General features: G+C 39.5%; 2 protein-coding genes across 3 annotated transcripts; one reads left to right on the top strand and one right to left on the bottom strand.

The window, feature by feature from the left end:
- Nucleotides 1-27,484: 27,484 nt before the first annotated feature.
- arhgap10 (Rho GTPase activating protein 10) lies at nt 27,485-115,653 on the bottom strand. Of its 2 annotated transcripts, none has more exons than XM_056271839.1 (23): nt 115,140-115,651; nt 77,714-77,809; nt 77,555-77,616; nt 74,353-74,424; nt 74,111-74,212; nt 72,518-72,628; nt 71,197-71,301; nt 70,386-70,515; nt 70,161-70,267; nt 69,960-70,054; nt 66,745-66,826; nt 66,447-66,486; nt 66,239-66,307; nt 65,817-65,891; nt 60,927-61,011; nt 60,209-60,267; nt 57,694-57,799; nt 55,361-55,520; nt 50,446-50,584; nt 45,741-45,900; nt 31,639-31,743; nt 30,087-30,178; nt 27,485-28,637 (listed from the first exon to the last, which is right to left on the bottom strand). In XM_056271839.1, exons 1-23 carry the CDS (start codon nt 115,291-115,293, stop codon nt 28,549-28,551), a joined length of 2,295 nt encoding a protein of 764 aa, XP_056127814.1. In that variant the 5' UTR covers nt 115,294-115,651; the 3' UTR covers nt 27,485-28,548. The 2 variants fall into 2 exon arrangements, with proteins under 2 accessions (XP_056127814.1, XP_056127815.1); XM_056271840.1 differs by lacking the exon at nt 27,485-28,637 and adding an exon at nt 28,786-28,860 and having other exon boundaries at nt 115,140-115,653.
- A 158-nt stretch (nt 115,654-115,811) lies between these two features.
- prmt9 (protein arginine methyltransferase 9) lies at nt 115,812-127,571 on the top strand. Its single transcript, XM_056271838.1, has 13 exons — nt 115,812-116,118; nt 116,576-116,778; nt 116,946-117,094; nt 118,091-118,327; nt 118,435-118,602; nt 119,358-119,460; nt 120,619-120,728; nt 120,945-121,137; nt 123,300-123,483; nt 124,477-125,167; nt 125,242-125,395; nt 126,461-126,583; nt 127,154-127,571. The coding sequence occupies exons 2-13, from the start codon at nt 116,581-116,583 to the stop codon at nt 127,373-127,375; spliced, it is 2,532 nt and encodes an 843-aa protein (XP_056127813.1). The 5' UTR covers nt 115,812-116,118; nt 116,576-116,580; the 3' UTR covers nt 127,376-127,571.
- Nucleotides 127,572-128,252: the final 681 nt, after the last annotated feature.

Here is a 128,252-nt window from a genome sequence, read left to right as displayed (position 1 = left end):
GAAATGTTTGTGCATGCTTTTTGAAAAGATGTTTACAGTGTATTTAAGAAGGGAAACTTGTGCCTTTTTTCTCACAAAAGTTACCATTTTACAGTATCTATTGTAAATAAATCAGAGAATTATTATGTTGAGTTGTATGGAACATTTCTATATTAAATATTTGTCGGCCATCGGGACGTCACACATTTCCCCCTTAACAGTTACTGACTGACCGTAGTCAATCAGAATCCAGAGCAAGACCCGGAGAGCATGATGGATACACATTTTTATTTTATTTTTCACATCATTTATTTACTTTTCACAGCAAGAGAGACTTGTTTACTCCCTGAATGTCACTAACTTTAAACTTGTCATTTTGGTCTGTAGTAATGTGAACTAATTGTATGTTTTTGTGTTGTTTTTACCCATCGCTTCGCCTACAAATCAAAAAAAATTAAAAATAAAAACACAACACAGTGCTCACTTCAGAGGTTAGCTACATTATGCTGAAAGGAAAAGTACTTGTGGTTGCCAAAAAATGTTTTTCCCAGATTTTTTTAAGTAAATATATACATAAAAATCAAACCAAGCAAGAAAACATTGAAAATTAATGGGGGGGGGGGGTAAACCGGAATCTGTGTGCTTTACATTTGTTTGAAGTGACAAAGCCATATCTCTTTTGTGACAAAAGAGCATTTCCTGTTCATATTTTGATTTTTCCCTTTTTTAAATCAGTGCTTTGTACAATACTTGTTAGCAAATCTCCTCAGTACAGAAATATTCAACATGAGCAAAAGACAGATGCAATTAGTTCCTCTAAACTGTATATCTTGTTGCAAATCTTGCCATAACTTGTGTTTGCAGAAACATCAAGGGATTCCAATAAACCTGTTAACAATTAATTTCTGTGCTCTCTTTCTTTCAGGAATTGGTGTTAATTCTACTGTAAATTTCACTGTATGTATAACTACACAAATGTATTCGATTTCGGCTTTAGAACATCTGCTAATGTTCATCAAGCAAGTTAAGTATTACAAGTGCATTAGCAAGTGTATTTGAGTTCTGATATATTTGAATCTAAGTCTATCACTTCTACACAGTCTGGTCATCTGTTCAGGATTAACTTTAAGGGATACTTCAGGATTTAGCATTAAGCTTTGTATCAGTAGAAAACAAGTAGTATTTTCGAATTACCGTGCTTGTTGTCTTTCAGCCACATGAGTAAAAAAAAAACATTTTCTGCCTTTTCTCAGTCTAGAATGCTTCACATTTAAATAATTTCACATTTCTACTATATAAATGACCAATATTACATACACATTCATCTTCCCAGAGGTGAAGTATCCCTTTAAGGGCAATTTGCAAAGTTTATACTTTTGTATTGCTTTTGTGAATTTTTTTTAACTGCAACTCCTGGCGAAAATTTCAGACACAATGGATCTTGTCAGAAAGTACTTTTCCAGCAGCCACTCACTAACTTCCACTGATTCTCAAACAACTACTGTATGTAAATGACTGTATAAAAATCTGCCAAAAGAATTGGCTAGTGGGGCACTAACTTATTGTGAAGTGTTTTACACGTAGGTTCAGTTTGATAATATGATAAGACAGAGTTTGAGCACTCCAATGTACAGGTATATACCCAAAAAGACTGCAAAAGCGGACTATTTACAAAAGGTCAATATGTGAAATGTTGTAATACGTTTCAGGCGTTGTTCGACTACGTAAGCTGACTAGGTCCAGTGATACCAATGAATATTACTCCTACCACTGTGGAGAAAGTGGACACTTCGCTGCTTAAATGCAGAAATTCTGAAAATCAAGCCAAAGTCATTCGAAGATTAATCCAGTCTCTGAAAAAAAGCAAAAGGTAGAGACTTGCTTTCACCTGAGCCAAAGGCCAGCACAACTGACTCTTCAGTCAAGAGGAGTACAGTAGACATACAAAAACAAAGGCAACTTCCAGAAGGGTTGGTTGGCAAAATGTCTGTTGTCCAGCTGAAAGTCAACAGACAGGCATGTGATGTCTTACTAGACAGTGGCTCGCAAGTAACCATCATCTTCAAAGCCTGGTACAAATAGTATCTGTCAGAAATTCCCATTTACCCCATCTCAGGATTGGCCATTTGGGGCTTTCAGTTATGCTGTAGCAAATAAGAGAATCTGTCCCACAACATTGTTTACTTTCACTTTCATTTTAGCGTGATTTTGGGTGGAGCGTGTCAATTAACAACGGAAGGAATTGTATTTAAAGGTTGTGTGTAGTAGCTACCTGAATCTGGAGCGTCATCCGTTTGTTTGCACATGAGGTTTGCCAGTATGAGTGATGGTTTGGTGGAAAGATGGCGTGCATGTCAATCAGCTGTTTCATGTGAAACGTAATATGTCTGGTGCGTGACTGAAGCAGTGCGCTTCTAGACCGACCGTCGTGAGCTGTTCTGAAGGCAACGCGGAAAACGAATCGGTTACCTAACGTAACCTCGGTTCTCTCTAGATGAGGGAACGAGTATTGCGTAAGCTAGCTTACGCTGCGGGAAAGATTCATCTTTTCTGAGAAATTGAAGCCAAAAATTATCCTATAATTTTGTATCCATTGTCAACGCAGTTCAGCTGCAGCAGAGCATGAGCAGGCTAGCTAGCAGCTCATTGGCTCGCTCACAGGGAACTGCTTAAGCCTATGAGGAGACACGAATGAACTCTCGGCCAATGAGAGTCTGACCTGCTCTCATTGCGTCAGAGCCCGCCGAAACGGGCGTGGCCAGAGAGTATAAATTCGCATCTCAGGCTGCAAACTCTGGTTTTCATAGAATGAAGCGAGAACGCTAGTAGCACAAGCACGGCCAGGAACGCAATACTCGTTCCCTCATCTAGAGAGAACCGAGGTTACGTTAGGTAACCGATTCGTTCTCTTACGAGAGGTTCTCTCGTATTGCGTAAGCTAGCTTACGCTGCGGGAACACCTGGTCAACGCCGTGCGTGCTAAGCATCCACTATGAGTCCCAGGGAGGACCCCGGGGAACCCTTATGAGTGGGAATAAAATATGTACATGTGACAAAGGCCAGCGGAGCGGGCCGGGGATTGTGAAGTACATAAGCACATGATAAGGAGGGACAGAACGAGACCGGTCTGCGTGAATAACTCCCTATAGTGCAGCTCAACCAGAAGAGCTGTAACATACTAGACTGCTAGTAGTTTAGCCTGCAAGGCGGGAACTTCCAGATTGTAAAATCTGATAAAGGTGGAGGGGGAAGCCCATCCCGCTGCCACACAAATATCATGAATGGAAATTCCGCTGGACCAAGCCCACGATGAGGCCATGCCTCTAGTGGAATGGGCCCTGATGCCCAAAGGGCATGGCAGGTCTTTTGACGCGTATGCGGCTGCAATGGCATCAACTATTCATCTGGACAGAGTCTGTTTCGAGGCGGCCAACCCTTTGGTGCGCCCACCGAACGAAACAAAAAGCTGCTCAGCTCGACTGACCGGAGCAGTGCGAGTAAAGTATAATCTCAGGGCCCTGGCCGGACACAGGAGATTAGAGTCAGATTCGCTATTGGATGCAGGCAGAGCCGATAGGGAAATAACTTGTGCCCTGAATGGGGTACCAATCGCTTTTAGGACATAACCATGTCTAGGTTTGAGAACGACTAAGGAGTCATTGGGCCCAAACTCCAGACAGGAAGCGCTACTGGACAGCGCGTGAAGGTCTCCCACACGCTTTACTGACGCGAGCGCGAGCAGAAAGATGGTTTTGAGCGAAAGGTATTTGAGATCCACGGTGTTTAACGGTTCGAATGGGGGGGCTTTCATAGCTTCGAGAACTATGGAAAGGTCCCAAATCGGCACCGACGGGGGGCGTGAGGGGTTCATCCTTCTAGCTCCCCTGAGGAAGCGGATGACTAAGCCATCTTTGCCCAGTGACTGGCCGCGTCGGGGTTCAGCGAACGCCGCGACGGCTGCCACATACACCTTGAGAGTGGATGGGGACCTGCCCTTGTCCAGCATCTCTTGGAGAAAAACTAGCAAGGAAGGAACCTCGCATGACCGTGGGTCCACGTTTCTGTCGGTGCACCACTTAGAGAACACAGACCATTTAGACGCATAGAGCCTTCTAGTAGAAGCCGCTCTAGCCTGCATGATCGTGTTTAACACTCCTTCTGGCAAAGCAACGGGTAGTCGTTGATCACCCACGCATGAAGCGCCCAGCGCTCTGGGTGGGGATGCCAGATCGTGCCGCGAGCTTGGGAGAGGAGATCTGTTCTGACTGGAATGGGCCACGGGGCTGTCTGTGACAGCTGAGTGAGCTCCGGAAACCAAGTCTGACCTTCCCAACGCGGGGCTATGAGGAGCACCGAGTGGCGTGTTTCCTTGATTCTCTGAAGCACCTGCGGTAGCAGAGAAACCGGAGGGAATGCATAAAGCGGGCGGCTGGGCCAGGTCTGGGCTAGCGCGTCCTCGCGTTTTGAGAAAAATATTGGGCAGTGGGTGTTTTCTTCTGAGGCGAAGAGGTCCACCTCTGCTCTGCCGAATATTCGCCACAGCTTTTGGACTGTATGAGTGTGCAGGGACCATTCGCCAGGGGGAATGGGGTTCCTGGACAGACTGTCTGGACCGTCGTTCAGATGGCCCGGCACGTGCGTCGCTCTGAGCGAGAGCAGGTGACACTGGGACCAAACTAGGATGCGTTCTGTCAGCCGGAAGAGATTTCTGGATCTGACTCCGCCCTGACGGTTTAGATAGGAGACCACAGCCATATTGTCCGAACGGATCAGCACATGGTGACCGTGAATGCGCGGCAGAAAGCGCGTGAGCGCGTTCTCGACCGCCAGCATCTCCAAACAGTTTATGTGGAGGAGACTCTCCTGAGCTGACCAGGGGCCGAAGGCCGGTGAGCCCTCGCAGACCGCACCCCAACCCATGTTGTGTGCGTCTGTCGAAATGACTTTTCGGCGAGAAAAGGTCCCCATGGAAACGCCCCGCTGAAACCATTCTGTCATGGTCCATGGCTACCACGGGCCGCCAGCTGATAAAGGTAACGCAGACCTGTATCACCAGAACTGAAGCGGGCGCATGCGCAGTAACCCCAGCTGGAGCACTGCGGAGGCTGAGGCCATGTAACCCAGCGCCTTCTGAAAAGTTTTCAGAGGTGTGAGTCCGTTCATCTGAAAAGATGCGCGCGCTGTGTAGACAGACCAGCCGTCATTGAGACCGAGTCTAGCTCTATACCCAAGAAGGAGATAGTCTGACTGGGTTGAAGTGCACTCTTTGTCCAGTTGACAGAGAGGCCCAAACTTTTCAGATGGTCGAGGAGAACTGTACGATGAGACAGTAGCTCCCTCTGTGATTGTGCCAAAATCAGCCAGTTGTCCAAATAGTTCAGTATTCGCAGCCCCTGACTCCGCAGGGGGCGAGCGCCGCATCCATGCTCCTCGTAAACGTGCGGGGTGCTAGGGATAGGCCGAACGGGAGGACGGTGTATTGATAAACCTGGCCTTCGAAGGCGAAACGTAAGAATGGCCTGTGAAGGGGATTTATCTGAATCTGAAAGTAGGCATCTTTCAGATCTAGTGAAATGAACCAGTCCCCCTGGCGCACATGCGCGAGGAGTTTTCTGATAGTGAGCATTTTGAACGGTCTCTTCATGAGAACTTTGTTCAGAAATCTGAGGTCTAAGATTGGTCTGAGGCCGCCGTCTTTCTTTGGAACCAGAAAATAACGGCCGTAAAACCCCGACTCGCTCATAGATAGAGGAACTCTCTCTATAGCCCTTTTGCACAATAGTTTTGCTATCTCTGAACGGAGCAGAGTCACTGCTTCTGGGTTCACAATAGTTTCTAGCCGCGCTCGGAAACCTGGAGGGCGGCGGTGGAACTGTAAGCGATAGCCTAGCCTTATTGTGTTTAGCACCCACTGGGAATTCCCGGAATAGCTTCCCACGCTTTGAAGCGTAACGCTAAGGGGTGAATGGCTACATGGTCCCCGTTGCTGCACACAGCGGGCCGCGCGGGCGCGCTCATAGTGTTTATGACAGCGGGACTTACACTCAGAGAGGAGTTAAAGGGCCGTGTAACAGAGTGAGCAGAGGTGGGACGCGCACACGGCTCGTGGGCGCGCTTATGCACTCTGAAACTCGAGCGGGTTGGAACCGCTTTATGAGAGTGGGCTCTGTGAGACACACGGGAACTGAAATGCTTTTGTGTATGAGTGAACACAGTGTTGTGGGCACATTTTCTACACGTGAGGCTTTTATGCTCTTTTTGAGATATCTCTGGGTCGCCGTGAAAACGGTGTTTGTGCACATGCAGTGCTTTGTGTATGAGTGAACACAGTGTTGTGGGCACATTTTCTACACAATAGGTTTTTATGCTCTTTTTGAGATATCTCTGGGTCGCCGTGAAAACGGTGTTTGTGCACATGCAGTGTTTTGTGTATGAGTGAACACAGTGTTGTGGGCACATTTTCTACACAAGAGGCTTTTATGCACTTTTTTAGATTTCTCTGGGTCGCGGTGAAAACGGCGTTTGTGCACATGCAAGCGGGAAAAGAGACCGGCTTGTTGATGGCGGTGTACACTGCTGCAGTAGCCGTGTGAACGGGGACTGACAGAGGGCGAAACCTTGATGGCGGTTCAGCCATGGCGAGAAATAGCCGTCCTTTTCTCAGCTGAGGCTGGTCACGTGAGCGGCCTGCAGCGGGATATATAGCCTGAAATCGGCTGCACTTGTGACGCGCGTCGCGTGCAAGTGCGTGTTTAGAAACGTGAGCGCTGCAAGCGGGCACGAGACTATTTTTAGCCTGCAGAGGCTGGACTTGTGACGGCATAAAAATTATCTGCGAGAGCCGGAATCGAACGCGGGTCTCTGGCGCGAAAAGCTTTGTGATACACCACTGAGCCACAGGGGTAATGACACAAGCACAGTAGCGCGAGCAGATAAGAGGGCGTGATAGCAGTAACAGGTTCGCCTCGGTGGAACTAACACACTATAACCCATTTGTCCAGCTTTATGCTCGGAAATGAGAACGTTTCTCATTAGCGCGGGAGAGCGCGGCCGCTTTCTGTCACGTAAGAGAGCTGGGCGCGAGCTCAGAGCTGCATAAAGATTATCTGCGAGAGCCGGAATCGAACACGGATCTCTGGCGCGAAAAGCTTTGTGTTCCACCACTGAGCCAGGGGTAAAGACACAAACATAACAGCGCGGGCAGATAAGAGGGCGTGATAGCAGAAACAGGTTCGGCCTCAGCGGAACTGATACACTATAAACGCTTTATGTTGCGGCGTTATATGCAGGCGGGAGAGCGCGGCCGCTTTCTGTAACGTAAGAAAGCTAGCCGAGAGCTCAGAGCTGCATAAAAAAGTTATCTGCGAGAGCCGGAATCGAACACGGGTCTCTGGCGCGAAAAGCTTTGTGTTCCACCACTGAGCTAGGGGGAAGACACAGGCTTAATAGCGCGAGCAGATAAGAGGGCGTGATAGCAGCGACTAGTTCGGCCTCGACGGAACTAACGCACTATAAACCCACTTGCCGGTGACGCGTATGCATGGGGCCGGGCTAGCTCTCTTGTAAAGTAAAGAAAGCTAGCCGCGGTTGGCACAGCTGTAAGCGGCTCGTCCCCCATTCAGCGCTCGTAGGCGGTGAGAGGGGGGAGGCGGCGTAACGCTTCGAGTCGAGCCCGCAGGGTCGACAACAGAAGCCCATTCGCAGAGATCGCAGCCGCCATCGGCGAGGGCGAGCTCGGCTTGCTCCAATCCGAGGCAGAGAGCGCAGATGACGTGGCGGTCTCCAGTCTCGAGGGGAGCGCGGCAAGAACCGCAGGAGGAAAAACGAGACATCTTTACAAAGACGCTCGGCTCTTTTAGATACACACACACAAAACAAGAAGCTTTTGGTAAAGGATATGAATCCGTCGGATGGCGCTAGCTTGCAGGACGGCTGAAGGTGGCGAAGACGGCCGGCTTGCTCAGACTCCCAGATGCTCGCTAGAAGGTGCCTTTTCCACGACGGCGGCTTCTCTCAGGATCAGCAGATGCGTGTAGCCTCGCTGAAGAGATGAAAATCAGAGTTTGCAGCCTGAGAGGCGAATTTATACTCTCTGGCCACGCCCGTTTCGGCGGGCTCTGACGCAATGAGAGCAGGTCAGACTCTCATTGGCCGAGAGTTCATTCGTGTCTCCTCATAGGCTTAAGCAGTTCCCTGTGAGCGAGCCAATGAGCTGCTAGCTAGCCTGCTCATGCTCTGCTGCAGCTGAACTGCGTTGACAATGGATACAAAATTATAGGATAATTTTTGGCTTCAATTTCTCAGAAAAGATGAATCTTTCCCGCAGCGTAAGCTAGCTTACGCAATACGAGAGAACCTCTCTTAAGAGAACTGCTTGTCCACCTATCTTGGTGTCTGATGACCCGCGATACTCATTGGTGCCTTCAATATCTGCAAACTTGCGTGACGTGGTCGGTTCCCGGCACGGATCTCGACGACTAGAGACCGCTAGTGTGAATTTCACTTCTTATTGTTTTTTTTTTCTCCATCTTCTTTATTTTTTGGGTCCATTTCGTTTTTTGTGTGATTTATGATTATGAACGTGTGGAAAAATAAATATCCCTTGCGAACTGACCTTTTTTCTGGGATTATTATTATAATTTGTTGTGTAACAGGTGTAACAACCCTATCCTGGGTTAAGTTAATTGTTTGACAGGTTTAATCCTGTCTGGCGCCCGAACTTTTCTTTAAAGACATTTATTTGTATTAGGGCGGCTGCCACCATTACAATGCGATGGTAGACATTGAATTCCCTACCAAAATCACAGGGGCTCAGGAAACACTTTCAATCTTAGCCTTGATCTATCCATGACCATGTAGCCCAGACCAAAAAAGAGTTATGTTGGACACCAATACTAACTGTGGTGATATATGTACAAGTTGTGATTGACTGTTAGCTGCAGGGTCCAGCTTTGCTGGGCAACGGGGGCGGGGTCAGGAACGACTGAGAGTTTTGTTCGAAACTGCGCATGTTAATAAAAGCAGACTGAGTTCATCATGAAGTGGCTGAGTTCATCATCAAGTTGGCTCAATATCATGACATGGTGTCAGAATTGAAAGATCTTCACGCACTCCTCTGATCAGCGAAGGAGAACGGAAGGAAAATGTCGAAGTTTAACGCACCTGAATCCTTTGATTTCGCATAGCCAGCAAGTTGGCCGGCGTGGAGGCAGCGCTTCGCGCGGTTCAGGATTGCAACGAAACTCGACAAGGAAGATGGTGATGTGCAGGTGAATTCATTACTGTATGCAATGGGCAAACAGGCGGAACCTATATTCAGCACATTTACATTTTCTGCTGAGGATGAAAATCAGTACTACAATGCAGTAGTTAAAAAGTTTGATGACCATTTCGTGCCCAAACGCAATTTGATTCATGACCGCGCTTGTTTCCATAAAAGAAATCAACGAAGTGGTGAAAGTGTGGAAGCATTTGTCAGGAGTCTATATGAGCTGGCAGAGTTTTGTGATTTTGGGGCCACTCAAGATGAGCAGATTCGCGATCGCATCGTGATTGGAATAGCGGATAGAGACGTGTCTGAGAAGCTGCAGTTAGAGCCAGATTTAACGCTCGAGAAGGCCATACAGATCACTCGCCAGTCAGAATTGATTAAAATGCAAAGTGCTGATATGCGAAGTGCATGCGATGTAAGTGAAGTGGGGCACAAGTTTAAGCGGACAAAACAATTCAAGAAACACACAGGAGGTAAATACAGGAATTCAGATATGAAACAAAGAGAAGACAGCAATGTGGCCTGTTCAAGATGTGCACGTGCACATGACCGTGGGGCTTGTCCCGCCCGAGGGAAACGATGTCGTAAGTGTAATAAAACAGGTCATTTCGAGATTGCTTGTAAAACAAAGACTGTTAAAGAAGTGACCAGTGACGGACACGAAGTCGAATCAAACAACATGTGGTTTCTGGGTTCTGTTTCTGATAGTGCTAACGAGGATGAGTGGCATGTGAACCTTCCAATGAATGGCGCTACAGTAAAGTTCAAGATAGACACGGGTGCTGATATCACAGTTATGTCTGAGCAAACATTTCTGAACCTACCTAGTCGCCCACAACTTACTAAAACACTGGCAGACATCAGGAGTCCGGGTGGCAAACTGGACTGTATTGGCAGATTTTTAGCCTGTACAGAACGAAATGGACAACAAGTCAGGTTTTGGACATATGTCGTTAAAGGTCCATATACTAATAATCTCCTTAGCCGAAAAACTGCCTGTGAAATGAAACTGGTGAGCAGGGTTGACTTCATTAGTACTGAGGATGATGTTTTTGGAGACTTTGGACTTTTAAATTGTGAACCAATCAAAACTGAGCTCAGACATGACGCCAAACCATACAGCCTTTCTACCCCTCGTCGAGTTCCTTTTCCATTACTGCCAAAAGTGGAGGAAGAGCTGCAGCGTATGCTCCGGTCAGGGATCACAACAGAAGTGACGGAAGCGACAGACTGGTGTGCTCCAATGGTACCGGTGGTGAAGAAGAACGGTGAAGTGAGAATTTGCGTCGACCTTAAGAAATTAAACGAAGCAGTAAAGCGTGAGAGATTTATTCTGCCCACTCTTGAGGACATCGCACCACAACTGTCCGGTGCATGTGTATTCTCAACGTTAGATGCTTCTAGTGGCTTTTGGCAGATACCATTGGACCCAAGCTGTAGGAAACTCACCACCTTCCTCACCCCAGTGGGCCGCTTCTGTTTTCAGAGACTACCCTTCGGTATCACTTCGGCTCTGGAGATATTTCAGAGAGAAATGAGCACTCTTCTTAAAGACCATGCCGGCACTGTAGTTGTGATGGACGATATACTGGTGTTCGGTAGAGATAAGGAGGAACATGATAACAACCTCAAGGCAGTTTTGAAGACCATCAGAGAATCTGGTCTAAAGTTGAATAAAGAGAAGTGTCACTTCGGAAAATCTGAGATTCAGTACTTTGGACATGTCATCGGAAAGGATGGAATCCGGACTGATGCAAATAAAGTGAGGGCCATAACTGAGCTTCCGAGCCCTAAGAATGTGACTGAACTGCGACAGGTATTAGGGATGATTTATTACCTGGGCAAATTTGTTCCGGCTCTTTCGTCAATTCTTCATCCGATGACTGAGCTACTGAAAAGTGACACAGAATGGGTCTGGGGTGAGGCTCAGACACAGGCGCTCAAGAAGGTCAAAAGCTTGTTGACTACAGCACCAGCACTAGCATTCTATGATGCCAACAGAACCACAGTGGTCAGTGCGGACGCAAGCAGCTACGGCCTCGGAGCTGCCCTGCTGCAGGAACATGAGAACGGACGACGTCCCATCGCTTTCTGTTCAAGGACATTAACAGAGACAGAGCGCCGATACTCACAAATCGAGAAGGAGTGCCTGGCTGGAGTGTGGGCATGTGAGCGGTTCTCTCGATACCTACAAGGTATGGACAAATTTGAACTTCAGACTGACCATAAGCCTCTTGTGCCCTTAATAAATGCATATGATATTGACAAAGCTCCCGTAAGATGTCAGCGACTACTAATGCGCCTGATGAGATTTAATGTCAAAGCAGTGCATGTGCCAGGCAAACAGCTCGTGGTGGCCGACACTCTGTCACGAAACCCATTGACACATCAGGGCGAGTCTGACACAGAGGATGACGTCAAGGCGTTCGTACAGGCAGTACTGTCTACTATGCCTATAAGTGAAGACAGGTTAAGTGCCATAAGGAAAGCCACCCAGGATGATTTAGATCTTCAGTCAGTTTGTAAGTACATTCACCAAGGCTGGCCCAGTCAGATGTCTCAACTGTCACACTCACTCCACGAGTTTCACACTGTCAGAGCTCATCTCTCAGAAATTGGTGGACTTTTGTTGTATAAGGACAGAATAGTGATTCCAGGCTCACAGAGACATGAGGTGTTACATCAGCTTCACACAGGCCATCAAGGTCTTACTAAATGTAGGGAAAGAGCTAACATGTCCGTATGGTGGCCTGGAATTGGCAGGAACATCACAAAAATAGTCGAGACGTGTGAGTTTTGCCAAGTCAACAAGCCCACACAAAACAGAGAGCCTCTGATGGTCACCTCCCTTCCCAGGGGTCCATTGCAAAAGATTGCGGCTGATATCTGTGAACTTAATGGCAAGAAATACCTAATAGTCGTGGACTATTATTCTCGTGATATTGAGATTGCTCAACTACAAGCCATCACAAGCCAGCAGGTAATCACACATCTGAAAAACATGTTTGTTCGATGGGGGATCCCTTATGAACTTGTGACAGACAATGCTACTCAGTTCACGGCCACTGAGTTTGCAGAGTTTAAAACGACATACAATTTCACTCACACTACTTCCAGCCCTCATTATCCGCAGGCTAATGGTGCCGCTGAAAGGAGTGTTGCTATTGCAAAGCGGATGCTCAGACAGCCAGAACCACAGCTAGCTCTGATGAGCTATCGTTCTACACCTATCAGTGCTACTGGACTGAGCCCAGCTCAACTTATGATCGGACGTCAGATCAGAACAACAGTTCCGATGCTGCCAAAGAACCTGCTACCAAGTCCAATTGACTATGAACAAGTCAGATGGAAGGATAAACAAACCAAGCAGGCTTACCAGTACTTCTACAACCGACGCTACTCAGCACGTGGTTTACCCGACTTACATCCAGGACAAAGCGTGAAAGTCAAGTTGGATGGAGAAAAGGGATGGAAAACATCGGCAACGGTCGTCGGAAAAGCTCCTGAACCAAGGTCATACATTGTACAAACAAAGGAAGGTACAATCTCTCGTCGGAACCGGAGACACATCCAGAGTGTTCCGGAGAAGCCAGAAACACCTGAAACACCCGACAGACAGATTGTACATGGGTACAGTGAATTAACTGATGGACCCTCTCTTGAGACTGATTTATACACAAACTCTGAGAATGGGTCTAGTACCTCACCTCCCATCACACCACATATACGTACACCCACCTGCAAAAGAACCCTTGCTGGCAGAGAAGTAAAACAGCCTGCAAAGTTTCAGGATTATGTGTTGGGCTAGGTAATAATAACTACCATGCTGATGCTGGTGATAATGTTGATGTAAAGAGTTTTCTTGCATTCTAATTCTTATAGCATACTGTAAGAGCAGTACAGGAGGAAAAATGCGAATTAATGAATGCTGTAACATGTTTTGTTTATTGACAGGTTATGTCAAAGAGATTGGCTGTGGTAAACACTTGATATTGTTCTATATATCTTACATAATTATTTTATGAATAATCTGCCTCTTTCTTTGTTCCTGGAAATAATAATAATAATGCTGAGGTAGTAGTAGGCTACTTTAAAGAGGGGAGATGTGGTGATATATGTACAAGTTGTGATTGACTGTTAGCTGCAGGGTCCAGCGTTGCTGGGCAACGGGGGCGGGGTCAGGAAGGACAGAGTTTTGTTCGAAACTGCGCATGTTAATAAAAGCAGACTGAGTTCATCATGAAGTGGCTGAGTTCATCATCAAGTTGGCTCAATATCATGACACTAACCTTTTCAAGCGTTTATGTAGTAACTGAGAGCGAATCAAACAGAAATGACTCCTTCAGACTGTAAAAAAGAGCCAAATTCCAAGTTCCACTCAGGACCCTAAATCAGATGATTTGTCAATTGGGCACCATTCAGTTTCGAAACTAACTGACTTTTCTACATATAAGACAGAGAACACTTGTAAAAGATAATCCCAACTAGAGAACGGATACTTAAGATGTCAACTTTAACAAGACATTGTTTCGGAGATGGCACATTTTGATTCACATTCAATTCAATTCACAGTTATTTGTATAGCACTTTCCACAATACATATTGTTTCAAAATAGCTTTACAGAAAATTTACTACAATTACAACTAGTTATCTGTTATCAGAGGTGACTGTGTCCATGTAATGTATTTCAGCAATGTACATCACGCAGTTAGCTAACAATGTATTAATTTTAGGCAGAAACAATCATCACTAGTCTTGTTTGACCCCAAAGACAGAGATCAAAAACAGACCGTCTTTTCAAAGACCTGTTTGACCTGAGCTCTTAAACACAGGACTGAAATCTCTTAAAAACCACAGAGACTACCTTCACAAATCAAAATGCATCAGATCATTCCAAAACAATGCTAGACGGACTTACATTTTACATTTACATTCATGCATTTGGCAGACGCTTTTATCCAAAGCGACTTACATTGCATTTCAAGGTACACATTTACATTCTTATAAGTTCTTGCTTTCCCTGGGAATCGAACCCATGACCTTGGCGTTGCAAGCGCCATCGCTCTATTGTTTGAGCTCCAGGAAAGCTTATACTCACTTATAATTACACATCGTTCAACTGCATAATTCTATATCGTCACCTTCCTAAAATAATTGCCAAATAAGTAATTTGAAAATGACTTGGGCAATTTTTTTTAGGAAGGTGACGATATCATGTCTACAACCTATATATGAGACTATTATGCTTAGATCACACAATTCATGTGTAACCCGTTTTAACACTCTAGTGTGGGGTTCTAAATGAACAGATCAGTATCAGGGATCAGCCAGGGTCCACCACCACACAATCACAGATATCGCGGTCACCTGAGTAGTAATCACCCTCACCTGCACGTCATCTGATCATCAGCACAGTCAGCACAAAAGCACTCACCTCACACAGTCACATTGTCTGGTCTTGTTTGAGTAAGGACTCACTTCCCTGTTACTCTTACCTTCCTACAATTGATGTTTAGTGCGATCGTTTACCGTCCTGTTTCTCCAAAGTCTCCATCGTCTTCCTGGTTCCCCATCGTCTTCTTGGTTCCTGTCATCACTCAGCTACTTACCTCTCTCCGTTCCACTGTGTGTACTCCAGCGATCTCTCACCACAGCATCCACGACCTCCTTCATCATCTGCAAAAGAACCACAGACTGTCAGCATATATCACCATCATCATTATTCAAAGACATTCTCCATTATCGTCACCCACTGGTGCTCACAGCTACTTGTTTCAATAAACCTGTTTCTTACCAGTATCATTTTGTCTTGAGTCTCTGTTCCATAACAATCAGTTTGAATGGGCACAGTAGCATGACACTATACTGAACGTCTAAGTTTGTAAGGAGGATTTGAGACAGCAATTTCACTACAACTTGTGAAAGAAGAAAATTTATTGGTACCATCAAATGAAAATAAGTTAAAAGTTTGCAAACATACAGTCAATTGAACTAAGATGAAATAGAATTAGGCCCATTGGTATGAGAAATTAAATAAATGTTTCCCCCAAACAGTTCAGAAAGTCTGTTCTTGTTTGTCCTTCTATAAAGTCAGATCCTTCATAAAAAATTTTTTTATTTGAATAATAGAAAAATAGAAGTAGAGGGCTCTTTCAGTTTTTATCTAAACACATTTTCCTAGAATATTTGAGTTAGAATAGTTTATAAGAGCACAATTATAAGCATAATGAGGCTGTAAAAGCAGACTGAGTTTACCTGTTCGGCGTGATGACGTTTAATCTCCTCGACAGCCTCTGTAGTCCCATTTAGCCACTTGTTAGCAACTGCCTTTTTTCAAGACATGTAAAAAAAATCACGAGTGGGGTAATATTGATGTATTTATTTAATAGAATAAAACGTGAAAGTGTCTTGAGCTTATGTTCACCACAGACCTTATTTCAGCCATTTAACCAAAAACCCGTTGACTTCGGTACAATGGAAACGGAAGTGCTAAAATGCTAACTCGCTTCCGCATTTTGGCCTACAAAGTATTGTTATAACTGCACCACTCTATTTCACTCGTAATGGAGAAATAGTAGAAGTAGTTACTACATTTGTATCAAATTAAGAGTCTGTTAACTGCCTTAATTTAAAGGGGTTACACATGCAATTGTTATAATTATTTAATGGTTGATTGGAAGTGTGTCTTGTTTACTATGTGCATGATCGATTTCTCATTTCTCAAATTATTGTATGAATCAAATCTGTGTAAAATGTATTGTACTTGGTGTATTATAGATGTATTATATAAATCATGTATGAATTGTACTCTGCTAGAGCAGGAAATGTAAGAGACCATGTAACCATGTATAGTGAGGGAAGGAGAAACAGTAACACCCTGAACTAAAGACAACGTCTAATTGGTCAGAACTCCTCCGAAGGGTTGGACAAACACCTCAGTTTAAGACGAGAAGACAAGATGACGAGAAAGAGTTGAGATCAGACCTGAAAATGGGTTAAAACCGAACAGCTTCATGCAAGTCATCTAACTACTCTCGTCTCATTTACTTTCTTTTCTTTTCCGTTTAGTCTTGTTTTCTAAGTTAATTTTTTGCCGCAAAGCTTCAGTCAACGACTTTACAGTCTTTGCTTGCCTCAAATTTTAAACTTCAGCCATGAGACATTTATCCACCGACACTCCCGAATGTGATTGGCTTCCCAAGACGTCACTCCAAACACGGTTAGACCGCTAGCGAATCAAAGACAACAACAAAAGCAAGTACACCTCCAGATTCTAGTTGAACTTGTGCATTGATATAAAATGTAATAATAACCCCGCCTAAGAAACGATAGAAGGGTTAAATTAATTATTGATGGTTCGTTCAGGTCAGGTCTTATAAAGTGCATATATTGCTAGAAAATTTCATCAAATTTAATGTCTTAAACTGCTGATCTTGTTACCGTGCTAATAAGAGTGTAACTACAGCTCATGGTAGTGCCACATTCTGAAATGGATGTCAACCATTTCCTGCTACTGATGCATAGTTAATCTTTGAAGGACACAGTGATTCTGGTAGGAACAGTGGTGGGTCACTTACATCCAACAGATCCGTTATCCCTAGCCTCAAAGATGAGAGATTGATACAAAACCAAAATTAAATTTGGAGACTCTTCTATTCCTGAGACATGGAAACAGAGACTTAAGCAGGCATCGTCAGAAAGAGCTGCTGTGTTCTCTCTACACAAGTGGGACGTGGGTTTGGTGAAAGGAGTGGAACACAATATTCGGCTATCTGATTCTAGGCCCTTTCATGAGCGTTCCAAGCGTTTGGCTCCCACAGATATTGATGATGTTCGAAGATGCATTCAGGAGATTATGAAAGTCAGCACCATCAAGGAATCACGAAGCCCCTACGCCTCCCCTATTGTAATAGCCCGAAAGAAAAAGGGAAGCGTAAGAATGTGCACAGATAATCGCACACTTGATGCTCAAACAGTGCCTGACCAGTATACTACTCCCCACACTGACGATGCATTGGACTGTTTGTCAGAGAGTAGATCGTTTTTCGTCCTTGACCTTTGAAGTGGCAATTACCAAATAGCTCTGTCTGAAGAGGATAATGAAAAAAATGCCTTGATATGCCCTTTAGGATTCTATTAGTTTGAGTGTATGCCACAGGGCATTACTGGGGTCCCTGTGACTTTCCAGTGCTTGATGGAAAAAGCTGTTGGTGATATGAGCCTGCTTCAGGTCCTTGTCTGCCTGGATAACCTGATTGTCTTTGGAAAATCGTTGGAAGAGCACAGGGACAAACTTCTATAGATCCTGGACAGATTAGAATAATTGGGGCTAAAAGTGTCATTGGACAAGTGTAAATTCTGCCAGACCAAAGTAAAGTATGGACATATAGTATCTGCTGAAGGCATTGCAACAGACCCTGACAAGGTCAAGGCAATCAGCGCCTGGCCCCAGCCTACGGACGTTAAGATCTTTTCTTGGCTTCTGTGGGTATTACCGTAGGTTCAAACCCAACTACACTGCAATTGTCCAACCTCTTACTGAGCTTACAAAGGGTTACGCACCTACCCAGCGAGGTAAAAAGTTGGACAAAACATAAATCCAAAACCTACTGTACCTGAAACAGTCTGAGCCCTTCGGAGACAGATGAAACCAGTCATGCACGGTTGCCTTTCAGCAGATCATTCAAGAGTCTCATTAAAACCCCAGTCCTAGCTTTTGCAGACCCCAACAAATCCTACATCTTGGATGTAGATGCCCGTCTAAAAGGGCTATGGTGCTGTTTTATATCAGGAGCATTCTTCCGGTCTGCAACCTATGGCAATTGCCAGTAGAAAATGGACCAATTCAGAGCAGAGATATGCTATCCACCAGTTGGAATTTCTTGTCTTGAAATGGGGGGTCATAGATCAAGTCCACGATTACCTATAAGGAGACAATTTCACCGCACATAGTGATAATAATTCACTTACATACATGTGGGGAGCAGGACGAGGCCGAGGGCTGTGAGAAAATGGCACGAGGCTGGTGGCGTGATTGATAATGAGCGACACTTGCGCGACGCACCGGTCTCGTATCTCTCACGGAGGAGCGGAAGCATAAAGGAGGAGCGACGACAGTGGAGATCGAGAGAGGCCAGGCCTGGATTTTATTTCTGTTTTGTTATATGTGACAGCAGTCTTCTGTGAGGGGCTGCTGTCTTTACTTTTTTATTTGTATTTGTTTATTTTACGTTTATTAAAGTTTTTGAATGTTCGCCGGTTCCCGCCTCATCCTTCCCACAACATCTAACCTTGCTACAATACATTTTTATCACTTAGTGCCACTGGACATCATTGGCCTACGATTTTGATGTGCTGTAATGGCCAGGCAAGAACAATACTGATGCAAATTTGCTGTCCCGAAACCTGGTAGAAGAGGAGAACAGTTCTTTGGTGGGTTGGCAAAGCATGTCTGAGACCAAAGGTCCATATGCCAGCGAGTTCATATTGACCTAAAGCTCAACAAATCACCTAGGTATGTTGAACAACAAGGAGCCTCACCTGAGTGCATTCCTAATGTGTATGCTTTCCATGTTCAACTGAAATGTGATTTCTTGGAGCAGAAATCCATGGCCGAGTTGGCAAAAGCCCAAAAGAATGATGTTGTCTTGAGGCAAGTAATTAAGGGAAAGCGTTGAAGCAAGGGACATGGCCTACCGATGTGAAAGTGAATTCTGAGTTGTGGCTCATGAAACGTGAGGATAATAGGCTTATAATTGAAAGGTTTGCTTTAGTGAAACAGTAAAATACCCACTTGAGATTAAGTTTCCCAGCTCATCCGGTCTATGGAACTCACAATAACATGGGTCTTCTGGCCTTAGAAAGAACCACAGATCTCTGGTAGTAGATTCTACTGGGCCAAAATGGTTTGTGAGGTTAAACAATACATCAAGAATTGTGGGGAGTGCAGTAGAGATCTGCATTTCAGCCCAAGCCCGACGGGGCCCGCCTTATTTACGCCCCTAGGGCCGGGCTTCGGGACATTGAACCTTACACACTCAGACTCTGAGGATTCTTTCAACTCAGGTAAGTGGTTTAGGGTATGTTTTGTCAAGTTTTAATGTTTTCTTGCCTTTTCAGGTGATGCATCACCGGGACTCTCAAGCATTCTCACAGACTGTCCAAAGGGTAAGAGGTGATCACAATAAATGGTTTTGACCCCTCCTTTAGCATGTTTAGGTTTTACCTTATACACTGGTGGGCGTTTTGTTAACCACAACATTTGGCACAGAACTCTATCGACTCTGAAGTTTGCATTTTCCCTCTGTTGTGAACTTATTTCTTCTAAAATGTAGGAAACTCAGAAGCGAAGAACAGGAGACTCGGGTGTATCTTTTTAAGCAGGGTTATTTATTGCTGTTGCATCGCTGTAGTCTGCTTCGTCCAAAAATCTTAGCCAAGTCTAAAATACAGACTGTTCATATACCTTACAAGGGGGAGGAGTTACATAAAGGTGGAGACACTCTGAAACAAAGCATGTAAATGAAGCACAGGATTCAGCTCGTTACTGGAAATTCCCCAGCCCTGATCTCATCAGCATAACAGTGCCATGTATAGATGGTAATCCAATCAGCCTGATTGTATCACCCATACCTTCACATTATCATAGAGCTTAATGGCGAGGAGTTACATCGAGGGGGAGACACTCTGAAACAAAGCATGTAAATGAAGTATACAGGTTTAGGAACCTGCTCTTAGACTGAGAGTGATACCAATCCTAATCCAATCAGCATGACTATTCAAACTGAGCCAGGGGCTCCCAGAGCCATTAAAGACAAAGAGTCTCAGTAATCTGACCAGGACTGGGAGAATCTCTTGCTCAGTTATACCTCAAATGCTAAATTCAGTCTACTAGACTTTCTCAGTTTATATACTATTGTACTGGAACCTATATTAAACATTTAATACATTTGTAACACTAGATTCTCTCAGTCCCAGATTACACCATCACCATTCTCGAAGATCTGGAATCTCAGTAGCAGCGAGCGTGCCTTCAGCGCAGTTTTATACCTAGTCACTTCATTCTAGGTGTAAAAGGCCCTGGATTGAAACCTTCCACTGTGGAGGATGTGCTTTTTCTTTCACAATGATCGGTAAGAGACTGTTCTTCTGTTAGGAGTCTAACTGTTGGAAAGAAGTGGCCATGTGCTGTGGTGAAGCCTTGATTTTAGCCCTTTTCATTTCCGAGCGCCGTTGCGAGCAGCAGAGCAGCCTACCTCAGCTTATCAAAAATGGATTATGGATTTTATTTTAGGCAAGTCAAGTGTTGATTTGAAAGGCTAAATTGATCAAGCCTGTGGTTAACGGCTGCTGGCAGATTGGTCGTCACTTTAAAAAACTTTTTTACAAAACAAACATTTTACAAAAAAAATGCTCCAAACATTTTTCTAAATTGACCTAATAAAGAAACAAAAAGAAATATAACTACTTTGCCATTAAAAACAAAACAACATTTTTAATGGCTGCAACAGTATAGGCTATGTAATGGGGGAGGATAAAAAAACAAAACAAAACATGGGCTCCAGCCGGACTCGGCCGCGAATTCTGATAAGCTGTCAGACAAGGGCCGGGCTAGGGCCTGAGCATCTCTTTCAGGGCTCTGTCACTTCGGTCTAGTTTATTCTTGGTTTTGTGACAGAGCCCTGACTCTACTGTATTGTCTTGTGTGAGCTCTTCTGTCCATTTGAGCTGTTTTGTGTGCGGAGCGTGGTGTTTGGATCCCGGCACCTCTGTCTAGTTTGGTTTCGGTTTTGTGCCGGGATTCGGACATTCATGCTCTGTGTGTTTGTCATCTGTTGTGAGAGCACGGAATTAATATTTGCTCGTTCATGTGCGCTCTGTATTGTTGTGTGAGCGTACAGTTTCAAGTTCGCTAGGGCAGTACGCTCTTCTGTCCGCGTGTGTTGTTGTGCTTTGTGTAGCATGTGGTTCATGTTTACATCAGCCTCATGCTTTCTTGTTATATTTTGTCTTGGGCTGTGTTGCACGCTGCTTGTGTTTTTCAAGATTTGAGGCCCGTGCAGGGCTTTAGAGTGCATTACTCGCAAAACACTGCAATAAAGCAGCTCCTTTGCACCAAACTACCAGCAATGGATTGATGGATCTAATCTGCATAGATTTCCTCTCAGACTCCAATGGAATAAGTAACATCTTGGTGGTCACAGATCAATTTTCTAGGTACGGCCAGGCAATAATCCATTCCGATCAAGGGCATGACGGAGTCATTTAATAAAATAGCTCTTGCTACTCTTGGGGATCCGCAAATCACTTACCACTCTATACTGCATCATCCTCAAGGTGACGCTCAGCCCGAGAGGTTTAATCGCACCATGCTCTCAATATTGGGAAGTGAGAAAATGCGTCAGTGGAGTCAGCATGCGGGGTATCTGGTATCACAAAATGTGATGCTACAAGGTACTCTCCCCACTACTTAATGTTCGGGAGGGGAGCAAGACTGCCTGTTGATCTTTGTTTTCAAATATCTGCTGATGGAACAGAGAAAAGGCAACATTCTCAGTATGTTGCCAACCTGAAAAGAGATCTAAAATAAACTTATCAACTAGCCTCAAAAGCTTAGAAGTGCACCAAAGAAACAAGAAAGCATTTGACACAAGAGTGAAATTCCAGATCTTGGAGAATGGTGATAGAGTGTTGCTGAAGAATCTGGGACTGAGAGGGAAAATGCAAACTTCAGAATCGATGGAGTTCTGTGCAATATGTGGTTGACAAAACGCCCAACTTGCCAGTGTATAAGGAAAAACCTAAACATGGTAAAGGAGGAGTCAAGATCATTCATTGTGATCACCTCTTACCCATTGGACAGTCTGTGAGAATGCTGGAGAGTCCAAGTGATGCATCACCTGAAAAGGCCCGAAAACACAACTTAGACAAAACACACCCCAAAACCACATCCTCAGAATCTGAGTGTGTAAGGTTAAATGTGCCTTACCAGGCATACATGCACAAGTAGTTGAAAAGTAGAATGGCAAGGAAAAGATCTCCTTATGACACTGCAGATGAGATCACGGTACTGATCAGAAGAAAAGTGATCAGGTTGAGGAAGAGTTGATGGTGTCTTAGGGTTGACTAAGTTAACGGGAGTGCTTTTCTGAGGAAATCACCGCGTTCGATGGACATCTAACATCGGGAGGTGAAACTCTTCTTCCTGAAGACTTTAAGGCACTGTATGTTTGTTTCTTGTTGAGTGAAGCATTCTTAAATCTTTTTTTTACCACAATGCATCCCAGCATCAAACAGGCCTGCAATATTAACATTGAGACTTTCATATTGAGTTAATTGAAGGGTGAGCTCAAATTGGCAGCTTATTATTTGGTTAAAGAGTTTTAAGAAAGAGGTTGGGGACTCAAATTCAAAGGTGTATATACCTTTAGGAATATACCTAAAGGAATATTTACAAAGAGTGGATATATGAAAGGTTGTAATTGGTCTTTTTGGGATTGATCTATGAATTTGTAACATTCCTATTGATTATTTATATAATCGTTATTTTATTTTACATTTTGAAACCACCTGAAATAAAAAAGGGGTATTATTAAATACTTTAGTAACATAAGCAAAACACTAAAATCCCAATTCATTATTGTGTATTTTAATACATTTTAAGCTTAAGGGACCCAAGGAAAGTAGTAACAATCACAGTTACAAAAATTAAGTTAAAGTGAGTAAATAAACACACTTAGCTCACAACATATGGGAAAATAAAAAGTTTATTAAGAACTTAGAGGGTTCCCTTATAGAGTGTATCTAAAAAGCAAAAGGTCAAAAGCGCTACAGACTATTTCGATTTTATGGTGACTTTAAAATGCTGACAACGTATTGTTCATTGCTAGTTGATGATGTCTAATGGATTAACTCATGTTACCTTATTTCTATGTTATTGTATTTACTTCTAGATGGTTTTGATATTTGGAGGTTAATTGTTGTGAATAACAGTAGAAAGACAGTGCATTAGATCATGGGATGCTGCAGACATCTGAGTGGGTGTTGAGTGAGTGGAAAGAAACAGCAGCAGTAGGAAGAAAAGGGAATGGATGAAGAAGAAAAAAAACCTGGATACAGTATGTGGCAAAGCCCAGTGGAAAACAGAGAGAAGGAGAGAGAGAGAACACACACTAAAACAGGAGAGTAAGTTTGAGTGACCAAATCATAATTCAAACCTCTGTGGCAGATTTCAGTTTTAGAAAATTATATTTCTCCTGGGGAAGTGAGCATGAATGAGGCAGTAAGTAATTATGGTAATATGAGTAGGAAAACAGCAAGTCTCATCTGTATTTACTGGTGCAGCAGTGATGGAAAAAATCCTCGGAAAACAGCACGAGAGAGCAAGATCTTCTGACAAAGAACATAAGCATTATCAATGTAACACCTCCACGTCCCCAGAGAGAAAATTCGCCATTAACCTCGTTAGAAGCCCGATCTAAAAAAATGTGCTTGTTTGCCAGACTGTGAGAGTAGACAGTATTACTTTTGCTCTTTTGCGCAAATCCGCAGCCCACTCCAAATCTCTCCCAGATTGCCAATAGCGCAAGCTGTGTAGTCCTGCCAGATAAACAGAATCTATTGGATCAGGCAGATTTCAGGGCTGTGGCTTCACACATGGCGGCTTCTGTGCCCCAGATTCTCTCGCAGACATTCAATCCTTTTCAGTTTTGTTTTTCAATGTCCCACCTTCTTTGTCTCATTCATCCGAGATACAAAAACATAACAGTTTGCTTATATTTCATACATAGCTGCATCCAGGGCAGCATGATGTGAGTATTCTTAAAGAGCACAAATAAAGTGTAGTATCTTTTACTGTACAAAACATGGGGGAGGGAGGGGATGCTGGCCGCAAACCGAATGCGCCAGAGGAAACCAAATGAAAACGTTCAGAGTTTGGTGGATAATACCAAAGTACACAGCATCATCTACATCTGAGATCAGATGCAGTGCTGCATTGCGCCATCTCACTCTTTAAAGCGGAACAGGCAACATGGTTCAAATAGTGATTTGGTCTCATGACCATGCACAAAAAAAAATGGACAGATGGGTAACTTTGTGGTTAAACGGCATCCAAGGAAACAGAAGTGAAAGGGAGACACAGAAGGAGAAAAAAAAAAGAAAAGCCAGAGGGTGAGAAAGTGAGATGAACTGGACAGGGATGGCAGGAGGGTGAGTTTGCTCATCTGATTATGTAAGCACCCGGCTCTTCGACACATCGCCTATTTTTAGCCCGCTCCCATGTCTCGTCCTATCATCTGCTCTATTAGTTATTGGATGTCTGTGACTCCGCCATGTCATGATAATTATGTAATACGTGGTACTCAAACACACCCATTCAGGGGCACACATCTCACAGCAGTCTGGAAGACATTTGCGCGCTAATGATGTGTACAGTGCACTGAAGTGTGACAACACGCACACACACACGGCAAAGCCCGGAGGTGCTTTGTAAGCTAATTAGACAGAGGCTGTGACTATACTTCACTCTACAAGAAATTACCCTGTTTACTTTTTTTGTGTGTTTCAGTGCACATAATTTCAAAGACAAAAATTTAGTTGGTAATCTCTCATCTTCCTCTGAAATGACTCATCTTTTTGGGTGATGTTACCAAGAACTCTTATTTTTTGAGCCCTTCACTCGACCACCTGGCATAAGAGATCACTTTTCAGAATCCAATCAGTTCCTCTTTTTCTCATTAAAGGGATAGTTTACCCAACAATTAACTGTTCGTAACTCAATTTACATTTCTCAATAGCTACATTTACATGCAACCAAGATTGATGGCTCAATCAGACTGAAAAGCCTTCAAGTACTGTTAACACGTTAAATGTTAAGATTGAGCTCGATCTGAATTAAATTTTGATCCGACTGAAAGGGGTGGTGTAGACCTTGAATAATCTGGGGGGGCATGTAAAAAAGCATGTAAACCCTTAAATCGGACTATTTTCTGAATATTTACTAAATATTGATAAGATGTCATCATGGCAAAAATGACAATTATACTTGTGGTAGCTCCGGTGACTATCGCGATTCTGAACACGACCAATGAGGACTAAATATGCGCTGTTTTGTTCGGAATACATGTAATGCACATGCAAACGGAAATGTGAATCAGATTGCAATGTTTACGGTTAAAATAAACAGATCTTTCAGAATGTGAAATCAGATTGGATTCAATCCAGACATGTACACAATATATAGTGCTCTTGTTAAATGGAAGAAATTGCAACACGCAATATGGCGGCTCTAGAAATGCAAGTCCCACCTTCCAAATAAAAGAGCCAATGCAAATGAGTAAAGTTATCTCATCACTGAAGCTGCTGTTAGAAGCTCTGGTTCTCGTAGAAACCCAAGACTTGTGCTTTGACTGCACATGGGCATATTTTTTTTTTAGCATAAGAAACAACATTTATGAAACCGATTTTATTACCGATTTGAAATTTAGGTTTGTTCATCATTTGTTCCAAACCTGTATGACTTTCTTCTGGAACACAAAATAAGATATTTTGATTTTTTAAAATATATTTTATAATATAGAATTGTATGGGAAACAAACATTCTTTAAAATATATTCTGTGCTCCGCAGAAGAAATAAAGTAATACAGATTTGGAACAACACGAGAGTGTACTATAAAAGATGACAGTTTTATTTTTTGGGTGATCTACAATTTTAAATATACTGTTTCACTAAAGAATCTGTCATATTACAGAAGTAAAATGAGATGTGGATACCATTTTATGTTGACAGGATCAGGAACCTCGAAAATCCCTTTAAGTGCACTTAAACAAACTACAGTTATGCTGCAGGAAATGTCCACATATCATGTGTGTACGATCATGAAAGGGAACGGGAACGGGAAATAACCCAAGCCAGACCCAGAAACTCCAATCACATTGTGTGTGTGCTAACCACTGCACTGTGGCTCCAACAAAACAGTCTATTTTTATTTCAAATAGCTTGTTTTCAAGCACTCCATCCAGTGTATGGTAAGGACCTAGACTGCAGTGTGCTACAGTTCAAGCCCAACATATGAGGAGGCAGTCCAAATCTGCTAGGAAATGAGGATTTAATCCACTTAATGGGGAGAGGTTCCATGTAAAAGCTGCAGCTCCAGGGCTAGAAGTATGTAGAAGAGAGAATAAGCCAATATACTCGAAATGCAATAGACAACAGTTCATGTACATCTATCTATCTATCTATCTATCTATCTATCTATCTATCTATCTATCTATCTATCTATCTATCTATCTATCTATCTATCTATCTATCTATCTATCTATCCATCCATCCATCCATCCATCCATCCACCCAAGACACACCCACCTATCTATCCATCCATCCATCCATCCATCCATCCATCCATCCATCTATCTATCTATCTATCTATCTATCTATCTATCTATCTATCTATCTATCTATCTATCTATCTATCTATCTATCTATCTATCTATCTATCTATCTATCTATCTATCTATCTATCTATCTATCTATCTATCTATCTATCCATCAGTTTGAGCTAATCACAAAGATCTTAAGAATCTATCACAGCATCCAAGAAGTCATCTTTACCTATATTGTGGAAAGAAATGTCATTAAATGGGACAGATACTAAAACAAAATGTGTTAACGAAACATAACTAACCTTAACTGAAACGAAATGGCTTTTTTTTCTAAATGGATTTCCGCCAAATGCATCAGCAAGTTTTAATGGCATTTTGGTGCTGTTGTGTAAATGGTAGCAATACAGATAAATGATGGAAAGACACTGCATGTGTGAACAGCAGATGTGGTACATTTACCAGAAAATATAGCCAGCTATTTTTACTGCAATTTAACGGGTTTCATGTGTGAAAGTGGCTATTGTTTATCATTCATATGTGCAAAATTCATATTAAACAAATGCAAACATTTATGAGAAGACGTTAATAGTTTTGAATTTATTCAAAGCTAAAGTTTTTCAGCAGAAGCCTAAAAAAAAGACAGCCTTTTAAAGCTTGATGAGAGCACATCCACGCAATTAAGTTAATTGACATTAATAAACTACACACAATCTTACTTTATTTTTCATTAAACAAATGTTTTAGTTTATTTTTCAGAAAGCACATTAGGGGGTCCAGAGAGTGCACAGCATATGGCTTACATTATTTATAGACACAGTTTGGCATATAAATAGAAATAAAAACCAAGATATAAGAATAAAACACTTTATTTATTTAACATTGATCAACAAGAGAGTCCACATCACAAAAATTACATCAATGCCAAGACCTTTGCAGAGGTCATAAATCACTGTCTTAAATAACCGCCGTTACAATCAGTCACAAAAATGAACCCTTGGAACAAAGGCTCTTAGAAAAATGAAAATGGTCTCATTAAACATCAGTGAAGTCCTGCCATTTTAAAGGTCTTTGTGTGAGTGATGTCTTTAAAACTTTTAACCACTTAAAAGAGGGAAAGTGCTTTGCTTTTAAGTGTCCTTGAACAAACATAAATCTATGAACACAACACCGATGTAAGTCTTGGCAATATTTAATTTGAAGTCATTGTATGGGTTATTTTTATTTATTTACCGGTCTCTGCTCTTCAACATAACAATATAACCTATGTACAGAATAGCAAAAAAAGGTTGCTCTGTTCGAGTTGTTAAAACAGAGTCACACGTCATGCATACATTTAAGGCACTTCGATGCGAACGCATATATCACATATCAATTTCAATATTCAATAGTTTTGTCTAGTAAGTGTTCCAAGAAGCCAAACTGTTTATTTCAAAAGTGATAATGATCACTGCACTTTTATAACGCGACACGTTTCCTCATATTTACCACTATACACATGTCCCAAAAAAACAACTTGATAATATTAAATAGAAAAGATATTCAAGGTATCTTTGAGTATTGAGTAAACTAATGCAGAACAACTCAAACTACTTTACTAAAATCATGAGACATGCATTTTAAAAGAAGACAACACAAACGGTCACAATGATGTACGAATACTCTCCCAGGCAAAACTATATTTACATTTCCAAACTTTAAAAGTGCAGGCTCTTTATATGTATATAGCACTTCTTAGCTTATACTTGAACTTAACTCTTGTGCTAGCAACATCTGTGTTTTGGGATACAGTATATACTCTCTCAATGTCTTTAGTGTGAAGAAGGATGGAGGAGCGACAAGCAGTGCCATTGTGAAAGAGCCGCCGGGACCATGGATACCATGTATAGAGAAGTAAGAGGGTTTTTCTTTTCGGAGTTACAGTATCTCCACATAGTTTTCAGGGATGAGTCCTCGCTTTCCCTCCAGCACACCCTCCAGCCATCCGGGCTCCCTGGAGAGTGTCACTGCAGAGCAAAACCACGGACACACAGGTAAAAGTCTTACTGCAGCTCTTCTGTCACATTGCACGTCAGACAAGCAAGAATTCCTCATCGGATGGAAGACATTTCTTATGTGGATGGTTAGCATGGCTGATGAATGTCAACTAGTTAGGAAAGTTTACATAAAAATAAAAAAGAGAGATACAGCCAGGCCCTGATGAAGTTTGCTTTTTCAGCATTTACTGTGCTAATTTGGGGAGAAAGAAAAAAAGGAAAATGGGAAAATGTGGTAAATGGAACTGAAAGAATTATTTAATTATTAATAGCCAAAGTGTTTAATAAACAAACACAGAAGAGGTGGGAGATTTGTGAATAATGGGTGGAAAGTTATTTTTTTAATTGTTATTATTATTTTGATTTTTTTTTAGATAAGAGCAGCGATGATTTAATCCAAGGGTACTGAGGCTCTGGGAATAATTTTAAAGTCGGTGTCTAAACTTAGGATATTAATAACTGTGAATGTTAATTATCACTGCATACTGAAGATGCTGAATGCTGTATTAGACATAAGCCAGGAAATACTGGCAAAGAAATACTGAACAATTGACCGATAAAGTGTGCAGGCCTGCATGAACAAACAGCGGGATGCCCGTACAGTTAGTTACTATGATTTGTCGAAGGACAACCTATCATTTCAATAAATGTAATGTATTAGAACACTCTGATGAATAATGGAATGTCCAAGTGAACGACAGAAAAATTGTGAAAAACACAAAAATGATGAACAAAGGAACATGCAGATCCTGTGCTAGCAACATCACATTTACAATCACAAATTATACAAATTGACAAGAGGCTGAAAAATAGACAGAATTAAAAATTCTATCCAATATTTTCATTCTTTTATTGCAGGAAGCAAGAGTATAAGACATGTCTAGCAAAATATATTTAAGTTTTTTTCATGTTTTATGCCCATAATTTGACCACCAATGCTTTTGCTGGTTTTAAAAAAGTTGAGCAATATTATTTATCTGGTTAAATATTCTTTTCTTTTTTACAAACTTTTTTTTATAAATTTAACAAAATGTTACTTAAGCAATCGGTCATATCATTTTGGGAGCCAATTAACAAAAAAAAATCACTAGTTCCATTGATTTGGCTCAAAATCATCTCAATTGTATGTCAAATTGAGCAAGACTGCTGAGAGGCTTCGGCTGAAGTAGTTGAGATAATAGTTTCAGAAAACAGGAGCTCTGATAGTGATTAAGGCCTTTATTTCCTCGTGTCATTCTAGCTCTGTCTGGTTCTTTGTGAATTGATTTTAGGGGATGCTACACCCCTGTCCCACTTTCCTCCCTCCACCTATGCTGATATAAGATCAGATTTTTTTTTTTGTGCTGGTAGGACCCGCCAAATCCAATATGTCTGTGGATTCGGGTGAGTGCCTGTGGCAGTGATAACGTTAACACTTACCGTCATGGAAGATTGCGCCAACCTGGAAAGAGAGTTCGGAATCGTGTTCAGCCTCACAGGGGTACACAGCCTTGGCTTTCATGAGGGTGACACTGAAAAATGGAGGCAATCAGTTAGTGGACCTCTCGCTATTCGGAAGGGTGGGGATTAGGACACAACTTTCCAACTAGCTGTAAAGTGGACTCAGCCGAAGTTATTAATGGAAGAAGTCTGTGTGATTAACGTCTGTCTGTAAAAATCCCAGAGCTGAGCTTTGAAGAAGTTGAGAAGTATGATAGTCATCAAAGAGTAGATATGATTCAAACAGAGACAAATTCTCAAGCAAGTGTGGGCAGCATCCAGGCATATCCTGCCATTTATTACTCAAAAATTTGGAGCATGTTCTACAAAGCAGAGAACCGTTTCCACACCTTTTAATGCATTTCAATGGCTTTTTCATGACTTATCCAAACATTTATACTTACTGAATACAAATTTCAATAATCTTATCAAATACAAATTGTAATTGTACTCACAAAGAGCAATTTTAGTCAATTTTAGGCAACAAATCAAGCATCAATCATCACATCCATATATATATTAACTATAACCATCAAGACAAAACCATAACATATTATCATACTAAGTTTGACATCTGAGCCATTTTTTCAGTGCCAGCTTAAAACCTACTAAACTTCTAGTCATCTTTAGATTTCCTGGCAACCTGTTCCACAAGCTTGTTGCTACATACAAAAATGACTCTTTACCTAAATTACTCTTAACTCTAGGAGGTACAAAATCCGTAGAGCTGCCCCTGGTGGAGTAGCAGTGAACATCTCTCACTCTATTAAAATAATGAATCAAATATTTGGGGACATTCCCATGCACAGTCCTATGTACCTATACAACCGCAACATAACAAAGACGTCATTCCTGAAGGTCAGTCATTATTTTCCAACAGCTTTTTAAAAGATTAAAATACTTTAAATTGAATGAGTCTGATCACCTGCCATTGGGCATCATTCATTTTATACGATGGGAAGTTAATGCATCTTTGTGTCTGGATCAGAACTATAGATCATTGCAATGGTCCCTGCCTGGAAAGTGTGAGACTGAGAGAAAGTATGTGCATTTGTGTGTACAGGTGTGAGAGAGAGAGAGAGAGAGAGAGAGAGAGAGAGAGAGAGAGAGAGAGAGAGAGAGAGAGAGAGAGAGAGAGAGAGAGAGAGAGAGAGAGAGAGAGAGAGAGAGATCAGTTGTGTCGGCATGTAGGAGGAAAGGAAAAGTTGGCGAGTGTGTGAGTCGGAGGCTAAACAATGACAGATGAAGACTTTGCGAGTGAGTGAATGCATGTGTGATTGAGTTAATAGCCTGAGGCTGAGAGCTTAACTGAGACTTGGAGTGCGAGTGAAAGAATCAATGAGACAGTGAGAGAGTATGCGTGATAAAGGTTGAGCCAAAACCGGCCAACCTGACACTTAAATCAACAGATTGGAACAAATTAATTACATTCTATGAGAATGGATGAGTGTATAATACATGTTCTTCAGGGACAAGTGTGTTTACGTCTTACCTTTCCTCAGGTTTATTCTTTTCCTTTCCTACTGATCCAGGTTTCACCGGTGTAAGTGAGGCAGGGGAAGCATTATTCATCCATGAAGCCGTGGCAGAGCATATCCTGTGGAACAAAAAGCGCACCAAAAAATGTATACTGTAATGCTTTCCTAAAGTAAAAGACACCTATTTTAGAAATACTGCCAGTAAGTAGAAGAAAAAATAGTGACCCAGGTTTGGACTGATGTAATTTTGTTAAAATCCACAGATTGCATTCTTTTAAGCTTCTAAGCTACTTTTTGAACTACAAAAATATGAAAATCGTCTATTTATGCACATCAAAACATATAAACACAACACAGACAAAAAAGGGGGTTATAAAGACACAACAGATACACATTCTGCTGCATATATTCCTCCACACAAACCCCTTCATCATTATTCTTAGAGAGGCTGTGCAGCTCAGACAGTCTCACCATCTCAGAGAGGGTTAGAGAAGTGAAGGTTATGGGGGAAACTGCCCAACGTCCCTAAGAATCTGAAGGATTTAGAAAATGCAAGTAATGCAAATGAGCACTTTAGATTCGCAATAGCTGACAGCAGGATCAGGCACTGCACAAGATGCACTGCAAATATCAACATGAAATACAGTATTGACTACACACACACACACACCAACAAAATCCATAGTAAGTAAATGCACCTATTTGAGTTTATTTAAATAATATGTTCAATATGTATTTACTCAAACTCCTTAGAATCAGCAAATCAGCTAATTGTTAAAACAATTCAATTTAATCAGTTGAAAAGTATGAAATTGGTTTGGATAGAGCTAGTTGTGGAATAAGCAAGATTCAGTTGAAATTGGTTTACATATATTGGATTTATTGATGATAATCTGGTACACCTGGTTATTGTATATTTAAAACAAGTTTGTTTTATTAATACTGTAACATACATCTCATTCTTTAAACTGTGTATTCCAAATATTTTATATGCAATTGAAATACACAAAATCTAAATTATAGGCCAAAATATTTTTTGAGCATAATAACTTTTTTTATCGATTAATCAGTCGACAAAGTTGGATGATTGGATGAAACTTTACACAGACAAGGTTGACTAGAATAATGTTGTTAGCTTATATAATATTTAGTAGGGCAGTCAAATGATTAATCACGATTAATCACATCCAAAATAAAAGTTTTTTTACATAATATATGTGGGTGCACTGTGTATAATTATTTTGTATATATATAAATACACGCACATGCATGTATATTTAAGAAAAAAAATATTATTTATATATAAAATATTTATATTTATATATAAAATATTTATATATAATATAAATTATATCTAAATCTATATACAGTATATACATGAAAATATTTCTTAAATATATACAAGCATGTGTGTGTATTTATATATATATAAAATAATTATACACAGTGCACCCACATATATTATGTAAAAAAACCTTTTATTTTGGATGTGATTAATCACGATTAATCATTTGACAGCCCTAATATTTAGGTCTTGTGGCTTTAAACCTAGTCCGACTCAATTTCCAAAAATATCCCAAAATTCTAAAATACAAAAACAGTAATATTGTGAAATATTATTACAATTTAAAATAACTGTTTTATATGTTAATATTTGTAAAGTTTTATTTATTTCTGTAATGGCAAATGTCATTATGCCAGATGTCACATGATCCTTAAAAAATTATTCTAATTGTTTTGGCGCTCAAAAATTACGATCAATGTTGAAAAACGTTGCCCAGCTTAATATTTTTGGGAAAACCAATTTTTATTTAAACCAGCGTAAAATAAAAATAAAAATTGCCACCACCAGCATTTTCGTTCATTTTCACAAAAGTTGCATGGCCCCCAGAATATTTTGCTGTATATTTTCTGAACATACAATATATCAAAAGAAATGTGTGTGCAATATACCACTTGAATGTGGATAAGTTTTCATTTTGAGCAAAAAGCTGAGAAAAATCAAGCTTTTGTCAAAGACTACATCCAGATGGGATTCAGAACGATGATCAAAACATATGGAGTAGATCGAGTCCATCAGCCCCCCTGATGCTTGCACAGTCCTGTAGCTCGTCCTGGGTCGACATTTCATTCAGTAGCATTAGGCAGTTTTAATTTATATGCGGTTTAATGTCGATGATCGCATTATTTTACATATGCATATGATTACATATGATCCCGCTAGTCTCTGCTTCTTCTTCGCATGTTTTGATCAGGAGATTTAGTACTCTTTCAGAAGATGTATAATAGCGCTACCGTATAACAGTGAAAACACAGAAAGCCGGAAAATTCCGTCAATGGTGGGGAAAGAGTTCAAATAGAAATCTTTTGTAACATTATAAATGTCTTTACTGTGAATTTTGATCAATTTAATGGATTCTTGCTGAATAAAATTCTTACTGAACCCAATCTTTTAAATGACAGTGTACTTCTAATTTTCACTTGTTTTCTTAATTATGTATATTATACATTATGCCATAAATTGAGCTTCACTTAAATCTGGAATATCCGGATAACAGTTAAAACCAAGCCATACTCTTAATTATATTTGGGTAACACTGGTTTTGAATCTCAAGAGAATGGGGACAAGGAATGTGTGTGTGCTGAAGGTGAGGAGTTGTGAAGGACTCACAGAAGCAGGGATAGTGTCAGCAGAGGGGCAAATGAGGAGAAGCATAGTCCAGCAGGAGAGACAGAGGAACAGAGAAAGAGAGAGAAAGAGATATATGTGTACAGTATGTATAGAAAGAGAGAGATGCGGTGATTTATGACTCTGCAGTGGGTCTGTGAGTCCTCAGCTGCTGCACATCAGCATGAGACTCTAGCAGCGCTGCAGTGCAGCAAATCCACTCATTAACCTCACACCAGCCGCATGAATCCCAGCTAACACACCAAACACACTGCTTGATACATACCGTTCACACTCACACATTTCAAAACAAGGTTATGCTCACACATCAGATGTCACCAGGGTAACAGGATCACTCCAGAAAAAAGAAGGAAAAACAATGTTTGCACACTCTGAATCTGAATCGTCAAACTCCAAAGAAAAGCTAAATGAAGTGAAAAAAAAAAAAAAAAGATAAATAAAATCCAGTATGGTTGCCCTGGCAACCAGCAGAACCACAGGGAAATGGTTTCACCCCAAAATTGCTTTTACAATTACAACTAAGCCACAGCAAGAAAATCGCGCTCAAAATCAGCACTTAGCAAATAATTGCATCTTATGTCTTATTTTCTGATCCTCAAAAAAATGTCCTACTTGAAAGAGGCACAAAAAGAACTGAAAAACAAAAACTGAACGAATGTGTTTAACAACTCAACCCTTTAAGTGCTGCTTACTGGTAAACAATGTGTAAATATAATAAGTACATGCAACATTGGATATATAGTGGTCGATGACAAAAAAAAACCTTCAATAATAATTAATTGACCCTTCGCAGGGAGCTTGATTGACAGGTGATCTGACCAATCATACTTCGCCATCCGCCATTTTGTCCGACAAAGCAGTCAGGAGAGTTAGTAGATTAACATGGGAGGATTTGAACTTGAAAAACGGAATGTACTGACGCCTTTCTGCGGTTAAAACAACATTCCTTCTTATGCTCATTCATGTTTATTTGATGCTATAAATGAACTAGAAGGAAGAGATGATCGGATCACGAGCAGCTTTAACTGATGCTCTACGGCAATCTGTCATGACACATTAAAGAGCCACAAAACGGTATTTATTGTTTAAATTTCTTTAAAAAAAATGACCAAATTTGAAAGGTGAGACTTTGTTTAATATGTTTAATATCAAAAGTAACCGAAAAGTAACCTGGTCTGTCCTGTCTGTCAGCGTGTTGTCAGTCCGCGATGTATTTTTCACTGCGTGAGAACATGGTGTGTGTGTGAGAGCAGCGTAGCTTGTCGGACATAGCGACAGTAACTAAGGGGGGCGGGTCTTTGCGAACGGTCAATTGGTCACCATTTCCACTTTTTTCACAATTTTTCATCGATCCATGTATTCTTGCAATTAATGAATATTAAGTTTATATATACAGTATTATATACATACATAATTATAAATAATACAAATCAGTGTATCAGAGTAATTACAATTAATCCAAAAATGTGTTGTTGTTTTTTTTTTTTTTTCATTTTGCAGTCCAGAGCGTATACAGATCTATACATGCAAATACAGATTGATCTAGACTCTAGAGTGTATCTTTTGTATAACTGATAACATTTTTCAAAATTTTGCCAGTTGTGGATACACTGGATTAACTCTGGTGCTCTTCAGTCATTTTTGACAGAAAACTTTGTACGAAATTTGGTAAAGGTTTTGGCAATTGCCATGTGAACACACACACACACACACACACACACACACACACACACACACACACACACACACAAACACAAAATCATGGACATGATTTGAAAAGGTTAAATGGTCCTTAAAAAAATATTCACACTTGTGCTCCTCGTGATCAAAAATGGCCGCATTGGAAATGAATGGGAGATGATTTTCATCTAGTGGAAATTTTTGGTACTGCAGCCAAACAAAATCTTACTGAAAGCCCTTTTTTTGAGATATCAAGCTCAAATTTGGAACATGACTTGTTTAGATTTATGGCTTTGATTTTCTTGCAGTTTTAGAGTAAAACTTGTTTTTGAAAATATATATTTCATATAAAATTTAAAATAGCATTTTTGTAGCATTTTTTCGTAACAATAAAAATAAAATTCTGTAACTTCTTCACAAGTTCACTTTTTAAAAAAAATTTCCACTTTCACAATAATTTGCCACGTGTGGTCTTTGAAAAGAAATCAAAATTTAAGTTTGTGCTCTAAAGCATTCAAGATTTACGACATTTACGAAATTTAATTTTCAGGTCTATGCTCAAAAAGTGAATAAATGGATTATAACTACAGTGTAAATATAATTTAGTAGCCTACCATAAAATCAACTAAAAATACAAAATATTAAATAAAAAACATTATCGAACTAAAATATAGTACATACATTTCATTGAAATTATAAATTTTTTTTAAACATGAAGAGCACCAGATTAAAGAAACATTATGTGTTGTAACACATTATCTCAAACAAGGCAAGAATACAATGAACGTCTCATCAATTACACGGTGGCCTGTCAACATACAAAGCTTCATCAAGTGCGATATAGCACAATTCAGCATTTACTACAGCATCACTGTGATCTGTGCTCTTCTTCAAGGCCAGGGCCTGGGAGATTTACAGATAAACAGGTGACAACCTTGTGACATATGGACAGGAGTAGCTCTGTAAGCGACAGCGCCTGCTAGAAGGGTAAACAAGGCGAACATCTCTCTGTGTCAATAGTGTTTACGGGGTAGTGCTGTGGCCACCTGTCCCTCGGACAAACAGCAGGAAGGATTTACAGGCACACAGGGAGCCGCTTCCTCTGATGGCAGAGAGTGGGAAACGGCAGGGAGAGAAGCAGAGGGTTACATAAGACCAGCGCCGTCTGCACACAGGACCGCAGGCCAAGAAGAGAGCAGAATGTGATCAAAGCTCGAATAAGGGAAAAGGGGAACTGTGAGCACGTGAATGGGTAATTAAAAGAAAAAAGGGGGTGCAGGAATGGATGGAGGTTGTGGTTTGTGGAAATGAGTGAGAACAAAATGTATCCAAATTTGGAGTGGAGTGGTAGAAACAGTGAACAGATGTTTGGACACATAAAGTTTATTTCCAGGTGACTCTGCAGAAAGTGGTGGGCCCCTATTAGGATTCAACACATGAGTCCCAGACAAACACACAACATCTGAAGGACTGTGAAAGAACTGAGAAACCAGAGGCAAAACCTCTGGCAAATAACACTGGCACAGGATAAGACTCTTAGCCCAAGAACTAAATCAAGTTGACAAGCACAGGCTTGAGCTCAGAAACAGAACCAAATACCAACACACACAAAAAAAAATAAGGTAGCGCTGAAGGGATGGTCAGGTTATGCCTACACTATTTGTGACGGTTTTCTGCTACCAAATTCAAATGATTTTAAATTGCTTTTTTTTCTGACCCGTGTTATTTTAGCATTTTTTTTTTTTACTATTAAAGTTTTTCTTATTATTTTGAATTGGCTATTAGTCCTACCGTATTTTCCGCACTATAAGGCGCACTTAAAAGCCTTTAATTTTCTCAAAAAACGACAGTGCGCCTTATAATCCGGAGCGCCTTATATATGGATGGTGAACACACGTTCACCAAGAGACAGCGCCGGGCAACTTACGCCACTATCTGCCAATGGATCGTGGATGCCCAGGCTGATATATCAGTCTCAACTGGGATCCGAGCTTTCACGAAGGCAGGAATCATCTCTTTATTCAGCCGGCTCACATACCCGTATTTACTTCCTGTTTTCGGTCGAAGTCCACAGTAGTCGATTGTCGAGTTCGCGCGCGCGCGATCAAACCTCCTCCGTGTGTTCAACACACTGATCTATATAATGACTGGATAGCTCATGACGTTCTAAACTGACACCAGGCAGTGAAGCCACCGGAAGTGTTCGAGCGGCCATTTTACGATTCCCTACCAGCAGAGGGCTCCAACGGCCGTTATACAGAGATAGGACAACATGACATCATGACTTTGCGTAAACATACACGCCACTTTCAAGTCAAGTGGCGTGTTATCTATACGCATTTTGAGCTATCCGCGTGTATGTCCACGCCGAAATCTTATGATGTTTTATTAACAAAGTTCGGGAGGAGCACGTTCAGATAATTAAACCTAATTAAACACACGTGGAGCACATTCAGATAATCAAACCTAATTAGACACGAGTGGTGCTTAATCAACGAGTTAAGCGCTGTGTATATATACAGCAAACTTACCTCCGTTCATTGACAGTTTAACAGCATTTGGCCCCGCAGTACCTTCCTAACATGCCCGAATCGAGCGCTTCCCGTTTGATGAAGAATCTTTCGTCCTTCAGGATTAGGAATCTTTGCCACAATCCTCTGGTATTATCTCGTGGGCGTCAGGCCAAACAAATGGGTCCTCGCCACCGCGGGCGAAACATCAGCAATCTACTTCCGCGTATTTCTTTAAACTGTCCCATTCAATAATTCCTGCCATAGAGAAATGGTCATAAGGCAATGCCGCCCTCTTAATTCGAAGGAACGGGTCTTCCTCCAGCGTCAGGCCGCCCCAGCAGGCCCTAAGTAAGCCGCGCTGCAGATTCAGTCCCGGTCAGTCCACACTCAACATCTGCCGGGTCAACTCTGTGAGTGCTTGGCTCAAAACCTTTTCGCTTTCTGTCCCTAATTGAACTTCGTATCACTTCAGTTGTTGAATCACATTTTGATCGGGGGAACGCGCGTTTTAAATAGTTTCCGTACAAATGATTTGCCGTTCATTAACGCGATGCTTCTTTTTGGTAAACTCACACGTAAACAATAGGTCGCACATTACGTGCAGATTGCACACAGAATCATTAAGAACCTTTCGTTAACACTGTCCTGCAATTTATTTACAAAAATCGCTTAGAAACTTAAAGTTATAGCATAAATGCATTTTTATTTTTATTTTTATTTTTTTGAAGTAGGTAGGCTAGTTTAAAGCCACAGTTTCACTATTGGTTTTTCTGATTCAGAACGAACAAATCGGCAGGTAATATGACCCATAGAAATGATCAAAATAAACGAAATAAACGGAGAAAATAAGAACATTTTCGTACGTTTAATAATCGATCTCTCAGCCCCGCACAGTTTCTGCTGAGCTCGGGATTCCAATTGCACAGGTTAAAACCATGGGTTCAGCCTCGTCCATTTGAATTCTGGGCATTAACTTGGATACAGTTGTTTTCCAGGCCTCACTGCACAAGAAAAAATCGATAGGATATTTTGATCTCGCCCACCTTCCCACTGTTCTAAAACGCGAACTGCTATCTTTGCTCGGCCACTTAAACTTCAGATGCGCATAATCCTGCAAGGATTTAATCTCTCACCACCTCTTCGCGTTTTTGATTAACGCGCAAGAAGACGAGCATCGGCCCACCAGGCCCCAACCTACTCCTCCCTTTGCTCAGCCTCACACCAGAGGAACTCAATTTGTCCAGGTAAATTTCTCCACTGCCGCAGCAGTGATGTCTTCTCCGCTCCCGCAGGAGCTCATTTCTCCAGGTAAGTTTTCTGCTCCCGCAGGAGCTCTGTTTCTCTGGACACAAGTTTGACCCATGCTTTTTGCTTAAAGTTGAAGACCCAACTTTGTGTATGTTTTGTAAAATTCCCTTATCTGTCAAACATGTTTTATTAGATTGTTCTGCCCTTCATGCAAGCAGAATGCTCTTTTATGAAGTTTCTTCATTGAAGGACATATTTAATGAGATTATGCCTGAAAAGGTTTTAGATTTTTTATCATGTTAATTTAAATATATATATTATATAATATGACTTGTTGTTTATATTTGCTTTGTTTTTATTGTATTTATATGATATTTGTATTTTTGTGATTGAATTTTTGCCATGAAAATAGCTCTGGATGCCGACATGGCATTAAATAAAATAATCTGATCTGTTTCTCTGGCTATTTTCTCCACTGCCGCTGCAGTGATGTCTCCTCTGCTCCCGCAGGAGCTCTTTTTTTCTCCAGGTAAGTTTCTCCACTGCCACAGCAGTGATGTCTCCTCTGCTCCCGCAGGAGCTCTGTTTCCCTGGCTATTTTCTCCACTGCCGCAGCAGTGATGTCTCCTCTGCTCCCGCAGGAGTTCTGTTTCTCTGGCTATTTTCTCCACTGCCGCAGCAGTGATGTCTCCTCTGCTCCCGCAGGAGCTCTGTTTCCCTGGCTATTTTCTCCACTGCCACAGTAGTGACGTCTCCTCTGCTCCCGCAGGAGCTCTGTTTCCCTGGCTATTTTCTCCACTGCCGCAGCAGTGATGTCTCCTCTGCTCCCGCAGAAGCTATGTTTCCCTGGCTATTTTCTCCACTGCCGCAGCAGTGATGTCTCTGCTCCCGCAGGAGCTCTGTTTCCCTGGCTATTTTCTCCACTGCCACAGCAGTGATGTCTCTGCTCCCGCAGGAGCTCTGTTTCCCTGGCTATTTTCTCCACTGCCGCAGCAGTGATGTCTCCTCTGCTCCCGCAGGAGCTCTTTTTTTCTCCAGGTAAGTTTCTCCACTGCCACAGTAGTGACGTCTCCTCTGCTCCCGCAGGAGCTCTGTTTCTCTGGCTATTTTCTCCACTGCTGCAGCAGTGATGTCTCCTCTGCTCCCGCAGGAGCTCTGTTTCTCTGGCTATTTTTCCACTGCCGCAGCAGTGATGTCTCCTCTCCAGTACCTCACTATTCAGAATTAATATTCCTGTTAAAACCCCTACGTGATGCCTCTTTCTCTGTCCAGCGAGCATTGGTCTCCCAGCGGACGTTGCATGCATCTATGTTTCCTCTTTCTCTGTCCAGCGAGCATTGGTCTCCCAGCGGACGTTGCATGCATCTATGTTTCCTCTTTCTCTGTCCAGCGAGCATTGGTCTCCCAGCGGACGTTGCATGCATCTATGTTTCTCTTTCTCTGTCCAGCGAGCATTGGTCTCCCAGCGGACGTCGTATGCATCTATGTTTCCTCTTCCTCTGTCCAGCGAGCATTGGTCTCCCAGCGGACATTGCAAGCATCTATGTTTTCTCCTTTTTCTGTCCAGCGAGCATTGGTCTCCCAGCGGACATTGCAAGCATCTATGTTTCCTCTTTTCTGTCCAGCGAGCATTGGTCTCCCAGCGGACATTGCATAATTCTGTCCAGCGAGCATTGGTCTCCCAGCGGACATTGCATAATTCTGTCCAGCGAGCATTGGTCTCCCAGCGGACATTGCAAGCATCTATGTTTCCCCTTTTTTTCTGTCCAGCGAGCATTGGTCTCCCAGCGGACTTTGCATGCATCTGTTTTCTCTTTTTCTGTCCAGCGAGCATTGGTCTCCCAGCGGACTTTGCATGCATCTATGTTTTCTCTTTTTCTGTCCAGCGAGCATTGGTCTCCCAGCGGACTTTGCATGCATCTATGTTTTCTCTTTCCCATCCAACAGGTATCGATTTCCCAGCGGACAGCAAGAAATCTCCAGTCCGGGCTTCCAAAAAAACGCGCCACTCCACCGTCAGCCGGTAGGGCCCATCAGCCCGACGCTGTGAGCTGCTCCCGTCGGAAGCTACATGGGCCCTCCTGGTTGGGCATTCCCAAATCTTGTCAACCAGTAGCGCCCGTCCGCCCAGCGCAGTGAGCTGCTCCCGCCAGAGGCAACACGGGCCCTCCTGGTCAGGCGGCATAAATCACGCTGTTCATCGGCCGGTAGAGCTCGCCTGTCTGACGCTGTGAGCTGCTCCCGTCGAGAAACGGTGCGAGCCCTCCCAACTGTTGTTCCAAATTACGACTGCTCCCCGTTCGTGAGCCAGCAGGCCCTCCTGGTCAAGCAACCAGGCTTATTCTCAAAACGCCAGCCCGCCAAATTCTCTGCGTTTTGGGGGGTCTTTAGTCTGGCGGCTGTCCTTTGCTCTTTTTGCCTTTTGGGGGAGTACTCTGGGTTCGGGCAAAATTCCGAGCTCGGAGCCCTCCCCCCGGACAGCACGCCAAATACGCATAATCTTTACTCTGTTTAATTGATGTAAGTGTGAACTCGTGAAATGATGTTTTATTAACAAAGTTCGGGAGGAGCACGTTCAGATAATTAAACCTAATTAAACACACGTGGAGCACATTCAGATAATCAAACCTAATTAGACACGAGTGGTGCTTAATCAACGAGTTAAGCGCTGTGTATATATACAGCAAACTTACCTCCGTTCATTGACAGTTTAACAGCATCCCTCCACCACCCCATCTCCTCACTTATAGTCCTAATACTCTTACAACAACGGGGGGAGTACTCTGGGTTCGGGCAAAATTCCGAGCTCGGAGCCCTCCCCCCGGACAGCACGCCAAATACGCATAATCTTTACTCTGTTTAATTGATGTAAGTGTGAACTCGTGAATTGCGTGTATGTCTTCGCCATTAAACGTCCGAGTGATTCCGCGTGTATGTGTACGCCGTTAAATGTCAGAGCGAAACGAAGCAAAATCTATATCTACATCTGTGGAGCGATATTTCTTTTCCTAGGATGGTAGGAGAACACTCATAAATGGTATTAACCCCAGTGACGGGTAGGTTTAGGGACGGGGTTGGGGTAGGTCATATATCTATACATAATACAGTAATATAACGTTAAGTCAAAGGCGTTGATAAACACGCTGAAAAGCGATTATGCGTGTTGATAGCACGCCAAAAATGGAAATACGAATTGGCGTGTCATACATACGCCATTTCATGAGATCAGTCTGGATAGGAAGCTCCGACGGCACTTTTAAGATGACCCGCTGCGCATCAACAAGTGTAAAACGAAGTTTTACAGAAGAATCTTGAAAAACTGCTCACAGGTTGTACTTTAAGCCCATATATAGTAATGTATATGCACAATTGTCGCTATTTCCGTGTTGTTTAAAAAAAATGTATAGACTACTATGCATTCTTTCACAGACGTATTCAAGTTTAGACCCAATAAACGTATTATTCAATGCATTACTTCTTATAAATTTAATTAAATGCATATATTTAATATTTTCATGTCAATCCGTGTTCAGTTTGACCACGAACCATGCGCTGTCACTTTAATTCAGCGCCTGCAGCACAAACGATCTCTGCACGCACCGCACAGGACGGGCATCCGCGTGCAGTGAAAGCTCCAACCTGTTGACATGGGTATGGTAAAAAATATGCACTGCAAACGGAGTAGGCCTATGTGTAAACCCCTTATTTACACTGCACACATCTGCGGCGCATTATGGCTCCGACAATGTTTTATTCCTACCTTCACGCGGTGTCAACTCACACCGGGAGCATTTCCACGTGATTTGCCGATTTGTGGGCGCGATCAGCTCCGGTAGCCGTGTCGCAGCTGTAAACGCGCCGCAGACGTGTGCAGTGTAAATAAGGGGTAAATAAGAGGTGAAACAGGTGTACATTAACCCATACAATTTGTATTATGCATTTCCTGGACATGTTCTTGCTAACTAATCAAATACTTGAACAGACTACTGATCTATCTGTAAAACACAATCAGAAAGAGCTACATTTTAAGTTCACAATTCACATATACTTCATTTTTAGTAAGCAGGAATAATTTCCGACTTTAAACAAATACCCATTTAAATGCTTAGGATGTTTGCGTGGTAAGACTGTTCAGGGAGACTTTAGATTTAAAGACGGTGTCTCGTTATGCAATGTTTTCTCAGTCAAATCATACAATTTCCTATTGATTCAATAGAACGCGTGAGCTCACTAGGGAATCACAATATGGCGGCGCGGTGGCTTCACTGTTTATGACGTCATGAGCTATCCAGTCATTCTATATAGATCAGTGGTTCAACATCTGATTTGGATGAACTATCCATTTGAGCTGATATTCTCAGAACATCACACAGCACCGTCATCGGCTGACAGCTGACAGTCTGAGTCTCCACTGTTGCTTAGTTACCAATGATCGCGCGCGCGCACTCGACAATCGCCTACTGTGGACTTCGACCGAAAACAGGAAGAAAATACGGGTATGTGCAGTCAGATTCACCGTGTTCACTCACATGGCTGTGCACTTGTAATGACACATTAAGGTTGTTATAGAGGCTAAAAGCAGGTTTAAAACTTGTCCCGTTTAAGTCAACAGGGTGCAAATTTTAAAAAGAGGATAACACGTGTAGGCAACACCGGTTTTTGTCGTTGTTATCTGTACTAACAGCACTCCAAATTTACAAAAAATGAGCTCAATGTTAAAATTGACCGGAGTTTTCCTTTGACGTTTGAACAACGTTACCATGGGAGTGAACGGAGTTGTCAGAACGCTTAATAAGGTTTGACTTTATCTGACTGTTTTGTTGACATTTGTTGACATCTAGTGGATGCATAACGCAAACCCAGTCAAACGTTTGACTGCAGTATCTTATGCGCCTTATAATCCGGTGCGCCCTATATATGAAAAATGTTCTAAAATAGGTCATTCATTGAAGGTGCGCCTTATAATCCGGTGCGCCGTATAGTGCGGAAAATACGGTATATTTATAGTTTAATAGTTTTCATTTTAATTTTAGCTAAATTTTTAGTAATTAGCTTTTGTCATTTTTATTAGTTTTATTTTATTTTTTCTGACATTACAGGTTTCAATTATTTTTATTTCAGTTTTGGTTTACGTTCAGCTAGTCAGTTAGCAGTTTTAACTTATTTCAGTTAGTTGCTAAGGCAACATTTCTAATTGGTTTATTTTAAGTTTTTCATCGAATATATTTTAACTTTATTTCAATTAACAAAAATGTTTTAGTAGTAACAATGTAGCAAAACAAACTTTTATTTTAGGTAACAATAATAGCCCTGCTTCTGACTTGCAGTAGACTGTTAAACAGCTTAGCACTAACATGCACTGAGATTACAATAACATGATTATATAAGGTTTACTTTAGGTTACACGTTGTTTTGATAGTCCACTTTAGACATTCTACTAACTAATAGTAACTCACTTGTAACTTAATAGCAACTAACTCGTTAATTTGCAACTACTGGGAGTATTGGTAGACTTAGATCAGGGTTAAAGTAAGTAGAATAAGTCGACAAGTACTTGCAAAGTTACTGATAGTCAGTAGAGTGTCTGTTGGAGGACCGTCACAATAAAGTGTTAGCAGATATTAAGCAGACAGTCTACTAATACTCTAATGACTGTTGGCGTAGTTGCAAAGATACTTATAGTTAGTGAAACTTTATTTGAACATTTGTAACTTTAAAAGTACAATCTGTTGTTCTGACTTTACACTGCAAAAGCAGCACAGAGGTAGAATTTGACATTTGTTTCTAATATAAAATTATTAGAGGAAAAGAGAGGTTATTCTGAACGTAAGATTTAATTTTAAGTTAAAGTTTTAATTCTTAATACTTTATTTTATAATGTTAACTCATGACTCTTAAATCACATTATATACCTTTTTATACATTCAACACATAAGCAATGCTTATTATGACAAAGCTTTTGGAAAGACGAATCTTTGCTACATACCCGGTGCTCTCTAGCATGGATGTGCTAATGGTGGCATGATGATTCTTGGATTTCTCGGGGGGCGTTCCAGAGGCGTTCGAGGACTGGGAGGAGACCGACTCATCACTGACCACTGATGTCTCATCATTACCCAGGGCTGGACTCTCAAAGGAAGGAGAGACTGTCAGAGCAAGGGAGAGAATGGCAAAGAAGAAAATAATGAAACGATAGACAATAAAAGACAAAAAGAAAAATGAGAATGACAAAGACATATATTAAGAGAGAGAGATAGAGAGAGAGAGAGAGAGAGAGAGAGAGAGAGAGAGAGAGAGAGAGAGAGAGAGAGAGAGAGAGAGAGAGAGAGAGAGAGAGAGAGAGAGAGAGAGAGAGAGAGAGAGAGAGAGAGAGAGAGAGAGAGAGAGAGAGAGAGACTGTTAATGAATACCTTATCTGAATACTAAATCCATGAAAATGAGTTTGGTAAGTCTCTCTCTGAAAACTGAAGACTCAAGTTTCTTTAAAAAATAAAATATAAATAAAAATAAACCAACACAATGTCTGTGCCATTCCAGTTCTAATATTTTGGTGTCTATCAAAATTTGATTAGTAGTAGATTAATTGAAATGTTGGGGGAACATTCTAAGAAATACATTACATCATTATCTAACTAGTAAAATATGCTTAAAGCAAAAAAAAAAAAAAAAAAAAAAAAAAGCAGTTTCTTTAAAAATACATTTTGAGGTGATATTCTGATTCTTTTCTCAGCCTTTCTCAATCTTTATGCCATTGCAGACATTAATTGACGTGTTTTATTTTTGAACCTGACAGGTCATTATTGGTTTTAACACTCTTATATCCAAACAATGGGACTGTTGCCATATGAATTTAAGCAAAAACGTTTGTTGAGTGTTAGAGGTAATAGGAACTGATAACGATTGTGTTCTAATAACAAAAGAAATTACACAAAAGTCCCCAAATTCATTAAAAAAAAGAGAGAGTCATAGAAGTCCCTGTTCTGTCTAATATCCTAGTTTTTTTAATTTTTAAATGAGGTACATTTGTAATGTTTTTTGTTTTGTTTTTGCATAAAAAGCAATGACCTTCGTGTAGTTTTCTACATAAATGCCCCCTTCACATGTGAAATGAGTAACAACCCTTTCTCATGGTTTGCAGGTTTTGCCGTTGAGTCTAATATAGTTTGCACTGCTCCATCCTTCAAAAACAGTCACTTTTCAAAGCCACATTACATTGTGGCACCCCAGAATCTAAACTGAAATGTGCCACACACACACACTGATAAACTCAAGAGTTTTTTTTTTTTTTTTCAAAATCAGGGATCTTGGTAAAGACCAATGTCATCGTTCAGAAAGCCAGACACATCCCCGTGCGACCATTTTAAAAGTGTACAATTTTCAGCTTATTTCACTGACAATAGACAGGGGTTGTGGACACTTACAGTATCAGCAAGAATGCAGCATCACAACCTAAAGACAGACACAGATGCTTTCTTTAAGTTTGCATTTATTTGAGCAAAAATACAGTAAAAACAGTAATATTGTGAAATACGAATACAATTTAAAATAACTATTTTCTAATTTTAATATATTTTAAAATTGTAATTTATTCCTGTTGTGGAAAAGTCTTCAGTGTTACATGATCCTTCAGAAATCATTCTAATATAGTGATTTGCTGCTTAAGAATCACTTTTTTAGTATTATTAATGTTGAAAACAGTTGTGTTGCTTAATATTTTTGTAAAATCTGAAAAAAATTAAAAAATGTTTGATGTAAAAAAACTCATATTAGAAATATAAATTTTTGTAACAATGTAAAAGCCTTTACTATGATTTTTGATCATTTTAATGCATCCTTGCTGAATAAAAGTATTATTCTCTTTTAAAAAAATATATCCGATATAAATTGTATATATAATAATATAAGTATAATATATAATATTAAGTATAGTATTTAGCTGGTCATGCGATCACAGAAGGCCACACTTTTAACCCTATGCTTTACATATCCCACAGTAGGGCTGTTACGGTGGCAGTTTTTTACCGCCACAGTGGTAAAAGGGTGGCAGCTTAAACCTCCATTTTGTCACAGACGCACGTGTTTATTTTAGCACTTCTGTCAGTGAAACACCACACTACAGCCTGTAAAACATTACATTGTAAAACAAAATAAATATCAGTAAATATTGGTAACCTAAATAATATAAGAAAGTTACATATTATTTAAAAAAACATTCGTTTTATATTTCCCGACAAAGATGTGTCATATAGCCTACCGCTCTTTGCTTTGAGAGGGATATGGGACACAAGCAGGAAAGAGACAGTCATTCTCTTTTCTAATATCTTCATGTTTTCTCCTGATGTTCCAAGCAACTGAAACTTGTTGAAAAAGGTCTGAAGAGCGAATTGTATCTTCTGCAGTGTCAAGACATTTGGGGCTATGTTTGATTTTGTGCTGCCAGAGAAAGCAAAACTAAAATCCCAAGCGTGTGTGAAATGCGCTATACAAATACACTTGACGTGCCTTACAATGTGCAAGCAGAAAGGTTTCAGGTCTATTATATTAGCATTTTTACTGTGGTAAAGTAAAAAAAAATACTGCAGAACAAATTAAAAGCGAAGAAACGTTTATAATCCCCTGCGAAAATGGGCAAGACGTGAGTGAAGATTTGGGAAAAGAAACAAGATATTCCATGTCGAATGTTGTTAAATTCGCTGATAATCGGGTGACCAGAACGCAAAACATAATACAAAGCCGACAAAGCTTAAATTTATGGGCGCACATGACGTACCTCTCTCATTCGGCACAAATCCAAATGTTTGCATGGCTGCAATGTAACATTTAATTGCTAACCTATTATTTATTTTGTAAACAAAGCTTTGTGCTTCACTCGTGTCATAATATTCACGTAAAACAGCATTCATGTACAAAAAATGTGCTTTGGTGGACCACCGCCGGTGCTACTCAGCCACTGATGCTGTTGTCAAGTTTACCGGCACAGTATGGAGTCAATATAATGCCATATAGTTTTGCAAAAGAATACAGTATTGCAAAATATATATATTTTTTTTGCAAAACAAAAATAAAGTATTGAGCAAAAAAAAATAAAGTTTAGCCAAAAAAAAAAAATAAAGAATTGCAAAATAAAATAGACTCCTGCCGATGACGCGACTTTGCGGTTTCTTGACCCCACCTCTACGTCAAATGAAGAGAAACGCAGAGAAAAGTGAAGCGCAAAGGAAAAATGGTATTGTAAGCACACACTTGACTGAAATGCAGAATAAAAGGAGCGTTGCAAATGACTTAGTAGGTATGAGTATGGAAAATATGTTGCAGAGATAAAATAGGATTACATCTGTCATTGATGATTTTTGCACTTAATATTTGCAAATCTTTATTTTTATTTGCAAAACTTATTTTTTTTCTCTCAATACTTTTTTCCCCCTTTGCAATTCTTTATTTTGGTGATCAAAACTTTTTTTTTTGCTCAAAACTTTATTTTCTTTTGCAAAACTATGTGGCATTATATTGACTCCATAGCACAGCCCTATCCCACACAAACTAAAACGCGTAGAGGAAATGCTTATGTAGAGATTAATAATGATGGTTTGGCCTTTTCATGAATCCAGGATTAATACACACATTTATAGTTTTTCCACCTTGTGTGTGAGTGTGTTTTGGCAGTGGCCACCTTCCCTTTCTGAAGTAACATCCCAAAACACACAGGGATCTCTACTAAACAAATAACCAGTGTTTACTATCTTGTGTGGAAAAGTGTGGTTAATCTGACTCTGAAAACTGTGGCGTTTTCGAAACCAAGCACATTTTGGAAAGCCTTGTGACAATGTGCTAATTTACTTTGTGAAAAGAGCCAATACTAGTTTCAGTATACCTGCACAGCTGTAGTGTGGAAGAAACATCGGTCACACTTTAGTTTATGGTCCAATTCTCACTATTAACTACCACTTTTGCCTCAATAAGCTGCTAATTACTGCTTATTAATAGTTAGTAAGGTAGTTAAGTTTAGGTGTTGGATAGGATTAAGGGATGTAGAATATGGTCATAATACTGTATGCATGCTAATAAACAAAGGTAATAGCCTAATCCTGCACTGATCCCAGTCTGAAATTAATTCTGTTGGGTGGCATAACAAATCCAAATAGAGAACTGGGAGACACATTTCTACGAAGTCCAGGGCCCCTAAAGCATCAGTTATCCACCTAAATATGGACTGGCAAACTACATCCTGTAGCCCAGAGTGACAATGGGTAATCAGCATGTTTCAGCAGAGCATCACATCTGATTGCTCAGTAGTCTTACATAGTCATGAACCCTCACTAAGACAAACGGCCAATGTCCACATGGAAATAAACCAACTGCAAAAGCACTGCAAAAAAAAAAAGGTTATTTTACCACCAGGGTTATCCAAATGAACATTAACCTCTATGAATTGCTGCAAAGTCTCTTTAATATTAAAGAAAAAGTATCTTAATAATTTATATATTATATATCATATCTCCAGGCACATATTTTGTGTGTTTCTGGTGCAATATCTGTGAGAGTCTGTGTGGTTCTGCTTATCTTTCTCTTTCCATTGATAAAGGCCCTATATTATGTCATTATCTATTTAATAGTAAATGTATGTGACAGCTATAATTCCTTGTGCTTTTCCCTTAACCTCACTGTGCTTAAACCCGATTAGTCTCCCGTACCTGTTTGAATATCCAGCACCTGCGGGTTGTACACAGCCAGCGGGCGATTCTGGCGGCTGAGCCTCTTGGACTGTCTGGTTGGCGCAGAGAGGGGTGTAGTTGCTAAGCTTGGAGAGCTGCTCGGAGCATCCCCGAATATCTGAAAGAACAAAAAGTTACTGGGATTTGCTGGCTAGACTGAATATGTTGTGTGCATGTAAAAATCAAAGTAAACCGTTTGTTTACAGCCGATGCCTACAGAGGAATAAAAATGATTATGTATGCAAGTGCGAATGTGTGGTAGAAAAAAACGAAACAAATAAAGATTCTAGATGTGCTCGAGACCTGTATCTTAAAGGAATAGTCAATCCACACTCATGCATTTCAAAACCTGTATGACTTTCTTCCTCACGTGGAACACAAAATGATATATTTATAGTAGAATGTCCAAGCTGCTTTTTTTTATATAGTGAATGGTGACTATGACTGTCAAGCAAGACTTTCAAGGAAGAATAACAGTGAATAAAGAATTAATTTCACTCTGTTCCTCACTCAAAAGTAATGATGCACCAAAGAGAATTTTTTTTTTTTTTTTTTTTGAAAACCAAAACTGAAAATAAAGCTTCAATAACTAAATTTGGATATTCGGGTATTTGAAATGTATGCTGTCCAGGATGTCGTGTTCTCAGGTGAAAATTAAACCAGCTGTAGTAAAGTTCTTTGGGCAACAAGCCTCTCAATTTTACAGTCAAACCAATTTTACATATTGCTACTCTAGCATCATTTTTGGTCACGGTGAGATTTCACTTGCTGTCTGTATGTGATGCTCTCTGAGGTGTAGTTGTGTCTTTAAACCTAGCCAGCTGCCAACCTAGACAACATTTTGGGCAGCTCACTAGTTTTGAGAAGTGGCCACGCACAGGGGCGTCACTAGGCCCTTTTTAGGGGGGCTTCAGCCCCCCTAAACTTCTGCCAAGCCCCCCTAAAAATGTGAGATTAATGTAGGCTACACAAATTCGTGTTCGCTTCAGTCTTGTTATAATCAGATTCAGCACGTTCTCAATCCACAGCTGCGCCGTGCAGAGAGCACGTCAGAAACAGAGGACAGGGTGTGTGTGTTCATTTGTGTGTTCATCTGAGCCTCATTGGTCTGTCACTGCTCGTCAATGTCAGAGACGACCAATCAAATCAAAGTAGGCGGGCTTTATGTTCACAGACGCTGCTGAGCGCGAATTTTAACAGTGCGACACGACCATTTTTTACAGTCTATGGACTCGACGCGTACGGTCAAGTGCGAGATAAGATGTAAGTAGCTAAACTTAACATTTCATATTTTACTTTTTTTAGGTCATAAATGTTAAACGAATGACAAAAAATAATCAGGCAAACTAATATAGTTTTGTCTAATTTCGCCATTTTGAACTGAAAATAGGCCTATACACTCATGTAACTCATGTAATGTAATAATTAGTTTACAAGAAACATTAACAAATTAGTTTTATCATGTTAGGCACAAGATTAATAATGAATGTGTACATATTGAGAATATAATACAAATTGTAGCCTTTAGTAAATTAAAAAAGCTCAGCTTTAGGAGGGGAAGAGAAAGGGAGGAAGTGACTGAGAAAAAAAGGAAGAGTGATGGAGATGAGAAGAGAGCAGGTATTGACAAATAATCTGCCCACTGACATGGTTTTAAAGCTATTTCTTATCCTTTTTTTTGGTCTTCAAACGTCTTGAAATGCACATATCAGAAATAAAAAATTTTACCCCCCTACCAATCTCAAATTTAGGACCTCTGTGATTATAAAGCCCTGTCTACGGCCCTGTATTAGGCATAAGATCAATAATAAATGTGTAGCCTACATATTGTGAATGCATTTAATAAACTTAATTACCTTTAGTAGCTTTCAGTAAATAAACGCGTCTGAGAAAATGATTCATAGGCAAAATCAACCTATCAGTTGACCCTATGTTTACTTTCTTCACTGACAGACAAAAATGAAAAGCCTATATCAGTCAAAGCTCAGCTTTAGGAGGGGAAGAGACAGGGCAAGAGAAAAACAAAGAGAAAAAAAGTGATGCTGCTGATGAGGAGAGAAAAATTGTCAGCTGCCCACTATCCAAGTTTTTTGGCCTTCAGAACATCTTAAAATGCACATATGTAGATCAGAGAAATCAAAATTTTCTCGGGGAGACCCCGAACCCCCCTATTTGCCCTGCCTCACATTTGGGACCACAGTTATTATAAAACCGTGCCTTTGCATCGTAATGAAAATGGTTAATAGTGATCTTTAGATCCTAAACTAAAGTGTTACCTTTTTTTATAATTTGTTTAAAAATCATATTGGGGGCTTAGCCCCCCTAAAATGAAAATCCTAGTGACGCCCCTGGCCACGCATCTCCAGTGAGAAGTCTCACCTTTTCATGCTGTTCTATGAGAATCTCCACCACAATGTTCAGGAATTTGAGGTCCGTAATGGCCGCAACCATTTCTCCTGCGGCCTCATGAGTGTGGGCCCAAACACAACACCCGAGTCATTGGAGAAGCGTAATTAAACTCAATATTTTCGGTCAACGATTTCAGTCCTTCAAAGCCGTTTCTGCTGAAAATTCTTTTATTTTCTTCACTTCAACCGAATATTTTCAATTGCCGAAATTTTGGTTCATTTGACTTCAGAACACACGGAAAGCATGTTGAATCGCTGGCAGGGCCTGTTCTCATTGGCTGTTAAGCTTAAACCAGTCCACGAGTATAAAAACCGAAGTGATGAAAGCAAGCAAACAACGAAACCACTGCTTTGTTTAATGATAAATACAGACTACTGTCACCTGCTGGTTATTTCCACTCAGGCGCAAAACGTAAGTGCTTGTTGGTTGTAGTCTTTGGGTTGTGTTAAGGCACAACTTTTTTTGTCCAGAAGGAGGCGACACCACAGTCGACTTTCATCGGTGCTAGTTCTTTGATATTGGTTTGGTGTGTCTGGGCCTTTATCACCATTTACTTGGAAGAGAGTAGCATGGACATTTTTCAACACTTCTACAGAAAAAGGACAATCAAAAAGTTTTTGAAAATACATGAAAACGAGTAAATAAACAAACTTCACGTTTTAGGTGACCTTTTCCTATATAAGAGGTGTTTGCAAGCTTCATTAACAGCAACAGGCATCAAAAGACCTTCTCATGAGAGTTAAGCCTAAATAAGATAACCCAGGCACATTGCCCAGTTTATTGTGAGAAGCTGAAACTGACATGCATTTGAACGAGTGGCAGCCGTTCAGTGACAACACAGGAAACAAGTTTTCATAATAGCGTCGACTTCATTACAGTCACGCAGTGTTTACATTTGAACCCCAGACGGGCAGTGTGAGTGACGGAGGTTAACAGAAGTGTGGAACTCTCGACAGGGATAAACAAAGGAACGAAGGAGCTGGTAGAAGGGATAGAAATCTGATACAGTTGTGAAATTCTGCAGACGACAGCAAAGCCTGCTCTCTCTCTCTCTCTCTCTCTCTCTCTCTCTCTCTCTCTCTCTCTCTCTCTCTCTCTCTCTCTCTCTCTCTCTCTCTCTCTCTCTCTCTCTCTCTCTCTCTCTCTCTCTCTCTCTCTCTCTCTCTCTCTCTCTCTCTCTCTCTCTCTCTCTCTCCCTTTTTCCATCTCAGTCTTTGCCCATTCCTCTCTCTCCCGGTCTCATACTTTCTTCCTCGTCTTTCTCCTTCCAGATCTGTCTCTCTCTTGTTACCCTCTAACCCTACTCTCTCTCTTTGCCCTGTCTACACACTTTCCCCCCTCGTCTCTTCTTTGTCTCGCAACTTTTCCAACTACTCTTTCTATCTCTCTCTACAGATGGACCTGAATGCAAAACACTGTCTGTTGAGTGCATCTGGGGGTATCAGCAGTCTGGAGAGGAGCTAATCAGTCTGCTGCTCTGCAGAGTCATTCCTTCAGAATCTCAACGCTTTGCCCACCTATTTTAACTTGCCTCAAAACAAAAATCAAGGTCATACGCAATATCATTTTGTCTAGAAATGCTGTATATTAAACATTAATCTGCCCATCTATGGAATTCTGGATGCTGCTTCAGGGTGCTTTTCAGAACACAAGAACATTGACAATTTTTTGCATTATTCTTTTACATACGCCAAGCACACATACTGAAGTGAGTATTACAATGTTGTAATGGGTAATAAAACAATCATAATGTTAACAACATCTTGTTTGGCTGCATGCATGTCTCTTAAAAATGGTGTATGATAAATGCAAACAAATTCCCCTGTTGTTCTGTCAACATTTTATTATTCAAATGAAATCTTAATTATTATTATTATGATATAATTGTTTTTATTTCAAGATCAGTTTACAAAAGATAATATGAAACAGTGGACATTTATTCAGCAAAAGTGATTAATAGATCCTAGTGTTTATTTTGAATACTAAAATATGATCATTGGTCACAACCATTGGGCATAGTATGAAAGCAATTCATCAGTCTGTTTCAAATGAAGGCTAAATAATTCAGAGATTATGAAATAATCTCACTCTTTCTCCCTTTGTCCCTCAGAATAAACCCCATTTTAGGATTAACCAGATTACTGTCATCTAAAGCTGATTAAATCAGTGTTTTAACCTGTATTTTAGTCAAATGAGTATGGTAGTCCAACTGTATTTGAGCCATCAGAACGAGAAGCTAACTGAGCAGAGTACAGTCACAACACATGGTTCCCCCTCCTGGCTGTGAAGAGAAGTACAACAACCTCTGCATGGGCAATGCCTTATAGAAAAGTTCGAAATCAAACATTGTTCAAATAAATATATTTCATTAGCTGTCTGCTGTCTGTAATGTGATGCTCTCTGAGGTGTAGTTGTGTCTTTAAACCTAGCGATCTGCAAACCTAGACAACATTTTGGGCACCTCACTAGTTTTGAGAAGTCTTACCTTTTCATGCTGTTCTATGAGAATCTCCACCACAATGTTCTGGAACTTGAGGTCCATAATGGCTGCAACCGTTTCTTCCTGCGGCCTCATGAGCGTGGGGCCAAACACAACACCCAGGTTTGCCACTGTCATCAGGTTTTGTTTGCTGTTGGCTGCAACACTACACACACACACACACAGACACACACACACACACACACACACACACACACGTTATCAAGTTATGATCAAATGACTTCAAAGAACAGGAAAGATAGACATCACTGCACATTGTTTATTTTGAGGAGAGATAGCGAGTACATTGAATTTATTTGCATTTGTATTATTGGTTTTGATTGTGAGACTAGATGCAGTTAACCTCCTATTACAAAGATTCCTTAGAGACACAATCTTCAGTGTCCTTGCATCCTTGCTGAATTTACTCTGGTTGTGTTAATTATAGACAAATGACAAAATAAGAGAGAGGTGGGTAAAAGCCATTACCCAAAAGACTTTCATTAGGGAGGAAAGGGTTGGCAGCATGTCAAAAACTTGAGATATTCAAAGTGTGTGTGTTTTTAACTGCATCCTGAATGACTCAAATATAATTTTCACCCTTTTGGCAATTAGCCTCACAGTTGGAGAAGTTTTAGCCAAACTTCTTTACTTATTATATTTTCCATGTAGATCCATTTGTAAATCATATGAAAGTGTATCCTTACCACCCTTTGTATAAGAAACAAATCATTCCTTCTCAAGTCGCAACGAAAAACGTGTGTCTAGTGCTGTCAGAACCTGATGCATTTTCTCTTTTTAGTTTTGTTCATGTAGGCATATATACTGTTTGAACATAGTAATTAAATTCAGTTCAAACAAAACAACAAACATGGTCCGAGACCACCTTGAGGAAACCTTGGCCCTGTTTACACTTGGTATTATGATGCTTTTTGGTCAATCGGATCACAAGTAGATGAGGGAGACACATTCCCGTTTACACCTGGTATTTTAATCCGTCTCTTTTGTCCACTTTCAACCACTTCAGTCGTGATTTCTTCGAGGGGAGGGTCTATGGGTGGGTAAATGTATGGGCTTTTTCAGATCTTTTGATCTTATGGACGAAATAAGGTTGCGCAATTCACATCTGAACGCGCCCGGAGACGTCGGAACAACATACAGAGAGCAGCAGCTTTCATTTCTGCTCTGAAAGCCGCAAGACCAAGCCGTCCACTGTGAAGTGCGTGTTAGAAATCAGGAATGGTGAGAGAACATTGTGCTTGGTTTTTTATTCATCTTCAACCCAAATTTGGGTCTTCAGACGATAAAGTTTGAATCCCGTCTGGCTTGTGGGCTTCCCATAACGTTTATGCATTAGGTCAGTAGGCACTAGGCAGAGAGTAGGCGGTCTTTTGTGGCTATTTGAACGCATTCGACCACGAGTGAGTTTTCGGAAGTTTTGCAATTTTGTCCCTGTTTCAGAACAATGCAAACAAACTACAGCCCTGAAAAGTCAGTTTACCATTTTTAAATGATGCACTGAAAAAAACATATATGCCACAGACAGACAGCAATTAATCACCTCTTTGATTACATTTCAGATAACATGGCAACATTTGGCTTTTTTTCTCCATCTCTGATGGGTGTGCAACTGCGCCAACTCCTAAAGCATTTTGCGAGGGCTGGAGTGGATGGAAGAGGAATTTAGTGGCGGATAACCTGAATTTAATTTCCAATTGCACATCTTTGGCTGCCAGCAAATCCCACTCTATATTTTGAGGAAATGCGGCTGCCCAGTCACTGATTGCCGGAGGTTAGAGAGATTATACGCTTATCCTCAATTTGCTTACATTCACATTATATAGAAATGTTAGGCCTGAGGTAAAGCCTTGTAATGGTAGCGAAGATTTTTTTAGAAATATATTACCCGATCTAATCTCTTAACAGAAAGCTGTTGCGTAACTCTATTCTCTAAGTTTGCAGTTGTTGGATGTAAAGGAGATGGTAAAGGCTTTTTCTCTCTAGAATTTTTTTTCGTTGTTGATCTAGATCAACAGCATGGAGACTATGAAAGTCCATGTGGAGTTGTCTCTTTGCTCAGTCTCTTTTCTCTCCAGAGTGCTGTCTGCCTGTTTGCTCTGTTGCTCAGCAACAGAGGTAGCCTACTGGTGCTGCCAGTAAGAAGGGTGTGTGTTTGTGTAGTGAAGGTAAGCATGAAGAGAGGGAGTAAGTCAGAAATAATGAGAGAAAAAAAGTGGCTGAAGGCCGAGAGAAGTAAAAGGTTGGAGAAATAAAATAGAGAATGTACACAAAAAATTGTGTATGCACAAGAGAGAGAAAAACCACCAGCTTCCACTCACTTGGCGAGATGCTTGGTTACCAGACTGAGCACTAATCTGTTCCTCTCTGGCAATTTATGAACCAGACAGTGAATGGCCTGAACTCTAGATTCTGGACTAGCGCTCTCTGTGTAGACCAAAAGAGAGAGAGTTAGAGAGAAAAGGGGGGTTTTAGAAGACATCATGAAACATGCAGTATCACAGTTTACACTTTACAATAAGAGTAATACGAGTTTTAAACTCTGCACTCAATGTACCATCAGTACCTGATCCATTTTTTTTTTTTTTTAAGACTGAATACAAACACTACCAATCAAAAGTTTGGACACATCTGGCTGAATTTGTTTCCATGAACTTACATGTAAATGCATTTGCTTAAATGTTTGTATTTAGTTTTGTAGACAAATGTAAATTTCACCTATGTATACATTATTTAGAAAATAAATAAAATGTATTTATTGTTTTGATCGTAATATAATTAAAATAAATATATATTTAAATATGATTGAGTTAGTAGGACCAAACAGTACAGGAAAACTAGCCTACAAATGACCAGCATAGAAACTCCTAAAAAACAAGCACCCCAAGATACGGCTCAAAGTTGGTCCAGGAAATAAATTAAAATATGATATTTTTAATTTGTTCAACTCTCAATCCTTCCAGGTTCTGATGTTTTATTATGGCTGATGTAATCAGTGTTACTTTTGTATTATTTATATAAAGGTGTTTAACAATGAAACAGAAACACCTGGTTTTAGACCAAAATAATTTATGATATGGTGTAGGGCCTTCTTTTGTGGCCAAACAGCATCAGTTCATCTTGGGAATGACACATTCCAGTCCTTCACAGTGGCCAGAGGGATTTGGAGCCGTTCCTCTTCCTGAACAGTGACCAGGTCACCATGTGATGCTGGGGGAGGGAAACGTTTTCTGACTTGCTCCTCCAAAATACCCCGAAGTGGCTCAAAACTATTCAGATCTGGGGACTGTGCAGGTCATGGGAGATGTTCAACTTTACACCATTCTGTCACAAGTCTTGCTGTGTGTATTGGTGCATTATCATGCTGATACACAGTACCCCTTCAGGGTACAATTTTTGTACTATTAGGTGCACATGGTCCTCCAGTCATTGAAAGTGACGCGCCCATCAAGCACGGTAGAGAATGCAATGATATTGCAGCCCAAACATCACTGATCCACCATGTGCTTCACTCTGGGCAGCAACAGTCCAGGTGTTGAGCCTCTTTAGGGCTTCTCCACACCGTAACTCTTAAAGATGTGGGAAACACAGTGAAGGTGGACTCATCAGAGAACAATACATATTGCACAAGGTCCACAGCCCAAGATTTTCACTGTTGGCACCATTGAAAACAACATAGGCTATAGCAGCCCGACCATGAATATTGACTCTTTGGAGCTCCTGATGAACAATTTTGGTGGAAACAGGAGAGTCAAGGTGTATATTTAATTCTGCAGTGATTTAGGCAGCTGGGCAGTTACTCCTGTTGGATGTGGTATGCCGAGATTACCCTAGATACCATAGCTCTCGATACACCACAAAGATTTCCTGTCCTGGTCACAGATGAGCCAGCGAGACGCACACCAACAATTGGTCCTCTTTTGAATTCTGACGTCTTCCATTATGTTGTGTGGAATGCAATTTTTTATGTCCAGCTGTGGTATCGCTCTGCTAATTCAACCTTCACACTCTGCTCTAACTGATGGAATGTAAGATCAGTGAACATTGGCCACCAGGCGGCGCATTTATAGACGTGAAACCTCCAATGTTATTGGCCAGTGTTTCCGTTTCATTGCCCAACCCCTGTACTACTATAGTTTTGATTAAAATTTTAAATTAGCTTTTATTTTTATATTTTCAGTTTCTATTATAATTTTTGTTATGTTTCGCTAATTTTTGTTTTTAATTTCATAATTTAGTCATGTGCTTGTCATTTTTATTAGTTTTAGTTATTTTATATTTCCTTTCTGTTTAGCTTTAATTTATTTTCATTTCAGTTTTAGTACTTCAACTTTCAATTATTTCAGTTAATTCAGTTCAGTTTATTTGCTTTTTTCATGTAATAGTTATATTTTATTTTATTTCAGCTGTATAAATCATTTTTAATAGTTTTAGTTAACAATAACAACACTGAGTGTAACTGTATTGGCCGAAGTGGAATAGTGGCTAAATGTTGCTCCAGGGGGACCTGAATACAATAAGTCCCTGTTCCCCTGTCAAAAGCAAATAACTAACAGTAGTTTTGCCCTGCCTCTATTGACTTACAACACCTACAGTACCATAACCTACGATAACCTTCTGAGGACAACCATCTTTGGCAGTTATTTTCATATTTCAGATGTCCTTCAACGGAATTTAATTCAGTGATACTTTTGACAAGCATTCACCCCCCTTAAGAGTTTCACAAATCAAAAGCTCTTTTCTCACTGACATGCACATATTATAATTTCATGGCATTTGTCAAGTAATTGATTGGATATTGCTTGATTATTGTCTAAGCAAGGACAAAGACCTTACTTGCAGGGACGATGAACTCCTTATACAGCTCGTATGTCATTAGTGGCTCTGGAAGGCTCCTTGAGAGAGTGAGAGAGGGGGAGAGATTTATCGGCTTTATTGGGCATTATTATATACACAACACTATGATTAATGTGGCTGATCACTGCAAGAAATTAGATGAGCACACAAACACACATACACACTGTGATAACCAAGTTCATCTGAAGGTACTTTCGCTCAGTATCTGGCACACGTCCCAGCACCGTTAGCCCAAAATGTGCACACCAATATCATTCATACTTGTAGTGCAGTACAAAGACAAAACACACATACACCTGTTTTTCTGCTGCATTACAAAAGCTGCATTGTGCTATTCTATTGTTACACATTGTTAATTAAATGTTGAAATATACATATTTTATCACTGAAAGGAATGTCCCACTGTGAAATTCACTAAAAAACCCTGACATTTCACATGAACTCATTTTTCCTTGATACTTTTATTTGAGATTCAAATCGATTTATAAATGAAAAGGCCCATAAGTTTCTTTCTGAGGATTCACAGAAGTTAGCTTTAAACTAAAGTTTCTTTAGAAATAAGCAATTGTCTTGAGGCTGAATGGTGTAGGCCTATTCTGACAAATTACAATCAGTACATTTAGAGAAAGGGTATATAGAAACTATGTTGTGTTTATTATCTGCAAACAGAAACGGAATGTAGAAAGTACAAACTCACCTCAGGTAAAGCTTTAAAGCACTGGTGATGGTTTTAACATCCCAATCCTCACAGGTTGCTAAATCTATTTCATTGCTCTTCTCATCTACAGATCACAAAACAATAAAGAATTTAAGATCAAATAATCTTTATCAGAGGGAAAAAAACTATGGTCGGTGAAGGGGGTGGATTTTGGAATCTACTGCTGCTTCAATGTATATATTCAACGATTATAATCAAGGTATTAATCAATATTTTTCCTTCTAAACGTCACATGAGTTGAATAACTTCTGTAAGCTTAGGAGATTTTACTTTGTTATAGAAGCTACCAGTGTGATTACTGAAGTTCTTTTCATGTACTCTCTAATGTCTGTATTTGATATCTGAATGCAGTAACAGTGCTTGCTCATTTAGCCCGGCTTCCAGAAATGAAGTATGGACTTTTTTAACATATGTCAATACATTCATCTGCTTTTCTAGGGTACTCTGACAGCAATGGTCACATGGGTCATTAAAGTCTATAGTTTAAGGTACCATTTCTCAGTTAAAGCCTTACTTTCCATTTAGACTAAAGTGTCCTCTCCTTAAGAGAAATAATGTATTATCTTGATGTTTTGAGATGACTATCCTGTTTATAGTTAGAGCCTGGCCAAATCCAACCTTGGAAAAGCTGTGTGTCGGTGTGTGTGTTAGTCTTTTTGGTTACAGGTTAAGGAACCACTGGCATTATTGGAGATTGACTAAGTTGTTGTTCTGTATATGCTGGCACCCAGCAACCCAAATCTACGACCTGGAAGGTCACGACGTGCCTAACTTCAGGGTCCGAGTGTCAGCTGCATAATCGATGGAGATATGCTTCAGTCTATCTGTATATGTGTGGAACATTAATATGTTTATCTATTTCTTAGAAGTTTAGACCTTGGTGAAGGGTATAATTGCTGTAATCTTTGTAACTGTAAGCGGGGCGGCCTATGAACTCTTTGTGAGTCTTGAAGCTGACTTCTGCTGATGAAACTGCAAACTATCTTCAGTAAAATTCTGACTCCGGGTCTTCATTCATCATATCTGGTTCTGGGTCTTTGTAAATCCCCTTACATCGGTAAGATTATTCTTTTTTTTTTTTTTTTTTGTCTTCTTGTATGGTCATCAAAGCTGGATGTGATGGCAGCACAGTAAAACATTAATATTGTGAAACATTACAATTTTAAATACACTGTAACTGTTTTCTATTTTAATATATTTTAAAATGTAATTTATTCCTATGGTGGCAAATCTGTTTTTGTTTTCCAGCAGCCATTACTCCAATCTTCACTGTCACTGATCCTTCAGAAATCATTCTAATATGATGACTCAGTGCTTAAGAAACATTTTTCAATTTTTTTATATCACTGTTAAAAAACAGTTGTGCCACTTAATATTTTTCTTTGGAAACTATGATAAAACAAATGTCTTCTTGAAAAAAAAAAATAATCCAAAAAAAGGATTCTTGGATTATTTGATGAAAAAGAAAGTAAAAAAAAAAAAAAAACAGCCTTCATTTGAAATATAATTTTTGCAACATTATGAATGCTGGATAAAAGTATTCATTTCTTTAAAAAAGACCCTAAACTTTTCAACGGTAGTGCATTTTGAAAAGTCTGGGACAACAGTAAAATGGTACAATCAAAATAAACACAAAACACATTTAAAATAAGCAGAAATAAGGGATTCAGATGGAGGTTTCATGTTTCACTTGTATCTTTGACTTGTGATGTGCTAAGCTCCCTTTGTTCTTTTCTATTTATTTGTTTTGAATAATCCCTGTAATGCCTAAAATCGCATAAAAAATAAATAAAAAAAAACATTTCTGAGCCAGTTTTACCCTTCTAGGACCCGATTAGGATGCTCAGTATAGATGAAGTACAATGAGAACGATAAAGAAAGTGAGACAGAGAAAGGGCTGAGGGTCAGGGTATGGACGATTTGAGGGGCAGACATATGGAGAACTGATTCATTCAGTTAATTTCTCTTCTACATTTGAGGTAGTATCACTGCTCACGTATGGATTTATGGATCTATAAATACTTTCCTGCCAGGAGGTTGGACAAAGAGTATGCAAACGTTTGTAACTCTGTGTTTTTACACTTTTGAAGAATTCAGCAAATTCAAAGCACTGACAATCACATCTCTGTCTGGTTGTTACCATGATAATGTCTGAGTGTGTTTTTATATAACACAGCAGATAATCAAAAAATGTCTTGGGTCACTTATGCACAACATTTTAGTCATACAAGTAAATTCATTCTCAATCAAACAATGCGTGCTATTTGCAAAGGACTAGAAATATTCTCTGTCTTAAACTGCAAGTCTGATGGTATTCAGTCAAGTCGCTGAATTCAACGTGCTCCAACCTGGTCTAAACTATTTACATTTTATAATGCACTTCCGCTGTTGACGACACAAACAGCAGAGAAGAGATTGAGAGATAAATGCTCTCTTTCCCAATTCTGCTCTCCTTTAAAAGCAGCCTGGAATAGACCAATTTTCAGTTGGTAAACATGGTAACGTTTTTGTGGGCGGAGCTTAGGTGGAGGCAGAACGATCCCTCTGGCCGCTTCTCTAACGTTAGTTTGCAAGTTTTGTTAGCTTGTTTTTTAACAATGACTGGTTTTATCTTAATGTGTAAGGTCACTCACTGTCCAGGACCGCGATTGTTATTTGCAAAAGTTCATTTTAACGGACGGAACCAGATTGGCTGACCTGTACTGTACACGCTGTCAATGGATGGACGATCTGACAGGATTAACGTTAACGAGTGGCCTGACTTCTACACCTAAACCGAGTGTAAAGAGAAACTGAGGGCATATAAATCTTTAGATGCCTATAATAACTATGTGCTGAATGGTCATGTACAAGACTTGTGTGGTACGATCCGCAGTTCTGCCTAGCCAGCGCCAAGAAGACGACAATGTAAAGAGAGACATTACGGTGCAATTTTAATTATGTGAATATTTTCTAGAAATAAAAATTCCAGATACAGCATATTCATTTTTCATCGATTCTTGCACCCAACAACACAACAAGATGACATTTAATAATAATAATAATAATAATTTAAGCTCCTTATTATGTAGCCGAATCTGTGCTGGTTTCTATTGGCCGCCTCCAGTTTTCCCTTTGTTTTGCCTCCAGCTAACGCGTGACGTAGGCTCGAAATTGGTCTATACACATACTGTGTACACAAACTTGAAACTTTAAAGTTTGGAGTAAAAATATTTTTTTATGTTTTTGAAATAAGTTTTGCAGAAGTCAAAAATACCGCAAAGGCATTAATACTGTGCAATATTACTACAAATTAAACTTTATTTTAATATATTTTAATATGTCATTTATTGGCAAAAGCTGCATTTTCAGTAGCCATTACTCCAGTCTTCAGTGCTCAAGAAACTGATTTGGTGCTCAAGAAACATTTCTTATTATTATCAATGTTCAAAACAGTTTTGCTGCTTAACATTTTTAGTTTGTGATTATTTAATATAACTAGAAGTTGTTATAAAATTGATCAGGTTCTGAAATATGTTGTTAATAAATGATAACCGTCGCATGGCCTCTCATGGCTTATTGCTTTAATGACATGTCAACTACCTGGGTTTTCAACCAGTGTTCCTGTAAGCACAATGGATCCTTGTGACTTGTGAGCACATCACATCTCTGACTTTTTAGCACTACGTGGTTTCATCTTAACACTCAATTTGTATTCTACGTACCGACATCTCAATACAACATAATGTATGCTCATCCTAAGTCACATTGTGAGAAAGAGTGTCAATAAAACAAATATAGCAATTGAAATTGGCATACAGGGGTTATGATTATATCACTGTGGAACGGATTCATCTGGATACTAACGTATCGTATTATGTTTGCGATTTCTTTCGATTCACTTACATAATCCTACATCATTAATCAAAAATTCTAAATGCACAATTCTAATTGTGTGTAGACCTTAAAGCTTTAGTCCACCCAAAAATTCCGACATCATTTATTCACCCTAAAGTTGTTTCAAACCTGTATGAATTTCCTTATTCCATGGGACACAAAGGAATATATTTTGAAGAATGTTTTTGAACAAATGATGATTAAATGATTTTCATTTCTGGATGAACTGTCCCTTTAAAAAACGAGAATGTGTGCATATAATCCAGCAACAGCAGAACCTGTTAATGACAGTGCTCTGCATTTGAAAATGAGATGGATAGTTGGTTGTGCTCTGGACATTTGGCAGGTTTTTAAGTTCATGAACCAACTACAAGGGCTCATGCTGTTCTCAGTTGAGGACAGTGGATCCGTATACAGTGTTAATGGCTATTAGACTCTGGAGTGGCGGAGTTCATGTAGCAGCAGGGGCACAGGCAGCCTGCCGACTCGACACAGCATTTAGCATTCAGAGCAGAGAGATACCAGCTCATGCTACGACTGCAGGAGAGAGAGAGAGAGAGAGAGAGAGAGAGAGAGAGAGAGAGAGAGAGAGAGAGAGAGAGAGAGAGAGAGAGAGAGAGACCAAAAGAAAGAAAGAAAGAAAGATAGATAGATGAACATGGAACAGGAGCATAAGAGAGATGATGATAGAGCGTGATCAGATCGTGTCGGGTTTTTGGGAGAGGCGAAATAGGATCAAGGAAAAGAGACAGAGAGAGAGAGAGAGAGAGGGGAAAAAGTCCGGAAACCTGATTGACTGTCTGCAGTAATGGAGTCAGGTGTCACCTAAAGGACAGGACAAAGGGACATACAGACAGACACCAGACAAGATGAATGTCTGAATGCCAATGAGACTCAATAGTATACTGGCTCTAGATACAATTATGGGGCTTCAAAGAAAATCACCTAAATCTGACCAACAATTACAGACCTATCAAACAAGGCTCAACTTACCAATCATAAAACTGACAAGCTTCTGTACTTTTGAACTGACTCCAACCACTCTGTACAGACCCTGATCATTAATACCTGCAAAAAAAAAAACAAAAAAAACAATAGGTGTTAGGTACTCTATAACCATCCCAGCTGATCTGGACAAACTAAATAGCACACTAAGCTTTTCCTGCATTATCCAGAATGAAGCACAACAGGTTGTTGGTTTGGGCTGAAAAAAACTCCTAGATCATTCTGCTCTCTAGTGTTCAGAGGGTGCTACTGCATTATGTAACCTTATTGAAGGTTTTAGCAGATGAGTTTTCCTTTGTTGATAGACAATAAACTGTAAATAATGCCTGATATGTTTTTATATGCATTACAACATGCTGTTACTTATTTTGTATATGATTTTCATATATTAAAACATTACTAGGAGTTACCTCTGGCTTCAATGGCGTTTATTGAATTTTTCACAAAGCTTGTTCCCACATCATCCAACTGGGCGTCAACTACGGAATACACAAATGTCATCACAATATATGCACCATCAATAAACACAAGCATATAAATAAATGTTTTTTTGTACTACAATTAAAGGTAAACTTTAGCTGTAAACAATAGGTCTGATATTAATTTGAGTTCACTCACTTCCTCTTTCTCTTGAATGTGTCCGGTTGAGATACTGCATCTGTGCGTAAGAGATAAACATCAGAAAACACAAACCAGACCAGCATAAAACACATTACACCAAACAGAACTGAATTTATATACCAAACAAGACACTATTACTGATCATTAAAATGCTTTGAAGTACATAAAATAAAATGTTTTTTTTATGTTTTGCAATATTATTACAATTTAAATGAGCCTCATGTTTTGTCAACTGATAATCAGAGAATTATTTTGACTGAATATAGCTTGAAGTTGAAGTGAGGGATTGACACACCGGCTCCTTTCCTCCCATCGCATGCATCCAGAATCTGTGGTCATCTTCTGAGATTGCCTGGACTGTCAGCACTGTGCCTGGTCTAGAAAAAAAACAAACAACCACACAGACTTAGCCTGCTGCTATACACAAAATTAAAACTGAACACAATTACTTGTTTATTGTAGATTATTTGTCTTTTAGTGCATGAACAGCTCCATTATTGTTTTATCGAAATGTAGTAACTGTAAAGCACCTTTCCATTTCATGTTTCTATTATTTTAAGGTTGTGCCTCTACATCAGACACAGAGTTGTTTTGAGGGCACACACTTTGAGGTAAGTTAATGAAGAGAATAAAAGGAATACAGACAGGCCAGTCCCTTCAGAAGCGAGGGCCATCTTTACATACAGGAGAAAAGTACACATTAGTGCACGGTTTTTGGTTTCAAACAGAGATCACAATTCTCTCACGATTCTGAACAGACAACTAAACAAAATAACATGTAATTTACTAGAGGTTCTGAAAAAAATGATCAATGCTGAATGAATTATTTAAAAGAAAAACTGGTTTGAATGAATGATTTAACGACTCTCTCATAAATACTTCATTGTTTCATTACTGGGAACATGAATTAGGTTTTTTTTTAACAAATCTCTTATTAAATGAATGATTCAGTGGCAAATACAATTTTTTTAACAGTCTCGTCACCACCTGGTGGCGTAACAATGTAATATATACAATTGTTATTTTGAAGTGTCAAATTATGTACTTTCAAAAGGTGATATTTGATCGTGTTTACGCATGTCTGAACTATAAACTTTTATTCCAGTTCTTCTGTGAATATATGAATATTTTTAACACAGAAATGATACTCTTGCGGTTGAAAAAACTGTTTGTGAAGCGGTTTTTATATTTACAGTATATATTACAACTGCTCTCTCTGGATCAGCGGTAGCGCAGACGCAGATCGGAACGTTCCAGGTTTAATAGACACAGGCGAAATGTTGTCAATTAGGAATGATATCGCGTGGGAGTTTGAATCAAGATTGCAATCTTTTAACAATTAATCGTGCAGCTCTAGTACACATGCAGCTTTTATGGTGCAAATCTGGGGTGTCTATTAACTTTGACTGTCCAATCAATTCGAAACAGACCAAAATCCAGTCATTTTTTTTCTTGTTTAAGATCCTTTTCACTTGGAAATACATTGGATTATAGAGATCAAAGGCATATTCATTTTGAGATTGAGTCATATCCTAATTTGGAAACATTCTGATGTGCTGTTTAAAAGATTCCACTAACCAGCATCATGAAGCACACAATTAGTGTTCATCATACACTCTGCCCGGTTCAGCTTTGGCTTTGATTAATGAGGGTTCTGAGTGTATCCTAGAGGATCAAAATATTTAGATTTTCCTTATCCTCTGACAAATGAGATGTAGTGCCAATGCATCTAATTTGTTTCTCACTCATGTTAAACCCAGTAGTTTCAGAGGGATTTACGGTCCTATTGTTTTTCTTTTCCTGTTTATTATCATCATAAGATAAATTTATAAACCTTAACCATCAAAAACTACTAATTTTGTTGGATTTGTTTTCGAAGGGGTCATAAAATGCATTTTCAGATGTTTATATTATGTTCACTCTGTCACAAAACACTTGGCAAACTTAAAAAATTATCCAATGCAACCACAACGATTGCCTCTGAAGACAAAATACTTGCCACTGGTGTAGCTTGCAATCAAGATATTTAGAAAAACTGTCAGCTTGTTGATATTAATTTAAAAAAAAAGAAGACTCCGTTCAGAAATGAGATGACCAAACAAAAAACATTCTCTTTCAATCACTAAGGCCAGCTGTTAAAAATAAACTTACACCTTGCATTTCTAATGGTTTGATCTCTTGGAAGGGTATGCACCATTTTTGGAAGTGCAGTTAGTCTACATCCAGGGACAAAATAACTTCCGAAGGTTTTGCTCAACAGCAGTACCACTCTTGTGATCGGTGGACAGACATGAGTGGTTAAGAGTACACATCCTTGATTTACATATGCCTGTTAAGTGGCGTTTCAAGTCAATTCAATTTATTTTCAACAGGGCAGTTAGCTGGGTAAGAAACTTGCAGTAAGTTTGTATTGTAGAGAAAACTATTATGTGTAAATACTAGTGCTGTCAAATGATTAAAATATTTAATCGCGATTAATCGCATTAATGTCATAGTTAACTCACGATTAATCGCACATTTTTATCTATTCTAAATGTCTCTTGATTTCTTTTTGTCCCATTATTTTTTCTCATTTTAATGCTCTTATCAACATGGAAAAGTGGATCGGCTTGCTTTGTGCAATGTTTTTTATTGAAAACAACATTGGCATATACAGTGTTTAATTTCACACTAACATTCTCGCTTGGAGCAAATAATCTCTCAATGTAACACTGTCCATCAATAAAGGAGTGAAAGAAATACTGACGAGGTCCTGATATTGACGAGGGGGCGGAGAATTGGCATCAGCTGTGTGTTTGTGCTTGGCCATCATCAAGTGGTATTTCAGACTGGACGTGCTGCGATGATGATAGCTCAGTTCACAACGACAAAACACACAGATCACTTTGGTCTTGTCAATGGAACCATTTGGCAACTTTTTAAAAGTAAACTTTCCATTCAGAATCTTATTGGCATCCATTTCGGCGTCTCGCGCTCGTCATCAACTCAAAACTTAACGTTAACCTACTATTTGGCCGGCTCGCAAGCCTAAACAAGTGTGTGCGGCGTCGTGCCTGTAGTTTTGTTTCCGGTCTAGCTAGATCCGCTTGCGCTTTGGTCGACGAAGCAACAAAACGTCCTCGCGCGACGCAAGCCATTGAAATGTATGGGTTTCATAGCGCAGCGCCGCACATGCCGCGTCCTGTTGCAAAAGCATGTGAAAAAAAACTACAAAGTTTGCTAGGCCAAAAAGACCATTAAAAATGAACGCCGTTAAAATGGGTTTGCGTTACCGCCGTTAATAACGCGTTTAACTGACAGCCCTAGCAAATACAAAGGACATCTATTTCATGTCCCCTTTAAGCAAAAAAATCTACTTGTCAAGGAATACTGGGTTACAAGTGAGTCATAGTAAAACATTGTAAAAGTTTTTATTTTTGATGCATAAATGACATTATTTCTTGTGAATCAGAAACACATCATTACATTTATTCATGGAAACCATTATAACCAGAGGCATGGCCAACATACCGATCTGTGATCTCTATGTCTAGGCAGAACCTCCTGTCAAGTGTGTCTGTGGTTTTGCGGACACAAGACTTCATTGTAACAGAGTCCGTCTCACCCTGAAAGGATACAGAACATTCTGTGAACAGCAGATCAGCAATACATTAATATTATATGAAACATGCCATTATCAAGACTAATGTGTCATGTGTGATGAGAACTTACAAGCTTCCCGCCTGATCTCTGGTCAAACGTTTTCATGTGTAGAATTTTTTGTTCTTTCACAAACGTGCAATAGCGTTTCACCCAGCTGGATCCAAAAGGAGGAGGTCCTGCAGAAATAGCAATAACTATCAGTAATGCAACCAGCAAAGCGCAGGATACATGGCATGACAGTCAGCAAAAGTAATAGGCAGAAAAGAGTTCCATCATAAAAATTGTCTTGCGTACGTTTCTCCTGCATGTAAAGATAGCCCTCGCTGCTGATGGGGCTGGTCTGTCTGTACTCCTGTGGCGACTCTTTGATTCTCTTCAATAACTCGTACACCTCAGAGCGTGTGCCCTCAAAACGACTCCGAGTCTGAAAGCAGAGGCACAAACTAACAAAATAACACAATCATTGATTCAGTTTTACAAATTCTGTGAGGGCCTGGTAACTGGGAATTTACACTGATGGAATTCCCAAAATCTTTGGAATACATTGGGAAATTACTCAATGCATAAAAAAAAAAAAAACACCTCAATGTGCTTAAACATGCTAATCCATGTTTTCAATCTACACATCCTCAGAACTCTGACCCTGACCATCACAAGTGATTTATAACTGATTCAAAACAAAACACCAGCGACGCGGCCCAATCAAATAGGACAAGGGAGGAAGTCGGCTCTCAAACTTCCGGCTTAGGAGTTAAACACAATGGAAGGTCAATGCAAACAAAGGCCTTTAAGTTTCCCTTGGAAACCTTGGCCCTCTCAAAACGCTGCTGTATCCTGTCTTGGTAACTCTCTTTCCATGTCACTCTGCCGAGCCAATAGCATTAACCAGAAGAACGTGAGTGAAGACTGACACATCTCTGCAAATCACTCTACATGTGTTGATAAACAGTTTATATGCTGTTTATGTTCAATATTTTACTCATACATTGGATAAATGGAATAAAAAAAATATAGTTTACAAATCTTTACGAGTAAATCATTAAAAAAAAAAAGATTTAAAGTTTAGTGTATTAAAGTAAAAAACATTATGAAAGTTTTTACTTACATTTTGAATATTGATTTGAAGGGCCTTTTTGTAATGGTCAAAATCTTTGGCCAACTCATATCCCTGATGATAGAAAGTAAATACAGTCTGAAAGAATGCCAGCATCTGCACAAGAGAGAGAGGAGAAGAAGGGAAAGAGAGAAATAAAAAAATTAGAACTACTTATATCAACTAGGACAGACATTACCATGTTCATATATGTTTTTGTGTCTAAATCTCTATGTGATGTCAAATAACACGGTTTCATGTAAGTAGAAAGTCAAACAAGCATCCATAAACTGGAAAGTAATCAGGTAAAAATTTGCTCAGCTAAATTAGAAGGATACTAATTTATGTGCTTATGCAAACTATCAAATTGTGTGTCCTAGGTGAATTAGTGAGAATTAGTGAGAATGTGGGCCCAAATAGACCCACTTGTAAATGGCCTGGACAAACCCATATTTAAAAGAGGCTTTTGTGTGTGGTAATTGTACCTAACCATGCTGTACTTACAGCTCTCACTGAATATAATTATATTTCATTTATTTATATGATACAAGGTAGGCTACACAACTGCCTAAACGTCTAGGGTCAGTGAGATGTATCACAGTTTCCACAAAAGTATTAAGCAGCAAAACTGTTTTCAGCATTGATAAAAAAGAATTGAGTTTCTTGAGCAGCAAATCAGCACATTAGAATGATTTCTGAAGGATCGTGTGACACTGAAGACTGGAGTAATGATGCTGAAAATTCAGCTTTGACGTCACAGGAATCAATTACATTTTAGATTAAATAAAAAACCGAAAACAGTTATTTTAAATTGTAATGTCACAATCTTACTACTTTTTTCTCTCTCTGTATTTTTAAACAAATAAATGCAGCCTTGGTGAGCATAACAGACTAGTGTAAATACGGGTTATGGTTTCATTTGGTATTTAAAGTGATTTTTTATTTTCATTTTCAATTCAGTTTTGTATAAAATTTGCACACTTACAACATGCCAAAGAAATAGTAAGAGTATTATGCCAGTATGGCATTCCAAACATAGCCCTTATTTTTGTTATTCTGTTTGGTGCACATGTCAGCTTGTTACTAAGTGTTAGACAGTACTTTTGAAATAGTGTATATGTATAAATAAATGAATAAATGTATATTTGTAACGTGTATTCTGGTGCTGTACAATCACTTCACAGCATCGAGAGTTATTTCATTAAATGTGTTTCCTTTCTTTTTTGTGGCATGTGAAACCATACCAAATGCTGTTGATAGACAAACATGAAAGCAAACCATGTTGAAATAAATCAAGTTGAATGACCATCTGGATGAAGGGTCATGCACTTACAGGCTCAACACACTCAAACTTCTTCCTCTCCTGTATCTCCTGCAGCTTGCAAACGTACTCCAGAGACGTCTCCTGAAAGTGCTGTCTCATCGCCTCCACCGACACGTCTGCCTGAAAGACAGACAGAATGAAAAAAAAAAGTTGAAGAAAACAAGGAACAGAAGTCATCACATGAAAATAAAGAGTGACTTAAGATATGCAGATGGAGATTTTTCCAAAAGCTGTCTGCCTATCCATGTATAACATTGAAAACAAAGAAATGACTTGCATCATGTAATTGAGTAAAGTATTGTGTGAATGTAAACAGTGCTAAACAGTAACTAATATAGTTATTAGTTGTGCAAATACAGTTAAATAGAGTGGATCACACTGACGTCTCTAGGCAACATTCCATGGCGAACTCCATCATAAATAAACACAGTTATGTAGGCTTAAAGTCTCAAAGCTTTACCAAAAGAACTTAGAACTTGAAGTTGCAAATGAAGGTGTCTATGCCCACATACACACTACCACGTTTTGGCAACTGCATTTAAACGTGGAAATGAATCACTTAAGCTTTTATCCTGTGTGTGTTATGCGTTCTGGGGTATAATGAATACAGGAATAACTCCCAAAATTCATTCAGTTGGCATTGCAATAACCACAGCAATGTTTGGATTTCTTGTAAATAAGAAAATTGGATGCCAATAGTTTAACTTTAACCCAAATGGTGTTTGTGACAGTTTGAACTTTTATTATAGTTACTAAAGACGTAATCATCTGATTATTATTATTTTTTTTTTTATAAACCACCACCAACAGACTTTTTTTTATCATTAAGCCCATGCTTTAAACAGAGTGCCTTATCTGCATTGTAAATATAGGACTGGTGGGAGAAACTACTGTGGAGAGACACGGCATAAAATGAATTAATTTTATTATGAGAGTGTCTGCATTAACACTGAGTTGAGAGTTGTTGAATTAAGTTGTCTTGAGATGTAACAGTGTCTAAATATGTACAGTAGAATAATTTGTTGCGTACTAGATTAGACTGAATGACCAAAATTCCCATCCCTAACCATATTTGTCTGGAGTCAATGTGTACGGCCCATGACAACTTATGTGTCTTATGAACTGGAGATTCTTAGTATTTCTATGGATCTTATACTTAGAGGTTTGTCTGCTGTGAACACCAGTCTGACACTAAATAGCCCACTGCTAAAACCACAGCCATTAACCCAAAAAACACATGTCATAAGGTCCAGAGGAACATAATGGCCCACCATAAAAATATCAACAGTCTCTAGTGGTTTTTGTGCTCAATGTATACAACATTCATGGCTGATGTGCACGCCTTGAAAGGTTATGTTCCCCAGACATTGTTCGATCAAATGAGACGCCTAGCTTCTTATATACAGTAGAAATAATGACAGACTGTACCTTCTCTAAACAACTGCAATAAACAGTATTGTAAAGAATATAGAAAGAAAACCATTGACCTTGACTTAAAAATCTGATTTTATTTCAAGAGATAAAGAAGAAAACCATCATTTATAAAAAATAGTTTGCATTACACATCCATCTTGTGTGTGGGAAGAATAAAATGTAAAGTACCTCCTGTAATTGTGGCTCCTTCTTCTTTGCTGACATGTTCAAAAGTTTCTCTAGCGAGCTGTAGTACTTCTCTGTTTCCTTCTCGTACCTCTTTCTCTCTGCCTGAAATATCAAATGGAGGAACTTACTATTTTTAATATATGGAACTGGTTACAATAAATGTACAGTTTTCCATTTCTTTTAATTAAATCAATGCAAACATCCTAAATGTGGGAGTTAACAGTGAAGATCTAGATTTTTACCTTTGCTGAGCCGAGCTGCTCTTTCCGAAACTTTTCTAAAGGCTTCATCAGTGTCTCTGTGATGTTTCTCATCTGTGAAAAGGCAATTCAGTAATTTGATATATAATATTTGACCATTTAATTTCATTATATTAAACATTAGCAGAAACAGGATGATTTTCTTTCATCAAAACTTGAGCGAACACATTGTAGGTTTAAATTTTAAATGTCAATAAAGGTGACATCATTGCATCACCTATTCCGTAGTCATGACTAAACCTGCACACTGTAATAAATCTACAGAAAGCTCCACAGATTTCTACAGAAATTGAACAGCTGCCATTCATAAAATTCTACACTTCCCCCACTGCTTCCATATTTGTTTACTAAATACGCTGGATAATATAATTCTTTCATCTAATAAGTGCGTAGTACACTCTCGGATCCATTTTAAGATTTTTTTTTATTTTTAATTAAATTAGCAGAATTAAACAATTTGAATTTTAAAAAGGTAATATGCTCAATATTCTATGTGGTCCCTGTGATGACAAGCCAAATAGAATGCAACAGTACGGAGCCCCTAAAGCAGGGTTGGGCAACACAGGACCTCGAAATATACTTTTCTGCAGAGTTAAGATTCAACCCCAATCAAACACCTGAACAAGCTAAACAAACAAGGTCTTCAGAATAACTGGAAAGCTTTGATGAGCTTCATCAGGGTTGGAGGAGCTAAACTCTGCAGGAAAGTGGATTTCTAGTAGCCCAGCCCTTTCCTAAAAGGACATCGATGCTTTTGCGTTCACTTGCAAAACTTTTGTGTTCCAACAAGAAAACTGCATTAGATCGCAAAATCTTTGCATTCTCTCACAAAAAAATTGTTTTACGATCCCCAAGAAAGTTTGCTTTAAAGGTGCTCTATGTAGCTTTTCTTCTAAAATGAATCCTTTTTTTATTGCCTGTGTGTGAAGGGGTTGTAATCACACATTACAATGATCCACTGGTCGGGTTTTACCTCTGAAGGCCAATATTCATATTTATATGTGAAGCCTCCGGGTCGGATTTACCGCGAAATCCATCGGATGTGACATGCATGCGCGCTCCCGAGCCTCTCTCCTTTTTATATACAGTCTATGCGACCGACGGCACTGCAGCTGACGACATGGAGTCTGATAACACCCCAAAACGACCTGCCTCCAGCACAACACACACTCCAACACAAACTCCACATAAATATAAAAAACAAAAAAAAGTTTTATCTGCTGAAGCTCGTCAGGCCAAACGTAATTCTGATCGACTCAGGACGGAAACACGGATCAACATCGGCAGAGCTTTTGAATTATTAGTAAACTCTAATGAAATAGCAAAGTAAACTACATGAGACATGAAATTAATACAAAAGACTGTTCCAGGATAACAAAAAGTAGGTGCTTTAGGATGTAACTTATTTTATGTACTAGATCTACAGTCTAAAGTTACTCATCCCACTACTATCATATTGTTTATACTAAACATTTCCAGACACGTTCAGTACAGTAATGTTACTTCCTACTGTCTTACTGTTACACTGACATTGTTCAGTCTAGTTCACTGTTTTCGTTATCATTATTATACATTCACCTATGTTGACATTGCTGATTGTGAAAGATACACGAATAGTTAGTGAAATGCCTTATGCTAGATAACACCACATGCCGGCTAAATGCAGTCAATGTAACGTTATCATGGTACGAGCATGGAGCATTAGTTCAACGTCAAGCTGATAAAAGTAGCCTATTATTGTAACGTTGCAGTGGGCGTTTACATGAGTTAGCATGTTGTGTGATGCTTTCGCCGTTGCGTTGAAAGTCTCTGTGTGGCCGGTAGTGAATGCTCGCTCTTGAGATCGAGCACGCACACGCACACGAGCACGAGCACGAGCCCTCTTGTTGCAATCTGAAACATCACCGCTAGAGGCCGCTAAAAAATACATAGAGCACCTTTAACTCGCAAAACGTTTGCCTTCTCTCATAAATCGCATTCCCCTAAGAAACTTTGCATTTGCTCACAAAATAATGATTATTTCCATCACACGTTTTGTATTTGTCCAAGAAAGTTCGTGAGAGAACACAAAACTTTTGCGAGAGTTTGCAAGGTTTCTCTGAGAAATGCAGGAGTTTTGCGAGCAAACCCAAACACATCGAAAAACCATTTCCCTTTAAGGGCTCAGAACCTAATGAATGCAGCTCTGCACATATCTGTTATCTGTTATGATTTATTTATATTTGCGGTGTAAATCAAGCTTCTTGAAATTTAGGAACACTCTTCCCCATTTGAAGTAATTAATGACATTCTCTTTGCCCTTAAATGAGGTAATGAAATAACCAAGGCAATCCATGGTGTGACTGTTAGAATGAGCATCTCCGGTCTACCATTACTCTGTTTCTGACCCTGTCAGGACCCGTTAGCTCTGCCCCTTCTACACATGACTCCAGTGAGCCAAGGGGCCATAACGTCATTGGCCTGCTGCGGTGTTATGAACGGGTGGGGCTCAAATCTGAGCTCATGACAACTGTCAGCTGTTGCACTTTGAGTCATGGGCAGGGCCTTCAGCTCTCTAATTCTGCATACTAAATAAATACTAACATGACCTACATGCAACATGAGCCCTTCCTACCTAGATGGTTAACCACCTATTAGAATATATAGTCCTCTCATACCTTAAGAATGCAGAGGAAGGGATTTGTCATCTAATCTAATAGGTAAAAGTGAAATATTTTCTTTTGTCTCATTTTTACACATTTTACACTGTAAAATCAAGTTGCTAAGTTATTTACAGATAACATATACATTAGTCTTTGAAATTACATAAACCAAGTGCCATTGGATGTTCTTGCAGAGTTTTTGAAAGTACAGTCCCTACACAACACAGTTGAGGTGACATGACTCAACATAAGCAGCGGTCTTGTGCAATCTCTGAGCAATCTGTGAGAGAGGACACAAATAACTTATGGCAATGCAACTCACTTCCTGTGGCAAAAATGTGACTAAATAATGCAGGAACAAACAGAGGACTGATGTCGCTTTACAGACTATGTGTTGAGAAGTGTGTTGAACTGTGTTGTGTCTCTCCACAAGCAAATGGCCATGCTGGCATGTTCCAAAAATATCTTTTAGCCTGCAAGGAATTGAGTGAAATGTATAACAGAGAGTGTGTTTGGTGCAAGTCTCAACTGGTTGTGCTCACCATCAGCTCTCTTGGATCTTCCAAGTTTCTGAGAAAGGATGAGAACTCTTGCAAGGATTCATCTGAAATGACACATATGCAGACACTGAGCAAAGCACGATATAAGCAAATGCATGTATGTAAATTAATATATGCAAAAAGGGGAGAAAAAACCCTCACCAATGCACTTCTCATCATCAGTTTTGGCATCGCCGATGTATTCAAATTTGAACTCGCCCAGGCACTGAGCAAACTTCTTCTGGGCCAATGAAAGCTCTGTAAGGCAAAGAGTGAAGACAGAGGGAAATCAGGAATTGCTTTATTTTTAGATGCTCTAGTGGCAGAGAGTTTTCCCATCATTTTCATTTGGGAAGGTGTGCCACACATTCACCTACGCTACCATTGAAAGTCTGGGGTCAGTAATATTTTGGTAATACTTTATAAGGTCTCATTTGTTAACAGTAGTTAATGTATTAATTTACATTTATTAACTTTTGATTTTAAAATAAATGTTGAAACTAACATTAACTAAGATTAATAAATGCTGTAGAAGTATTGTTAATTCTTAGTTTATGAAAAATAGTTAACTAATTTAAACATTATTGTAATTTTTTTTTTTTTAAATCAAAAGTGACATTAAATGATGTCACAAAGATATTTCTAGTTCTTTTGAACATTGTATTCATCAAAATGTCCTGAAAAATGTCCCATAAGAGACTTCTTTCAAAAACACTAAAACATCATACAGACCCCAAACTTTGGAATGGTAAAGTATGTAAACCAATCCATGACATGACCTTAAACATTTAAAACACACACAATCGTTTTATTGTTTCGCACTGGGAATATTTGGATTACATTGTCTTCTGTTCAGGTGAAGTATTCCCAAAGAATAGTTTAACAATACCACCTATTTACAGATATGAGCTGGTCATAATGAAAGTTATGCTCTGTAAACATCCTGCTGGACTCTTATGTTGCCAAGAGCATCCTGAAGTAGCAGGTGTTGCTAATAGATACCAAGAATTCCCCTTCCCTCAGGAAAACATGTGGACAACCCAATGAAAAAATGGATGGGACTTCGTCTGGAACATGATTCTGGGAGAGGATTTGTAAATCAGAGGGAGCAAATTTCATTCTGAGGATTCCCAAAGGATGATCCCGATATAAGTGAACTCTCACTGGGGTCCGTGGGACAGAGTGCTGGGGTATTTTAGGACGAACACTATGAGCAGTATCCAGCAATGTAGTGTCGTCAACACTGACAGCTGGGCCCGTCCGTGTGAAATGAGCTGGCAGTGCAGTAGACCCATCACATCTTATTCTGCTAACTATGGCGGTTTCTAAATTTGCTTGCCATATTTGTCTCAGATTTACAGTCTTTTAGCCTTGTAGAAAGAGTCATTCTAATTGATTCCATTCAATCATTCATGAATGACCCATATTTCATTTATGGCCACACAGCTACCCATTAAACTGCTTACTCCACCCTCTTGCCCAGTCCGAACTAAAAACGCCCGGTCAACTCATCTGTGCGGGTTGGAGTGAATGTGGATTACTCTACAACAATGCTCAATCATGCGAGTCTGGCAGAGTGGACTTGCTGACTACATGCCCCAGGACAGAACAGACTGAGAATGTCAAGAGATAAATGTGAATGATAAACACTATGCTCTAGGGCAGGGCAGGGCAGGGCAGGGCAGGGCAGGGCAGGGGTGTTCAATTAAAGTTCCATAAGACCCAGTCTCTACATTTTTGACTGTAAGCAGATGTCTGTACACTATGTGACATTCGGAGTGCGTCAGTGAGATGCTTTAATATCAACTGTGTTTAAAGTTCATGTAAACATATCACGGTATTTTCATAGTGAAGATAACTACTGTGTTGTGAAGAAAATGCTTTGATTAATAATTATATAATTATAAGGTCTGTCAATCATTAGCAATCTATAGATAGGCTCAATGCAAAGGATTTTTTCTGGGACTGAATCTGGACTGCAGTCTGATAATTGGTGGCCTCTGCTCTAGGGGAAAAAAAATAATTAGTGTGAGGTTGTATGATTTTTTCTGTTTATTGCCGAGAAGTGTATTAATGTCTAGATAGATCCATGACAGCAACCTCTTACACAGCATCCATCCACCCATCTGTAAAGACAACATCTGTCTAACAATGCCTCTATTAACTCCACAGCACCACTGTGTGCAGAGGAGGTTGATCGCCTAATTCTAGTGGGTATTAGGAAGGGCAAATGGCAGCCCGTGGGCAGCTGGGCACTGGACTAAATCAATGCATTGTTTGATGAGCTTCTGTTCTTTCAGCCAGACTCAAAATAGAGTCGCCAGGAAACAGTTTTCTTTCCTTTCTTCCATATGTGTGCAAGGTAAGCATCACTCTGTAAACATATGAAGATGTGGATGCGGAAATTGCCACATGTTACAACATGCAATCAGAAGTGAAATTCAAAACTAAAAGTGCCATGAAGAATGTAAGTAGATCAGACTGTGGCTAAACAGAACTCTAGGCAAATCATCTGGAATATAAAAGTTAAATGACATATAAAAGTAAAATTATACATATACACACATATACATACATTTTTTTTGTTGAAAAAAGTCTCGTATGCTCACCACGGCTGCATTTATTTGATAAAAACTATTACAATTTAAAACAAGACAAGCACCTGCCTCCTCTCACTCAATCCTCTCATTAACTCCGGTTGATGTTGGTGTTACATGTCCTGAATATTGCACATAATTTTAGTCATTCCCGCAGGTTTCACGCTCACACCAAAAATGCATGACACCACAAGGCGCAGTTCACTTGCAGAACTCAAGTTTCTAGATGGCACGTAGGTCTGAAATAAGGAGATAAGATATAGGGGTACAGAGCCAGTGGTTGTTCTGTAAGCAAACATCAGTGCCTGCCTTGCATTTGATGCGAGCGGCAATTGGCAACCAGTGCAATTTTGTGAGGAGAGGTGTGACTCTCTTCAGTTTGTTAGAGACCACTCTAGCCGCAGCATTCTGGATCAGTTGCAGAGGTTTAACAGTGCAAGCTGGAAGACCTGCCTAAATAGTTCAGTCTGGATAGAACAAGCGCTTGGTCAAGGAGTTGTGTAGCATGCTTTGATAGGAAGGGCCTGATCCTCCTAATGTTGTATAAGGCAAATCTACAGGACCGGGCAGTTCTAGCAATGTGGTCTGTGAAGTTCAATTGATCATCAATCACAACTCCAAGGTTCCTGACTGACCTTGATGGAGTTACGGATGACGAACATAGCTGAATGGAGAAGTTATGATGAAGTGATGGGTTGGCCGAGACCACAAGCAGTGTGGTTATTTGTGTTATCATTTGCAATGTGTTTATTTGTTCTTATTTTATTACTGAATGTTTACTTTTCTTTATTTAGTTTACGTCTCCATACCGGCGTGATGACTCCGATCTTCAACCAGATGGAACTGGATAATATTCTGATTGTTCCAATCCAATCTGACTTCTGACCTAAAATTCTGCCTCAATCATAATCATACACGTTGGCCAGAGGAGAAGACTGAGCCTGGTTTCTTCTCCCAAGGTTTTTTTCTCGATTCTGCCACCTGATGGAGTTTTGGTTCCTTGCCACTGTCACCTTTTTTCACCTTTGTTGTAATTGGCTTGCTTAGTTGGGGACATTAAATTTAACATTTAATTTAATATTCAACAATATTATTAATCTGCCTGCATTGGCACCATTATATGAGAACTGAACTGAGCTGGATGATGACATCACGGTTTTCTCCAGAGAGGGTATATATATATATATATATAAAAGAACTAAATTAATAACTTTTTTACAACAAAAATTAAACATCACAGAACTTACTTAAGCTGGACTGAGAAGCTATTTTCTCCTGGAAACAAACTTTGTTGCATTATTTTCCTGTTATCTCTGTAAAGCTGCTTTGAAACAATCTGTATTGTAAAAAGCGCTATATAAATAAATTTGACTTGACTTGATTATTTGAAAATGTAGTACAATGATTAAAATAAAGCCTTCCTGTGCTGTGCATAAGCTATTAAAACACAATTACCTAAATTATCAAAAAAAATTTAAGATATTAACAAATTATATATGTATGGAGGTATGTATGGCCATTTTCCCCGAGGTATTGAAAATGGTATCTGGAAATTCCAGTATCGTGACAACCCTACTATATAGAGCAGTCATCTAGGCAACATCAGCTGAAAAAACAAGTTCAGAAACTTGAGATATGGTCTACCCCATATACCCTGGACCCTAAACAACATTGCTGACCCAGCAGCAATGCAGGCTTTAACAGGACATACAGAGACCTGACTCATGGCACTGAGATATGCTGCTCACTCACTCATGGGGAATGCTTGAAGCATTGATTTGCTTTAGAGGGAGTGTGACTTAAGCGGTCTTAGGATGTGCATTCAGAAAGGGCATAGTGTTTTTGGAATATCAAGAGGGGCGTGCTAACAGCACATACACACATGGAGGTTCGGCCCATTGATAACACTCATAAAATTCCCTGGTCAATCCGAGGGAATTCTTCAACAGTAAAGCATTTTCAAACACAAACCAAAAACAACACACCCTGGAAACTGTGATTGTAAGGTCAAATTCTGAGTACAGCCAAACCCTGGTGCTGACCCAAGCAAAATATTTTGTCAAATTAATGACAGAGACTCAGTGACCATTACAACTTTCTGCACCAAACATAAGCCATAGCCAAATATATTATGTAGCCCTTAAAATGTTAGCAAAAAGCCACTCGTTCCAGGAAACTGACAACACTGTCGTGTCAACCTTTATATTATGGAGAGGTTAAATACGGGTTTGGTGCCTTATTGTCAAAACAGAGCACAGGCAGAGGCACATATTTTAGTTTCAAACACAGAGGCCTGCATTTAAAGTGACGTTATACATTTTAAATTGAGAGTGAAGACAGACACACTTTGCTGATAAATTAAACTGCAAGGCTTGCTGCATGCCTGCACCATGACTTTAAAACCAAAGACACTCGTTCAAAAAAATAATTCACCCAAAAAAGAAAATCATGTTATAAATTACTCACCCTTATATCATTCCAGAATAGTTTTCTTTTTGAACACAAATGTTCATGCTTTTCCCCACACAGTTAAGGTGAATGGTTACCAGGGGCTGTCAAGCTCCAAAAAAAATAAAAAAATAAAAAAAAATACAAACATCTCCATAAAAATACCATAACAGTACCAAATAAAGAGCATCAAGGTGTGTCACATCAGGTCGGATGCCAATGATTCAAAATGACTTTGGTTCTCATGTGTCTAATATAACTGATTTTGAGGTGCTAAATTTGAATAAAAGTAAGACTTTTATGACGCTTTACTGCCCCATGTCAGCATTTACCTTTTGGAAAAAGTTATGGTTCCATAAATTAACTTTATGGAAAAGAGAAACATCCTGCTTAAAATCTGTGGAATAAAGAATATTGTATTGTAAAGAAAAAATTGGAACATCAAGAAGATGAGTACTTTCATAACCAATGTCTTTTGTTTGTTTGTTTGTTTTTGGCTTTACTGGAGCTTTACTTGTCTACATACACAAGCATGCGTGATGCTCGTGGTATTTCCAATGTCTTCACAAAAAGAAATAATGACATAATGAATATTTTCTATTGCATAGTAAAAATAAATAAAAAATACTTCTCAAAATAATAATAACAAATTCAATTTAGTAAAACAACACTGATTATTATAATTATTATTACTACTAGGCTACTATTATTTTAAGGAATATCAAACAAATGTTTTCTTAATTACGTTTTAAAACATTGATTAAATTGTTAAAGTTTAATAATTTCATTAGACACCATTTTTTATGATAAATTTGTATTAAATCATAAATCATATTAAATCGAAGAAGAAGAAGAAGAAGAAGAAGAAGAAGAAGAAGAAATATTAAATTAGGGCATTAAATAAAGGAGTTTACAAGCAATTTATGTTTACATTTATTATCAAGGACTAACAATCATGTGGAATGCATTGCCTTCCCTATTAATGAAGTAAAATGATATATAGCCTACTGTGATAAATATTGAAAGTGAATGATATGGGTTGGGAAATGAAACAGAAACACCTGTTTTAACCAAAATAATTTATTATATGGTGTAGGGCCTTCTTTTGTGGCCAAACAGCATCAGTTCATCTTGGGAATGACACATTCCAGTCCTTCACAGTGGCCAGAGGGATTTGGAGCCGTTCCTCTTCCTGAACAGTGACCAGGTCACCATGTGATGCTGGGGGAGGGAAACGTTTCTGACTTGCTCCTCCAAAATACCCCGAAGTGGCTCAAAACTATTCAGATCTGGGGACTGTGCAGGTCATGGGAGATGTTCAACTTTACACCATTCTGTCACAAGTCTTGCTGTGTGTATTGGTGCATTATCATGCTGATACACAGCACCCCTTCAGGGTACAATTTTTGTACTATTAGGTGCACATGGTCCTCCAGTCATTGAAAGTGACGCGCCCATCAAGCACAGTAGGGAATGCAATGATATTGCAGCCCAAACATCACTGATCCACCATGTGCTTCACTCTGGGCAGCAACAGTCCAGGTGTTGAGCCTCTTTAGGGCTTCTCCACACCGTAACTCTTAAAGATGTGGGAAAGACAGTGAAGGTGGACTCATCAGAGAACAAAATTATTCACATTGTCCAGAGCCCAAGATTTGCACTGTTGGCACCATTGAAACAGACATTGCCATTGGCACGAGGGATCAAAGGTGCAGCCCAACCATGAATATTGACTCTGAATTCAATTCAATTTTTTTTTCTATAGCGCTTTTCACAATACATATTGTTTCAAAGCAGCTTTACAGAAAGTGCATTTCAGAAATGTAAATATTGTCTTCAGCGTTTAAGCTTTTAAACAAAGAGATTTATTTGTGTACTTAAAGTTAGCTAAAATAGGAAAGTCTCACTGCTCTATGACAAGCAGGTTTACAGACAGTTGAGCAACACACACACACACACACACACACACACACACACACACACACACACACACACACACTCTCAGCCTATGTTGTGTAACAGCACAGTGTTACTCAGTGTTTGATTACATATCAATGTCTTTGCTAGACACACCTCTCACTCCTCTGTAATTTGTGTAACGTTTGAACGGTCTTGTATGGTTGAACACAGCATCGGCCAAGCAACTCATGTCATGTGTGGGTTTATCGAGTTTTAATTGTTTCTTTCCTGATTATGCTTGAAACATCCGTTGTGTTGCACTAACATTGTAGAAAATACATTAAAGGAATATTAGCTGATCTTATTATGACAGATCCATATTTCTAAACATTTCAATGATTTGTAGTTTATCTTGGTTCATCTATAGTTTTTGCCACTGAGCCCAGGAAACCAGAAAAAACACAGGAAAATGCCCCTCCTATTGCTTATCACAGGAAAACACACATCTGGGCACATGCAATACTATAACAACAGGGCACAGTCAATGTGACACGACAGTGGTATGACTCTTCTGCAACACTTTTCCCCAAAGGCATTTCGTACAAGTTTAAAGGATGGCCAAAACACAGTGTATTTTTTACTTAGAAATTACGACATGCACTTCAGCAGCAGAACTGCCTTTGGACAGAGGACACACACCCAGTCTGAGTCTTAATCACTGCAATCATTCATATGCACTGTGAACCAATGAGTAATGAGCACTTAGAAAGACTTTTGGTAACTTGTCATTAAGCAAATGCTTATTATCTTGAGCGATTTACAGTAATGCCATGGGCAGTCTTTCTGAAATACCTTTGTTTCTTTAGCGCCTGGGAAAGAGAATTTTAGTTATTCAGTCATTTCAGTTCATGGACAGCCCTTATATAGGATCAGTTATAGCGAATACTAAAAATAGATTTATCCTTAAACTGAAATCATACCGTTTCAGATTATAAAACCATCTAGAAAGGGTCTAGTACTTTGGTTGATTAAGATTTTGTGAGCAGTCTGGTTTGAATTTACACGTTCACCCAGAAATCCCCATTGAGTCACATACTGAATATAAAAAAGAAACTTCAGTTTGGACAAGTGATGTCACTTATAATGACGTCCTGATTGGACCCATATGGTTGATTTAGCTCAGGGGGTAAAAGGGAATCAAGCAAGGCTCAGTGTGCTTCTTGCAGATCTGTACCTTAATTTAGTACTGTATTTATGGAGATTTAAGCGAAAACAATGATCCTAAATTGCTCAAAGACTGACTCATGAAACCTGATACAGAGAAATTAGCCTGGTTGTCAATAACCTCTGGTTATGTACAGGTCTAATGAAAAGTTTTACACATTAAAGGGCACCTATATGCCCCTTTTAACAAGATGTAAACTAAGTCTGTGATGTCCCCCGAGTGTGTATGTGAAGTTTTAGCTGAAAATACCCTTCAGATATTTTTTTACAGCATGTTAAAAATTCCCCTTTGAGGGGGTGAGCAAAAACACGTTGTTTTTGTGTGTGTCCCTTTAAATGCAAATGAGCTGCTGCTCGGCACAGAGGGCGGAGCTTCAAGAACTCTTGCTTCAGTGTCAGGACAATCTCATCTCATGGAATGGAAATATCAGAACAGAAACTGTACTAGCAGTGTTCAGTTCGAACCAGAGTCAGACAATGATGCCTGCAGAGCCAGAGAATATATTCTGCATGGAGAGATAGCAGGTTTAGTTTAATTACGGTTATAACTTATTTGTCATCTTGCTTTTATCCACAATTATTAGTACAAGCCTGTTGTAGCGGACCTCGTCTGAATGATGGCCAAAAAATTACTGATGAGTTTTATGTTTAAGTTTATTGTAGCCTGGCATGCCAGACCTACATCAAGATGTTAGGTCTGGGAACTCTCCATTGACATGCCTCAATCCGAGGGGCGGGATAAACGGTTACCTTTCAAAATCCCTCTGCACGCAATAGGATAACGCTACAACCAACCAGAGCAACGAACGGTTGTGGATGAGTGAGTCCCATGCATTTTTCCACCAGCGGAGCTAATTGATATATTAAACTTTTGCCGTATCAGGTCGGCAAAACTCCGAACACATCTTCCTTTTTTAAGAATGACTTAAGTGACGTTCTCTTAACTCCAAGTCCTCCAGAGTCGTGGCCAAAGCCGATTCGAAAGACCGCTGCATCTTGTTTTCAAGTAGCAGGGAAATCACCTATGGAAATCACGCGGAACGTCATGAACTGTGCCGTCATTGTGTTAAGCCCGCCCGCCGACTCTATACACGATGTGATTGGCCTGACCAGTTTTTGGTTTTTCCAGCTCAAAAGCCTATGGAGAGTTGCTAGACCACACTGGCTGCGAAATAATTTTCGCTGCCGCTAGGGTGTGTCTAGATTTCTAGGCTAAGTTTATTGTACTTCACACAAAAGATGAAGCATTTGTTTTAGTCCAGAAAATCACCATAAGAGCTGAGTAAAACAGTACAAAAAGTGCGCATTAAAGGGTAACTAAACACTGAAACAACTTTTTTTAGTTAATGATCTGTAAGAATGGAGCTTCATAAATGCTGTTCTTTGATTCGAGTAAATTTTTTGACATTTGGGTATAAAGTGTTTTAATTTTCAAATATATGGTGTAAAAACGTAAGAGTGCTGCCCTCTTCAGGTTAAAGGGAAAGCTCCTGCAGTAGGGGTACTCTCTGACGTCACTCTGTCACGCCCTTGGTGCGAGCTCACCACGCCCTTGGCAGCCCCTGGTATAAAAAGCATCTGGTTCCGTCAAAACTACTATAGCGAGTCAGGAGTTGGAATTACGAGTATTGAAAACGATCAGGATAGTTTTATATTTGAAAATCAACAAACAACAAATAAAACAAGCAGCTCTATGCACTTTTTAAGGCAAGATTCTATTCTGTGGCATTTCCTTCTGACCGTCGTCAATAGCAACGCATTATAAACAAATCCATGAATCACAACGGACGCGCTCTCTCGTTTCATTGAAATACAATTTGCCGTCTTGCGTCTCCGTTTTTGATTGTATTGAAAATAAAATCAGAGTTAATTTATTGTTTACAGAGTTTGATAATATTGTTGTGATCATCTTGTCTGGACGATTGTTTTGTATGCTGTACAAAATGGATTTATAAACAGGTAAGATTTAAAACATTAATGCAAACTTTTCTTCGTGGAAGCTTCACGTTTATTTCAAGTGAGTGAGATAAAATATTTCAACTCAAAACAATATTTTGAAGTGTATTGCAGCGACTTTTTGTGCATGTTCTGCAGACAGGGTGACCATCATCGATTAAGTTTCCCTCAGGACTTTTGTAAAAGCCAAAATATGACCACACACCTCAGATTTGGCCCTCTTAAAAGGCAGAAAAATCAGATGAAGGTGGGGAAAAAAATACTTCAAATGACCGCTATGTTGCAAAGCTGCTTGCGTCACTCCAGTCGGTCTCCATTTTAGCGAGTTTGACAGCAGCTGTCAATCAATCCCTCACTGCGGTCTCAGTTCGTCCCCTCTATCACCGCTGGGCTCTGCCCACTTTTCCAGCATTTTTCAAATATTGCCAGTGGGTGGAGTCAGGCTCTGACCAGGGGTTTAGTTACCCTTTAAAGTCTTATCCATAAACTCTTTCTCTCCCTTGCATTATCATCAACATACACAATTATTATTAAGTGAATGACTGCAATCATTCAGTCATTGACGAATGCACAAAACGTGCAAATTAATAAAAACAGTATGAACTTTACGAAACGATACACAATTGTATTTTATGTTCACGCTGAAACTATATTTACCTTTTTTAAAATAATCCATTAAACCTGCTGAGAAACGAGGAGCGTGGACTAAAATGAGCCGTTCCCGCGCATGCCTGGGAAACTCATGAATATTTATGTAGGCTCCGCCCACTGCCTCTACAGATGCACAAGTCACTTTAGCTCCACATTTGACGGTGCAAAAGGGAGAGCGCGCGAAACTTGTCACTTGAAAGCGAAAAACAGTGTTTGAGATTCGTCACAGCAGATTCAAGCAGCTGTAGTTGTACTTGTGTTTGTGCTAGAAGAATATACAAGATATTTGTGAGAAAATATTCTACAAGTGTGCAACTCTCATTGGATGAATTCACATGTGTGGATATTCTCTACAACTACAAATTTCACTGTCACAGGCGTTCAGTTGATTTGCACCAAATATACCTTCATATACAACCCAGAAGCGCTGCGCTGCGGCTGTTACACTATGTGAACTCACTCAGAGGCCCACACAGAAGAAAATGAATAGTTGAATAAAGTCGTTATTTTTGTTTGTTTTTTTGCGCACAAAAAGTATTCTCGTTGCTTGATAAACTTATGGTTGAGCCACTGTAGTCACTTGGACTATTTTAACGATGTCTTAACTTTCTGGGCCGGCAAGTTTCAATTACAATATAAGCCTATGGATGAGTGATCCAGCTCTCAGATTTAATCAAAAATATCTTAATTTGTGTTCCGAAGATGAACGAAAATCTTACGGGGTTGGAACAACATGAGGGTGAGTAATTACTGACAGAATTTTAATTTTTTTGGGGAACTAACCCTTTAAATGCTGAAGACAATATTAAGAGTCAATAAACAGAGTCAATATTCATGGTCGGGCTGCAGACAAAATAAAAATGAAAGCAGAAAATATAAAAAATAAACTGACATCAAATTATTAACAAAAACTAGTATCTCTATGATACTAAAACACTGACTAGTATGGCAAAATCAAATCAAAATCAAAATCAAAAAAGTTTATTACAGTGTGTTATATTCTGATTTGTATTTTAATAAATTAAATGATTTTGCATGTACATTACTTGTTGTATCTCTTTATTAAATAAAAAAGTTTAAAAAACCCATACATTTTTCATTGCACCCCTAAAATTTCTAAACACACTCCTACATTTTTTCAACTTGGGAGCACATGAGCTACTTGGGAAAAAGAAAAAGCATCAAGCCCTGTCATGTCAATCTTTATCTTTTTCCTTGAGGCAAAGAAGCCAAGCCATGATAAAACCAACCCATTCCTTTCAACATTTCTAAAAATCATTACATAAAGCACATTTAAACAATTTCTTGATCTACAGGTTAGTCTATATTTAAATGTATCTAATTTAGCATATTTATGAATGCAATGTGTATAAATAGCACACTTCCACAGCATATGTAATCATCTTAACAATCACAACAGTTTTGCTTTCATTGCTGAAAGCAACCAGATCAGGGTCTGAATTTCATTTTGGAAAATGGGGGGAAATTCTCCTCTTAGGTGACTCTTATGGGGAGATTTTTTTTTATTTGAGTTGGGGAGGGGAGTTTTTATACAAAGTTTCTAAACACACAGTTTGGAACTGAATTTATAAATAAGACAATTAAATAGTAACAAAGCAGGAAGCACACATATAGTAGCACAAATACAATAGAATAAAGATAAAAAAGAAATAGTATTTTTCTGGTATAGGTCTAACAGTAGTATTCAGGAAAAAAAATACAGAAATTGATTAATCAAATATAAAATAACTCTGCAAAGTCTTAATGTTACGGGTGTGGTGCAGGTTGAAGGAGAGGCAGCAGTCAGCAGATCAAATTCAATACTCTTTACTAATATAACTCAAAACAGGAATCCAGGAAACATAACCACACCAAATACAAACGTACCATACACAAACGAGAACCGACAAGGAGTGAGGGAGAACACAGGGTTTACATACACGTAACATTAGCCCCCCCTCCTGCAAGGCGCGTCCTCGCGCCGAGTAACATCAATAAGGGTGGGGGGGTGGGCGCCCTGGAGGCTGACGAGGGAGTGGCCTACCCGGAGCAGGAAGCCTCCAGGGCGGAGCAGGACGTGCAGGAGGCCAGGGCGGAGCAGGACGTGCAGGAGGCCAGGGCGGAGACTTTCCCTCGGGCGGCCAGGGTGGAGACTTTCCCTCGGGTGGCCAGGGTGGAGAGGCCACTTCAGGTGGCCAGGGTGGAAACTGTCCCTCGGGTGGCCATGGTGGAGAGGCCACTTCAGGTGGCCATGGCGGAGACGCACCTTCGGGCGGCCATGGCGGAGAATCCCCTTCGGGCAGCCATAGCGGAGATGCACCTTCGGGCGGCCTATATCCCCCCCCCCAAAACTTTCTTGGGGGGAATCACAGGCTCTGGGACAGTCTCTGGGTCGTGGACAGTCTCTGGGTGGGCAGACGGGACGTGGAAAGTCTCTGGCTGGGCTAGCAGTGAAGGCCCGGCTATGCTGGATGGAACCAGCGGTGAAGGCTCAGAAGGGCTGGACGGGACCAGCGGAGAAGGCTCTGAAGGGCTGGACGGGACCAGCGGAGAAGGCTCTGAAGGGCTGGACGGGACCAGCGGAGAAGGCTCTGAAGGGCTGGACGGGACCAGCGGAGAAGGCTCTGAAGGGCTGGACGGGACCAGCGGAGAAGGCTCTGGTTCGGCCGGCATGACGCGAAGCTCCGGCCCGGCAGGCGTGACGCAAAACTCTGGCTCGGCAGGCGTGCAGGTAAGCTCAGGCTCGGCAGGCGTGCAGGTAAGCTCAGGCTCGGCAGGCGTGCAGGGAAGCTCAGGGTCGGCAGGCGTGCAGGGAAGCTCAGGCTCGGCAGGCGTGCAGGGAAGCTCAGGCTCGGCAGGCGTGCAGGGAAGCTCAGGCTCGGCAGGCGTGCAGGGAAGCTCAGGCTCGGCAGGCGTGCAGGGAAGCTCAGGCTCGGCAGGCGTGCAGGGAAGCTCAGGCTCGGCAGGCGTGCAGGGAAGCTCAGGCTCGGCAGGCGTGCAGGGAAGCTCAGGCTCGGCAGGCGTGCAGGGAAGCTCAGGCTCGGCAGGGCTGCAGGGAAGCTCAGGCTCGGCAGGGCTGCAGGGAAGCTCAGGCTCGGCAGGGCTGCAGGGAAGCTCAGGCTCGGCAGGGCTGCAGGGAAGCTCAGGCTCGGCAGGGCTGCAGGGAAGCTCAGGCTCGGCAGGGCTGCAGTGGGGCGCTGGCGGGCAGGCGACGTGAAGCTGCTGTGCAGGCTTGGCTGGGCTGGACGGAACCAGCGGTGAAGGCTTGGCTGGGCTGGACAGAACCAGTGGTGCAGGCTTGGCTGGGCTGGACGGAACCAGTGATGAAGGGTCGGCTGGGCTGGACTGGACCAGCGGCGGAAGCTCTGGTTCGGGATCTGTGCTGGACGGGACCAGCGGTGAAGACTCGGCCATCTTGGGTGAAGTAAGGGACACGGAGTTCTTGGAGAGGTATGCAGAGGGTTCCGGATCGAGGTGAACTGGGGCGCCTACATACTTCCGGATAGGAACTGAACGATGATTTTGACTATCTTCTGCATAGTCAACGAGGAAATCAGAACCATGTAATTCAAGGACATAATTAATAAAGTCCGGGACGGACTTATAACAATTATCCACGGAGATGAAATGGAATAAATTATCATCATCCAGTCCCATCCGGAAGCAGGCATTAATAGTGGAATTACCCCAGTTCACTAGATGGGAAACATCCAGGAACTCCTCAACATACCTCTCCAACGAACGGCCATTCTGCTGAATGTTGAAGAGTTTGTCTTCAGCCAAGTCCATCTCTGTTTTGGGTCGGTTCTTCTGTTACGGGTGTGGTGCAGGTTGAAGGAGAGGCAGCAGTCAGCAGATCAAATTCAATACTCTTTACTAATATAACTCAAAACAGGAATCCAGGAAACATAACCACACCAAATACAAACGTACCATACACAAACGAGAACCGACAAGGAGTGAGGGAGAACACAGGGTTTACATACACGTAACACTTAAAGCTGCCGTCGGCAACATTTTTTTTATCATATTCAGTGAAGTCGACACTAGGCTATAATCCGACAGAACAACATAAAGAAAGTGGTTTTAGAAAAAAACCCGAGCTTCTAACTCCACCTGGAGCGTGTTATTTGTTTTGCAAAAATCCACAGCTCCCGGATCATCTGGTCCAATCAGCGCAGGGGGGTGTGAGATCTGACTGTCGATCACAGATCGGGCACACGCCACCCCTCGCGCACGTTACAATCACATGCACACGCCTGAAGTTCGCGGAAGTTTGCGCAGTAACGAAGAGTGATGGCGGAAAATCAAGTAAGCTCATTTAGAGTATAAATGACATTAGCAATTGCAATCTATCGGTAGTTTAGCCAGGGCAGCATACCTCCAAATAATCCATGGTGTTGATGGATGCTGATGAGACGGGCACGTTCACTGAATAATCTGGTGCACACGCACTGACGAGCATGAACTTGGTGGGAGGGTATTCGTTGATAGTGGGGGAGGGCCATGAGAGTTGTAAACATTCAAAATTTTGCCTAAGTCCACTCAATCTGCCAGACTTGCCGACTGCAGCTCTAACCATAATATAGATGAATCCTTATTAAAAAAAAATATTTTGTTGTTTGATTATCATTGATGACACAGACATATTACATGCATATTACGACATTAGTAGGCTAGTTTTATTTCACTATAACGATATACAGTATATCACAATATAGTTAGGCTATTTCAGATATTTTAAAGGTGAACTATGCAGGTTTTTTACCTCAACCGATCAGCTTCGGAGTCATTGGAATGGTTATATTACTCTTTTCGGGTTGAATGGTGGTCGTTTCGCACCCCCCTATCGCATGTGAGCGGAAAAATCACAGATCTGATAAAATTCAGATAAAATGAGCATCAAACAGAAATAACCCGGCGCCGTATACATGTGGTGTTCGAGGCGCACATACAATACAGACTGCCGACAGTTAAACAGGGCGCGCGGAGCTCTTAAGGGGCCATACCTTATTTCCACTCGTTACAGCGTCCATCCTACTGAACAGGTACCGGTGTACAGGGGGAGGGGATCCGGCCGTGAGTGCGAGCCATCTCTGCGTGAGTGCTATTTACGACAGTACAAGTACCCCACAGCGACTCTAGGGGTCGCTGTTTGACAAAAACGGAATTCCTACTTAGTGCACTTTGACACATAATGTGTATTTATCCATTCAAGCCAATTAGTCGGCAAAAAGCACTGAGTTCAGTTCTCACGCGCTTTATGAGCAGCGCCTTCATGTGCATGCGTCTCAGACAGCTATGCGAAAGTCTCTCTGACAGAATGCGCATATAGCGAATTTAGTTTTCTTTCACTGCTTACAGCGCTTCAACGATTTAAAATCGTTTTTTTTACGCAATAGTTAAAGGTACAATATGTAAGATTTTTGTAATAAAATATTCAAAAACCACTTTCACAGTGTGATATATTTCATGCAGTTCACTTACATTATCCCAAAAGTTCCCAAGGATTTGTAAATCCAGAGAAATTCCAGTTTTAAATAATGGCTCGTCCCTTGTCATCGTCGCCTATCAATTACGTAATATCCTCGATTTGCGCTTGTAGAAACCATAAACATAGATTCCTTATTAGCAGCCGTTTCAATGGGTCGCTATACGCAAGCCACCAATGAGGATCTATACAGTATCTGCCACGCCGCTGTTGTGTCGTTCAGTCATCATGGTTCACGATTATTGATTGCGAGTACAGAAAACTACCCAAAACTTAAACGTAGATCAACTAAGGCAAGCAGGCTTTGGGAAAAAAAATTAGAAATAAAACAAGGATCAATATTGGCGTGGCGTTTTCAGGATGGAGAGAGCTTCGCGACAAACTTGGACATGACAGAGACTCTGCTCTAGCATGTGTTTTTAATAGACAGGTAAGCAAATATATATTGTACACATACAGTTTGCACTTTGTTTGTACGTCAATGACGCCTTTTATCAAGTCTGGTGACCAAGTCTATGGCAGTGAAATTAAATACAGTATGTGTTGCACAAAAATATTTAGCCATTACTTGCAAATACTGTGGTTTCGTTCAAATGTACTTGTAATATGATTGTTTTAAATGTGTAAAACTGCGCAGCATTAACCCACCAAATCATTTGACAAATAGTCACATATCAGTAAGTAACAGGCTAATATAGCATTATATTGCACAATCCTTCCAGCTAATTTATTACGATGACATAACATCGGGCTATTACCTGTGAACATGATTCGTGAATTATAAGAATTATACCATACATCTCTGGAGGGTGAAAACGACATCTCCCATCGTTCCATTCTCCTTCATCAGAGTCATCTTCGCCTTTGTTATATGTACAAATGCGACCTCTGGCAGCAAAAAATTACATATTGAAGCTTTAAAAGCACACGTATAAGCTTTCGTGACTGTGTAGCACAGGAACGTCACGTGAGCGTAACTGCGATAGAGACGTCCAAAATCTCTACGGTTAATTGTGTCCGGTATATCGCCCACCCCTAGACCGAATGCATGGATCTAATATACTGATACACATCCATTTTCTTACTTAAATGTTTACATTCACTTAAGACAATTTCGTAAACTGTCCCGAAACACAAGCAACATAATTGGGCAATTTTACAGTTTCTACAGTTTAAAGTGAGCAGCGCATCAAAACAACAGAGCGGTTCACACCAGCTCAGGGTCGTTTACGGTAATGATCTTTTGGCGCAACATCAGCTAATATTTTAATCTAGAGTAAAACACACTTCATTCAAGCCCTTTCCGCTACATGCGTGCTGCTTTCTCCCGATAAAAACGTAAAGTACCGCATAAAGAGCTGCAGCTGATACAGCTGAACAGCAGAAACACGGTGAGCAGAAAAATAGATCATTTTGCTTAAAACGCTGCAGAAAACGAAAATGCAGCATATACAACTATTTGTATCTGTCATACAGATAGGGATGGGACGATTACCGGTTTCACGATAAACCACGATAAAATGTCCTGGCGGTTAGTATTATCGTTTAAAATTTAATTATCATAAAAACCGTGTTTGATTATGGTGATTTTGAAAACTCGCGGTAAATCCTGTCCAGCCAGAATCAGTCTGACGCAGGCGCGAGCACTCAGCAGGCGCGCAGATGCAATGTTGTTTTTTTGCGCGAGAAGACATGGCGGAAGGCAGTGACAGCGCACGGGAGATTTTTCAGCCATCCAAGAGAACAAAATCGGAGGTATGGTCGTATTTTGGCTATTACAAGAGTCCCGAGGGCAATTTAATCGAGGATGGGCATCCTGTCTGCAAATCTTGCAAGAGGAAAGTCGCTGCAAAAGGGGGAAACACGTCAAATCTGCTAAGTCATCTAACGTTACGTGACAACCACCCACTGAGTTAATTTTTACCTTAATACCACAACTAACTTGGGCAAATAATTAGACAAATTTATTGGAGATGAATTATTTCATTATCTCACTTGTAATTATTGCAAAGCTTCCGCGAAGAGAAAAGTTTTACAGCAAGTGGATTTGAGCCAAGACGAACGAACATATTCAAACTATTAAGGGTGACATTTAAGGGATAATGTATTGTATTCATTCATAGTAAACTTATTACAGTTTTTTTTATTTTTTATTTTTTACCACAGAAATAATTTAAGGGACATGAAATATTGAACTGTGATTAACTTAATGTTTTTAAATCTTGCCGGTTTATAAATCCATTATACAAGTTACAGTGTCCAAATCAATCGTAAAGTAAATGTGATCACTACAACAATATTGTAGTAGTATTAATACTAAATTACTCTGATTTAATTTTCAAAACAGTCAAAACTGAGACGCAAGACATATTTGAATGAAACCAGAGATCGCGTCCACGGTGATCCGAGACATGGATGTGCGCTGTGTAGTGCGTTGCTATTTACAACAGTCATTATAAGTATTCCAGTAGTTTAGTCACCCTGACCCAACCAACATATGTTGTTCATTTAAAGTGTGTGTGCGTGCGTGCGCGTGAGTGAGTGAGTGAGAGAGAGAGAGAGAGAGAGAGAGAGAGAGAGAGAGAGAGAGAGAGAGAGAGAGAGAGAGAGAGAAAGTGATTTATTATTTATTAATAATAATAATATTCAGTCATAATAACTTACACACATCCATAAGTGTTATTATCATTATTAATGATAGGGTTTAATGACGGGTTCATTAAAATCTGCACTAGGAAAACTTATACCTCTCACTCTCAGGGCTGCATGTTAATGTTAATATAATGTTTATGCTTAAAAAAGTGCATAGCTGCTAGCCTGCTAATTGTATTTTTTTGTTTGTTGATTTTCAAATGTTTTCAGGGTGAGCATCAGTTCTTTTTGAACATTTCCATCTCATTTTAACAAAACCGTGATAATATTGATAATCGTGATAACTTTGGTCACTATAATCGTGATATGAAATTTTCATACCGTCCCATCCCTACATACAGATGACTCAGACCATTTAACTAAACCAGGTTTGTGACATGCGTCACCTTTAGACGTTTTTTTTCTTTTTTCTATTCAGCATGATTAATCAGCATTTAATATATATTTCATAATAAAACAAATTAAAATTTAAAAAAATATTTAGAGATGGCAAGGGAAGACAACAACATCTGAAATTATAAAAATAGCCTGATAAATATCTGATCTCCAGTTCACTTTGATGACTATTTTGAGTGTTTAGGATTTTTTCTTTTACAAAGCACAACGGCTTCCCCGGTGGAAATGTATATAACTGTTCAAAAAAATTATTGTCCGAACCTCCGCTGGGAAGGAAATATAGAGACCGGACCTCTTGGAACTTTAATTGATTACCCCTGTACAGTGCATACATTTTTGCAGGAATATCCCGCTTTATAATCTCGAAACCCGCAGGAATGTGTACAACTATGCGTAATACCCGCACCGAACTTCAGGCCCTGCAGATAAATACATTATTAGCACCTGCACAAAAAAGATAAGAGTCGCCATTTGGCCAAGATAATGAAACTCCTGGAAGATTAATAATAACGGGATCTGAATAAATACTAGCACAATCTCAGTGTTCAGCACAGACATTCCCCAGAGCTCTCAACCAAGTCCTTTTAAGGCATGCCGGGAGAAATACTGGAAATGGCAAAGATCTCCCTTATGAATGCAAGAGGCCCATCTATTACTATTACTAGTCATCTATTACTTACTTGATTGAGTTTCAGTTTCCTCTAACTGCAAAAAAGGACAGAAAGAAACTGATACATTTATCAGACTAAAAGAGCACCCAAGTCTTAAGGGTGAAGGGGTTAAGTGACACAAAAGTATGCAATGGTATGTGGGGTATGAAAGTAAAAATGAACAGATGGAGATAGGTTTATGGCAATAGCGATGTTTCAGGTCAAGACCATTCTGAACTAATGAAGACGAGGGACATGACTTATTCTTCAGGTTTACACAGCCTCAAAATGTCACACAAATGGAGCTCTTTCTTTTATACAATTCTTGACTTCTGATCAATGGATCTCAAATATCAACAATATATTGAGGGAGTAGAATTAGGAAGAATGAAACGACGTAGAGTGTCAGACTGATTTAGGGGTGTGAATCGGACAGTTCATCACGATACAATATCGATTCTCTCAGCCAGCGATATGATATTTGCCGATACCTCAAAAAATGATGCGATACGATTAAAATTTGATTCGATTCAGGGCTATATCGATTAATTTATCGATATTTAGATATTATGTGCCAAGTTTACACAAAGTTTATTAACTCACAAATACAACCAAAATATATAATATGAATGTTTAATTAGACTCTTTGAAAATTGCACACCCTCTCCCAATTGGGACATTTACAACAGAATAGTTCATTTGCAAAAAACGATAACTCTGTTCTTGTTGATTTTCATAAATCATGTTTTTTTTTATTGTGCATTTCAAGTAATATCAATCAAACTGCAGCTGGGTTGTTTTGATTAAGTAATAATAACTGAAAAAATACAGGTAACTTACAAAATTAAAGTTCATTGAAAGTATGTTTTTTATATATTAAAAGTCTTTTTTAATCTTTGTAACGTTAATCTCCTGCGCTGACATAGACGCCTGACAAACTTTGTTGTGGTGATTACACGCAATACAGGGAGCTTTTCCCTCACCGCTGTAACGTGCTGTTTTAGCAAGGTTCTGTGAAAAGTTTCAGCTTTTATTTTCCTTTTACGCCCCGAAGAAGATATCACGGGTTCATCAAGTTTGTTGAAATGATCTATCCTCGATCACTTTTGGTCAGCTTTGACGAAACTCCTCTCAGTTAGCGCGTCTTTTCGAAGCGACTGACTAACAACCTTGTCACCTGGCCTGAATATTTCAGGTGGACAATACCGGCTTTTGTGACAAAATGTGTTTACGGTTCAGTCAATCTTGTCAGGCGTCTATTTCAGCTGAGAAATGTTACGTGAGGATGTGGAGAGTGTCAAAATAAAGGTACTGTATATCGATATTTTATGTGTGGCATCGATGCATCGTATCGTTAGACGTTTGATCGATACATCGATCCATATCGATGTATTGTTACACCCCTAATAACAACCTGTGTTTGAATACATAGAATGCCTACATATTTAAAGCACAAGTTAATGTACAATTATATTAACTCTCATTTATGCATAACTAAAATGGGACAGAGTTAGGAAAGTTTAAATCATGTTACCGCTACAGCTACCGCGATGTCTTACCTGGAGATTCAACCAGATAACAAAATATGTCTGGAAACGACACCTCAGGCTCCGGCCATTTGGTTGGGTCATTGGCCCAGTTTTTAATTAAATAAGAGCAATCATAACCTATTGCAGTTAATTTCAATAGCGTCTGGCTGCAGACAAGTGACGTCACTTGCACTCTCGGACTTGCACGCTCAGACACGAGCGCTTCCTCTGCAAGTGACGTCACTTGCAATCGACGCCTGATCTCTACGGAACGCGATCGTAATAGTCTTTAAACGAAACGCGTGAAATTTGACCGCGTCAACACGAAGTGTTTGTCCGCGGCAATTTTTTACGTGTTTCTTTTGAACGCGTAGACACGCTCATTTTGGTCGTGTTAAGGTGTCATTTGTCATTTTGTTGACAGTTTTTTTCAAATTGCTAAAACACTACAAGTGGAATTTGAGGCTCACTCAGTGAAACCATTCACTCATGTACCCAATCTTTAGACCAAGCCTGCAAAAATACAAGGACATTATATGCTTTGCACTCAGTTTGCATTTGAAAAACAAACTATTTGCAAAACTCTAAACACATTTCTCTACATTACACACATCATTCAAAACTAACAGCTCTTGTGTTTCATTTGGGAAACACTGGCATTTAAATGCCACATTAATTTACTGATGACCTACAGCCAATCATGTGGGAAAACACTTGTACATAAATTGATCACTTAGAAATCAAAACTCAGTTTTGAGAAAGAAAGAAATTATTTTTACTATTATTATATATTTAATTATTTTCAAGACATTTTGGACAATTTCATGCTCCTAACTTTGTGGGAACAGTTTGTAGATGTAAAACATCAAGATGATGCATTTTTTTTTCTTTTTATTGTAAATGTCAATTTACAGTTATTACACACAGTTAATGTGCAAAACAGACAAATACAAGGTAGAAATAGACAATATACAACATATATAAAAACACATTAGCACATTATTCACTTTGCTCTAGTGTAGTTCGACAGTTTACCTTTAATTTCATGACATCGACTACATGTTCAAGAAACATTTGCATGTCATTCATTACAGTAAAGATGAAGCAAAAGGGTTCCAGAGCATCGATTCTGTCCTGTGGAAACTCAGCCTTCTCTAATCTCTCAATGGCTTCCGCAACGTCTTGTTCCTCCATACACTCTACTTTGGGCAAATGAACAGAACCATACAGTGCACTAGATTGATCCAAACACCACTTGCTGGCTATCTTCAAATCTGGCATCAATCGACTCTGTGAAATAACACGGAGAACAAGGGATTGCAAGTGACGCCACAGCCGGTAGCGGAGAGCAGGTGTCGACTGCAAGTGACGTCACTTGCAGCGGAAGCGCTCGTGTCTGAGCGTGCAAGTCTGAGCGTGCAAGTCTGAGAGTGCAAGTCTGCAGCCAGACCCTTCTCGTTAATTTTGCAATGTACCGGTGCCTGTCGGCAGGCGTCAATGACTCGCAATTAGTGGTGCAACGGATCATCATTGATCCCTGATCCGTTCGGATCAATATCTTCGGAGGAGCTTGAACGCCCTGCGTCATTTAAATCCCTTGTATGGGAGCATTTTGGCTTCCCTGTCAAATATAATGATGAAGGAAAGAGGTTAGTGGATAAAACCGTGACGTGTGTAGTAGGGTGGCCATACGTCCGGATTTTGGCCGGACAGTCCGAATTTTAAGCCCCCTGTCCGGCGTCCGGTGCAGCCTCAAGCCGCTGGACACTCATTTGTCCTCCTTTTTGGAGTTGCGCTGAATTGGCCTATAAAAATCCCGCATATTGATAGCGGCTCCCTGATGCCCGCAAATTAGTTCAAATCTACCGCGAGACAGAACATACTGTGCTCCAAACCGTGTAGCGCGCGCACGGCAGAGAGGGAGAGAGCGAGAGACCTTGCGTGTGTGCGCGCATGTAAGACAGAGAGCATCCTGATTGGCCTGTTTCGGTAAGTCAACCAGTCAACCCCCCTAATATTTCTAAAAAGAAGATTATGCCTTGTGCACTTTAAGTTGATTTTATATATTTTAATTTAATAATTTAAAAGTGTTAATAAACAAAAAGACAAAACGTATGTTTATTTGTCTTGTCTTTTTTTTTTTTGCTGATCCGAAAAATGATCCGATCCGTGACTCTGATCCGAGAAACAATCCGAACCGTGAGTTTTTTGATCCGTTGCACCCCTACTCGCAATACAACATTTTTGTCATTCAAATAGAGCATCACAGTCCTGCCCACAGCCGGTGCCGGAAGTAAGAATTCAATACAATTTCTCCATTGACATTTGGGGTATAAGCCATAAAAACGTAACCATACATGGTAGACTTAAAACCACCTACGGCTGTACTAAGCGATTGTATATCTTCTTAACCCGCATCGGCCCGCGAGCGGGCCGTCGAGGGCGTGGCTATACTTTTATTACCTTTTTTAAGCTTTGTTTTATAACAAATATTCATCTGACTATCATAAACTATGCATCATTTGAAAGCTAAAACACTCAAGAACCATGTTCTAGACTTGTTTTTGCAATCAATACACCAGAGAGGAAAGGGTTAAATAAAATGCAAAAGGACTGCTCATTTGAAAATGAGCAAAATGAACCGCTATACTCATCTTTCATCTCGTATGGTTCAGATCAGTTCGGAAGAATCCAAGAAACAACAGCATACATTTCAATGTAAGGGTCCACTCTTCAAAATGCATCCCACTTTTTAATCCAAAACAACGAAAAATAGGGGGAAAAAATGAAATATCCTCCTTTGTTTTCATGAGCGTTTTCGAGATAGAGTTCGCATCATGTTCATTTTCAAAGAAATATCGATTCTAATCCATATTCCAACACTCAAAAGCCATCTCACCCCCGCAGTTTAGACTCTTCCGGATCGAATGATACATCCTACTTCTCTCTCCTTCAATCACAGGCTCTGTTACAGACCAAAACAGTAAGAGAGTCCCTGACAGGCTGAGCGCGCTGTCCATCGCGCAGCTGGGCTTTCGACTGGATAAAAGCCTGGATAATGCTATCCAATGTCCTTTGAGCTACGTTTTGATTGATGGGAGTATTAGCCAACTAAAATCGATTGCAGTGATAGACAGTTCATGCAAGCACATTCGTCAAATTCAACTGCGCAAAGTTTTCATTCACATGTGCGCTTTCGCCACGCGCGCAGCACGCACACACATAGTTAGCCGACCAGAATGTAAACAGACACATAAACGCGATGTTTTGACACATGGAGCTTGCATAAATGCACGGATTTACTCTAAAGCTTATATCTGAGCATCTGTATCATGGATCGTCGACTACAGAAGAGATTTGAAGGTTTTTTTGCAGAAAATGACGAAGAGCAACAGGAAGTAATAGGATATTCATTATAAGTATCAGTTTATTGCAATTTATTTGGGTAAAAACCACGTTTGTAATTACAAATGTTCTAAAACATTTATGTTTTTCTTTTTATATATTTTATACATTAGTTGGAAAATGAACACTTCTGCAATGTCTATACATGTAGTGAGAAATCACTGTTTTTGCTATTAGAATTGTTCAAAATAAAGATAATTTTGGTAAAATGTTCAAATGTTGTGCTGAAATCGTTTTTTTCTTGTGTGGTTTGAAGGGCATAACAGTTCTGAATTGTTGTTGCAGACCTATAGTGTTTACTCCCTATGTAAAGTGTTTGGGTGCCAGGTGTCCATTTGGAGTCTCCAAATTGCATTTTGGAAAGGACGCCTATACTTTTCTTGAATAAAAGCTTACAGAAACTACATTTTTGGGAGTATCATCCTCAAATTTGAATCTAAACATGGTCAGACATTCAATTTTATCTTTATGGTGTTTTCAGGCCCTTAACATAAAAGTCTGATCATTTTTTCCCTAAGTGAAGTTAATTAAAAGAAATCGTGAGTCACATTCATGTAAATTTTACCTTGTTTTACTCTGTTCCTATGCTACTTTGAGTAATAATGACTCTTGGGTAACAAAGTTTCAAGTGTCTAGTTTAAAAAAAGATCAGAGTTATGAATGTGGACCATAGGGTTTAAGAGCTACAGACATTTGTATTTGGGTATGTCATTTTCAGAAAATTCTCAAAAAATGGGGCGCTGGTTAAGAGGATATGCTCATATAAACGCCAAAAGTTCATGGGGCACTAACCTTGTTTTAAGATAAATGCCTTTTATTCGCGATGTCTTGGATAAGTACTTCATTACGCACAATCCTGAACAATCCCACAATCCCACAGTGATGCATCTGATTGGTGGAAGTCGTGTAACTGTCTGGTTAAACCCCGCGAAGGTCCGTGAAGACTGAAGATCGTGTAATGACGTAGGGCTAGTTCATTGGTCGCACGTCAGAGGCACCCGCGCCATTGGATGTGCAGTTGCCGCAGCACAGCCTATGAGCGAGCCAGATGCTCAATGTGTTAGCTGTGCAGCTGCAAATGTGTTTTACATATAAGCTTCAGTAAATCGAGGAAAAGGAGTTTCCCTGCACATTCACTATATAAAATTCACTGGAGGAAAAAGTTCACGTGGCCGTCGTCAGATTTGGAAGTCGCTCAAAATGCTCTTTCGCGGTTGTGGCTTCAGTCGACTTCAGTGAGGCGCGGTGGTTTATGGGATGAGTAGTTCCTTCGCTCGGAAATTAAAATAATGTACACAGTCTTGTACCTTTTCAAGATGATTTTCTCTTCGTTTTTTCACTCGAAATGATATGTTGTATGCTTATGAGTTCAGCCGTAGCTGGTTATCCTTAGACATGCTCTAAAACTCTTTAGATACGGATTTTCCAAAACATCAATGGGAGAAATGAATGGGAAATTTACTTCCGGCACCAAAGCTCTCTCGGGCTGTGGGCGGGACTGTGATGCTCTATACACACGATGTTTGCGATGTTTTCCCCCCGGCCGAATCCACCCTCGCCACACCAGACCACGCCCCCGACTATGATTAGTTGTCGACTGTATGGCGACAGAATTTTATTTTTTTATTTCATTCAATGCCAAAACAAATCTTTATAAAATTAGCTCAGTGTTTTTAAAAATAGATGTAGCCAATGTTATGCTGTGTATTTGTTAGGGATGTGCACTACGATTAATTTCATTAACGTTAAAACTGAAATATTGTAACAGACTGAACTAGTCTAATGGTGCTTTTCCACTACACAGTACCAGCTCGACTCGACTCACCTCGACTCAACTGGCCTTTGTTTGGTTTTCCACTGTGTAAAAGTTGTACCTGTACCTGCTTTAGGGTACTTTTTTTCGTATCACCTCCGGCGAGGTTCTGAGGGAGCTGAGGCGATACTAAAATGTGACGTGAAAACACTGCCGACTGCTGATTGGTCAGAGAGAATCGTCACTATTCACTGCGTCATCATTGTACGCGCCAGACGGAGTATCCTGAATAACCCCGCCATTTTTAAATAGTTTGTCCAGAGATTGCATGATATACCCATTACTACTATTACGGCAACTATTACAAATACTCCGTGGTAAAACGAGGAGGTGCAGACTTTCCTTTGTTTGGTTGCCGACGAAGAGAGGATCCAGCGAGAGCAGCGAGAATATTACATCACGGCAGTTTCCTGTGGCGTCGCTATGACGACCATGCACTATTGTGGAGGTACTATCTGTAATGGAAAACGGAGCGAAAAGCGAGCTGAGTCGAGTTGAGCTGGTACTGGTAATGGAAAAGTGCCATAACACATCCCCAGAGGACAGTCAAAAAATTATGAACGAGAGCCATTTGAAATAGCCTAATCTATGAATCAGTCAAATCCTATACTGAATGCTGCTCAGTATAATATACAATGCACTTATACAATGTGATGTCCTTGCATCGCATTATGATCATTGCATATTAAACTTAAGTGTTCAATTTATTAGCATTTACCAATTTAGACTAAATAAATAGGCATTGCAGGGCCAATAATTGCAAACTCAATATTCTATTATAAACAAAATTAAAATCAAATATCAATCAAATATTTAATCAAATAAAAACTAGCCAAAATCAATTAGCACCTCAAGGTATTGTTTTTTTGTTGCTTGCACATCTGGTTTAGAATATGTTTAACTTGTGTATGAAAAGTAAGCAAAATTGCAAGAAAATCTTGACGTGTACTGGCAACTATACATCATTTTTTTTTTATACCTGATCTTAGGGGTGTGCAAAAAAATCGATTCACATTTGAATCGCGATTCAATCTTTACCGATTCAGAATCGATTCATAGAATTCCAAAAATCGATTCATATATTTTTTTTTAATGGCGTGCACGGGTGGAGTGGCAATCGGGTGAGTCGGGACTTTTACCGGTGGTCCGGTAGTGTTTCGAGGCTGCGAGGGCCGGTCTGATAAATAGTTACATTGCAAGTTCTTGCCGCCCGCTGGTCAAACTGTGCAGCCTCTCTCTGCTCAACCCGTGAATAAATGCATCGATCCGCAGATCTTATGTTTGAGTTCTGTAGATCTTTTGCCAAGCGTGTCAGAGCTTACGGGTTCTAAACCGCACTCGTATAGTGTTTTCTCTCTCTCTCATCAAAACCGAATATGTTCATCACGTTTGTGAGCATTTTTATTTTGTGATTTTACCGGAGTCTCCACAACGGCGATAGATTGAAGCGCGCGTCCGATCGTGAAGACTGCGCGAGCCACAGAGAACACTGTATCCATGACACATAGCAGCGGCAACGAGCGTGCAGCTTGATTTCAAAAACAACAGATCTCTTATTTAATAGCGAACTAAATGAATGGTCTGCTAGTTTACTGGAGATACCCGCAAATTACGCCTATGAACGACTTCACTGGATCTAAACAAATCAATCTAACCATAGATGTTACCAGTAGCGGTGGCTTTTTAAAATCTATTTAAAATAATTTCGCAAGGGTTCTATGACATTAATATATATTTTTAGGAAGTTCAATGTGCCCAGTCGAGTTCACATTTCAACAGTCAACCTAGCTGAAGTAGTCCTTAAACCACATTTAGCATAATTGTTTGTTTGATCTGACTACAGCACTTTAAAGCTAAATGTAAAAGCTTCTATTTAAGTTTTATTTTAAACTTGAATTAAATGTAAGCTGGCCAAAGCTTGGCACTTTGCACTTTTTTAGTTGCAGAAGTTTTTATTTTTGTAAGAAGTCATATAAAGTAATATCAAACTACATTTAATTTGTTGTGTTTTTTTTTTCTTTTAAATTGTGTCTACTGCAATCAATCACATAGGAAAAAGTAAACTACATTTATATACTGCGAATCGTTTTTTGAATCGAGAATCGTTTTTGAATCGAAAATCGATTTTTAATAGAATCTTGAGACAAAAAATCAGTATCGAATCGAATCGTGACATTTTCTGAATCGTGCACCCCTACCTGATCTGTTGTTGTAATGCAAGTTTCATAAGGTTTCCTCTTTCATATTAGTAGGACTACATGCAGCAAAACAAAACAGACTTGCATCATCTTCATAAACAGCTCTGATGTGACACTGAGGGCACAGTTAACCATCAAACTAAATTACGAGCAGGACTGTGTTTACACAACCATCTCTTTGTCCAATCTTTCCTGTTCCACTCACTGATCTTTTCCAGGCCTCTCTTCTTACCCTCTTCTTCGCTCACCCTTTCTTTCTTTTCCTCCCCTAAGGCCTCTTTTGGCTTAAACGTCTCCAAGTTTATTAAGCACAATTTTTTTTTGTGTCAGAAGAGCATGACATCACTCTCAACCCTCTGGCCTCAGTTTCAGTATTAATTCCTTGAATGCGTTAGAGATATGATCATTTTGTGGAATACCACTGCAGCCATTCCAGGGCTGCAACACGTCTATGCTGAACTGAGAAGTATTTGTTTTTGAAAACTCACTTGAGACCGTTAAGGAGACATTGTAGCCTAGTTGTTCCCTCTTTTTAAAACCTGTGCGGCCTGTGCGCATTTTACTTTCCGATTAGCGACAATTCGAGGGCGGCATTTGCTTGAATAGTGGGTTCATTATTATTCTTAATGAAAAACACAACAAAACAGTACAATAAACTCACTTTTATTAGATAGAACTTTTATTAACAAATCTGACTCCTGCTGATCTGTGCTGCAACTCTCTTTAGGCTCACGCTGAATTGAGCTGACGGCTTCACTTTTTATTTGTAGTGTCTGTTCTCTAACTGAACTAGGATTAATTAATTGTCGATACTATTTTAATCGATCAAACTTATTATCGATCGTCGATTAAGCAAGGTCATGCTCATGCATGCTGCTCAACCGCGAAATACGTAAAGCAGACACGAGGAAAAATGAAGCAAGCATGCCGGAGTTATGTTTGGGACAATTTTACGTTAAAAGGCTAGAGTTAGCCTACATCTTCATGACTAAGTTTGCGTGTGCATTCGCAGCCTTTTGTTTTGTGCAAATGTAAGTTGTAAAATTGTGTTTATTTTTTGTAGGCCTATGTATCTGATTTAGCTCATATAGCATGCATTCGGTTAAGAATTAATGGTGATCAGCTTCAGAGCATGCAGCTCAAACAGCAATGCACGACTAATAATAATAACTATGATTGGGACTATTACATAACATTATAAAGAGAACACCATTGGTTGAGTTAAATACCCTGCAAGGAAAGTGCTTCAGCGCATGCAGCTCAAACAGTCAGCAATGCAATGCAGGACTAATAATAACAATCATGGGACTGTCATATTACATAACATTATAATGAGAACACAATACGTTGTGATTTCATTGGGTTTAGTTGTCATGTTTCAGCGCGTCCACAACAGGAGTAACACATTCTAACTAGCACGCTTCTGAGGCGGCGTTGGTGACACGTTTTAGTAGTCGTTATATTTGATTATTAAATAAGTATTTTAATTAAATGATCAATCACATCGACTCATTTTACAATCCTACTAGCCCTTTATTTAGACAAAAAAAAAAAACCCTTCTCATTCATTTGGTGAGGAACATGGCATTTTGAGCAGCATTTGCACACCCTGTCATGCTGTTGACAATATGCCACTGCACTAGACGCATAACAGTGTTAAGGCTGACGATTAATCGATTAATTGATCGTTAACTTAAACGACGATCGATCATGGGAATTTGTGTAAATTGACATTCCTAAACTGAACTTAATGATTTTTATTACTATAAAACAAATCAAAATTTGAGCATGTGATGTAACTGGTGTTGCGGCTGAACACAGTGTAACACTGGTAACAGACTATTGCAGAAGGCCTAGTGTAAACCAGGGGTTTTTATACTGTTCCTGGAGCCTCCCAGCACTGCACATTTTGGATGTCTCCCTAGACACACCCATCTCAGGTCATGCAGTACTAGTTGATCTCACAGCTGATCTCTGTGTTTAATAAGGGAGACATTGAAAATGTGCAGTGCTAGGGAGACTCCAGGAACAGTCTGAAAACCCCTAATGTAAACAAACAAACAAACAATTCAAATACCACCAACTCTTTGCCCAGCTTGGTGTAGTTATGTCAACCTAAAAAACTTAACACCAAGAACATCAGGTAAACAAAAGCACCTCAAACTAGGAGTGGATGATTATTTTTGTTGCACTTTATCTTTGTGGTCAAAAAGAAGAACAAACATGCAATTACGAACAATAGGACAGTGTTAGTGTTAAGTTAGTGAATGTAAACGGTAGAGAAAGAATGTGCACGTGTAACCGTATATTGGATCCATGTGTAACAGCCTAAAAAAAAGTTAGTCCACAAAAGTCAGCCATAAGTCCGACTCCGTATAAGTTAAAGGGATCTTATGGCCCTTTTCACAAAATGTAATATACTGTAAGTCTCTGGTGTCTGTGTTAAATTTTAGCTCAAAATACCCCACCGGTTATAGCTTGTCCAATTTGCCTCTATTTGGGTGTAAGCAAAAACACACTGTTTTCGTAGCCTGGGTTTCCCCATACTGCCTTTGCGCAGCGCGATTTTATTCACGCTGCTAGGCAGTCTGGATACCATGGACCAGATTTTCGCCTCATATAGGGAACCAATCACAGAACCGGGAGGGAGCAGCAAGACGATGACGACGTCTACGCGACACACCGAAGCAGTTTGTTTATACCTATGGATCAAACATGGCAGCAGACGCGAAGTTACCTTTCAATGCAGCCTTAGATATTGTTCTAAGTAGTTTAGAACGCAAATAAATCTCTGACCCATCATCTTCTTTCTCGTCTAATTTCTTTCGCTCTGCATACGTCATCTGGTATAATTGAAACGATTGGCTATGAGCTACGTAGGCGCATTTGATAGACATTCGTAGCACCCAATAAACGGCTCTGGGCATTCGTAAACCACGCCTCAAATACGAGAAAATGAACATGTGGTTCCCAGACCACGTCTCAATGTCAATGAGACGTGGTATGACGTTAGCCAGGCTACTCTTTTCTTACTGTGGTTCTCTTTAAATGCAAATGAGCTGCTGCTCCCCACCCCCTTTCCTGAAGAGTGGGTGGATTTTTACCATTCTAGGATGGTTGTGTACACACTGCAGACCAGGGATGGAAATTAGCACCCGCCACCAGCCAAATGCGGGTGATTTTGTGTTGTGGCGGGTAAACTCGCTTCACCTACCGGCCACCGAGGCGGGTAAATAAAAATAGCATACTGTTTCACCCGGACGGCGGACACTTTTAGAGGAGGCACACCTTCAAACAAAAATGTGGCGTTACATCGCAGGCGTAGAGGTCTGCAGAGAAAACATCATGGTGCGTTCACACCAGACGAGAATAGAGCGTCTGGCGTGAGTGATTTCAAGTCAATGCAAAGACGCGTTACGCGCGTAAAAAATTCCTACGGCGCGAATGAGGTGTAGAGCGCGGCGCGGTAGATGCGAATACGCCTTATTCGCGTGGCAAGTTCGAGCGTCTGACGCGTTCCGCGAGCATGATTTTATTGAGTGCTTTTGTGCATTCACGCGTTTGACGCGAATTCGCGTCTGCCGCCCGAGTTGAAAAATCTGAACTTTGGCGTCAATTCGCGCCGCGTTAACCAATCAGGAGCCTAGCTGCTGTCACGTGGTGAAGTATCTGGATGCTTCAATAAATTATTTTGTACTAAATGCCTGATGTGGTTCTAATGCACAACAAAGCAAATATTTTATGATTATCACATAAAACTTGATTTCAATATATGAGATATTCATTTTGTATTGAATGCTATTTATTCCATTTCATATCTAGATTATATTAAATATTATTCTAATGTAAAGGCAACCAACATACTATAGCTCATAAATCCGTGTCTGGAGAGTGTTGTGTGAGAGAAAAAAAAAATCACAGGACAGGTTAATTACTTTTGGAGGCTGGCTCAAATTATCATCAAAACAAAAATAAATGACAGATTAGGTGGATGAGGCCGAGGGTGAGAGAAAGAGAAAATGTCAGTATTTCATTGAGACTTGAGATTAAATAAACTGCTTAAGTATTCTTGTAGTATTAATTTTCACATGCAGTTACACATTGTCGGTTAAAAACAAGAAAGTGGCTGGTAAAAACATTGAGTGGCTGGTAGATTTTGAAATCCACCAGCCACAGTGGCCGGTGGACAAAAAAGTCAATTTCCATCCCTGCTGCAGACACACATTTATGTTCAAACACCATGTAAAAGTAAATTTTGCATAATAGGGTCCCCTTTAAATAACTATACATTATTTAAGCATATTCTCTTTGTTAAGATGTTGATATAGCAACCTTTCAAGTGTCAAGTAAGTTTCTTTCATAATGTTGCTAAAATAAAATAAAATAAAATAAAATGTTGCTAAAATAAAACTGGCTGTTCTCTGCAGTATGGCACAGCATCTGCACAACACGTGAAGCTAATTTCACTAATTTATTTTCCTAAAAGTAAACTTTCCTCTTCCATGATTTCATATCCACTTTAATTCTGTTTTAATTCATTATTATGACGATGTTTACAGACAATGCATTGATATTACTGTGAGACTTTTGCCAAACTGAATCCTTGGCAAGAGTTGAGAACATCTCACAGACAAAACGTAAAACGTGACATGCAGAGAGTAGAGGACTAAACTGCCTATTTTATGTGTTTAGCTTTGCTTTAAAGACATATCAGTGTACAGATTTATGCTTCCAGTATCCTGAAATATGGAAATAATTTTAACGTTTCAGCAGAGTAAAAACAAATCCTGCAGAAGCTGATGCATGTATTCTATTTGTTTCCTATGAACAGTGACGAACAAGGATCACATCGCCCCTGGGGAGAGGGGAGGATACAAGGACAGGTCAAGAGGTTGTGTGACAAAGACTAGCTGCTCTGCAGAGGAAACGGACAAAAACAGGAGCGCATCCTCTGTCTCATCCACTGAGGGATTCCTGTTCCACAGCAGCTGACAGCCTGGTTGTCACACGTCTCTCTGAATCAAGGATTCCATGGCCGAATGCATCCTCCCAGACTTCCAAAAGGTGGAAAATTAGGCATCAAGGCTTGGGTTATAGTAAAACTTTCCTAGTTGTAGACTATGTAGATTAATTTGTGGATTCTAGACTTATTAAGTGGCATTATTTATGATGAACAAATTTAATTCAGAATGTTAGCAACATAACACGTCACACGTACATAGAGCACATCAAATATTGGCAAATATGGCAAATGTTCAACAGTGCTTGCTTGATATGAGAACCAATGTGATTTGTTCTCTCATTTCATGAAATCACGTTTCAGATTAAGCAAGAACCAATGAGGTTTGGTGTGCTCTATATGTATGTGCATTAGGCTAACCAATGTTTATAATATATGTGAATAAAAGCCTAAATTAAATCGGTTTATTATCTAAAGTGATCATGTGTCTTCAGAAGACCAATCGATGCATTATGGATTCCTTTTTTTTGTTTTTATTAACCATTTGAAGTGTCAAAGTTTTCTGCGGCCTTTCAATAGAGGGACAGAAGTCTCTTTTAAAAGATAAAGAAAAGTCTTATGGGTTTGGAACAGTGTGAGAGTATAAGTAAAAGAAAGAAAGAATTTAAAAAGAAAGGAATTACATTTTGAGTGAACTATATCCTTTTAAAAAAACAAGCTCTGATTCCATTGCTGAAAATCAGTCCTACTGCTGTTAATGGTCACTATCAATGTCATCCCCAAACATGTATGAATTTCAGCACACATAAGACAAGCAATTTGGTTGATTTCACAACCACAAGAAAAACAAGCAAAAGCTAAAGAACTGGGCCCTTTCATGGTTATTTGCCTCGGGGACACAGCCAATTCTGTTTAAGATGACACTTGAAAGTCACTTTAAAGAATGATACTATGCCTTTCGAGAAACTTTTTCTGAAGAAAAAAAAATAATAATAAAACAAGCTTTTTGTAGAGTAATTATGAAATATTGTGAGGCATTTGACATGCCTTATAGTACACTATACAATATGTAGGGCATTAGCTTTTTTAAGTTTCATTAGAGTCCCAATTTGTTCTCTGCAGGGATTCTCTCGGTTCATGACCATGAGTTAACTGGCCAGTTTTGCTGTAAAATGCTGTTAGGTCACTGCATGGGCATCTGTATAGGAGACAATAATGTTAAAGTCAATTGAGCAGCGAGAACTGGTACAAAGCCAATCACTACAACATTAAGAAATACTCTGGACGTCCTGCTTCAGAAAGTCAAATGCCAGTGAAAAGTGAATCAAAGCATGCATGCATGCCAAGTTAAACTCTGCTAACATGGCAACCAACTGTTTCTATAATATTCAGCCATGCCAAAATTGGTGTCACATTATTTTGTTACCAACAAAACATAAGAAAACAGATAAATGTCATGTGTTAGACAGAAAAGTGACCAACAAAAGGGGCTTTCGCACCGGGCCGTAGTACCCGGTTTTTGGCGTGTTCGCACCACAGGAACTGGGAACGATTTTAGTTCTAGGAACGCCTTTTGGGGGGAACTAAATTAGCTCCTACTTCAGAGTAGGGTCTATCCCAGCACAGTATGAACTACCAGTGACGTTAGTGTACGCTGACTGGCTGAAGGCACGTGAAACACCAGCACCCGTCATTTTTACAAAAGCTGTGTACACACAGATTATAGCCTATTTATTTACTCCACACTCTTACTCGTAGGTTAAACTCTACGAACATGGAAAACAGCAGATGGACCTCTCAAACTTTATGCTAAGGAGAATATCCAATGCAACTTTGAGGGGACCACCAAGCATAACATTTTTAATAATAACATGATTTAATAATAACGTTTGATCACTTAAATTCACATTATTTTATTTTATTTTATTGAAATAGATGTAAGAGCTGAATTACTATTCATTCAGGTCACTTTAATTAAAATTGCAGGGTAACGCAGCACTGTTGGTGAAAACAATCATACTAAAAATACATTTGAATGTGTTGACAATTGCGTTACAACATTACTGTGCGTTATCTCGTGGCTAGTAGGAGACATTTGTTGCACACTGCAGTAAGCTAGATATTAGAATATCATATTAATAAAAAAAAGTGCTGTCTGATTTACTTTTTGAGTTCAAACATGTTACTCGCGGTGAATAAAAAAACCCATAAAATTCAAACAATAAGACTAACCATGTTGAGCTATATAACAATGATTTGTTTTCTATCGACAAAGGTATCCAAACATTTGCTCTCCTGTCTAATAAAACACATAGGCTAATATATTAAAGTGTCTTTGGTGTTTCCATGGTTTCTACAAAGTAAAACTGGTTAAAATTGCTGCTTTCTCTGGATTTAAACATTGTTGTAAACATTTGGGATAAAGTACACAAGTCAACAAAAAATATATAGCTAACATTGTTGTAGTGTTTTTTTTGGATATTTTAATCCAAAAATCTTACATATTGTGCCTTTAAGTACAGACACCAATTGAACATGATACCTGCTGAATGGCAGCACTTAAAATTACAAAACAAAACGGAACAAAACAGCAGACAAAACTGATAAAAAAAACAACAACATTTAATTGTTATTCTTGTCTTACTCCTGAGGGAAACTCCTGAGTTACCTAAATCAACCTCTCCCAATGGTTGGTTAATCTAAAATCATGTTATTATTGGTTGTAGGTGATTGCTTTATGTTTCCTATGTTTTAAGCCAAATAAAACTAAGCTAACCAAGCTGTGATTATTATGTGGGCAGTGGATGTGTGGGCTTATGTACCATGAGCCTGCCTTGCAGCCCGGCACATATCTTAATTTAGCCATATTTACAGTTCAGCAAGCATTATCTGGAAGCTGTGACAAAACAAAACTGTGCATCATGCATAGGATTGAAAAAAGAAAGAGGAATTAACCACAATAATCTTAAAGAAACATTCAGACAAAATTTGCTTCAGCATAAAACCATCAAGCACCTAAAAACGTTGCTCCTTCTTTTTCATTTTGTACTGATATCAGCAGAACAAATACTCATTTTAAAGATAAGTCTACCCAGACACTGCAGATCCGTAATAATTCAAACAAGTCCAAAAAAGGCCTGAACATCCAAGCGCAATACGCAAGCTTTATTTTTAGCCAATTTGTTCTGTCCAGTCCTAAACTCTAGAAAAATTAGTGCATAAATGGGAAGGGACATAAAATGTTTACAATAGGCCTTACACGTGGAGGGTCACATGACAGAGGTGATAACAGATGAAGATGCAAAACTGCTGATGTAACTGAAAATTAACCCAGTAATGTGGCCTTTTAACTATGTAAACAGATCAAAAAGCAGACCTTTAGGACACCTGATGATCTGCACATAGTTCATGTAAATCATACCTCACGAAAACTGGATGAGGTCAGCAAATCTTATGCCACGCAAGCTAATTTCACCAAATGAACCAATTTTACTCTCCAGACCAGCAACTACTCTAGCCAGGTATCGCGCATAAGTGGAAATAGGAATGACATGGTGACCTTGACAGAAGAAAAAAAAACTGCCTAACTGTTTTGGGTTAATGATATATTACCTATTATATTCAAGTTACATAGACTGGACCACATGTTGACTGAATGAAGCTATTTCATTTAAAGCACACACTAACAAGTTTTAGAGATAAAATGACTTGACACTTACGTTTTGTGGCATTGATGAGATTCTTTCCATCCTTATATAGCTCTTTGATAAATCTGCCGGTTTTGTCCAGCTCTGCTTCATGAGCTTTGATTTTGTCTCTGAAAGCAGGACTGTCCAGGTAACACTCACTGAACTCCAACGGGTGTAAACCCATTTTTACTGGATTCAGCTAGTTTACTGACTAGCTAGCGTTTAAATCCCGTTAGAAAGCGACCAACGAATGAATAAAAACTGGGTCAAACGAATAAACAAAATTAAAAATGAACGCAAAGCTGTAGTAAAAAGGATCTACCAACGCGTCCTCGTATATTTTAGCAAGACCAAGCGCGTCGGGACTTCTCTTGGTAATAAAACTCTTTACAAGTCGCACAAGTAAACTTGTTCCTGGGTATATTAAGTAAGTCCCAGAATTAAACCCCCGCAATATAAGATAAAACAGTTATACGCTACACGGATATCTGTTGAAATAAAGGTAATAATGTCCAGTCAGGTTTTTGGTCCGCGAATGACAGTCGAGCTCCTCCCGCCGCGTGGACTCGGGGCTTTTTTTTTGACTGCACGTCATCACGCTTGGCTCTCTGGAAAACGGAGATATTTTTGAGAATATTGGGACGCGGGGAGTGTTATTGTAGAAATTGACATCTGTTCCAGGTGTATAAATCGTTCAGCATAAGTATCAGATTTTGGGTTTCTAGGAAAAAAAAACTATTAATACGATAATACTAATGGGCTGGGCAGAGTCAGTAAATCTTACGTGGAACTCGAAAATAGCGGATGTTGTTTCCGTCCGCCTGGTTGTACTGAACGGACCTGCAGTACAGGAGCAGATCTTCAGTACTATTAGCTCTCATCTAGAGATAAAGCAATATACAAATATGTTTTAAGCGCAGTTTGGGGTTTAATTACAGCGATAGGCTGGAGTCGCAGAGACATTGATAAATATACAGCCCCGTGATCTCAACTAGCAAGCCTGAAGAAGGTAAATAGAATCATACATCAGCCTTTACCTTTTCAATCCAAATTTTGAACGTTACAAATAATGCTGTAAAAATGTTAAATTATTATTAAATTATTTAAATAGCAAAATGCAATAATTCTGGTTTCTTATTTCGGTGGGGGAAATTATATTGGTTGTTACTCTGATTTATGAAAATCTTTTCTGTTGTAACCACATCACATTTGCTACATCTACTGAATCTACACATTTTTGGAATGAACAGATTTGTCTGATTCAATATGAATAATAATAATCTTAATAATTAGTCATTTTGATTATATTATATTATCCTTTCATGAGTAAATATATGCTCAAACACAGATGTGTTACATTTTACACTAAAGCATTTGTATATTTAACAATGATGGAATACCCCATTTCATGTCTATTTTTCAGGTTTTTCAACTTTAGCAAGTGATATAAGCTCTGCCATTCACAGAAAATATGCCTAATGCCACTACAAGACCAAAGAGGACGAGGCGTCATAGACGAACCCAGAGAGAAGATGCTGCGAGAAATGAGCTGGTGTCTAGATCATTGGAAAGTGCTCAGCAGTGTCTGTTCAGTCAGGACTATGGCACTGCTTTTGTTCACTATCTTTTGGCTCTAAACCTTGCCCCAGCTCTAAGAGACTTTGCAAATGTAAGCTTGATTTATGTATTTAGTATTATTATTATTATTCCATGTTTTCATGCCTGATTCCTGCAGCAATGTACGGTGGAATGATTAAGTTATTCAGGCTTCAGAACCTCTTTTGCAAAATCTGTAAATGTTTTTTTTTTTTTTTTTTTTTTTTTTTTTTTTTTCAGGAGTCCTTCAGATTCACTCTGTTTAAATGGGCTGATGAGCTGGACTCTCTTGGACGCATCCAGGACCTCTTTGATTGCTATGAACAAGCTATGGAATTGTTTCCAGTGGATGAGGTTATAGTGAACAGTATGGGAGAGCATCTCTTCAGGTTATTTATTTATTTATTTAGTGGTCTTTGTGAACTAAGAAAAGTCACATTTATCTCATTAAGATGGGCTCAGTGGTTCATGTAGGTTGTCTACAAACTGGAAGGTTGGTGGTTCAATCCCCGGTTGCACCTGACCAAGTGTCGAGGTGTCTATGAGCAAGACCCCTAACCCCAGCTGATCCCGACGAGCTGGATGGCGCCTTGCATGGCTGACACTGCCGTCGGTGTATGAATGAGTGAGTGAATGGGTGAATGTGAGGCAATATGTAAAACGTAACGGTGGCCATTGGGTCTGTGAAAGCGCTATATAAATGCAGTCCATTTACCAAGATTATGTAATCATGTCTTATTTATACATGTATAATGCATACACTACCATTCTAAAATATAGGGTTCTCAAATAGGCTATATTTGAACACTTTAGAAAGAGGACTCTAATTACAAGTAATTAACCCTAAACCAAACCCTAACTGTATAGTAAGTAGTACATGTAGTTAATTAATATTACTCAGTACTTGAGTAAGTACAATGCAACTATGTCACCTTAAATTAAAGTGTAACTTCATTCTAATATGCTGATTTGGTTCTCTAGAAATATTATTATTATTATAAATGTTGAAAACAGTTGTTCCGCTAAATATTTTTGGTAACCGAGATACTTTTTTTTTATGAATAGAATTTTTAAAATTTTAATACGAAAATGTAATTTCTTATTAATTGAAATGTAATTTAGTTTATAGAAATAGAAACTTGATTAATTTATTTGGAATATATATATATATATATATATATATATATATATATATATATATATATATATATATATACACACACATATAAACTTTTTTTTTGTAACAGAAACATCCTTAAAGAATAAAAGTATTTATTTCAGAAAAATACAAATATAAAACTTACTGACCCCAAACATTTGAATGGTGGACTGTGTTGTTCATTTACAAACATAGTCAATCGTTGTATTGGGTTCTTTTGTTTCAGAATGGGATTTCGGGATGAGGCTGCTGGGCATTTTTACAAAGCCCTTAAACTCCGACCAGACTTCCCAGAGGCGAAGGAGAACTTTTACCGTGTTGCAAACTGGTTGGTGGAACGTTGGCACTTCTTAATGCTCAACGACCATGGGCGGAACCACAAGTACCAGTTGGCTATTAAGAAAGCTGTTGAGGGAGGATGCAGCTCCGTTCTGGACATCGGAACTGGCACCGGCATCCTTGGGTAAGATTTTTCAGAAACTATTACATAACATTGTTATTTAACAAACGTCTGCTACAACTGATATACAGTGGTGAGAGTGGTTTGACGCTGTTCGGTTGGTATGTTAGAATGTGTGCAAAGATGGCAGGCGCTGCTGAGGTCTATGCCTGTGAGCTGTCAAAGACAATGTATGAGCTGGCATGCGAGGTGCTCTCAGCCAATGGGATGGCAGATAGCATCAAGATTGTTCACTTGAAGTCTCTGGACATGGAAATTCCAAAAGACATTCCAAATAGGTAAAGAATCTCTTTATACAGTTAACCAGATCCGTATTGACATGGTTTTAAGCTGGAAAAATAGCAATCTGTGTTTTTTGCAAACATAAGTCAGATTTTTAAACGTTTTTGAAAGAAGCCTCTTATGCTCACTAAGGCTACATTTATATGATCAAAAATACAGTAAAATAGTAATATTGTGAAATATTATTAGAATTTAAAATAACTGTTTTCTGTTTTAATGAATTTTAAAATGTAGTCTATTCCTGTTGTGGCAAAGTTGAATTTTCAGCATCATTACTTCAGTCTTCAGTGTCACATGATCCTTCAGAAATCATACTTAAATGCTGATTTGCTGCTCAAGAAATTTTCAAACTCAGAAAGTTTCAATGTTGAAACCATTTTTGATTATATTTTTGTGGAAACTGTGCTACATTTTAATTTTCAGGATTGTTTGATGAAAATAACGTTTTTACAATTTAATGTGAAAAAAAAATAATCATACTGACCCATACATTTTCCAAACTTGTAACTTTTACCAAATTGTAAATTAAATACTAAGAATCTTATGTATTATGTGTAAAATATTGCATTGACGAAAAGCAAATTCTGACTGACTTATTTGAATTTAAAGTAAAAAAATAAAATAAAAATCTGGCTGCAGAGTGCATTGCATTTTTGTTTTAATTAAACTTTTCAATGATATAAACAGTTCACTATGGTACCCATTGAAGATAACAAGAGTGTGTTGACCTGTATTATATTCCTTTCATTAGAGTGTCTCTGGTTGTAACAGAGACAGTAGATGCAGGGCTGTTTGGTGAGGGCATCATTGAGAGTCTGATCCATGCATGGAAGCACCTACTGTTACCTCCACCTGTAAGTCAGTTTCTCAGTGATTTCACTATATGTATGCAGTATTGATTGTTCTGATCAGCAAACCTGCAGTGGGGTCACATGATGCCTCAAACTAAACTCTGATTATAGTGTAATCCTTTTATACAAATGACTTTATCTTGTCTGATCCAATGTTTATCCGGCCATGGTCAGAGACTAAGAGATTTTTGTCTCTGTCTCTCTTAATGGCAATCTTGGCAAAAAAAGAAAAAAATCATACTTTGCTGTCCTAGAACTAGATTATTTATTCTAAATCCTTACTTTAAATATGTTAAGCTTTTTCAGTATCATTATCAGAGATTTAGCCAACAGGGACACCTAGTGACTACCCGAGATACATGCATTTGTTTTAACATGTTTGTGAATCTGTTTTAAAATCAACATGGTACCATAACAGAGCTCAACAATAAGGATTTTAATGAGCTCTTCCACTGATCCAAAAATTGATTATGGGAGCATCTGTCAATTTTTTTCCCAGAATTGTGAGATATAAACCGGCAATCGCGAGAAATAAAGTCTAAAGATATTAACTCGCAATTCTGACCTTTTCCCCCTGCGCAATTCTTTTCTCAGGAAAAAATACTGACCCTGAGAATTAAGTGTTTATATTAAGCAATTCTGAAAAAAAAAAATCAAAATTGCGAATTTATATCATGCAATTCTTAGAAAATTCTCAGAATCGTGAAATGTGAAAACACAATTGGGAGATAAAAAAGTCAGAATGGTGAGAGAAATAGTCGCAATTTTCTTTTTTTCTCGTGGCGGAAGCAAGCTTCCATAATTGATACATGTTGTTAATATTACATTTTGTTTCAAATATATATATATATGGTCACACTTTAGTTTACGGTTCAACTACGACTTTTGCCAAATTACTGCTTATTAATAGTTAGTAAGGTCGTTGTTAAGTTTAGGTATTCGGCAGGATTAAGGGATGTAGAATATGGTCATGCAGAATCAGGCATTAATATGTGCTTGATAAGAACTAATAAACAGCCAATATCCTAGTAATATGCATGCTAACAAGCAACTAGTAGTGAGAATTGGACCCTAATTTCATACACTTTGGACTTAAAAGAAAAACATTAGTGATTCATCATTTTCAACTCATTCCAACTAATTATTAAATCATCTCAACAGAACTTTCGAGAACCCCTGTCCAGTCCCTCACAAACGGGCCGGGTAATACCTGCCAGCGCAACTGTGTTTGGAGTCGCTGTGCAGTGCCATGAGATCCGGAGACACCACAGGTGAGTGACTAAAGCTGCTCATGCATGAACGACACGTTGTGAATGTCTAAAGTTGATATTACATTACTTTTTAAACGGTTAAAAAGAAAAATATAAAAACTGTTATCAAAGAAGCAGGCTCTAGAGAGTATGATCTTAGAAAGAATACAATGAATATTCAGTGGCTGAATTACTAAAAGCATTGCACATCTTAACCATCCACTCAACCCTCTGCAGGCTGAGTGTGTCTTCATTGGGAGGCTTGGATCTGTCTGTTGTAGGACAGATATATAGTCCTGTTAGCTGTTTTGCTGATACTGAGGACAGCACAGAGCCCTACACCACTGAAAGACTGAGCCGCCTGCGTGGAGGATACATTCAGCTCACACAGCCTTTCACAGCTTTGGACATAGACTTCAATAATGTGCAGGTATTGAACTCAGTCAACATATAGAGACATGTATTTAGCAGTAGGGTGTTGAACACAAATTTTCTTTTAATAAAACAAATCTCAAACAGGTCACAATGTTGTTGAAAGAAATTAACACTTTTATTCAGCAAGGATGCATTAAACTGATCAAAAGTGACAGTAACAACACTTACAATGTTATAAAAGAATTAAAATAAATCAAAATAAATGCTGTTCTTTTGAACTTTCTATTCACTAAAGAAACATGGAAATGGTGTCCCTAAAAATATTAAGCATCACACAACTGTTTTCAACATTGATTTTATATATACAGGTCCTTCTAAAAAAATTAGCATATTGTGATAGTTAATAATTATTTTCCATAATGTAATGATAAAAATTAAACTTTCATATATTTTAGATTCATTGCACACCAACTGAAATATTTCAGGTCTTTTATTGTTTTAATACTGATGATTTTGGCATACAGCTCATGAAAACCCAAAATTCCTGTCTAAAAAAATTAGCATATTTCATCCGACCAATAAAATAAGTGTTTTTAATACAAAAAAAAAAGTCAACATTCGAATAATTATGTTCAGTTATGCACTCAATACTTGGTCAGGAATCCTTTTGCAGAAATGACTGCTTCAATGCGTCGTGGCATGGAGGCAATGCTGGCCTGTGGCACTGCTGAGGTGTTATGGAGGCCCAGGATGCTTCGATAGCGGCCTTAAGCTCATCCAGAGTGTTGGGTCTTGCGTCTCTCAACTTTCTTTTCACAATATCCCACAGATTCTCTATGGGGTTCAGGTCAGGAGAGTTGGCAGGCCAATTGAGCACAGCAATACCATGGTCAGTAAATCATTTACCAGTGGTTTTGGCACTGTGAGCAGGTGCCAAGTCGTGCTGAAAAATGAAATCTTCATCTCCATAAAGCTTTTCAGCAGATGGAAGCATGAAGTGCTCCAAAATCTCCTGATAGCTAGCTGCATTGACCCTGCCCTTGATAAAACACAGTGCACCAAAACCAGCAGCTGACATGGCACCCCAGACCATCACTGACTGTGGGTACTTGACAATGGACTTCAGGCATTTTGGCATTTCCTTCTTCCCAGTCTTCCTCCAGACTCTGGCACCTTGATTTCCGAATGACATGCAAAACTGAGCAACAGTCCAGTGCTGCTTCTCTGTAGCCCAGGTCAGGCGCTTCTGCCGCTGTTTCTGGTTCAAAAGTGGCTTGACCTGGGGAATGCGGCACCTGTAGCCCATTTCCTGCACACGACTGTGCACGGTGGCTCTGAATGTTTCTACTCCAGACTCAGTCCACTGCTTCCGCAGGTCCCCCAAGGTCTGGAATCGATCCTTCTCCACAATCTTCCTCAGGGTTCGGTCACCTCTTCTCGTTGTGCAGCGTTTTTTTGCCACACTTTTTCCTTCCCACAGACTTCCCACTGAGGTGCCTTGATACAGCACTCTGGGAACAGCCTATTTGTTCAGAAATTTCTTTCCGTCTTACCCTCTTGCTTGAGGGTGTCAATGATGGCCTTCTGGACAGCAGTCAGGTCGGCAGTCTAACCCATGATTGCGGTTTTGAGTAATGAAACAGGCTGGGAGTTTTTAAAAGCCTCAGGAATCTTTTGCAGGTGTTTAGAGTTAATTAGTTGATTCAGATGATTAGGTTAATAGCTCGTTTATAGACCCTTTTCATGATATGCTAATTTTTTGAGACAGGAATTTTGGGTTTTCATGAGCTATATGCCAAAATCATCAGGATTAAAACAATAAAAGACCTGAAATATTTCAGTTGGTGTGCAATGAATCTAAAATATATGAAAGTTTAATTTTTATCATTACATTATGGAAAATAATGAACTTTATCACAATATGCTAATTTTTTGAGAAGGACCTGTATATATATATATATATATATATACACACACATACTGTATATATATATATATATATATATTGGGCAGCAAATCGGCATAATAGAAAGATTTTGAAGGATCATGTGACACTGAAAACTGGAGTAATGATGCTGAAAATTCAGCTTTGCCATCACAGGAATAAATTACACTTTAAAACATATTCACATAGAAACCATTAGGCAAATGGTAGAGAAACGACACTACTGAAATACCTAAAGTGAAATGAGCATAGTAAGAGGTCCTGTGTTTCAGGAGCTGGAGGGTCTTTGCTCCAGAGAGGTGATGCAGATGCGGCTGTGTGTGACTCGGGAGGGCATTCTTGATGCTCTGGCAGTATGGTTTCAGCTACACCTGGACCAGGACAACCACCTGTCCACTGGCCCACAGGAAGACACATGCTGGGAGCAGGCCATTTATCCAGTGCAGACTCCATTCAGTAAGAACTGCTGCCTATCAATTGAAAAAATTGAGAATATTGTAAAGAGGACCATGACTCTAGACCATTGGTTTTGAAGCCTTTTTATAATAATTCTCTACTTTAATTGGTTAAACCTTGAACTTTGAATAACATTTAGCTCTAAAACGTTTGGCATCCTAAAATGTAATTATTCTAATTTTAATTATAATTATTTTAATTATTTATTTTAATCTAGGCTATATCTGGGACCTTTGCATATTGTTGTGGACAATGGGCTGCATTGGAGTGAAAAAAGGTTGAGAACCACTGCTCTAGAACTAGTCGCTTTAATGAGTTTCTTAATGCATTAATGACAGAACCCTTTCCTAAAGAACAGGAAGTAGTCTCACTAATTGCACATTAGCAGCAATTTACCCTTCAATATTGGTTCAATTAGGACATTTAAGTACGTTTTATAAACATGCCTAAGAAAAAAACAAAAGCATTACTGGTGTGCATCTTGAGACAAAACAGTGACACTGACATATTTTAAAATATATAAGTGCAAGTTGCTTACAGTTAAAACGGCTCAAACATCTGTTTTAGTCTGGAACTAGCTTAACACTTATCTGTGAAACCAGGGGATAGTGTTCAGTCCTATTTAGTGAAGAAGATTAAAGGTTTGTCTACAGCCAGTTCTAATGTCAATCAATTTTTAAAATAGAAATAGGTGTGTTTGACTTGAAGTGGCGCTGCACAGATCAATCGGTGTGTGACATCAAAGTACCACGAGAGCGATTAGACAGCAGACGGCTCCGCATGCTTTCGAATCGCTCTCACTGTACTTTGATGTCATACATCGATCGGTCTATGCAGCGCAACTAAGTCAAACGCACCTAATGAATGGACTTTAATTCATGTTGTCCCTTATTATGAGTATTGTAAATTTGAATACTCTTGAGTTTGCCATGAATATAGCATTTGATGGTGGTATGGCGTTAAATAAATAAATCAATTCATGTCGTCCCTCAGACACTGTGAAATGTGGTGATGAAATACTGGTGGAAGTTTCCTGTAAGGACTCTTATCTGAGGCTGTGCTGCATTGCTATCGTAAGAGACGGACACACATTTCAAATGGACAATGCAACTAAAGGACCTTCCAAAATCCTCAATGCAAACCCTGAGTCAGAGCTGTGCAGTGCTCTGGCTGGCCTTCAAACCACCCAGGAGAAACCTTATCGCGCTTTTATGCTGGAGTCCTCAGAGATCGCCCTCCTCAATAACACGGCGTATCATAACAGCTTCCAGAAGGCCATGAGCAAACTTTTGGTTTCTCTAAAGTCGACTCGGAGGTCACAGGAGTCAGACACAGAACTTGACCCAATCTATGTGCTTGATGTCTCTGAGGGCTTTTCTGTGCTCTCCTTGATGGCAGCCCATTTAGACTCCGATTCAAGTGAAGATAAACAAAACAGCTCTAGATTGGTTCAAGCCTACAGCTCAGTTGAGAAGGAACATCACCAGACTATGCTGAGACTGCTGGCCAAAGAAAATGGTGTGCTTGAAAGTGCACTAGAGTTCTGGTTGAGTCATGTAGAGGACGATTCTTCAGTTCTTCAGCGGCCATCCATCGAGAAGCTCTGGAGCGCCATCATACTAGACTGCATAGAGACTTGTGGCCTTATTAGACAGAAACTGTTGGAGAAAGCAACGTTAGCTAGGTAAGAGTGTAACACATACTATGGTTAGTTATTTTCTTTAGGTTGGCTTACAGTTCTTCTTGTAAACATTTCAGGTGCTTGTTGGAGGACGGTGGACAGATTTTTCCAGAGCGCATTGTGATCCACGGTATGCTTGTTGAGTCAGACACGCTGCTTCTGGAAAGCGCTGTTCAGGGAAGAGAGCCGACTCTTGGGTTCAACATCGCTCCATTCATCAATCAATTCACAGTATGTTCTTTAATAGCTCTGTGAATACTGTGCTCACTATTCATATCTTGTCTTTGTGTATGAGGTGGTCCCATATTTGCTCTGAAATGTTCTCTGGTATTTTGACGTTCAATGTAATGCAGACTTTGTTTGTTCACACTGCAACCAAATCTGATTTAGTATACAAATCTAATTTACAAACCAAGTGTATATATAGGGTTAGGGTTAGAACCGATGTTAGACAAGATGTTATGATGGAGATGAACAAAGCCAACCCTAAAATGGAAATGTTGGCTTTGTTCATCTCCATCATAACATCTTGTCTTTGTGCAGAATTTGAAGTGCATGACATTAGCATCAGATTCATTAATTATTAATCATAAGATTTTATTAATTATTTCATATTCAGTTTTGCCATCACAGGAATGCATTACATTTTAAAATATAATCAAAGATAATCGTTATTTTAAACTCTACAAATATTTCACAATTGTTGTTTACAATTATTTTTCACAAATATATTAATTTGTTTTAGTGTCAAATGCAGGCAGCCTTGGTGAGCATAAGGGACTTCTTTCAAAAATACCATTAGGCCATGACTGCCCCCGATTGTGTAATGTTTGCATTCAGTTTGCTCGACTTGACTTTGACCTGCAAACTCAAGGGCACATTCTAGTGCAGATGCCAAAATGGGGTATTTGCTGTTTTTTTTTTTTTTTTTTTTTTTTTAGGTTTTATTGAATTGAATCTCAGTGTGCATGTTAAATTTGCCACCTTTGGCACCAAAATGACCAGAAACAACCCTGCTTTGTGGTTTATTGTAAAGCTGATTTATGGAATATTGTCCAATCAATGCCATATTTCCTTAACAGAAACAACATGTTTATGTCATACAATTAGTGAGATATGAAAGATTATTAGCTTATCAAAGATCTAATTTTCCATTTCATGCCATATTCTATTAAAGCTGTGTATGGACTGGGATGTTCTGATAATTCAGCACTGATAAGAAATTCAATAACGTACATGATGTGGTTTTCTGTAAATTTGATAAAATATCTCTGTAATGTGTGTTTTCTCCCTCAGGTACCTGTTCATATGTTTCTGGACCTGTCCACCCTTGAATGTACACATCTTAGTGAACCAGTAGAACTCTTCGCACTAGACCTCATGAACAACACTGCCAATTACACCGACAAAGAAGTCAAAGTGAGTTTTTGGTTCTGGTTCTTTTCTATCCCTCTATTAGTGTTGTTATTTTTAACTGAAATAATTTTTATTAATTGAAATAAAATAAAATACGAAATATTGGATTGGTAAAATTACTAAAACTTTAAACTAAAATGAAAAAAAAATAGTTCTGTATATTTATAAATTAATTTGCATTCCTCATCATTGTGATTTATGGATAAAGATCTTTAAAAAAAGTATTTTTTATACCAATACTTTTTTTCTCACAATTTATACCAGATAAAATATCTTGGAGAATATTAATAAATTCTAAAATTTCCTAAGTCATTTTTTTTTTTTTAAATGAATTTATATGACTTTTCCAAGTCTAGAAAAAGTTGGGGGACCAAGCGAACCCTGTGTCTTCAGAGGAAACAGTTGTTGAGGGGGTGAATTAAAACAAGAAACATATTGATACTTGGTTGTTGTAGCTTATTTTAAAACTTAATAAACTTAAACTGTGTTTATCTAATTGTAAGTCATTTTGAGTCCCCCTATAGGCCCCATAACGTCCTATTAAGGTGCTTTTTATTCTTTTGCATTTGTTAGGTGCAGGTCAGCACCTCGGGCAAGGTGACTGCTATTCCCTTCTGGTACCAGATCCATCTGGACTCTGACCAGAGCGTCAGCACCTTCAGTGAGGACTCTCACTGGAAGCAGGCGGCGGTGGTCCTCCAGCAACCCCTGGCGGTCAGCAGAGGAGAGTGGGTCCGCCTCAGCATCCGGCTCCACAAGAGCAGCATATCCATTACAGCTGTTAAACAGGAATAGGGGGGCTGATGATGTCATCACCAGGCAGGCAGAGCCTGTGACGTGATCTCATGATGGGAGGGATTCTGTACCGATATATAGTTTAACATACTCCTACATCTACTGCTAATGGGCAATTATTTAATTGCTGTACGGTAAACAAAGTTATTGTTTTTAGCAACAGAACACATTTTACATTAAAATAATTTCACCATGACTGTGTAGCTTGATGATTCTTGTAGGTATGTTTAAAAGGAAAGTTCACCCCTAAATGATTTGAAATAATTTACTTACCCTCATGTTGTTCCAAATCTGTATGACTTTCTTACTTATGTGAAACAAAAGATATTTTGAGAAATGTCTCAGCGTTTTTATTTTTATTTTTTTGTCTGTAGAATAGAAGTCGGTGGAAACCAAAATTATTTGGTTACCAATATTCTTCTTTCGCAGAAGAAAGTAACTCAAACGGGTTTGGAATGACATGGGAGTTAGTAAATGACAATTTCTGTGTGAAGTATCCATTTGAATTGGGATTACTCAGAACAGAAATACTCAATACACATTTCCATGTTAAGTTTAATTATTTGTGACAACCACTGTTAGATAAGGCAATGCAACAGCAGTACAAACCATTGCAGAATATGCATCTCTGAATGAAACCGAGACATATGACAGTTCATAAAAACAATTAAATGGGATTTCCCACAGGTCCATATCTGTAATGATTAAACAATTATCCTGTGCTGTTATGCTATATATCTGATATTTATAGCTCATGTGCAGCTAATGTTGTTTACTAACAGACTGACACCCAATACTAACAAAGAAAAAGATGATTTCTTAAAGGGAAGATTCCCCCAAAAATGAAAATTCTGTCATCAATTACTCACCCCCATGT

Source organism: Rhinichthys klamathensis, unplaced genomic scaffold (assembly GCF_029890125.1).
Source record: "Rhinichthys klamathensis goyatoka isolate OS25496 unplaced genomic scaffold, OSU_Roscu_1.1 h1tg000325l_1, whole genome shotgun sequence".
NCBI classification, from domain to species: domain Eukaryota; kingdom Metazoa; phylum Chordata; class Actinopteri; order Cypriniformes; family Leuciscidae; genus Rhinichthys; species Rhinichthys klamathensis.
Note: the sequence above shows the minus strand (reverse complement) of the source record. Positions and strands in the feature narration are given on the sequence as shown.

What these genes read in the sequence shown, in the direction of transcription:
- arhgap10 (XM_056271839.1), bottom strand. Translation starts at nt 115,293, where the DNA reads ATGGGTTTACACCCGTTGGAGTTCAGTGAGTGTTACCTGGACAGTCCT. An exon ending in AGCAGCTCGGCTCAGCAAAG is followed by an intron (nt 74,213 to 74,352) that starts GTAAAAATCTAG and finishes TTGATATTTCAG; the next exon opens with GCAGAGAGAAAGAGGTACGA. An exon ending in GGTGCTGGATATTCAAACAG is followed by an intron (nt 45,901 to 50,445) that starts GTACGGGAGACT and finishes TTGCTCTGACAG; the next exon opens with TCTCTCCTTCCTTTGAGAGT.
- prmt9 (XM_056271838.1), top strand. Translation starts at nt 116,581, where the DNA reads ATGCCTAATGCCACTACAAGACCAAAGAGGACGAGGCGTCATAGACGA. An exon ending in CTCTAAGAGACTTTGCAAAT is followed by an intron (nt 116,779 to 116,945) that starts GTAAGCTTGATT and finishes TTTTTTTTTCAG; the next exon opens with GAGTCCTTCAGATTCACTCT. An exon ending in GAGAAAGCAACGTTAGCTAG is followed by an intron (nt 125,168 to 125,241) that starts GTAAGAGTGTAA and finishes TAAACATTTCAG; the next exon opens with GTGCTTGTTGGAGGACGGTG.